Genomic DNA, 144,179 nt, shown 5'->3' with positions numbered 1-144,179 from the left:
CTTTAAATTCTACTTAATTAATCTAATAGCAGTGTGTTTAGGAATTCTGGAATCCATTACTAGTTCGATATATTTATGGTCGAAGTTTCAATAAAAAAAAAATCATTTTTCGAGATTCGAATTTATACCGATCCGATGCGACTATAAGGCCTCAAGACAATATAAGATTGAATTAACATCAACTGCTGATACACCCCGGACAACGCCTTGAAGGATACAATATTAGATGTACAAAATAATAATTTTCAAAAACTGTGGTATATACGAAAACAGCGAGCCAGTATAAACATAAATATTAAGTGTGTTCGTCGGTGCGCTGAGCCGGTTTCCATAACAGGCGGTGACGCTGTCCACCAACAAACTTTGGTTTTTTGCTTCGCCAAATAAAGAGATTCTTTAGAGGACATCTCGTCCTGGGCGCTTATTGTTTTCAATTTTGTATTTGCCCAGAATTGCAAAAATAAAAAAACAACGTTTTTATTAGTTTCGCAAGTTATATGATGGTTAACAACTTGACCGTTCATAAACAGCAGCAATATCACTAACAACGTTTACAATAACGATCTCAATCACTTTTTTATCCATCGCGAAAATGGTCCGCTCAGATTTTTTTTTTTTTGATGTTCATAAATAATTTATTTTGATTAGTTTATTCTCGGGGTCGGATCGAAGAATCAGTTATTGAAAACAGACGTAGCATCTGCATTGCGCCTGTTTCCTAGAGATATCAGACTATTTTAAAAAATCCACTGCTATTCTGAGGTGCTAAGTTCGTAAGCATTAAGCAACAAGTCTCTGGCATTACTGTCATTAATTTAAGACTAATCCTCAGAGATCGAACAACAGAGCTCGGCGAGTTTGCCTTTATTGCATCTATGACTGATAGGGTGAATTAATAAGTGTTGCAAATTCATAGTATCAAACGTGTAGCATTCCTACAGGCATACTGAACCTGCTTGCCCCTTCGGAAATTGAGTTTTATACACATTAGCAATCAGGATATTTCTGTGCTTTTTTAAACGAATCGAAATTATTCGAATGTATCCCACGTAAATCAATTACCTTTCAACCTTCGCTATATTGTACGACGTGATCTAATTTATTGCCATAACTAGCTAAATACTAAACGATGTATGTATCATGTATGTATGTTTATGTATTACAATCACGCCTAGTTGTCAGTGCGATGTGGTTCTCGGAACCGAGTCGCGCTGTTCGTACAACTCTCAAAACATGCCTGTTACTTGTGGGAAACATTAGTTGAAGTTATAATCAGCAGTACATTTTGTGGGATTGGCAATATGTCGTCGGAGTTTTGAAGGTTACTAGACTTAATTTGAGACTAATATTCACTATTTATTTGATAAGGGTCCCTAGGACCTTTAATGAACACAAATTGTGCGGTCCGCAATACAGTAATGTTAATGACTTGATATGCTTTGATGCTAGTGTTTGAGGCAATGACGAGCGGCTCGGTTTAGAACTTTAAACTATGTAATCACTGCTTGAGCTAGGTTATTTTTTGCACAAATCTGGCCTTGTAAGTCTTCGCATCAGTTGATCACAGGTAAATGATAACCACTTTAAAATTCCTCAGCGCCCTTTAAAGACTAGGTATTGGGAAGGTCGGCAACCATGAGGTAAAATAACAACAATTATTCAGATATACTCATATGACATAAAATTAAAGGTAACCGGTAAAGGTAAACAAGATTAAGTGCTATTAATGATACATTAGGAGGAAAATACAAATACTTGTGAACACGAGACACGGCGCTCGAAAACAATATATCGGCTTATAAGGACGTATACAGTTCGACAGAGCAAGACAGATTACTGGGAAGATTTTTAAATAGAACTAATTAGTGGGCGCCTGGTACTGGGTGAACGCCAGGACTCCTAAATATTTATAGAGGAATAATAATGCGTTATTTGACTTTAAACATATGTTCATCTCTTAAAAAATCAGTCAACGATGATTTTTTAATATGAATTACTAAATGGATCGATTACAAGTCAAAAAATATTCCATATTCAAAAAACAATTCATGGCTTTGGACAAGCGCCCCTTGATAAATACCCGACTCAAATGACAAATAGTTGATAACGCTGCATGACCATCGCTGATCACTTCATAACTTGAGGAGGCTGGCGCGAGTTCACGCTGTGCTGTGACACTAATTAAATTACATCCTCACCGGCGTCATAGCAAGATAGGACTTTACTCGCAATTCTGTTCGCATTCAAGCCTTTTACAGGGATAAAAGGACCATAAAGCGATGTAGTTTTTGCTAGAAAAAAATTGGAAATGACTGGCTGTAACTGTCTGCAAGTAGTGTTATCAAAATATAGGGTAGTCGCAAATAGTATACGTTTTTTTACGAAATTCTAATTATTTCCGGAGAAAAAACTGCTTTTATTATAACATATAATTTTAGCTACATGTTATATAAATAAAAAACGATCCAATTTATTGAGATTATCTCGTACAGACATAAAAACATTTTATGTGTTATTTGGGTATTATTACTGCGAAAACTCATGTCGATGAAAAATACTGTTATTTGGACATTACAGTCGATTAATTTTATTTATGTGTATTGTTATCGCATTGAGCAACATAATATTGTCCTTTTTTAACGGATCTGACTTTTTTATATTTATGAATAAAAGTAAATGTTTATTTTCCAGATATTTTTAAACTTGATAAAAAAATTAATTATAAATGTTTAAAGCTCGATACAAAATATTTATTATGAAAACAATAGCATATGTAAAAGATCCCGCTTTTTTATATGGACCCTTAATATAACAATAAAATTTGATAAGAAGTTTGACACTGCTTTAAAATTATGTAGAGTAATTTTACTTTGTCTTTTGAAACAAGAGTGAATGCTGTACGTACTAGGTACTGTTGCACGTATATTTTAGTTTTATAAGTACTGACTCATAATTAACATAAAGTCACTGTTCAATCATCAACTCTGTATTTATTCAGAGAAATCTTAGTTAAGAATTTTAAGTGTTTACTTTTACAATTCAAGTAAGCTTCACTTGTTTTAAAAAATAAATATATTCCGCGCGTCTTATAGAAACAAACATAAATACATTTTTTTTTATAAATCCTACCGGCACTCACACTCTTAAACAACAAAATCCAATCCACAAAAAATCACATAAAAATCACACAAAATCCGACACACTACAATAAACAAAACTCACCACTACGTTCAAAGAAGTGGTGGTGGCGGGCAGGTGGCAGGTGGCAGGTGGCAGGTGGCAAGTGGCGGGTGGCGGAGTGCGAGACGGCTCGGCTGCGAGTCTGCGAGCTCAGTGCGCGGGGGTGGCTAGATGATACAATCGCTAGATGTGCGCCCACGCATCCCGACTATTAGCTTATATGACGACTGATTTATTTCCTCTATTTTTCAATGACGGAGTTTTTTAATGCAAAGATCATCACCGTCCGCAAACATACACAATACTGGAAGAATCTTGGATGCGTAATGATTAGCTAGTATGGTGATTAATTTTGATTGTTTTTACCTCATTGGAAATTTTGTCATACACATACTTAGTTCACGTCTATTTTTGAAAACTAATGCGGCATTAATTTTTGTATTTTACAAAAAAATTAACACATACATGAAAGTAAAAGTATTCGCACTAATCTATTTATTTTAGTTCATTTACAAAATTATTAACATGGGGAACCACTTAAAATACTGTGTAGTGCAAAGTAACCATAAACCGATAATTTTATAGATATTGTTTTATTTTTCTTGACCCAATCCATTTTTATATTAAAAATAACAACAAAATCACAATCAAAGAAGTTATCAGTACTTTAAAAACCGCTCCATGTAAACCCAGCAAGTTTTCCACCTGACCAATCGACGCGCAGTTAAGTCGGTAGTTCGCTATTGCCACCGGTGTCAGTGACGTCACGCACCGTTTTTGATTATAATCAAATCAGTCCGACTCGGTCTAGCTTCCAGGGTTCCCACGTGATCCATAAATTAGTGAGGCCCAAGGTCATCTGGGAGTGATGAAACTGTTTAGAAGTAGTTTGGATATTTATTTCATTTGAACATTGTTTTAATCATAGTAAACGATTCAAATATTAAAAAAATAAAGCGAATGTTTTTTCTAGAGAGCATACTATTCATATTTTACATCAAAACTGGCTTTACTACCTTGCCAAATACAGATTTTAATGAAGATGGGAGATACACATCGCCCATTCAGGATAATGACAACTAATAATATTGATGTCACATTGAAGACAGGAAAAAATATTTTTTAATAATCACCTGTTTGCAAAAACGGTATAAACTTATTATTTTCCGCCTATATGAGGTGTATTATGAATAACTTATGTCCTTTAAATTCCAGATGCATAGTTATTTGTTTATTGTGATGCTTAAATGTACCACTAATTTTCTTTTGAATAACGCAATTTTTATATACAATATATAGGTAGGTTGTACCTCTTTAACACATTAATGCATTTCTGACAACCCTACTCCTTCTAAACTAGATCATTAGAAAAAAATTATCATCCAAGCTATTCTCCTCAAGTAACATAACGTGAAATTAGCCCTCACTTGTTCCAAAATAACCGTGTCGAAATATGATATCAGAAGCAGTGCCTGTGATAACCCTGCACGTTATCACAGGATCAGCAGACGATACCGGAGGCTGGCGTGGGATGTTCGGATTAACCACTGCACTGATAACATCGATATCCACAATAAAACCTCATAAAACTGTGATTTTTCACACAGCCACTTACGATTGCGCTTGCGCATGTAAACACATGATCTTTATTAACGTTCCGGAAAAATTACTAACTTGTGTTCTTCAAAGAGATTTAAACTGTAATGCGTGAAAGGAAGGTATTCTTTGTTTACATTATATTTTAGCTTCTCTGAACATGGCTTTATCCATATCAAAAACACGGTAATAATTAAAAAGTGGGTAGATTATATTCACATTCCCCGAACATGGCATGGTTATATAGAAGCCCGTTGAATGTTGGTAAACAAGAGTCGGCTAGATGTAGTTTTAATTGAACACGCTGTTCGCCGCTTCCTTCTCATTAACCCACTAAATACATCAACTAACAGCTCTTTACATATACAGGAAACAAATAACTGATCTATCCATCCTTGCTAATATTATGAATGCAAAAGATTTGAAGACATTAAGTTGAGATGTTTTGCATAAATTCCTAAAAAGATTTGGAGGCAATTATGTCCACAGAGAGACCATCCTGGATTGACATATAAGCAAATTTTTATGTCTAAAAGTACCCAGTGGGTTTTTTATTCCGATTTATTTTGGGCTAAGCTTCGAGCAACCGTTATAAACAATAAACACTTGCATACGTATGATCTTCTTTATTTGGTATAATTAACAACTCCTAATAAGCTTTATTTGCAAAATAGGTACTGTTTGTATTAAATTTTTTCCTCCTTTGAGAGACATAAACATGTATTTGATAGAATGTCACGGATACGAAGCACGAAAAAGGTGACTGAAGGTTGCGACGTATTTTGCTCAGTAGTCGATACCTAATGACCATCATTTATACGTACTACATACACGAAATGGCAGAAGTTTGGGTATACCCACGACTCACGCAGAGTAATAATTAAGGGGCAAAGCTATCTCCGTAATTAAATTCCAAGACGGAACAGCTATTGGAGCATTGGAAACCTTTAAGATTAATAATGTTTATTGTTATGTGTTAATATGTTCATGCTGTGACAGCCTGTAATTAAAACAGCACTGCAGCAATTACTTACTGAATTGTTAAAAAAACTATGTATGGTGTATGTTTTGTTAGCTGTTCAAATAAATAAATAAATAAATATAAATTTGCGAACGTCTACGTCTACAAGAAATTTTTATCGTGTAAACAATTAAGCTGACTTCTGCAAAAATTGGAGCTTGCAGGACTTGTAATAAGATTCGATGCGTATAGATATTTTGCAAATAGTATAAAGGCACCTCGAAAATTTTGCGTAGTATATTGTTAGTCTAATAATGACCGCTGGCAACATACGCTGGATCAAAAAACATTAGCACTCGCTGGGCTAGGAATTTGCGTCCAACACCACGATAAGCCTATCACGTCATAGAACTAAATAAACATAGCAAGCCGGTGACCTCAGAGTAGAATGAAAGACTGCCTACCCCCCTCCCCGCTCCTAGTTAGCATAGAAACAATCTAGACACAAGTGTGTAGCAAACAATTTCGAGGACTAATGACAATTGTCAACAAGCCGCCGCCTGCGAGGGTAACGCTCTTGTTCAAAGTGTCAATTGGACAATTTTATACTAGGTCTAGATTTTATACAATTATTGAGTACTCAACGTTTTGAATTTACGGTATATTTGTAGTTGTCTCTACCATACTTATAGTATCTACCAATAAACAGTTTAATCGTTAACGTAATCACGGTTTTATCTCCGACCAAAATATTTGACGTAAGATCTGCTGCCGACTGATGTGTCACAATGACCTAATACAAGACGATTTCTGTGAGATAAAATATGGCACGTCATCATAGTGAATGCATTCTCATAGATGTTTACCTTCGCTGACGAATTATTAACAGAAAGTCGCCGTGAAATAAATATGAAGGTAGATCTAACAAATTAATAAAATGGCGATTAGTTAAAACACTTACTACTTACTACTACCGCGTATATTAAGAAACCATCTCGACTGCTACTACAATATCGGAGACATGTCACGTATTTGAGGAGTAAACATTAAACAGTAAACAGGGCGTGCCCGAGCAAACAATGGCTGCCGATACATTGATACCACGCGTGCCCACGACACACGATCCACTGCAATTAATAAAATATGCTGGTGAGAACGTAGATATGTCCAAGTTGTGACGTGTAAGCCATTCCTTTTGCATTTCGGGAGACATCCAGGCAATATCGGCCGATACATTCAATTTTGACTTGTGTATTCAGTTGAGTTATAATTTAATTCATGATTAACTTTTAACTGAGAATTGGAAAACCCTTAAAAATGCAAAACATTGTTGCAGAGTTCGACTCGATCCATACTTAACCATCTATATTACTAACATTTCTCCACAACAATAAATCAATAGACACATGATCCGAGATGTATTTATTCTCGTGTGGTCGGCAGTTATAGCCTTTCCTATATCCCGCGCCAATTATTCTGCGTTTAATTGCCCGTCGCCCCGCATGCCTTATTCATGCGCATTTGCATTTCTCTTGACTCAGCGCTGCCCTTCACGATGTATTTCTTCCTACGTAATATTTTGTTTTTATACGTGGTCCTAGTTGCTAGGTGTATAGCTGCGTAGATTTCTTACGATTTACTGATCAATTGTTTGGATTATTTGCTACTTTCGCCTTATGTTGTATGTTTTGAAGAATGACTATTGTTACTCCTATTACTCACCTTACTATTCTCATATCCATCTCATACGGTTTCACTGTTGAACACGGTACTTCACTGCTAAATAGAGAGATTTAACCTAATGACCCGCTTCCAGTTTGGAAATATTATCTTCAAAATCTTACGCTACCTGACAGTGTTTTCTTTAATTATCAACTACGTAACTTCATTCAAATTTGCTGTAACATGCCTATCTGCAGTCCACATCAATTCAGTTACTATAGCACTTGAATATTTGTCAAGTTCCATCCCAAATAGATCGTCCCAAACCTAGCCATCAACCCTAAAATCGTAAGAACAAAGCCAGTGGTCTTCACATGCGCGTGGGAAACAAACGCAATATATAGAATGATATAACAAAAACTGCCCCGGCGAGTCTGCCCGACCAGTCTTACGAGTTTCGCATAATGCAAGCCTGTGCGCTGTGCCCGCTTTTCTCTCTGTTCGTGCCGTGACGGACACGGTCGTGATGATATTTTTAACTTCACTACAATGGGGAGGCCTTAATGTTTCTTGTACTTGTGATTTGACTTAGATTAATTGTGTTTAAAGAAGGTTTTAGAATGATGGTAGTATTATGTCAGCAATTTGAAAGTTTTCTACAGTTTATTGTCTAAAGTGTTTTACTTTTTACTAATATTATAACAGTTTGGGAAGATATTTCGAGGTTAAAATTTTTGTTAGAGGTAGACGCAGCAATCGCTTCACGGATTTGGATGGCTTTAAGTAGATACAGCGACCACGTCCTGGACTAATTTACAGGTTACTTTTAATCTAAGAAATGTAAGATGAAACGCAAATAATACATTCAATAACCCCATTCACACCCCGCTACAAACAAACATTGTAAATCTGTCTTTGGCTTACAACGATTTATAATACGTTCTTCATTACGTCAGTTAAATTTCCAGGTCAAAGAGAACAAACTCCAGATTGGTGTAATTACTGAATAATGCCTAATAATAGGCCTATAATCCAGTTTGCATACCAAGATACGAGTGCTGTAACATGTGTACTAACTAACCGAGCATATCACAGATACCAAATTGCTAATTTCCACAATCATATCCCGGTGCCAAGATGGAACCAGCAGCCTCTCAAGAGCTTTCACTAAATATATTAATGATTTTATTCATGTCAACAAAATATGTGAGTATTATTGATTGTGAAAAGCAGGTCGCGCATTTCTGGGAATTATGCATCCAAATTATCCTGCATTGTGGTAAAACATTATAAATAATCGTATCAAAAATATAAACTGGTTTTTTGTTCGCAGGAACAACTTTCTTCCTCTTTTTATGTTTTAAACAGCCGAAATCGATCAATCCAGAATTTATTCAAATACTTAAGTAATTCATTTTCCGTGTTCTGATATCGTAGTTAGCATTGTGAAGGTAGAGACAAAAATAAATGCAGAGAAAATATTCAAAAAAAAAGTCAATACATATTAAGATACTGAAAAGCAAAAATACGTTTATCTAACTTATTTTATCCAATAAAAATAATATTCTGTTTGACGCAGGCACTTTTCTAAAAGGGACAAAGTACTCATAATACAGGCCTTTTTTTAGATGTGTATTTATTTCTGCTCCCAAAATGGTATCGCTTTTCGAACCGTGTGATAGACAATCTTTAACTTGTCCAAAAAGTCACACTAAATTCTAGCAGCGCACTATCAATTATTTATTGTTTCATAACCACGTCAATTATAATTCCATTCTTACAAATGAGTGGGTACATTTTTATAGATTTAACTCAATATAGATAAGTTATGCTTATCTGTTCTCCATAAATCACATCCAAATTAAAAAAATGATCAAATTCTTTGTTCATTAAGATTGATTACTAACATCATGAATCATATCGATGAATTCTTGGACTCGCTCAACTGGTTCGGAGGAAAACTGTACCCGATGCATCATTGACCGGTCGCGGGATCTATTCTCGCAACTGGATGTTACCCAAGTTTGCTTATTGGGTCATGATAATCGTCTTGGTTTCAAGTTAACACGAAGTAAAAATAATGTTTGGTTGTCAAACTGTTGATACAGGTTGCAATTTGCAGATCCAGCAGTAAAAGAAATATGATCAGTATTGACAAGTATCACCGGCTAAAACAAAATTATCTATTTTTTGGATTTTATCGCAGTTTTTATATTATAATTTTGTCCCCAGAGGAGATAACCGGGATATAGAAACCTCGAAAAAAATCCGAAGAACAGGTTTATTTTAATGTCTAACATTCGCGTAAACAAACATAAGAAATCATTATCACCGGCCAAGTTAAATTCTCGAGATTTTAATTATTAAGTTCTAAAGGTTCCCAACTTGTATAATTTAGAAACTAGGCTAATTAGAACGCGTACTCGTATAATTCTTAATAGTACTTAAATTAAACATATCATGAATTCTTAATTTTTTTGGTGTAGTGACGATGCTATACTAGTATAAAGTTGTTAAAGTTAAAGTTGCATTTATAAAATTCGACTCATTTGGGCTTCTGAATGTTATCTCCAATAAGAATGTAAGTTATTGTTAAGTATTTTTTTTTAAATTAATAAAAAAAGATACCTTAAAGTAAATGGATATAGTATCTTCCTACTTAAATTGTCGATTTTCACAATTTGTAATTAAAAAGAAGTAGGTTATTCTCATAAAGTATATTATGAAACTGAGTCGGTAACTTAAAATGAAAAAAGGGTAGTTGTATCTAGAAATTACATAGGTATCCAACTTAGAAAAAACATGCGTAAAGAAATGGAGGTAGTTTTAAAATATATAAAAATTATAATGAATACTAAATATCCTCTTTATAATATTAATTTAATAGGCATAAACAATCACAAAATCTTCCTCTGTCATTAGATTCAAGACGAAACCGCATCTTGCAGCGTAGTTAATAATTACCAGTATTACGTAGGTACTTCACATAAAATATTTACTTTAAGAGATATGTCCGTTAGACAAGACAATAAAATACATACCAAGTAACGATTTACATATATATGTTACCTATTCATAGAGATTATCACTCGGTTAAGGCCAAGTGCTTCAGATCGGGACGAAACAATTTACCCGCCATATGTGCAAACAAAGCGCTCCACACGAAACCCGATAGATGTAATGTCTTATAGATTACAATGCAGAGCTAAATAAATATGAACACTCCCCGCGAACGGGCAAACACTCACCACCTAAGCATTCCGAGGATACGTTACTCGACTTCATGCTTCCACGAATCTACTCCTTAAACGTTTGCAATAGAGATCATTGTAGGCTGTTTATGCTTAATTTATGCGTTGACACGTTTAAAAACAACTGTCAAAAAGCCGAGTCAGACAATCGACGCTCAGCTGAGCTTCACTTGATTCACACAACATTTGACTCACCTGTGCAGAAGGGTCAGCCGCGGGCCGCTACTGCTGGCCGCCGGTTACCATTTAAACTTTTCTATCCTTAAAGTGCACAGTTTTTTACCACCTCAACGTTAATATTTACAGTTTTAAGCCCACGCGTGTTATTGCGAAGCGTCGGGTTAGTGGTGTTAAGTATCGTCTCTTCGCGAAGTCGTTTCGTTCGTGTCGACCGCTCGGCTATGCACTTTTTGGGGTCACTCGGGGTCGATACGGTTTTTTTTCGCGTTAAGTTGCGAGCGGTTGTCGACAGCGGCGTGCGGCGCGTGCGGCGTCCGAGCGATCACTGAATGCGCGAGCGCAAGCGCCTCGCAGACCGGCTAGCAGGCTTGCGCCTTGTTCCTCCGGCGCAGGATGCGCGCGCGCCTCCCTCATCCCTCAGCGCGGGCCGCGGAGCGCGCAGCCTCTCGAGGCCACAGATAAAAATTACATCCCGAGAAAGCCATGCTCGGCCGCGCCGGTGACACAACGCGTTCGACTTCAATTAGTCAGTATATTTAAAATTTAAAGCTTTTTCCAAATCTTTCACGGCGCATTATCGTATCGGTGCACTCCGAGGTTATTCAAGAACAAAAGGTAAGGAAAGTTGCGATCAGATGGCGATGAATGGCCGTCAATAAAGATGAATGGTTGATGTCGTAACCGAACGATTTAAAACAATAAGTACCGAGTAATCTGCACAGACAATAGGGACGATGGCGTCGCGATAGTGTGCAGTGCAAGCCTCTAGAGAGTGTATTGTGGTCAAAGTCGCAACGGAACCGGCCGGCTCACCGAGCACGTGAAATTTATTGGCAACTGATATAACTTAAATGTTATTAATGGCCTCGATGACAGATAAATCTCTGAAACAAAGGGTTCGAGAGATCTGCTCGTTATCAGCGCTGGAGAAATCGCTGCGCCAAATCTTTAATTCTCAAAAATGCAACATGTTATAAAGCTGTAGGCGCACATTGTCAGATGGTTTGAAGAAATATTTATTATTACATCATGTGATATTCGCCAAAACGAATTACTGTTGATATGTTTCACAAAGAAGAATATTCGGCGAAAACGGTAAATTGGTTCTTTATATTTTATGAGAAATACCAACATCCTTAAACGCGTCTACCTTGTCAATTTTACTACCCGGAAAAGAAAGAGGAACGTAGAGAATAGCCCTTTTCAAGACCTATAAATAGGTCTTTGAAATTTTTAACAATCGAATACCAATATCTCTCTCATTTAAAGTTCCTAAATTCCCAAAATCATGTTAATGATAAGTAAGGACAGGTCAGCCATAATAGATAACCTTATTAGCATTATAAGAGAGCTCAATCGGAAATTAAATTTTCTCTCACTGACCCTGCTCAATTTAAAATTAATGAAGAGCTTTGATTCACACCAAATAGCAACTAACCAACCAGCATAAAAAGCAAAGAAGAACTACTTATCTTTGTTGGTCAGTGGACAAGCGAGATGGATTTACAATCCAAACCTCTTACGATATGGAAAAGTCCTTTATCCAACTCAAAAAGCTACTAAAATAAACCACAGTATTACATCCAAACCCATTTGGAATTACAAAATTATCATAACTGTTACTGGTCCATACAAATATATCTTTAATTAGTTGGTATACGTAAAAGGCCAGATTCCAGATACCGATGAACATTTTAAGTGCTAACAGAATAAATTGAAGAAAGACGAATTAACATTACGGTGCGGAAAGAGATAAGATCAGGGTCAAATGCTTTTGGTTTTTTATTGCCTGACAATATGAGTGCTTGGAACTCAATTGTTTTGAGGGGTTACAAAAATTACGTTAAGTAAATATATATGCTTTGTCGCAATTTTCCTGTTTTTCAAATTAGTAGATAATAATGCAGAAACTTATACTCCAAATTCCAAACATTCAAATAATTCCTGCTTCCTTAAATGAATACTATCAAGTTTGTATTATTACTGCCCACTTTTGAGCATCAGCTTTCTCTACCAACGAGAGGGTTTAGTCCTTAGTCCACAACGCTGACTTAGTGCGAGTTGGCGGACTTCACATACCTTCGAAATTCTAATGGAAAATTCTTAGTTATCTAGGATTTCACACGATGTTTTCTTTCCCCATTTAAGTAAATGCAGACTGTCTCAGCAGACCGTTCATTTCCCAACTAGGCCATCGTGCTTTTTTGCGGCTGCATCCTTAATCAATTACAAGTTGTCACCTAAATATGCCTTGTATGCCATTTTTGCTCTTGTGTATGTTTGCATAAATCCTTACTGAAAATAAAAAAAAAGTTAAACCTGGTAGCAGTTTTTGTAATATTTTTATTTTTTAATTATTTTTTTTGTATTGACACACCAGACTTACTGTCAGGCCCCATGTAAACACTAGCGTACTGGAACATAAAAAGTTGCAAACTATTCGAGTTGAGACTATAGTTTGGACCATCCATCAATAGCTATCTTTATATTGGCAGATGAAAAATTAATCTTACTACTTACTACATGATGTTTTTGTTAATAAATTCTAAGAAACAGGTTTCTAATGCTTTTATTGATTTTTATATCTGAATTAGTTATGCTGGATGATTTGTGATGGCTTTTAAACTTATGTAATCAACGAGATGTATTTTTTGTTTGTGAAAAATGACATCGATTTATTTTATAATCCGAGCCTCTTTCTGTAGCTTGCGAAATGTGTACTCGGGGTAGATTTTCTAATCGTCACAATAATTCTATCGAGTGAATAAAGACTTGGAGTGAAATCAAGCAGACAGCTTCAAGACCATGCGGAAAGGAGAGGCACTGTAGATGTAGATGCTCTCTGCCGTATCTAAGGGACATAGGACCTGAATGCCGAATGATGATGAATAACTTTGTAATTTTTATCACATTTCTATTTTTCTCCACTATTCCTTCTTTATCTTCGACCGGTTACCTACGTCTTTTCTTAACTGCATCAGTAAGCCCATGCTGGTTCTAAGTTAAATTATTTTAAACAAGTAAGTAATATGTGAGGTATGTTTTAGTTTTCTTTTTTTTCACATAGTACTGTCAAATAATGAAAACATAAGTATTACAGCTTTCACTCGATATTTTTACCTAATAAGAAAATCTTGCCCTGTTTCGACCGCATTGATGCCTAATATTTATTATTTTCCCAAGGTTTTATATGAAATAGAACGATAATAACACAGATGACATCACTGTGGAGGAAGCGGCGGTGGAACTAATGCATATTACATCAATACTAGTGGAAACCACTGATCATTGCTGACCTTATCTTATTCAAATGTAAATGTATGGAGTTACTGTTTCTAATACCGTCATGTTTGTATCCTTGAAGTAGTTTAGCCAACTGTACTGAAAGAGGGTTAAGTTCATAGTTTTCTAATAGAAACAACTTTAAATGTTATTGCATACGAATGGAATGGTAAACTGTTTTGTTACGTTTTACAGCAAATACTTATTTTAAGAACGATAGGTGCATCGTATAAAGCACATAATTAAATTGCGTAGTTGTACAGTTTCTTTTGTCAAAACTGTGTTGCTAGATGACGTCAAGAAACAAGATACACTCGACACTGATATAGTCCTTGCAAGCCATGATTTCAAGCAGTATTTTTTTAATTGCGTTCTTCATTTGTATCATAGTTGGGTTTTAATTTGTAACTTATATTTTCATTTAGTGAAACTGATAGACAATTAATATTATTCATTCATATCACACACGCTTCATTGGATGTAAATACTATATTGTATTTTAATGTAACTAATAATAGAATTTATGATTCAACCACGATAAGTAAGGAGCTTGAGGAAAAACAGGTTTTAAAGTACTGCGTCTCAGTTCTTAGGCAACTGCTCTAGAAATCTTAGCTTTTTTACTACTTGTAAGGCTAGTTTTGCAACGTTAAATACTGAATTACCCTCATTTTAGGACTAGTTATTGGTTATGGCGTGTCTATTTCGTATATTTATAGGATAATTTTGTGGGACAAAAATATTAAGGAGATCTAAAAGTTCAGAATAAATGTTTTCAAATATTCGTCAAAATTAGTTTAAGGATTATAAGTGATAATATCCCTAATATCCGAAAAGGGATTTGAAGATTTATTCGCCAAAATAGGTAGAATCTGATGATTTATAGGCAATATTAACATACAGACGCCAATATATAATATCTATCATAAAATAATATCCCAAAATGGAAAATATGGAGGCGAAATGTGGCATCCACACTTCTCAAGTTTATTTCCTTCAGTATGATAATCAGAAAGCTATCTTCCTGTGTAGGTACAGTCAGCCCTAAAGGTAGCTAAACAAATTCGAAACTTTAAAACACTTTTGCAAATTTACTTCAATCGTTTTTTTTTATTTATCTGAAAAAATTTACAGACTATTTTATTTTATGGAAGGAAATGCGATTGCTAAAATGTTGAATTTGTTCATATAATTTTGTGGCTTATCGTCAGTTGCGCAGACTGAGTTAACAGCCAATATGATTTGGAACGAAGCACTGCGGCGGACCATGTAACAGTCTCTATCCCATTGAAATATATCCGGCACGCTCCCACGTTTTGCTCACTTTCACGGCAGAGTACAGTCCACACTGGCCGCCCACTTGGCCCACAGTCTATGACGTCACGGATTTGCATCGCCATCGGGCAGCCACCGGCCATTGTGTCCGGCCTTAAATGTCCAGCCAGCGACCTGAGTTAATGAGTCAAGCTATGATAATAGTGGCTTTAAATTCCTCTGTCTCCAAACGTGATAAAATTCCACGCATACACAGACCGCATAAAGGTGTTCAAGCTATGCGCAGGGGAATCAATATTTTGTTTAGGTTGTAAAAGTGAGTTGCATAAGAGACGGATTTGTCGCAGATTTCGGCAAGGTTCTTTAGAAAATGGGACGAAATATCTTTGCGAATGATAAGAATATTAGTAATGCTTCTGCCTACTCCTGCTAAAGACATGGCCTTGTGTCATATTTATTGAAAGCATATTTACTTAGACTGACATCCAGAATCGCAGGTAATAACAATAACTAACAACTGCAAATGACAAATGACCTACATTTAGACTAAGCCTTTGTGCTAGATGTCAGGCCACACTATACCTTACTGGTGACTACTCAGTACTCGTCACCAATGACGCCACCGCATTTGATAAGGCGGTTTGTTATGAGGTTGGTCGTGTCATTGTTTTGGCTCCGGGCCAGCGGTAGGAACCGAACCCGCACCGTCCGGCCGGAATGTAAACAATCGCGATCATACGACCGATTACTCAAATATTCATGCGTTTAGCAAAGTTGAGGGAGAAACGAATAATAAACGTATGCAAAGAAGTATTTATAACAGCAAGACTTGACTTGTGCTAAACATCTCCAAGACATCATTTTTTTTTTCCTAAGGCAGATGAGTAAATTATTCACCTGATGGTAAGTGGTCACTGTCGCTCACGGACGTCGTAAATAAATCAAAATGCCCTTTTTTGTCTGTCTGTATGTTACCGATTTTCTCAAAATTTACTGAACGGATTTTTATGAAATTTGGTATGGAGATAGTTTAAAACCCTGGGAAGGTAATAGACTACTCTCTATCGCTGGAAAATATATAGCGGGACTTTTATCTCGGAAAAATCTTTCACGTGGGCGAAGCCGCGAGCAATAGCTAGTTATATTTGAAAATCAAATAAATATTTCGCATGCGGGAATGTGGGCAGTTATGAAAGGGTAATTATAGCTTGAAAGTAGAGGAACACAAACCATAAAGAGGTTCTGTCAGCATGACTGATCGTCAATATCACTGGATGTCTCATATCAAACTTTATCAGAGAAATGGCTTAGCTAGTATTTATTAGGTGACAGTCTGATGCTTAGAAAATGTGTTCTGATGATACAAATTAAACTCGAATCTTTACTCCTCAAATATGTCACCAAGCTCTTTACGCGTTATAAAGACTACCGATTACATATTATGACAAATCCAGTTTGATCTAATTTATACCGGTAACACTTCAATAACTTCCTACGACGACCAATCCATATATTTTTTAATATTTTTGGTAGCAAGAACAATAAAATCAATCAAAATTATCATAAATCAGTTTTCGCATGTTCCGCAATAATTCGATAATTATTCAAATTGGAAGATTTGAGTACGTAGGCGCGTTGGCTGACGGGCCGAACGTCCTTCGTTTTATTGCGCGATTTAAACAAAAATGGCGGGAACTCTGTAGGCAATTAGCGGGATTGTTTATTTTTGAGGTTAGAATTATAAAATTATTCATTCATTTGGAAAAAAGTGTGAACTGAAGATTATGAATATTAGACAGATATGTAGGATAAAGTAGAGAGGGACCAACTGGAAGTGTGAAATGCATGAGAGTACTTATGCATTCATGCTTGAGAAGGTCCAAAAAGGCTTTTTAAGATATTTGTATAATGTCGTATTAGGACGCACAATCTGTTTGCTGTCCCGCGGTGCCGTACTGTAGCACGTTCTAGATCACCGATTCCGCGAACTCTCAACGCTCTTAATGCTCTCCTTAATAACGCACCAGATTTTGAAGATTTTTCAGCTGATTGGAACGTAATCCAGTATAAATGTTTGCATTATCGTGAAATTAATTCATGATACCGTATATTTCATGTAGTTATTAGGTGCATTATTGATCTATTTCATATTTTAATATAGTTATATGTTGTTATTAATAACTTAATTAGTGTAATTGGTTTATACGTTCTAATTGAAATAAATAAATGTTTCATAAAAAATAAAAAATATGTGACTTTACCATTTTTTTAGGATATTATAATATGTATAAGCATTTAAACATAATATTCAAAGAGACCAGGATAAATGTAACTCCTGTCGACAGGCGAAGACAATATCAACCCTCATCTGCCGACACTTTCTCTGGACTCTACTCCACTTACCTTCATGTGCAGTTAAAATAACCTCAAAGGACTATTACTATGTATACTAGTATTAACAGCCATAAAATAAATAATTATAGTAAGAAACACATTGTAATTTTTTCCTTCTTAAAATGTCCAATATTACAGGGTGAAGACAGTATATTTTAAAAAAATACTATTGCATGTCTCTAACTATGGTTGAAGGAATAGCTACAAACCGTAAAATTTTGTGACATATCTATACTATTATATAAAGCTGAAGAGTTTGTTTGTTTGTTTGTTTGTTTGTTTGAACGCGCTAATCTCAGGAACTACCGGTCCAAACTGAAAAATTCTTTTTGCGTTGGATAGCCCTTTGTACGTGGAGTGCTATAGGCTATATATCATCACGCTATACCCAATAGGAGCGGGGCAGTAATGGCTAATCTCAGGAACTACCGGTCCAAACTGAAAAATTCTTTTTGCGTTGGATAGCCCTTTATTCGTGGAGTGCTATAGGCTATATATCATCACGCTATACCCAATAGGAGCGGGGCAGTAATGGCTAATCTCAGGAACTACCGGTTTGAACTGAAAAAATCTTTTTGTGTTGTATAGCCCTTTGTTCCTGGAGTGCTATAGGCTATATATCATCACGCTATATTCAATAGGAGCGGAGCAGTAATGGCTAATCTCAGGAACTACCGATTCGAACTGAAAAAATACTTTTGTGTTGAATAGTTCTTTGTTTGTGTAGTGCTCAAAGTTATATATCATCACGCTATGACCAATAGGAGCGGAGCAGTAATGGCTAATCTCAGGAACTACCGGTTTGAACTGAAATAATCTTTTTTGTGTTGTATAGCCCTTTGTTCCTGGAGTGCTATAGGCTATATATCATCACGCTATATTCAATAGGAGCGGAGCAGTAATGGCTAATCTCAGGAACTACCGATTCGAACTGAAAAAATATTTTTGTGTTGAATAGTTCTTTGTTTGTGGAGTGCTCAAAGTTATATATCATCACGCTATGACCAATAGGACCGGAGCAGTAATGGCTAATCTCAGGAACTACCGGTTTGAACTGAAAAAATACTTTTGTGTTGAATAGTTCTTTATTTGTGTAGTGCTCAAAGTTATATATCATCACGCTATGACCAATAGGAGCGGAGCAGTAATGGCTAATCTCAGGAACTACCGGTTTGAACTGAAAAAATCTTTTTGTGTTGTATAGCCCTTTGTTCCTGGAGTGCTATAGGCTATATATCATCACGCTATATTCAATAGGAGCGGAGCAGTAATGGCTAATCTCAGGAACTACCGATTCGAACTGAAAAAATATTTTTGTATTGAATAGTTCTTTGTTTGTGGAGTGCTCAAAGTTATATATCATCACGCTATGACCAATAGGACCGGAGCAGTAATGGCTAATCTCAGGAACTACCGGTTTGAACTGAAAAAATCTTTTTGTGTTGTATAGCCCTTTGTTCCTGGAGTGCTATAGGCTATATATCATCATGCTATAACCAATAGGAGCGGAGCAGTAATGAAACATGTTGCAAAAACGGGGAAAATTATGAGTTTTGAGAGCTTCCGTTGCCTGCGCTGCGTAAACGGTTAAATTTATGCAACAATGATGTATGACGGGATTGTTTCACTTAAAAAGTTCTAAATAATATAACAAAAGCCCCCCGCTGCATCTGTCTGCCTTAACGTGTTAAACTCAAAAACTACCTAACGTATTAAGATGAAATTTGGTATGGAGACAGTTTGAGACCCTGGGAAGAACATAGGCTCCCGGGAAACTACTATTTTTATAACGGAAAACTTTAGCCTGAAAAACTTTATAACGCGGGCGGAGCCGCGAGCAAAAGCTAGTATTTAAATAAAATGCTTAGAACATCACAAAAACTCGTGCGAAACAAGTTAAGTTAAACAAGTCACTAAGCATGTAATACGTGTAGGGTAACCAGAATAGCTACTGATCGCGGAGATAGTTGTAATAACCGTTGAAAGAGAGTAATTTCCTAGACATGTAATATTCAGAAAAGTGTTTATATTTATAGGTTTTTAGTAATTTTTTTATAGTAGGATAAACAAGCAAGTAGGTAGTCAGATGGGAAATAATCATTGCCGCCATAAACGTTCACAATAATTAGAAACATCAATGCATTACCAGCGTATAAAGCAGAAATAGATTTCCTCCGATAAGCGACCCCTTCCAAACTAACATATATCTTGTGGAACTTAAACGTTTGGTAAATTCACAAGCCGAGAGCCCACACATCACCGAATATGCAAACTATATGCCGACGCTAAACAATGACAAACAACACTTTTAGATTTTTTGCCCAAATTCTGATGTCCATACACGATGACATAATGTTATTCACCTTGGCACTGGTCTTGAATCTAAATGAATATATTATGCACTTAATAAATTCATGCCTCTATGCGTGGAATAGTTAGCAGAGATGTAATTAGTAATTACACCTACAGAACATTAAACTGAAGAAGCTTGTCACTTCTTAAGACATTATATTGATTACAAAGTTTTTTAAATTCATAAACAACATTGTTCTTTTGCGGGATTAGATGAAGCAGTTACCTACACACTCTTACAAAATCTGAGATCACCTATTTATAGCTTCGTTACTAATGACTAATTTAGCAGAAGTACCAAGGTAATGCGGTATTTAAACATATTTAATGCTGATATGAATCAATACTAGGTAGAAATGACAGCGGCCGTCTGCAAGGCCCGCCGTATATGGACGGGACGAGAGCTGACGTCAGCGGCGCCTACGCCGCCTCGCCACTCAATGAAATCATTGCCTATACTTTTTCTCTTTAAAAGGCAACTCGAAAGATCTTGTGGGGCAGCAGATAATTTTAAAAAGCCTTGATGTAACTAGTTGTATGAATGAACGAGTTTTAAAGAAAGTTATGAAGTAATGATTTAGGTGTTGCGCAGACGCTTAACTTTAAAAACTTGCTGACGAGACTACACTTATAAATACTTCCAAATTGATAGTTTCAGCAACTTAAGCAAATTTTAGTTACATGGTAGCATTATATTTTTCGTCAACATATTGATAGCGTCTGTGTGATGCCTAACTGTTCGAACGGTCAGTGATAGAAGTTGCTTCCGAAGGCAATGAGTTAACGGTACAACTAATGGTAAGTTGTCACCCATGGACGTCAACAATACTACAGACACAGCCAAGACGAAACCTACTATTAAGAACTTTTTTCAAGCTTCGTTTGAAGAACATAACGCTGTGGAAACACCATAGCAGTACATTTCAGAGTGCATGTCCATGGTAAAAATGGTCTCTGGAAACGCACAGTATTGCCGATAGGCACTTGAAATAAATTTACTACATTATAGTTCAAGTAATAAGATGTTGGGGTAGGTACCATATTTCCTGTTCAAGCATGCAGACTATTCACAGTGGTCTCATTGGCATTGAAGCTAGGGCCTTATAGTAAAGTTACGAGTAAGTATATTTATAAAGTTGACACGAGCCGTGATGAAACAATCGAGACATGCTCACGACTTGCGCGATGACACGGCAGTGTTGTACCGTCCGGGAACAACATGTACGTGATATAACGTCCATTGTTAAGTTGACCTAATTTAGACCAGTCATTGTATATCTACTGATATCAAAAATATTTCCTCGTGGCTCCCGGAAAAGTCCGACTGTGTTCTTTTTCGGGATAAAAAGTAGCCTTTATTTTAATCTCGGACTTGGTCTAAAATCGCCTTACTTTCCCGATTAACATTCCTTCTTCAACCACTTAAAATTAGTTTTTAGTTTTTATTAGTATTTGTGTTTGAATTTTTTCCCTTTTCAAAATTTTGCAGCATCCATGATCACGGGGTGGACTACGGTGTTAATAGTTTGAAAAGTCAAAGTTACAATTATGAAATTAGTTTAATTTAGTGCATATATATTTTTGTAATATTGTAAAGTGTAGGTAGATCTATTTTTATTTCGATGTCTAACATTCGTGTAAACATTAGCAATCAATATCCCTTCTTCAATTCGATTCATTTATACTATTTATTTGTACAGTGGTTTATAGTGATATCAAATAAATGCAAAATATTGTGACGATGTTTAGACATTATTGTTTGTTAGAAGTTAGAACTCACCAATAGATACTTACTCATAAGTCAATATAATGAATTACAGATCGACGAATGAAATTAGATGAAAACCATAGAAATAAACTAAATCTTAGATTAACATCATAGAGTATTTATTCCACAATATTGCACAGTGGGACTTTTGTTACAAACGCAAGTATAATCTTAAATACTTGAATTGATATTGTGCTAAGTAGTTAGCATTGTAGTTACAATACAGTTAAATTGGGCATAAGTAATAGCAAATGTGGGCGAACAATAAGCGGTTATAGATGGAACACGTGGGCGTGACCTTCCGAAGGTCACGAACAGACAGACAAACCGACGCAAGCAATGCACTACCAGTTCGACCTTGTAACTTAGAGCTTTGAGTGCTTAATTGCGTTTTTAAGAATGCAGTTGATTAGTTTCCTGTCGCCTTACAGAAGTTACTTTATTTAGCAATAGTTTTCTTTTGTAATTATAGCTTGACCAGTAAAATAAAAACCGGCTTTTGGATTACTACTTTTGCTTTTTCGTTTTAAAGTTGACGTTGTCGGTACAAAAAAGATCTCTATTTTATCACTAGTCGAGGTTTTTATTTTCCTGGTTAGCCTTTACAGTGGTTAATCAGAAAACAATAAAGGCGTTGCTCTTTGGCTTTTGTTTACAAATCAACTACAATAAGTAGCGTTTGTAGGTACTAAAAAGCATTGCAGGTATATGTTGTAGATAAGTCTATGCTAGATAGCATTGTACTAATTCCTGTAGCCCGTAGGTTCGCGCAGGGTAAGTTACACATGACGCAAGCCGGCCGCAGCGGTGACGAAACGCGGGCCGCAGCCTGCGCGCCCGCGCTGTAACACTACACCGCACCGCACTCCGCAAATCATTGCCGCACACGAATTATCCACCAAATTATATTAATCATTTCCTTATTTTTAGTTGCTCTCCTGTCTCCCGCTTTGCTGTAGAGGGAAGTGGACAATACCTCCAACTTCTCCCTGACTTTTTATATTTTGATTTACTTAATTGCAAGAAAACAATGATATGTATAGATTCGGCACCTGTACTTTCAGCTTTCAAAAACAGCGCATTATCGAACAGATAGATAGCTTATTATTATAATAATCTACAATATGACACGTGAAAGTAAAAAAGTATGTCATAATTTTCATTAGGATCACATAGGATATGTTATGGAACATACGTTCGATAATAACTTCAATCGATGCTAACACGATTCTAAGGCCTATTGTGCTAATTCGCAATAGACTGCCTCTAGAAGGCTGTTTATGACATATCTACAAATTTTATAAAAAATATCAATGCGGGATAAAAACAGATTAAGTGTTCTGAGACTCGCCGAGCTTCATCGCTCGGTGTCATAAAAAGTATGCCAAGTTGCCGATCCTACAGGAGTTGCAGTTGCGGTTGTGGGGGTGGTATAATCCCTAATTTATTATTAAATAGGTACATTTAACGTATTAAGGACTTTTAGTTTTATAATAAATCAGCTTTTGTCTTCGGCTCAGTCCGCGATATGCGTTACTAAAATAAAAGACAAATAAATAGCTTATATCGGTCAGGGAAAACGGAGCTTGCTTTAATTTGATGATTTTATATAATTTAATCAATAATATAATGTACTAATTATTATACATACCTACATAGGTGATTTGAAGATTTCAATTTGTGTAGCGATTTTTGTAGCCGCCGAGTAACTGGTACAAAGAGTCCAGACCTCGAATAATCGAGATTTATTCCTACCATAAGTATATGCAAAATAGAAAACTACTTCAATACCCCCGTTGAAATGCATACAATTCAAATGGATATCTTAGATAAGAGCCACTAATGGGCTACGATAAATCACTTTCTATTACAAGTGTCTGATTTAAGTGACAGTGCGGAAAAAATGGCGGCCGCCCAGTGACAGATAGCAATAGTGACAAATAGCTTATGGCGCGGCTGCACTGTCATCTAACAGCCGTTTTTAATAAACGATTACAATCTCTTTTTCCATCCATAGCGAAAATAGACCAATAGAAGAAGTTTTTTGTCATGACTGATCTTTTATCAAAAACGGTCTATAATCAATGTCAGCGATTGAGTCGGGATGAGGGAAATTGTATCTTGGCTGTAAATGATCTATTCTTAATAATACAAACATTTTATGAGTCGAATCGTATTTTGTTCCTTTCATTTGAAAATCATATAGTTTCGGTAGCAGTGGGTTACCCAATTAAATAAAAACCCAACAGGTAAATTTCATTATAGAAAACGAAGCTAAATCTAACTTAACGACTTTATCCGACTTCCAATGAGTTTCTATAAGCCAGTAATGCTTTTGAACAAATAATAGATTATTATCACGCAATGTTTCTAAACTTGATAATTGAGAGCTACTGAGGTTGATATTTATTATAAGTTTTGTTTCTGGCTGTCAGCATATAATTTTTGATTCACTGGTTAGCGATTAACCACTGAGGATAGATAACCGTGTTACTTACGCAGCCTCTGCATCTCTTTTATGTGTTTTAGAAGATTTTTGAATTTTAATGTAGATACTGTTAAAAACCGATCTACCAAGATTCTTACTTTTAAGCGTCTAATACCAAAATAATAACAAAGCCATTTAAATATAGAAATTCCTGTTCCTAATTCTGCGAATTTAAGTTATGCACAGAGATGCAACCTACACACCATTATTGCAATATCAACCTTATGAGCAATAAAGTTTCCTCCAAGAAACGGCTCTAAATAAACCAAGCTATCAGTATCGAGAATTAACCATAACACTTATAAATAACTAACAAAACAATTAGCACGAATAAGTAACTGTTGTCACATGAAAATATAATGTGTCATGGCCGCTGACATCACGCAGGCTGTCTGTGGTACAACTGCACGATTTTGCAGAAATATGTTCACATTTTCCTGTTTTTATCAGTGGCGTGGGTGGGGATAAGGATTAAGGACTTATATTTTTGTTGCCTTCGCGGTTATAATATTTTTGACAGTGTATCTCCTTATATAGTGATGTTTATTTCATAATCTCCATTCATTATTTTATCAGATTTGAGTTTTGTTTCCAAGGCCGATTGCCGTGACGCAAAATACCTGTTGGACGAAATTGTACTTTATTAACTTCTAGGTAAAAGCTTCAGGTACAGGATAAAGATTGTATATTGAGACATACTGTGTTAGATTAGTTTTCGTCTTCAACTGTTAAGCAAAGCGATGTTCTCGCTGCTCTACAATCAATATTGCTTCTAAACTATATAAAAAAATCATAATATCTACTAATTCATTAAAATACGAGTTGTTTTTTACCAATACACATTAATTTCTATTACAATTTAAATTTATCCTTTTCTTATTGGACAACCCTTTTCTTAACATCATGTCCAATGGAGTATCGTGGTCATAGAGATGGCTTTATTTAATTCGAATTATTAATGTAAATTTTTCGTCTTTTGCAACACGTATGTTTACTTTTTGATATTCTGAGCCAAGGAACTGACAAGCGCCATGTATAGCCTGTCCCCATATGGTCATATGCTAAACTGGCGCTAATTCCACCGTTAGCGTGCAGTAAACATGCTCGTTACAATGCATTACAATTACTTGCTTTATAAAATATATACTTAGATCGCAACGCGTAGGTATATATTTAAAGAAGACTATATCTAGTTAATGGGGAAATAATTTTCTTAAAATAATATAGGTGCATATCTAATAGCTAATAATTTTTTTTTCTGACGGGTGCAAAGAAGCACGTACTTATCGTTAAATTATCCATTGTTCCATTATACCTTGTATTCTTTTTTCATTAAAACCACCAAACAAGCAAATGACACTAAGGATTAGAGTTGGGAATTGAGTGTTCTCCCATTCGTTTTCTTTCAAATTGGTATTACCCTGATCAAGCCATAACATTCTTGATTCTATAGATAAATATGTCTACAACCTATCTCATGCGCTATTAACTTCTTTAACCATACTACAATATCGACAAGTGTATCTGAAGTACGATTATGTTGAATGTATGAATCGGCGGCGGTGCGCGGGCGCAGAAGACGTCGCGCCGTATTGGGCGACACGCCGCCCTTGTCCTACTCGAGCCGGCAGAGGGGTGAGGAAAGGACTGCCACCAACGTCTCGACAATAACAGTTATATTACGCTACGTCAGTATCAGATTAATTTTATTAAGGAACAAGGCATAAAATTATGATGTTAAACGACGGTATGTTAAATTTTATGTTACTAGGTAGTGAGGTAAAGTATAAGCGAGTGCGCCTGTATTTTTGCCCAAGAAGCATTGTTGTCCGGTACAAAGAGTGTTAAAATTTATAACGTCTATAATCCTGTGTAATACAGTGTTTCCTTAATTAAAAGTGATAGGTAGTAACATGGTGTCGACTGGCGAAGGGCACACATAAAAAATTCCGCTACTTTTTATTAGTTCTTGCCATTAGGCGACTTGTTTTTATTTACTGGAAATTATATAACAAGAGTTCCATTATATCGCATATAATTTCAACTCTCAATCAATTAAAAGCTCTCAATATTACCGCCACCCCTACGGTGGCTGAATCATATTATATCATATAGACAGTAACGTCCACAGCATTTTGTATCGTAAATATTGTGTTTATTGCCTTGCGACATGTTTGACCTTCCCTTTGATGAACGATCTGCAAGTGAACTTTTACCGCGAAAATTTCATAATTTTAATATGCGCAATGAGACTTTGATTTTACTGGCGAAGATTTGTAATCAGCATAGGACTATATCTTGTGTTTAACCTCTACTGATGTCATTTGTCTGTACATCTTCCTAAAATAATTTTTTAAAAAAGTGCCGCATTTAATTACGCAATGGCCGCTTGAGACACTCCAGTCGATCTTCGTTTTCGGTCTTTTTTAGGCAGCGCACTTATGATTCTGATGCTATTGTTAGTGTTTAGGGGCTATGACAATTACTTAACATCAGGTGTTTTACTTAAATAAACGATAGCCTAGTTGGGTGTGGAACGGGCTGCCAAGATGATTGTCCACAGATTCCAATACAAAGAACACCAACTCTGACTTTTCTAAAAAAAAATATATGCGTATTCTTTATGAGTTGTTGCTCGCTTGAACGGTGAAGGGAAACATCGTGAGAAAACCTGCATATCTGAGAAGTTCTCTATAGGAATTTTGAGGCTATGTGAAATCTACTACTATCTGGACTACGCCAGCGTGGTAGACTAAGGCTTAATCCCTCTCAGCAGTAGAGGAGGCCCGTGCCCAGCAGTGAGATAGTATATAATACAGTGCTAATATTATTATATTATATATTATTAGGTGTTCTACTTGATCGTTTTTTGGGGTTTAACAATAATGATATCTACGACAAAAAACGTAATAGAAAGTGGAGCTACCGTAACAGAATTTCACAGAATCTAGCTTGCAAATACAATTATTCAAGGCCATAGTACGATAGATAATAGACAACACATGATGAATGACGCTCTATTCTCTATGCCTTACCAAGGTCACGATGCGCTACACTAAGATAAAACCTATTTTGTAGGTTTGCGAGTTTGTTTGCAGGAATAATAAACTACTGAATCAATTCTGAAAATTCGTTTAGTAATAGAGCCCTGCACCGTCCCTTAGCGACCATATCCTGGAATAACATATAGGGTCCTATTATCCCAGTAATTTGCTCCAATGGGTAAAACCTATTTGAATATATATATTTTTTTAAGTGGATGGCAATGGCGTTGTTTGATTTAGTGAGTTGTGTAATTGTAAAATCATTCAATATTAAAATTCTTGAACTAATTAACGTACAGCCTAAAAATATGGGTTTAGAATGCTGAAATTTTACACAAGATTTTCTTACGTAATTTAAGTGAATCCGAAAGAATTTTAAAATACTCAATCTAAGGTTGTCGTAACATAAATTTAATCAATCAAAAACAAAATAAAATTCAATTCAAAAACAAATAAAAAAAAATCTTGATGCTATAATATGAATCTTTTTTTAAGCGTTTTGATGTTACCATAAACTCACTTATTGTAAATACATAACACTAAACGTTTAGCTAGCTTACACAATTTAATTGTGCCAATAGGTAATGATTGGTTTCTTATAATATTTGAGTCATACCGACTTGCCGATGCACACGTAGCAGTGAATATTCATAAACACGTTTCTTATTACAGAGGTCAAGCGGTGGCCCATAAAACGAGGGCTGAATTGAACAATGCTTTTAAAATTCCAGCCTTCAAATATATATTAAAGCAGCGCAAGTCGCGTCCTTAACCTAGGTCCTAGAACTAAAGCTCTCAGAGGAGCAGCATGTTTAGGCTAGGGACTATTCCGCCCTCACCCATGGATTCCATTCGTAGATAAGGAAATACTTTTGATGGGGAGTAGATTTATTTATTTATTTAATTTTAGGAAGGCTTACAGACTAATTTACAATTATACAACAATATATTCTAACAAATTGCTGACAATAAGCCTCCACCTATAGATAACTTAAATAAGCGCCTTACATGTAAAATCGAAATTAGGAAGGACTTTTACACGGCATTACATTAAAATTTAAGCCATTGTGTCCTTAAGTATTTTATAAAGTATTCAATTAATTATTAGTAAAGAATTGCTGTGATAACAATCGTTTTACAGTTGTCGTGCTGGTGCAAAATAGATCGATGTTTAGGTTCAGAGGCAGACTATTAAAGTTGTTCATACTACGAAGCAAAAATGAATTTCTCCTATAATTTGTTTTAGCAAACAACACACTTAACATCCCTCTTTGTCTGAGGCCTAAGAGATTTGTACGAAGAGATATTCTTGCAAGTAAATCAGGGCAATCAATAGTGCCATTAGCTATCTTCATGAGTAAGCAAATATCATTAATTTGGCGTCTAATTTCTAGTGGTAGATGTTAATGGTCTCATCCTAATTTCCATCCCCTGAGCATACACCTCAGAATTTTTGAACTTATATCATCCCACAATACAAGACTTGTTAGTTAGATTAGTAGTTATCGATACCCAATCCGCAAGACTAATAACTCCGCGAGGAATCTGGATTGGTGTGATATTAAATCCTAATTTTTTCTCGTTCTTTTTCGTGATGATTTTGATGCACACGGCACACCAGGTGACATAGCTAAGAAACTATGTATAAACAAATGGACCGTTGTGGAGACTCATATCATTCCGTGAACACAGAGCTCTAGGAAAACGAGCTATAGGTTAAGGCTGGGGTAATTAGGTCAGATGGTTAGGGAAAAGAATTCACAGAGTGCGGGCTTATTGGAATTTATTAAGGTAAAATACTTATTAATTGGTGATTTTTGCTCGAAGCTGCGAATGTCTTATCACGAAATATTTAAATAAGGAATAGTCTGGTAAATGAATGTGATACACTACCTACGAAACAAAAAGATGTTAATGCTCTGTATCTACCTATGTGGTATTACGGCGAATTCTTAATAAACTGGCTCGGTGGCGTAGTTATGTCGCGGGCGCGGTATGACCGTATGACCCGCTTTGAGGTGTAACGTTTTGAATCCCTAGTCGGGCAGTGATATTGGGTTTTTCTTATTATTATCAGTCCGGAGTTGAACTTGTGTCCGATACGGCGACAGGTTTGCCCCCGTTACATCATGGAACGAAATACATCAACAAAAAGGACAAATTCAATGATCTGTCTGTGTGATTGTTCTTAACTCATTCGCCTGGCGTCTTTATTATTGTACATAATTTATTATATCATTCGAAATGCTATTTTAAGATATTCGTGAGGAATATATTAATGTATAATTTATTTGAAATGACATCTAATGCATAGATGTAAGTTTGTTATATATTTAATGAATACAGATAAATAGACACGCAGCACAATTGTGCGATTGTCTGTTTGTTTACACGGCGCTCATTGTATCAGGGATACTTGTTTACTCGTCTAATGTTTATTTATTTTACTTTATATATATAAATTATAAACGTCCCGTTACAGTGATGCTGGCGGTTTGAAACATGAAATATACCTAAAATCTTTTAAAGTACTAGATCATACTACGAGGTAGTCGCTCCCTGGAGCCCTAAGATTTCTATTTCTTCCTCTAAGGAAGAAGCTGCCACTAATCCTAAAGAAATTAGCATGATACAAACGGAGTAACTCGGCCCCAATACATGTGGAGTCATCGGCGGCTGTCACACTGGTTGACGCGGAGCTGGTCCGACCGGCCGGCGACCTTAGTGCACCACGCCCATTGATCTCGCACCGAGACCCATCTGGGGCGGACGTCGCATGCATTGAATACTACATCTCCAATACAAGTCCCAGTTATATATCTCTGGTGAAAACTGCTTTCCAAACTGATAGTGAAGTAAAAATTTACTGAATTGGAATAAATTATTTCACTTCACAGCTGGAAAGATTTGTTTTTATTTGACGTGGTAATCTCTGAAGCTGCTTCTTTCATTCTTTCACTGATAATAATGTAAATGAAAATAGGTAGTTTCTATATTATATACTAACTTATTTCTACACCATGTTATTCGCTTGATTAGCGTTGCGCTTACCTTAATCTTGCATTAAAATCTAAAGCCGTTTCTAATTTCTAGCTTTAGACCGACTTCCGAAAAGAAACCATTAGTTTCGCAACACACAACATCATGTCAATCTGACCCAAGTCCTGATGCAACGACCATATGGCGCTCCGAGTATGGGCACTGGCAGCTGGGCCGCTGTCACGACGACGCCTTATTCAGATAAATAGCTGCTTAACGCCCTAATTTCGTATCATACAAGCTAACGCTCGTTTGATTTCTCTTTAATTTGTCTTTATGTAACTACTTTGACAACTTGTAGAATTTCTGACGAGATTTATAAGGTCTACTGCGATTTATCGAGTTTTAAACTGTTTTATAACTGTTGTGTACCTATGATTGCTTCATTACTACAAATATATTATGATACGTATATTTTTTAACAATTTTGATAAATGTTTTGCTTATATTTAAGCAATCGACGATTCTACGTGTCTAAAGTCAGGGTCTATGTTTAATAAATAAAACCTGATGGATATAACACGCAACCAATAATGAACCGCACCTTACGTTAAAAGCTTTTAATATTTTGTTTTTAGCCTTATTCTTCCTCACATAGTAACTTTATGTTGATGTTTCGAGGTGTAACCACAGTGCTTAATATATTTTGTAGTAATCATAGTTCAATGGGTTTATCTGTGTTATAAGTCTAAATTTCGATTTATTGAATTAATTGCTTTTACAATTCTGTTTTAGTGAAAAGATTCTAAAGTGAGGTTGTACAAACGGCGACTTCATTATAATTGTTCAGCCTTTGCTCGAGCTATACTGTAGCGATATGTTAAATTTCCTCGCAAAAACCTCAAGAATTGAAAAATGGTTAACTTTACTGAAGTCTTTGACTAAGCATTAAAGAATAAACAAAGTGTCAATACTGTTTATGGCGGTACTGAGTCATAATAAAGCTGATTGGATATACGAAAGTGTCTGTTGCATCAGCATCTTGGATCATACAACCGCGAACAGATGGCCATTAACCTCAGTTACTTCATAACTGTTAACCGACATATTCATTAAAATACTCAATAATAAACCATTTTTATACAGGGTCAATTTATAAAATAAATATCAACCAAAAGTTGTTTAATACCCTAAGAAAATTCGTCGTAGCGGCAAAATCGAACTTTCAGTCATAAATACACACACGTACAGTGTACACCCCATATTTGTACTAAGCTACAAAATTATCAAAAAATGAAATATTCTAACCGGGATTTGTATTGCAAATATTCGTTAAACATGGTTTTCGGCAGAATGTTAACAAGTTTAAAGACGACTGTGTGGTTTCTTCATTAACGTATGTCAAAGTGATCTCGTAACGAGACGAATTATACGACCCATTATGATAGTAATATTGGGTTTTTCTCCTTAGTTTTAGCTAGAAGTCTGGAATTGTGCCCTGTAAATTGCAATATGTTCGCACCCTATTCCTTGGGATCTAACATATAGTTGCCGAAGTATTGGTGTGACACCTTCGCGTTCGGCTCCACTCTGGATCGCAACATAAATGAATGCCTCCTAGATGAATTTAGGGCACGGCGGCAAATCTCAACAGAGATTAGTCAAGAGATATTATGGTGCAATATACAGATGCATTCTCATTCGCAAGCGGCGATAGCCTAGTTGGGTGTGGAACGGACTGTCGAGACGAATGTCCGCAGGTTCAAATCCCAAGGGCACACAGTGACACACCTCTGACTTTTCTAAAAAATCATGTGTATATTCTTTGTGAATTTATCGTTCGCTTTAACGGTGAAGGAAAACATCGTGAGGAAACCTGCACATCTGAGAAGTTCTCTGTAGGAATTTCGAAGGTGTGTGAAGTCTACCAATCCGCACTAGGCCAGCGTGGTGGACTAAGGTCTAAACCCTCTCAGTAGTAGAGGAGGCCCGTGCTCAGCAGTGGGCAAGTATATAATACAGGGCTGATATTATTATATTATTATTATTCTCTGCTCCTTCGCTCTCACAGTCCGGTAAGACAAAAAATTCAATCCAGTCACAATAATTTATGGCCCGACCCGGTATTCGAACCCAGGGCATCAGCGCGGTTGTTGTACTTGTACTCGTAATTTGTCGCAAATCCAGAAAACCATGTCATCTGATGTTAAATCTGAATACAAAAACCCAATGTGAGTTAAATATTAGTGCGTCGTTCTATTTTTTTATTATATAACTCGAGCTATTGTTTATCTATACTTATAATAAATCTGTAGAGAGGTCAATTCTGTACATGAAATATATTTCCAAAATAACTATCAGGGGGTGATTAGGGATCGATACTGATGCCAAAAAAGCAATTAGTAAAATTTTTGTCTGTCTGTCTGTCTGTCTGTCTGTATAACCGTTATAGAAACAAAAACTACTCGACGGATTTTAACGAAACTTGGTACAATTATTTGTCATACTCCTGTGCTGGTTATAGTATACTTTTCATCACGCTACAATTAATAGGAGCAGAGCAGTGAAGGGAAATGTTGGGAAAACGGGAGAAGTTACTCCATTTTTAAGCTTCCGTCGCGTGTGCAACCTTAATGGTTAAAGCTACATAGAAATCATGTATGACGGAAATGTTCTCCTTAAAATTATGTAAAAAAATATCCCACGACAGCATATGTCTATCTTTTATGGTTGACTCACAATGACACGTGTAACTCCCGATAGCTTAGCAGTTCGAAGCTTTCTCCTTATATTTGTTTACTAATCTTAGGAACTATCGGTCCAAACTGAAAAATTCTGTTTGCGTTGGATAGCCCTTTATTTGTGGAGTGCTATAGGCTATATATCATCACGCTATACCCAATAGGAGCGCAGCAGCAATGGCTAATCTCTGGAACTACCGGTCCAAACTGAAAAATTCTTTTTGCGTTGGATAGCCCTTTGTTCGTGGAGTGCTCTAAGTTATATATCATCACGCTATGACCAATAGGAGCGGAGCAGTAATGGCTAATCTTAGGAACTACCAGTTTGAACTGAAAAATTCGTTTTGTGTTGGATAGCCCTTTATTTGTGGGGTGCTATAGGCTGTATATCATCACGCTATGACCAATAGGAGCGAAGCAGTAATGAAACATGTTACAAATACGGGGACAATTTATTAGTTTTGAGAGCTTCCGTTGCGTGCGCTGCGTAAACGGTTAAAGTTATGCAGCAATGATGTATGTCGGGATTATTCCTCTTAAAAAGTTCTAAAAAAAGTTTGAAACCCTGGGAAGAACATAGGCTCCCGGGAAACTACTACTTTTATAATGGAAAACTTTAACCTGAAAAACTTTATAACGCGGGCGGAGCCGCGAGCAAAAGCTAGTTTAATAATAAAATATTCCAAAAGCTGTTTAACATCAAGTAATAGTCTTGAGATTAGCTTTATTAAAAAAACATTATTGATAAAGCCATAATATAAAACTTTATTGTATGAATTCATTACTTCAAATACTTGCGCCTGCGCAATATTGTACAGCAATTACTGTAAGAAGCCAAAAATGTTATGTGTCCGTGTGAATTAATAGCTCTCTATAAACTCCTCGCTATCCTCCAATTGAATATCTCTGTAAACGGAGCACTTCTTGGTATGAGCTATCACAGGTTCGGATCTATCTTCGCATGTGTTTTTTGAAGATGTCAGCATCATCGAAGGTCGTTTTAGGGTCCATCAACACGAAAGGAAGAATGGCGATAGCTTCCACCATGCCAACATCCTATTTCTATGATCTATCACACCAATCTAAAAAATCTTGATCATTATATCCTCATTCTGTCCTTCCTGCCTTCGTCCAAGCACTCACAAAATATTTGAAGTATTGACGAACAACGTCCTCTTTGTGTCTCGGAAGCTTCTAAAAGTTTTCGTGTATAAGATTATGAGATTCATTCTGAGTATTCCATAATACTTATCACAAGACGTCAGTCGTTTTTAGATTTGCTTTTTAAATATTTGTAGATACGGCTAATTACAAAACATTGGAATTGGAATAAGACTGTCTCAATGGCGTAGTTGTAATGCGTGCGCTGTAAGACCACCACGTTGAGGTACCGGGTTTAAATCCCGGAACGGGCAGTGATATTGTTTTTTTCTCAATATCAACCCGGAGTTTGGAATTTGTACCCGATACAGCGTTCATCCCATTACATCATGAGACAGAACATACGGATGTCTAATTATTGGAATATGTAAGACATAAATCTACAGGTAAACTAGGAATAAATTTCTTAACCTACCCAAAATACAAATATTCTAGACATGTTATTAAATGTATCACTATCACACAAATGTCACTTACCTTACGATCGCTCTTGAGTGCGTATCACATGAGAAGCTGTTATATTAATGTCAACATCAGAAACGGTTAAGTCGCTGCACATGACGGCTTCTGACTCCGGAGTGTTTAACAACACATACTCAGCTCAAAACAAGCTTTTAAATTACAACTTAAGTTTTGTTTAACAAATAGTTCAATACTTTAAATATCTACTTGAGATCCCACTCAAAGGCGAAATTGATTTAGTAATACGCATTACCAAATCCTTCAAACGGAACGTAACGTATAATGCTAACTTAACCTCACCTAGCGACTAGTTACTACTTTCCAAAGAATATAGTACTCTCTAACGAAAGCTACTTACTATCCAGTTCTCAAATAGAATTTACGATTTGACGATATTGGCTTCATAAAACACAGTATACTTACCTGGAAAATTGTAAATAACAGGGACCTTTATTGTGTAAGGCAACTCACACCGGGCAATGCATAATGGCCTACTGTCTATGTTGCGTTTACCTTTACAATATTAATTTGTACTGACCTCAAATATAAATAAATGTAGGCAAATGGTTTTGTACACTGTTATTAAGTTGGTTATAAGGCTGTTAAGGTTAATTTCGTCGTATTAAATTTTAAAGGCCGAAATATCCATGCATATTAATTATTTTTACGTTTTTCTTTCAACTGCGAGAACTAATCACTAACTAGACGTGAATTTAAATTCTTTACTTGTCCATACTTGTTTAGTTACCCAGATTAAAGGTGAAACAAAATGTATGAAAAATGGACCTTAAGCTATAACCTTAATTAATAATATTAATTCCCTATTTATTTCTTTTGTCTCAAACATTGCTCTGTACCAGTCCATGGTTAAATTCTTTCACTTCAATTTCACCCTGTTTTAACTATGATGTGCGTTACAAATATTGTAACATTATAAACGAGATATGAAAAAAGGTGTAATTGAAAATTTATGGCAATAAAGTAAGACCAGAGTTTCTTTCTTCAGGTAGTCATCACTTGGTACGTAGTGAAAGGCATACATACATCCACTCAAACTTTAGATTTAAATGCAGAAAAATATACACTCAAATCTGACGTCGAATTGCATACAAATACTTGAACAACAAAGACGCGCGGCTTTAAGCAAAATTTTGATAGGAAAGAAACATCCGTGTCTTAGCGCAGGAATCGAAAATGGAATCTCAGACATTTTTGCAATAAAAAAAAACAAACTAGTAAGTATATAATAATACTTTATTGTCTTAACAATTTATTAAAATACATTTCTCTAGTACTCTACTCTTTAGTAAAATCATCGATAGATTTATTTCTAAATACAACACTAAAAAGTTTCTTCCCTACACAGTTACAAAAATATATTTTTTTAAACATCATAAAACAAAAAATAACCAATCGTTATCGATTATTCAATAAATCCGTCGAGATTTTTACAAAGTATAAATAATAGTCGAAGCACACACAGCCGCATCGGCCCGCAGAGAGACGGCGCAATAACTTGCAACACATTATATCAAAACACCCCAGGACGAACGTATAAAACACATTCTTATAAAACATGAAAAAAAAAAATAATTTTAAATAAATTGAAGTAATCCTGTAATAGAGATACTTAAATGTTAATTTAGGTGAATATTTGAGGAAATAAATTCAAATGTATATTTTTTCCTCTTGTTCTTGTCATAAGGGCTATTTATCTGTATGAACAATTATTATTTTAAATTCGAGTACATATGTGTAGTTTTTGAACCTATCAACTCAAACTCCGACATCACGGACCCTTCACGGTTGTGTGTGAACAGACCTTAAAGCTTATTGGAAGATTCGTTGACATGGGAAGACTTATATTGCTGCTTATTTACAAAATACATATCAAATACACTTTTTATACTTCCTCTTATAAGTTTAAATACCTAAAATCATGTGTTAAACAATAAAAGGGATATTTCCTGACATTTAAATTACTTTAATCAATATTTGCACTAACAGATGGCAAACATCATACAAACTGAAGTGACATTCTATTCATCGTGCCTTCTAACAACGTACTTACAACCATGTTTTTATAAGTTATAGAGACATTCGTATAGTATTTAATACAATTATGGTTTTTTATAAAAATTATCTATATCCCTCATGACGCGCAACATGTTGATCAGCTTATTATGTTGCGTAGCGCTTTAGAATTTTACAGCGACATACTACGTCCGCCGGTCATTGAACAACACATGTTGCGCGTCATGTTGCCTAACACATGTCCTTCCACTTTCGATGTAAATATTCAATATATTAAAAATAACGTAACACTAATGTAAATACAATTATACCCATATTTCCGCGTACTATAAGGCACTTACTGGCAAGAATACATAGGCCTACGCATCGGCCACGAAACTAACTCACCAACAACTGAAATTTCGAGCTGGCAGGCCATCAATCGGTGTTATCGTTTTTTGACAGTACTCGGGCAGTGATGATTATTGATGAACCATAAAGCTTTCTCCTTTGCCTCTCTTCTGCCAAAAAAATTCCAAGCCCTGCACATACTTGCAGGCGGATGGCGTCATGAATTAAAATATTCCTAATAACAAATTTATTTTACCTTTGGGGTAAAGATTATTAAACGAGCAAAACTGATTTTCACAGCAAAAAAATATATAAAAATCAGTCTCTTATTCATTAATAGAGTATAATTTTGAATGTACGGTCAATTGGGTTAAATTCTAATAAGGGGGTGTAAAATAGAAAACTTGCAAATGAATCAGATAGATTAATTGAGCTGTTATTTAAAGTTTAATTATTGCCGAGAAATACAATGATGGCTTGAATAAAATGCTTTTATTTTAGCTACTTCAACTTAATGATTGTTTTCAGTATTTGCACTTGTTTCCCTTATTCACCCGATTGGCTCGTAATATACTTAATATTAACTATACTTTTCTACAAAATTCAAAATAAAGCTGCACTTTACATAAATGGAAGACATTTGACAATTGTTTTTTGCATTTCATAATAATTATTTTTGCGAACTTGTACCTATATAATAAATATAAAACAGTTACAAAGTAAATACGTTTTCATATAGATCATAATGTATTCGAGAATGTTATTCTATACACCACTAGCTTTAAATTACCAAAAAAATTGCATTATTTTCTACTGTTACGGAACACATACTCGACAAATGACAAAAAAAATCCTAAAAAACGTATTTTGTGGCCAAAAGCTATATTCATTCACAATTCTAGATTTTTTCGCGATTTTAATCAATTCATACAACTTGATAGTTGTTACTGTCTTATAGTATTTCATAATCGTTTCTAACAGACATTTAGTATACATTTATGAACTTCAATCTGACCTGTGATCTACATAGCATTTGTTACTTACTATATGTTATGTCCATAAGTCTGTGATGGATCTGAGAAAATTTTAACTTGTCATAGTTTGGCCATTTACACATACATAAACAAAAATAAATTGCCATTTCCGGACTGCGAGAGTAAAGAAACAAAGAGTGAAGCCATGCATTATAATATCTCGTGCGTGCCTGCCTGATGTTTGAGATTGGCCGAAGGGGAAAATTCGGCTAGGAGGGATTCATTCATTGATAAAAAAATCTAACTGCACATTTATAGCTTATCTTTTTTACATATTTTTTTTTGTAATTAAAAACTCTTCGTGTATAAAAAAATCATTAAATGAGAAACTGATAAAAAAAAAACTTCCTTCTTTCGAACACCTTGATTAAATTCAAATAGAAAACTGGTTATATAAAAATATCAATGACTTAATTTATTTATGCAATGGATGATTTTTTATAATAGTCTTATTTTTATATTCTAGTAATTTCGATTTTAATATTTAAATATTGCCCATTTAATAACAGGTTCTAAAGCTGCGTCACATTTACAACTCATAAATAAATGCAGATCCTGCGAGTCCTACATTACACTAGAAATTATATTTTTAAATATTGTCATATTATTTCCTTTGTACATCTTATGATAAATTTTTGATAAAAAATCTTACATTAAAAAAAATGCGTAAATTTGTCTTTTAGTTGTAACAATATAATATTTATTTATGAGGCTATATAAAGTACACCTTTTTGGAAAATAATTTAATTTTTTCTATAATTTTCTCACACATTTTCAATAATGTATAAAATAATATGGCATCTTATGAATGTCAATATAAAAATATGTATACATTTTTTTTTGCATTATAGTTTTAGTTGCCCAGGGATTCGTATTACATTACAAATATTCATAATTCATATACAGGGGCTGCAAATAATAAAATATTTTTCAAAAATGTATAAAAATGCACGAATTTTCTATTAATTTTGAATAAAATGAGTTTTATACTATGGTTTGTTTTTTTCTTTCTCGTAGTCACGTTTATAATTTACGTCCAGTGTATTACGATGTAATGATGTAAAAAAAATACCTATGATGTGAATTTTTCAACGAGTAAACGTATAAGCTGACCCGAAAAATAAAACTTCTGTTTTTTGGGGATGTCACTTTTGCAGTTTTGTTTAGTGAAGGTTGCCGCGTCGTGTCGGCACGTCGGGTCAGTGGTGCGCGTGCGCCTGCAGCTGGTGCAGCGCGTGCAGCGTGCGCGCGAGCAGGCGGCGCGGGTGCGCGGGCGGCGCGTAGTGCGCGGGGTGCGCGGGCGGCGCGGGCGGCGGCGCGCGCCAGCTCACCACGTGCTCGCGCCCCGTCGTCTGCGACGCGCTCACCGTGAACAGCACGCGCCGCTCCCACGCCACGCGCAGCGCCTCCAGCACCTGCACAGTTATGTACATTGTACACCTCACCTTGTGAACCGCAGGCGCTACTGCAGTAGTTCCACCACAAAATAAACAGATTTATGCTGTACACTAGTAAACGAGCTTATTAACATTTGCCAGATGCTGACTGAACTTCTCTAACAATTTACATGAACAGCTGCAGTCTCAGAAAAATCATTAATGCACTAGAGATCAGAGAGATCAATTTTAATATTACCTGTCGTCCCAGTGCAGTGTCCGGTAAAAGCGTGTATCGCGGGAATCCCACCGCGTAGTATGGAGCTCCCGGCATCGGGTGCATAGGACCTTGCCGGCCTGACTGGAAACTGCAACATTCATTATCATTATATACCAATAATGTATTATGGTGTGCTTAATGCTGTTTTCGGCAAGACCTTACCATATATCATGTTTTTTAACGATTTTGGCAAAGGCGCATGCACTTAAAGCCTCGTCATTTAAGTAATTTTGATTTTCTACCTTTGAATCATTTTTTTATGCTAAAATACCACTAAATGCTTTTTCTTTATTCTGACATAATTTTAATAAAATGACCATAAAAAATTTCTAGTGATAGCCCAGTATGCACGTACTTGTAGGTGACGAGTATGGAGGCGGTGTGCGGCGCGTGCTGCGGCAGTGCGGCGGGCTGCACGCTCCACGCCATGCTGCCGGCCGGCTGCGGACCCGCCCACTGCACCTCCGCGCCCGCGCCCCCCGCACCGCCCGCACACCGCGCGCACACTGCGCACGAGCCGGCCCATGTACCCTCGCCGTCTGATACTGACAGACAAATCACACATCACCATTATACACTGTTCTTACACTCAACATAGATGTACCAATGCTAATCAACACATTGTTTCTGATTTTATACTTACCTACGATGCATCCGTCTGTGGAGAGTATGTCATGGCTGATGGGCGGGAGGGGCGACGGCGGCGACGGCGGCGAGGGCGGGGAAGACGTGTCGAACACGTCATCGCTGCCCGTGCTGCAGTTCAGCAGCTCACCCACTGCTGCTTGCTACCAATATGAGTACACTCAGTAAGCACTATTGAGTATAGGAAAATATGTGAACTCTATCTATCACCTTTTATCTTACTTCTTACTAATATTATAAATGGCAAATTTTAAAAATGTCGACACATTTCTAAGAAGTCAATGCAGCACGGATTTGGGTGAAATTTGACACACAGCTAGACCATGTCCTGGATTAACACATAGGATATTATTTGTCCCGGTAATTTGTAGGCATGGGAAATAATTTAACCTCACTTTCAAAATAGAATACGCTGTTGTCATACTGATACACAAGCAACGCCTAGTCAATCATATTTATTGCATTCGTTTACACATGTGTCACTTAGTGCACATAATGCAAATTATAATGCTATAGATGTGTAAATACAAAATTTAAACAAGCTTGGTTTTCACCTGCAGACTCTCTTTGCTCTCGTGGCTGAGGTACGTGGAGACGGTGTCGACGGAGTGGCGGCGGCCGGAGCGCGTGCTGGTGCACTCGTCGCTGCCGCCGGCCTCGCCCGCGTCCACCGCCTCGCCTGTATCACCATTGTCACCGCAGCCGCTCGCGCCAGCACCCAACACTGGTTCCGCCTTATGTTTGCTCTCCAAGCGCTCCTGATGGTGCGACGTCTGCCTGTTGTTGTTACCTGGATATACATATTCATTCAATATAATACATTATTATACTTTTGAAATAACTTGATGGCAAGCATACACAACATTTGTGTTGACTGATGCACTATAGTGGCTCTTTCGAGGAGTGTCCCGGTCAGTCAGTATACATAGCTAAATTGCAAAGAAAAGTATGAAATATAATGAGTGGACTGACTGAATATATTGAGGTTGTGCAGTATCTGCCTCGCGAGGCCGGGTTTGCGCTCCCGCGGCGAGGCACTGCGGGCGCCGCGGCGAGCCGTCTGCAGCGCGCCTGCCGCAGGCAGTGACTGCGCCGACTGCGCTGACTGCACCGACTGCACCGACGAGCCTGTGTGCTGCTGCGGTATCCGCGGCCTGCGACCTGACACAATGGTCAAAAGGTCAAATTCCTCTGTTCATTCTTTAATCCCAATTCGTTAAGTAAAATTAGTAGGTACCTTCTAGCGGCAGTCGGTCTGGCGCCCTGGGTGGTGGTGGTGGCGGCGGCGGCTCAGTGCGTGCCGGCCGCGTCAGCGGGTACGGCGGGTGTGGCGCGCGCCGCAGCAGCCGCACCGCCGCGCCACGCAGCGCCCGCGCCGTCATGCGCGTCGGCGACACCGCCCACTGGCCCCACACCACGGCCTTACACACCATACACATTGTAATATAATATCAATTGCAAATATTCACCAGTGCACTACTACAACTTCTCATAAATCAGCTTTAAAAAAATACATATTTGTACCTCCCCACCGGCGCGCCACGCCTCCTCGAGCAAGCACTGCGCCTCCATCGGCAGCGGCTCGTAGGCGAGTTCCCCGCCGAGCGGCGGCGCCACGAACCGCGCCCACTCCCAGCGCACACCGCGCCCCGCCGGCGACTGCACGCTGTAGCACGCGCGCCGCACGCGACACTCCACCGATCCGCCCTCCAGACAACCCGCTGACCAGAACATTATTAGGAATTATCATGTAGCAATTTCATCTTGTGCTTAGAGCAGAATATTCGTCACGATAGTCTTTATTCCCTACCTTAAGTGCGACAAACGTTTATTATTTGAGATAAACACACAACACCAAACTGTATTTCTTTAACATAAATGGATCAGCACTACACAGATACACCTACATGACACTAAAATGGAATACCACCCTGCAATACTGAATACAATGTAGGTATTTACCCGAGGTGTCGACACCCTGCGTCAAAGTGCGCAAGTTGACGTAGTGTCCCTTGAGCGCGGGGTCGGCGTCGGCTAGCACGACGCGCGTCAGCTTTTTGGCGTGCGCGCGCTCGAGCGTGCGCGTGACGCCCGGCGTGTGCGGCAGCCATTGCCCGTTCATCTGCCACTCCCACACCACTACGCAGTGCACTGACGACATCTTCAACTCATTTTTCAACTCCTGCAACCAAGTGAGACAAGTTACACATACTCATGAAAACTTTTTTATGCATCTTTGGGAAGTAGGTTCACTGCACCGGATGGTAAATAGAATAGAGTCCAAATAAATGTGTAATTTTCAGGTGAGCCAGATGCTTGTTTGCAAGACTATGCAATATAAAAGGGTTTATAAGTAGCACTCATGCTACTGTTTGGCAACTATCTGCCAATTTGTTTGGGATTGGTGGTATTATCTCACAGAAAACTGATGTAGTTTTTTGTTTACACTAATTGATCAAAATAAATTTGTACACTTTGTTACATTTTTTACAATGTATGATCAATCAAAACCTGAAGAACTCATTTGCACATGCCATTATGTTTAACCATAATGTTAATTTTAGTAAGTAAATCCTAGATAAATACTATGTGTTCTTTCAAATCCCATCATCTATATTAACTGTCTAATATGGATAAATTGAAAGTAACATTTATTTAAACATTATGAGTACAGCCCTTAATTTTTAACAGTATAGTTCTCATAGGCTTCAAAAGGGTACAATAAGATTCTTACTGACATTTTTTTGCAAACTTATCAAATATCTATAATGAACTCAGAATATTATTCAGCATTTATCTTCCTTTGCATCCTTCACTACTGGTGTAAAATGAAATAAAATTAATTTATTGATAATGTAGGTAATTAAATGTCTTGTATTACTCAGTGCAAGAAATTTAAAACATGTTCTCCTAACAAGATTATTAATTCCCCAGAATGTGATTCATCAAAAGCCACTATAGCCTGGTACCTATGTATGGTCTCATGTATGATTGAATACAAAATATGGACTAAACGCCCTTATAACATGCCAACAAAGAAATTAAACTCGGACCTTATTCTCTAAGACAGAGTAAACTAGTAACAAGGCTGTGGTTATGTTATCTTTGTAAAATTAGTATGGAATGGTCTTCTATATGCCAATTTCTATTGTCTTATATCACATAATGTCACAGTACATTACATGCTTGTTATGTACTGTCAAAATAAATTGTGGCATGGGGTGCAAGGGCCCTGCTATATACATGGTTACCACCTACGAACATTCTAATCAAAATAATATACAACATGTTGCTGGATGCAACAGAACGAGGTTTACATAAGGTGTTTAAACCTCTGGAAATGATCACATATGTGAGATAGAAATACTGCCTTGGGTGCCTTGTACTATTCAGCGTGTAGACAATTGTCTCTATGCCTCACAAATCTCGAAAACAGCAAAACTTACATGAAAAACAAAAGGAGCTACTGTCTGGATATAGTTTCCAGCACACATTCTACTGCAATGGGAATTAATATACCATTTGACTTTCTTTTGGGCAGTAAAGGTGGTACTACACTTGCCCTGTACACTGCGCGATGGTAAAAGCGTGTCGTTTGACTGCTTGATATCCTACAGCTATTATTATTTATTTTCAACTGCACGTCGCCTAGATACAGAATGATCAACGAGGAAGTGACCCCTTTGAAACATCTCATTTCCCACGCATTTAGCAAACTTTACAAACAGTACTTACCGGTCATAAGGTATTCCATAGCTATGATTTAGCACGAGTATTGTCTAATTTACTATCACTATATCACATCTTTATCAAAAAGCGTTCTATTCCAGCTACTGGAAGCCAAACTCATAACGCTTGTTTTTTAAAACAAATCCACTCAAAACTTCATTTCAGACTCGAAAAACGGTTTGTGATAATATATATCGTGGGAGTTACTTAACTTATTTTAAAACACTGGTTCTAGCAATGAATTAATTAGCAAACAATTATTCAAAACTAATAACGTGAAATGTAAATTGAGATAAATTGCTATGTGACAAGTGAAGTAACGCAATGTTAGGCAGTGTTGCCAAGTGTCTTACGTAGTATTTGTATGAGTGTCTGCTTGTAATATCTCAAACTGAACCTCCTCTCAGAGAAGCTGCTGCATAGTGTGATCAGATTTTAATTGAACTAGCTGCTCGGCTAAGATTCACTAGGTCTGCAAATTTTTATTGTAAACGCATAATTCGTTAAATGACCTCATATTTTTTATAAATAAATAAAATATTTTATCATTATAAAAACGAAAAAGTAGTAATTATAAATATTTATAATGAACTATGAATTTCCAAGTCTTAGATGGCGACTTGAAAAGTGATGTATCTCTATATTTTTAGCATGTAATTCCGGATGTATAATATCTGCCTTATACCTACCCGCCATTGTAAAAATAAATCAATATCATTGACATTACTCGTACAATGGCTGGCTATCTAGTGATTTCCCAAAAGCTATATTTTGTAATTGGTCAAATTGGTTCCCTATAATCAGAAAATTATTTCTGGACACATATTTTGTGAGTTTTACTTATAAATAATGTCCTACAATAAATGTAAGTAGTATTCCTAAAATTTGAAAATATTTTATATCAAGGTGTACATGTATTGTTTACACAACGTGGTTTTAAACAGCATTTAAAATAAATAAAATAATATTTTATACGAAATAAAATCGTGTTGATTACATTTCTCCAATTGCGTATGAATATGTTATTCGCAATTATTGATTTTTGTGACTGGTTTCTAATGCCGGCAAAACAGTTGCTCGATGTGAACTATTCGCCTGTATACATTTGTTTATAGAAAGCATTAAGTAAAAGAAATAAACTTTATTATAAATCATAATTGATACTTAATACTAATACTGCGCGCCTGTGTTGGTTGCAGACAACACACGTCAGTCCGGTCGGTTCAACACGCCTTGTCACTTCATACCAGCACAAGAGGTAAGTTATTATTCTCATTTCAATACTTTTTCTCGTAGGTAATTAAAGCTGTTGTTTTCAATTTCCTAAACTGCACACATAGACATAACAATTGACAATATTTTATTCTATTTAGGTTCTTTATATTTAGTAGTAACATATAGGCATAAAAAATAATATGTAAAAAAAAATTAACTTCCTTTTCATAAAATGTATTATTCTAATTATCAGAGGAATATTTGTTGGATAGTTACATATTTATTTACATTTGTGTTCCCTTACAATACAATATACATATGTAGATGTGGCCTTTAGAAGTCATGACTTGTTATTTTGACTCATGGTTGTTTTTTTTTGTGATATTTTTGTGTAATTTTGTTAAGACTCAAGTCATGTTCCATGTGTGCAGTCACATAACAAGTTATATTAAAATGTAATCTGTATGGTTGTTACTACAGTAAAATGCGGAGGCCCACTTGCCCTGGTACTGGCATGTAGAGTCAACAGGTACCCTCTAACAGCGCCTGGGTTTTGCTACAAATAATGAGATAATTTCATTTGAAAAGTTTGCTATAAAATGTTGGCCTATTTATAGTGTCCAACATGGCTGAGATCAAAGGCTGAAATCAACAGATTAATATTTGTAAAAAATTTATTTTCAATCCAACCTTTTTTAAACTTATTTATTATGAGTTTATTACATTAACAAAATGTTTTTTCAGTTTAACATTAAACCGGAAGGACTCATCATTGTTTTTATATATTTTAAGGGTGTTTTTGCAATCTTATGATGGGTATCACTATGATATACTAACATGCATTTGAAGTTATTCCTTTATCTCACTGTTACTTTTTCCTCATATCTCCCAAATTATGTATTGCAAATATATTTAATGTACAGATTATGAAAATATATGATTTTAATATATTATGTAAAGATAAAAATATTCCATATTTCTATCGATTGAGTACAGTATTACTTTGCAACAATTATCTCATTATATCTAGTGTGGAACATCTGCAAATCAACATTGAAGGGACAAGCACAAATTGCGTTCATTTTGTTGTATGTTGGTCATTTTGTGTTATGGTCTCTGCAATAGTCGTGACTCACTAGTGGCATTATATCATATATAATGGTATGTACATCACTGTCTCTCAAGCCCAAGTTCCAACCTTATTGACAACACATGTAGCAGTTGTGGGACATATCAATATGCAAAAAGATAGTAAAAAATTTACCAGATTCAATTACTTAACATAAAACACAATTTAACAATCCCTTAAGTAATTCAACAGCTATTGATTGATTAAATGTAGAATATAGCAATATTAAAATCGTCATGCAAGTTGTCTTTGTAGTTGGCAATCAAAATTGTTGAGAATCATTGATGTACATTGTGGCACTCGTGAGAGGATGTTAACGCAAGCCTCTTGGAGGGTACCTATGTGGGTGAGAATGCATTATGGTCACGAAACAAGTGATTTCGTGCACATACAGACTTCTCTAGACTTAAGTAGATTAAGCTACTCCATCTTCCCGGCATGTGTGAACCCTTTCAAATTGTAACATGGAAATTATAAAATCAATACAAATGCACCGTAAAGTGTAGAATATATCAGTTGCAATTTCACTGGGAACCAGACATGCTAGGAATGGTGGTGTTGATGGATGATGTGGGAACACCATCGCCATGAGAGGGAGTATGCGAAGACCTTGAACTATCCCTGAATAATGCCTCATGGACAAGTAATACTGTAGATTATTTTCTTTAGTGAAACTAAAATTCACCTTGAACTTACAATTTTTTTAATGTAGTATGGTAAATATAAATATTGAAATATTAGTGTATTCCCGTATGTATGTGTTGTGTGTATGAGAGTGCGAGGTGTTTCACATTGGCCACTCGGCTTAACGATGCCAGTTCGCGGGCGGGTCGCCGCAGAGGAGATGGGGCTACGCGACGCGTTCTAGTGCTCCGACTCATGACTACTTCGACGTGAGTAACCAAGTACTGTAGCTGAAGTATTTTCAATACGACTTTTGGAAAGTGTCATTACGTTAAATGTGCCATTATATTGGAAAATCAGGTTAGTGAGTAAGGTAGCCAATATCCTTCGATCTGATATTTACACAAGTCTGATTAGCCACTGATGGTAATAAAAGCTAAGGTATAGATTTTAAGAAATACATAATATGTACCATTCTAAATAAAAATAATTAAAATGTATAACATTTAAATGATGTGTAAAACATGTTACATTTCTTTAAAGTTGTATTGAAAAGTAGTATAGTGTAGAAAAGTCATAGAAACAACAAAAACGTTGTCATTACGGGTCTGTACACCACATTACTATACGAGCCGACCGCGCGCGTTTTCACGCATTTTTCCAGATCAAAGGTAAGGGCTGCATTTTTTATTTACATTCTCCAGTACAATTAGTTTTTAATGGACCCCCCCCCCCCCTCTCTTCAGCAGGTTTCATTCACATTTCTGCGCCTCTTACTTCCCTCCGTCAAAATATGTTAAGGTAATTGTGTAATAGGAGTCATCATTGTCCACTGCCATGCGCGACGGTGACCACTCACCATCAAATACCAATAAAATGCAGTCTATTGGTAATGATCATAGCAATATAATGTATAAATATCATAAAGATGTGGTAGATTGGTAAATTGTTGTTGACATGGATCGCATGCAGCAAACGCAGCAACAGCAAGGCTACACGCCGATGCGGAAGCCGTACTCCGTGCAGAACCAACATCAACAGCAACAGCACCAGCCGAAACAGTTCCAGCCACCACAGCCAGCACAAAACATACAGACCATACAGGTACCATTCACTAACTTAGACGAATTAGATTTTTCCAAGCATCATCATCATGGTAATAGATTAATTATTCTTCATCTTTTATGTTATGGCTTCCGATGTTATCTATCTGTGGTTTCGCCAATGTCGAGTGATAATAATAACGGATACGAAACAAAGTGACTATATAATATAAATTATTTTACAATATGCCTTTGATCACCCAGATTTATTATTATTTATTACAGTACAGTTACACGTTGCACAGTGATTATTGTATTTGGTTGTCTCTTATAATTGACAAAGAGTAGTCATGCTATTGTTTTTATGATGTCCCATAAAAATATCAGTTTTAAAAATGATATATCAAAGAAACTAATAGAGGTTTATTTAATATCTGGTTATTGTGTTGAATTATACTTTATAAAAGATTATGTATTAAAAATAATATTCGTGTAATGAAAACAGATCCGCACCCTGCACTCCTCAAACATAACAGTAAAATTTTAGATGATTTATTTACAACCTGTTTTGAGTAATTGTGTAGAGCAGGAATTAAGAAATTATGGACCGTTTCTACATATCATTCTAAATGAACAGTTACTGTGAGGTTCCAGTTATCACTGAAAGTATGGACCAATGATACCGCACTCATTAGAGTGCCCTATTGAGTACGGCCCAAGCGGCCACTTCAGCGGAATGCAAGGGTTTCTTATAATGAATCCTTTGAGTATGTAGAACTTAATCATGTTCTAGGACCTTAGAAAAACGCGAGTTCCGCTTTTGTGAAACGTTCCATAGAGACAACATTTCCAAGAACTGAGCTGGCGTACCCGCTCCCCTCTCATGCGCATAGTTTTATGCAAAACAAAAGTGAAATTATTTATGAGAGACCTTGTATTTGACAGAACGAGGTAGAGATGAAGTCAGAACCAAATGCCCTCAATACAGACGAGGAAGCGGCTCGTCCATCCTGGATGAAGTCTAAACTACCTGGAGGTGAGTCTTGCGTTATATAGTGAAAATACATGAACCTGATTTTACGTAAATCTTCTGCAGGCTGGCTTTTCTGCGTTTGTATCAAGTTAATCTATGCCACAGTATTTCTGTTCGGTTTTATACTATCGGTAGTTTTCTTATAAGACAGTCTTGTTGGTGTAGGTGTATTCCAAGCACAGTACGACTACCGTCCCTGAGGGCTCAGGTTCGAATCCTCGGGTCGGACAGTGTTATGGGGCTTTTGTACTCAGTCCGGAATCTAGATTTTGAGCTCGACATGGTGATATGCTCGCCCCCTATCACATCATGATACGGAATACACGGCGCGAAATTAGAAACACTAATTGCACCTCTGATCACCCCTTCGAGAATAAAAGGTGTGAATATATGTTTCCTTGTAACAAACCATTGACCATGTGAAACTTTTGTATATTGTTAGAGAGTAGGGTAGTGCTGATATTGTTCCGTGGATGTTGCAGTGAAGAAGATCTCGAACAAGGAGCGTCGGCGGCGACAGAACGCGCACCTGCGGCGGCTGCTGACGCCCAAGAACGCGCTCATGGCGCTCAACGAGCTGCTGCTCAACGAACAGATACCCAACGTGAGGACCACACTGCATTGTCGCCAAATATAAAATACCCCCAAAATCTAGTGATGTCAGAAATAATTGATTGAGGGAACTAAAAAAAAGATTGCAAGCTGTTGAATGAATTGCTGCATTGTTGAAATGCCTGTTAAATTTCTTTCCCTCAACAATGTCCCCCCATACTTATTATAAGTCCGCTGACTAGCGTCTGTGCAGCACCACCACCATGCTGCCTGTAGCATCTAGAGTAATTATTCATAATTGTTATGTAATGCTACAGTGATAAACTTATTGTAAATCTGATTATTATTTTTATAGGAATTCAAAGTGGAGCCAACAGCAACAAAGCAGTTCTACAATCAGCCCACGAGCAACTTCTGTGCAGATCTCACTGTGGAGGGGAACGTTTACAAGGGATATGGTGAGATTCTCACACAACTGCTGTATTATATTATAATTTAAATGCAGATTAAATGATAGATAGTTTGATTGAGACTATATGTCTATAATAAATGACAATCAATCTTTATATATGAGACTAAATATTGTGTTCCAGTTAAAAGAGTATTGGAACCTTTTAAATTAATGGTTACTGATTTCAAAACTAATGCTTGGTGGTGGACTAACTTGGCCTAATGGTAAACGTAGCATTTTCTTTCTGAGTCTTATGCAGTATTCCTATTTTTGAGCAGTCTTGCAGTTCGCAATATAATTTCTGGTCAGCCACTTGACTTGCCTTACTTGTATAATATTTGCAAGATGATCTGACGTTGGTATTTTAACATTTGTTGTGACATTTGCAGGCGAGACTAAATTGACGGCGCGTAACGCGGCCGCCGAGCAAGCCATCCGCGACATCATGATCAAGAAGATGAGCAAGATACTCAACTCCGACGGTGTGTATACTAGTCCATCCGACTTAGCTTTCCCAAGGGGCAAGAACCATTTGGTTGATGACGTTGTGTTTTCGAAACAAATAAATTGGCGCATACATTTTTGATATGTCATTATTTTTTTTAGTGTTGTGTGAGTAATAATTATAAACTCGTATAGAACATTAACTAGACAGTGTATTATCAGCTCTATATGCTTGGGTCATGCGATTAATGGTCATAGTTTATAATGTAATAAACGCGTTCAACTAATGTACGCAGGATCACTGAACGGCGAAGCGGCGACCGACGAGGAGGCGGTGCCGATGATCCAGCTCGCGTCGTTTGCGCTGCACAAGCTGTTCACGGAGTGGGAGTGCGAGGGACACAAGGTGCCGCAGCTCAAGCCCGCGCCCGCGCCGCCGGAGGGCGACGAGCTCGAGGCGGCCGGCGCGGGCGCAGGCGCGGGCGCGGGCGCGGCCGCCGAGGCACGTCAGAAGAAGAAGGCAAAGCCGCGTGTGCTGCCGCTCAACGCTGCCAACATGCACCCCTGCATGCTGCTCACGTACATGCGTCCGCAGCAGGAGTACCGCGAGCTCGGCGTCGCCGGCGACCGACCGCAGAACATGATTTTCACTGTCGGAGTGCACGTCGATGGTGAGGTTTACACTGGCAAAGGTAAGATAGTCTTTCAGCTTTACTAAAATATTTTATTTATAACATTTTGTTTAAAAAAAAATATAGACCAATCAATTGATTTATGATTTACTGGTGTTTAAACTCAAACAATGTATACGATGAGTAATAATAATAATACTTTAAAAAGTGTGATAAAATTAAATATTATTGTATGGAATGTGTGCTATGTGTTCCAGCGCCGAACAAGAAGGAGGCGCGCAAGGCGGCGGCGCGCGCGGCGTGCGCGGCGCTGTTCGGCGTGACGTTCAGCGAGCACGCCGCCGACACCACGCCCCAGCTGCCGCCGCAAGCCGCCGCCTAGGCACTTCACCAGAACAAGGCTGATGATGCTCAACTTCCTCTTCGTTAGCCTTTAGCCCAAGGCTCTGGCCGACGAGGCTGCCTCGAGACGCATCTCGGATTAAGGCATTTTATTATCTGCCTTGGAGCGACGCGTTATCTATTTCGATTTAGTTCAAAGATACGCAGCTCACAAACTTGTTTCGCACATACGAACCCTTGGTTCCAATAACTACATTAACCTTCCAGCGACAGCGCATTTCTTCACGGTTCTATCTTCCTTCTTTACTGTCGTGAAATCTAAACTTTATTGACCCAATTCTTTTTATCTAAATATCTCGTGACGAGGTCATTAAAACTTTATTTATATCTCAATAGAAGAGATCTAAATAGTATTTTAAACAAGTTATTAATTTTATTGAAAAATATGAAATATTCTGTGCAAAAGACGATTATAAAAGAAAAAAATCTAAAATAATGTAACAGTAGTATATTATATAACATTAGTCACGTACTGTAAGCTGACTTAGGTATGTAAGATTTTATGTTAGTAATAAGTCTACTATGTACGTTAATAAATATTTTAATCGTGATTAAATGTGTTTCTATTATAGTTTTCTGGGTTCTAATCCTCATTATTAACTTGAGTGATTATTTGTGTCGCTTGGATAATGCCATTCAACTGAATATAAAGATAAATGGGACCCTACCAACATTCATTGGCGTTATTGGAAACTTAACATGTTCATCAAGATTTTTTTTTCACTAAAATGTAGTGATCTTTTATTAGGGGAAAAGACTAGAGATTTAAAGTTAGGTATCCTAAATATCAGAATAATATATTATGAATAGAAGTTACTGTGCAGACTATAGGCGGCCACAAAGGTTCGGAAAAAATGCAAAACTTCACATCTATATATACATATTAAGTTCAAAGGAAACATTTTTCTGACTTAAAAAAAGTAAACTCGTTATAGTTAATTTGAGTGCGTTCTCATTTTAGTTGCTAAGAGTAAATAATTATAGGTGTCGTTTAAACTTTTGCATTTGTTCAGAAACTGTAGGTCTGACTGATATTGTATAGGATTCGGTCCATTCGCTGTGGATTTTGGGTTGAATAAAACACACAGCGGCCGTAACTACGTTTAATAACATGTGAACATACTCGATCGGGAATTTAATTATAAATTACATTGTTATCAAACTGGCAAGGAATGTAGAGAGCCGCCGCCATCTTTGTATACAGTGTGAAGTGAGTCACAAGCGGTTTCGCAATTCAAATGTTTTATTATCGATTTGTGTATAACATTAGGGCTTAGGTTTTATAGCAATTGTGATACGTTATGCGAATGTCAAGTTAAATAAACTTGTGGTAAGTGTACAGTGACAAGCACTGAGGGCGATTGTCTCATTTGTATAACCTGGGTACTGCCTAACTTCAGACCGCATATAAAGATTGGCGCCAGAACAACACCGTCGACCCCACACGACAACTTCTGACGAAATAGTATAGATGACATACACTAGCCAGGTATTTAATTTTCTAGTACAACTATCGAGTCTACTTATTTTTATAAAAAAATACACACCGATTCAAAACCTCTTTTTTGAAGTCTTAAAATCATATTCAATTAAAAATAAATATTACATTAGTAAAGATTTTAGTACGAATGTAACTTGCGCCATATTAAATGTTTGTCATGTAGGGACGACAGAATTATACAAAACGAATTACACACAAAGGGACTGACATCTACTCTACTCAGTCTTAGCAATGCTATAAAATTGTACGAACACGCGCCAACTAACATAACAGGTGCGGATTAAGGAACATTAGGTCCAGGTGCCTTCCCATCAAGGCGAGCAGTATTGATATTGGTAACAAGGGAGCGTCCAAGTATTATGTAACACTAAGTAATTCACGTATCAAGTTGGCGCGTATGTGTACGTCGCACATCAAATGCCTTAAAAACACGGAGCAGCTACAAAACACATAAGTACCAGTTTTATATACAAAATAAATGCATCATGGTAGCCTTGTGCTCGTTAGACGTGGCATCGATGTACTAGTATTGTTAGGCTTTTATTTTTAAATATTGTACTATCGTCAAATATTCCAGATAGGCCAAATTCCCGCCAAAATGATTAACCTCGATATCAATTATAATTTATATAAGTACTTTATGTCTAGAATTATTGATGGTAATAACGAAAGGCTTGTGTTGCTCTGAGCCGCTTCATAATATATTTTAATTGTCAAAATCAGTCGTATGCAAAAAAAAATGATTATAATTTGCCGTTGAATTTAGTCCTATATGTACCACCAATTCATTAACGCGGCGCAAAATTATTTAATAATAATAATAAATTATTTTTCAGTGGTTTAACGAGCACAAGGCATCTAGTTATAAACTAAAACAAAACGTCTAAGGTGGGTAATGTAACATATCACTTTATTAGATGACATCGGCACCAGAAACACATGCAAAAGTACACGACATAGGTACTTATCCTTAGATTTAAAGGAAAACATAATAGCCGCCTTTGAAAAAAATCATTTATAACAATGACAAAATAAATCAAAGTATCTTAAAAAGTACATTAATATTCCTATCCTGGACTTGGTCGCAATAGCTCTTTAATAAATAAAAAAGTATTAGAAAAGAAAAGCAACAAATATATCAGTAGTGAGATATCTGTGCCAATATCACGTTTAGTTAAGTAATTACATACGAAAACTTATATCTATGTGGAAACAATTCGAACATAAACCCTGTAAACAACAATAAAAACGGAATCGCAACAAATAACGCATAACATGTATCAAAAATAAATAAAAACATAATGTATAAATGCTACATGGCTAAAATACTTGAATGTTGGCACTAATGTACCTCGCCTCTTATAAACTACATTGCTATTTACGAATCAATTTGGACGTTACAATTTGAATACCCAGGGCTACCAACTACTGTAACCATCGATGAACACTAGAACCGACAACAGTGACTCTTGCAGACACTAAGCACCATTATTATTCCCGCCACTCACGTTAATGATGAATAAACATGAATCATAATTAATTTTGTTATTAAAAAAATTAAAACGTCTGCTGTGGTACCCCTGAGTGCCGCCATTTTGTTTAACGGCTTCAAAATTCAAATGAATTTATTCGAAAGATCAAGGATTTTAAATTGAATTCATGCCGAATACATAATTGTTTTTTTTTTACTTTAATATATTTAGCGTAATTTCATATTACTTGCTTTTTAGTATAATAAGTTTTAAGAATGAATACAACACCGAATTATTAAAGTATGCATTTGTGTATTACCCTACTTAATATTTATTAAATAAAACATAATGAAATAATTTTTGAAAAATCTTATAGAAGAAATAAAATTTTATTGCACGTTTTTACTGATTCAATCATTATTAAAAATCCAAAATCTTTTTCCAAATGCAGCTCTGTATTTTTTTAAGATTTACAATTTTATTCATTCTTAAAACATTGTCATGATATTCAATAATACATTTGAGATATTTTTTTAAAATCATTTATGATAATCTTTTCTTTCTAATAAGAAAAACTTCGCCTACGCACTGGCGTAACTACAAACAAAATTCAGGGGAGAATTGACCAATATTTATAATTATTTGGCCAGTGTTTTGACTTGGTTTGCTTGACCCCATCTCCCCACCGGAGAGTTACGCCCCGCTCCTAGAGCCGAAAGCTACCACTACTCTACTCTCGACTCAACTAGCCTCTAATGGACGTCGAAGATGCTACGCTAAGTGCCTCGCCTTCTAACGTCATTCCATGTCTGTCTTTAGATTTCATTTGTATTTCTGGGACTAATCAATGCACAGAGTTTGTAGCAGGTTTATTTGTTATGGAATCTAGTAAATATGAAATCGAGTAAAGGCAAGTCAATGTCAGTACTAACTAGCCACACCAGTTTTTATTCCGAGATTATACCTTAGAAGTTAGAAGCCTTTAAGAATATACAGTTGACATGAAACGACTTAGCCGAGGTCCTAGCTAATTACAACAAACGATAGGTCCACATAGAAATAGGACTTTGGAATAGTGCTAAATGCGGGGGTTCCTTGCCCCCCACAAGCAGCAGGTGTAGTTGGACCTCCCCATTCCGCGGTGCGCTGCGTGCCCGCCTGGGGCCCAGGTCCTGCAGCTCGATGTCCCCGGGCCCCACGCCCGAGTCCGGAGTGAGCGCGGCACCCAGCTTCCTTATGTCGGGTCCGAGGTAATGCGGGTTGCTGAAGCCCAGCGTGCCGGACAGCCTGTTGACTTTCTCCGCGCTCGCGTAGTCCGACGTGGACAGCTCGTTTTCATCGTCGGTGATCACTGTGTTCGTAAACTTAACCGACGCCGACTTCGGTATCACTACCGTTGTAGTCTCACTCATCTTGATGGTGACGTCACGCTTCTTGCGCTCTGACTCGCGCTTCACCTCTTCTTCATCCTCAGAGTCCAGGTAAACCAGTTTGGTGGCTTCGACGGGTGACAGCACAGGCGTCGGCAGGATCATATCAGCGAAATCTGGCACCGAAATCGGCTCGCGGGATATCTCCGAGCGGAACTCCGGCACGTCGCCTTCCCGCGGACTCTCATCACCGTCGGCGGGCTGGCGTTTATCGATAACGTACGCGGAATGAGACTTTGACAGTGCCGCTTCATGTCTGACGAGACTTTCAGTGGAGTCTTTTTCTCCCGCGAGTGCGGAGTACGAGCAGCGCGCAGCGCGGCGGATGTGGAACGAGGACAGCTTCGAGATCTCCTTTAGCAGGCTGGCGGGCGGGTCGGGCCGCGTCGTGAACGAGTGGCGCGAGGACAGGGCGCGCGCGGGGGCGGAGCGCATGCGCGGGGGCGGCGCCGCCAGCAGCAGCAGGCAGCTGTCCACGCGCGGCGACGGCCACTTCAGCGACGGACACACGCGCTCCCACGTCTCCGTCGCTGAGGGCGAATCATAAATAAATAAAATGGAAAGTCACACGCAAGTCATAAAATTCAACTCATCGAATATTAACAAATTATATTTAGTGGATCATTGAAATTTTTTGTCTCGGTGCAAGAAATGAATTTGCATCTCTTTATACATCGTCGACTTCTCGCCTGTTCCCGAGGATATTAATGTTTAAAGACTACAGACTCTTGGCTTTAGATATTGGTGTCAATAATGTAGTGCAGTTGTTAAGTGCTGCAGTACTGACCGAAGTGGAAGCGCCAGAGCTCGTTGGTGGGGTGCCCGTGCGCCTCACCGCCGTAGATGTAGAAGTGCCCGCCGGCGCGCAGCCCCGCGTGTCCCGAGCGCGCGCCCGGCCCCGCGCGCCCCGCGCCGCGCACCGCGCTCCACACGCGCGACACTACACACCACCACACAACAACCAATGACGTTTTACAAATAGACGCGTCATACACTAACAAAATGGCACATAAAAACGGCGCACTATTTGCTATATTCACGTACCTGTACAATGTACTACATTTAACGTACTGTACATAAAAAAGACAACGTATCTATATAATAAAAACATCTTAGACAACGACCACATTACATGTGTGCTGATTGTCGATGATATTACTATTATTAAATTCAGATCTACTATATATTTATTTTAGTATAGCTTTTACGTAAATAACATACAAATTCAAGTAATTTCAATCTTTTTCGTACCAGCAAATAATCTTAATCTTTTTGGTTTAATTTTAGAAATACACAGGGCATTTTAGTAATTGAGATGTATCAGATCGTAAGGATCGTAAGGCGGACATGGTAAATCAACCAAAAAGCAATAGTAACAGCTGTTGGAAACGGTATTACAGAAAGCCAGTAAAACTAGCATACGAGAGGCCACCTACATACCATACAGTAAAAAATGCCGCAAACAAAAACAATTGAAAATAGAAACAATACTACGAGGCATTTCCTAAAGTAATGAAAACCTCTGTATACTGAATGTGCAAGAACATTCCCATATTATATAGTATCTACCGCACTGGAGATTACATTCATCATAAAAAGGAGGTTTTTTCTATTCAATATGATCTCGGTTTTTTTTAAAACTGTTTACATTCTGTCATACATGGACGCATTCATCCTGATTATTATATGACTAGCTTTTGCCCGCGGCTCCGCCCGCGTTATAAAGTTTTTCGGGCTAAAGTTTTCCGTTATAAAAGTCACGCTATATATTTTCCCGGGAGCCTATGTTCTTCCCAGGGTCTCACTGTCTCCATACCAAATTTTATCCTAATACGTTGGGTAGTTTTTGAGTTTAACACGTTCGGGCAGACCGATGCAGCGGGGGACTTTGTTTTATGATATATTTTTGTAGAACTTTTTAAGAGGAACAATCCCGTCATACATTATTGTTGCATAACTTTAACCGTTTACGCAGCGCGCGCAACAGAAGCTCTCAAAACTAATAAATTGTCCCCGTTTTTGCATCATGTTTCATTACTGCTCCGCTCCTATTAGTCATAGCGTGACGATATGTAACCTATAGCACTCCAGGAACAAAGGGCTATCCAACACAAAAATATTTTTTCAGTTCAAACCGGTAGTTCCTGAGATTAGCGATTACTGCTCCGCTCCTATTGGGCATCGCGTGATGATATATATAGCCTATAGCATTCCAGGAACAAAGGGCTATCTAACACAAAAAGAATTATTTAGTTCAAACTCCTAGTTTCTGAGATTAGCCATTACTGCTCTGCTCCTATTGGTCATAGCGTGATGATATATAGCCTATAGCACTTCACGAATAAAGGGCTATCCAATACAAAATGAATTTCTTAGTTCGAACCGGTAGTTCCTGAGATTAGCCATTACTGCTCTGCTCCTATTGGGTATAGCGTGATGATATATAGCCTATAGCACTCCACGAACAAAAGGCTATCCAACGCAAAAATATTTTTTCAGTTTGGACCGGTAGTTCCTGAGATTAGCCATTACTGCTCCGCTCCTATTGGGTATAGCGTGATGATATATAGCCTATAGCACTCCACGAACAAAGGGCTATCCAACGCAAAAATAATTTTTCAGTTCGGACCGGTAGTTCCTGAGATTAGGCATTACTGCTCCGCTCCTATTGGGTATAGCGTGATGATATATAGCCTATAGCACTCCACGAACATAGGGCTATCCAACGCAAAAAGAATTTTTCAGTTTGGACCGGTAGTTCCTGAGATTAGCGCGTTCAAACAAACAAACAAACAAACAAACAAACAAACAAACTCTTCAGCTTTATATAATAGTACTAGCTTTTGCCCGCGGCTCCGCCCGCGTTATAAAGTTTTTCAGGCTAAAGTTTTCCGTTATAAAAGTAGTAGTTTCCCGGGAGCCTATGTTCTTCCCAGGGTCTCAAACTGTCTCCATACCAAATTTCATCTTAATACGTTGGGTAGTTTTTGAGTTTAATACGTTCAGGCAGACAGATGCAGCGGGGGACTTTTGTTTTATAATATATTTTTTAGAACTTTTTAAGTGAAACATTCCCGTCATACATCATTGTTGCATAACTTTAATCGTTTACGCAGCGCAGGCAACGGAAGCTCTCAAAACTCATAATTTTCCCCGGTTTTGCAACATGTTTCATTACTGCTCCGCTCCTATTGGTCATAGCGTGATGATATATAACTTTGAGCACTCCACAAACAAAGTACTATTCAACACAAAAATATTTTTTCAGTTTGAATCGGTAGTTCCTGAGATTAGACATTACTGCTCCGCTCCTATTGAATATAGCGTGATGATATATAGCCTATAGCACTCCACGAACAAAGGGCTATCCAACGTAAAAAGAATTTTTCAGTTTGGACCGGTAGTTCCTGAGATTAGCCATTACTGCCTCGCTCCTATTGGGTATAGCGTAATGATATATAGCCTATAGCACTCCACGAACAAAGGGCTATCCAACGCAAAAGAATTTTTCAGTTTGGACCGGTAGTTCCTGAGATTAGCCATTACTGCCCCGCTCCTATTGGGTATAGCGTGATGATATATAGCCTATAGCACTCCACGAACAAAGGGCTATCCAACGCAAAAAGAATTTTTCAGTTTGGACCAGTAGTTCCTGAGATTAGCCATTACTGCCCCGCTCCTATTGGGTATAGCGTGATGATATATAGCCTATAGCACTCCACGAACAAAGGGCTATCCAACGCAAAAAGAATTTTTCAGTTTGGACCGGTAGTTCCTGAGATTAGCGCGTTCAAACAAACAAACAAACAAACAAACAAACAAACAAACAAACAAACAAACTCTTCAGCTTTATATAATAGTATAGAAGTATAGATATAGAAGTATAGATATAGATTTAAAATGTAGACTTTAAATTACGTTTATTTAGTTGAGTTGAAAAACGTAAAAATAATTAATAATCATGGATATTTCGGCCTTTAAAATTTAATATGACGAAATTTTAAAGGCAGAAATATCCATGATTATTTATTTTTACGTTTTTCTTTCAACTGCGAGAACTAATCACTAACTAGACGTGAATTTAAATTCTTTACTTGCCAATACTTGTTTAGTTACCCAGATTAAAGGTGAAACAAAATGTATGAAAATGGACCTTGAGGTATCGCCTTAATGATGAACGACCATCGTTAGGAATCCCCATATGTCTGACGGGCTGAAGCTATCCTCGAGCAGTGTAACAAACAGTGATTTAAGAATCTGGTGGTGGTGGTAGGTCTCCCATATGCGTGAGTCCGCCTGTGTAGGTAACACCGCAATGTCTATTTCTGCCACCAAGCAGCAGTGTATAATCACTGTTGTATTCCTGTTTGAAGGACATTGTGGCCAATGCATCTACTAGACATAATAGACTTATTCATCTTATGTCTCAGGATTGCGAGCGCAGTTGAATACCAAACAATACTTTGTAATTAAAGGTATTGGATGGTGGTTCTACTGTTTATGAGCGGTCGTATCGCTTACCATCAGGCGAACGGCAACCTCGTCTCGTTTTACAAAACAATAAAAAAAAAATCTAAAGAGTAGACCTATGGTAGACTGTTTGTTTGACCCTTGAGGCCGGGGTAGGTAACGCAATAACAGTCCAAATGTATGTCGAAGTCATCAGTTGCGGCTATTTGTGCGCTTTTATATCAACTTATAAACTCGACTCTCAATAGGTATTATACAGTGTAAAGAGTACATGTTTTAAGTTAAGCATGTTTACTGTATTTCGTACATGACTGAGTTTAGTGCGCGTCGTCAGCCCTTTTAAAATTATGGGTTTCAACGAACATTTAATACGAAATAAAAGTTTCTTTTGTTGACATACTCTTTGAATTGAATTAAAAACCACTGGAGCATTACCAAGTGGTAATCCACTTGCAAGTTAGCATTGGTCGTACACTGGTTTGCTTGACTGCAATTATACTTTTAAAGCACCGTGTGATTGCTTAAATTGTAAGACATTTGTAAACTTTGCGCTTTTACGTTGATATCAAAATATATTACAGATCAGAAACAGTCGTAATGTATGTGGTAGAGAAAGAAAGATTTTATTATTGGGAATACATCAGTATAACACGTACAATAAAGAAGATAAAAAAAAAATATAACAACTATACCCATTGCGCCATTATGAGAACCGTCGTTCAGCTCCTTACTAATCCTTGAGGTTAAACTCCTTAGATCATGATTTTGTCACCCGCATTGCTATGGAGGGAAGTGGACAATTAATATTTCCAACTCGTCCCTATCTTTCTATTTGATTAATTTCGTTGCGGGATAATGACGTATTATTTTCCCTGAGACTCGCCGAGCTTCACCGCTCGATGTCATAAAATGCGTGCCACTGCTGATCCTGGCTTACAGGAGTTGTAGTGGTAGGTGTGAGGGTGGGAAAGTGTCATCAGCTCCTTGCTGCAGTACGAGCATGAGTGATTACTATGTGGTACTCACTGGTGTCGTAGTACCAGAGGTCGGCGCACTCGCGCAGGTCGCAGCGGCCGGCGTGCACGTACAGGCGCGTGTCGTGCAGCGCCGCCGCGTGCCGGTGCCGCGCCGGGCCCGCCGCCGCCGTGCGCACCGCCTGCCACGACTCCGTCTCTGCAACAGCAACTACGTGTGTAGCACGCAACATGACGTGCAACGCGCGTCACCCTGCGCAACATACTACTATATGTGCAACACCAACTGTCTCCCTAATGCAACAGTGTATGCAACACGCAACTATATGCGCAACACGCAACATGACGTGTAACCCGCATTATACTACTTTATGTACAACGCCAAATGTGTCCCTCATGCAATAGTGTATGCAATAAGCAACACTGCACCGCCACCCAGTGTGTAACACGTAACAACGGATCGTTGTAACACGCGGTGTCTCGTTATTTGAAAATATAGTATATTTTGTACTGTAAGTATAAATATTTATTTATTCTATTAAGATCAAAACTAGCCAGGAAAATGTGACAAAGGTAGTGTTTATGGGTAGTAAATATATATATCCATGACACCTATATTTCAATCTTCGAAATCCATTTCTTTTTTTTCTTTCCTTCTGAAAGATCAAAGTTTACCGTAATGAAAAGCCCAAAGTTCATGCGTAGAGCCCCTCAGATCCTTATAACCGCCATAGATAAGCAGGCAGTCTTTGAGAGCATGGGCCGAGTGACCCCGCCGGCCACGCGGTCCGATGCCACTGTTCCGGGGGTCTTTGGACCCTCGCCGCCGCAGCGTGGACGTGTACGACTGGCCTGGCAGCTTGCGCCAGATTTGAACCTGTACATGGCAAATATAATTAATTAGTAATACCACTGTTAGTCTACTGAGACTATCTAGAGTGCTATCATTACATTATACAAAATAAACATTCAGCTTTATGTAATGTGCTTTATTAGGTTCCCATTCTTTCCCTAAAAAGATCCACTACTGATACACAAGGTTTATTTCCTCAAAAGTAGGGAATGTAGTTTTAAGTTCTTTGGTACACATTGTAGATATTCATTGGATACCTCATCATCAGTTTTGCTAATAATATAAAATATTCTGATGTTTTTTTAAAAACCTTCAAGCATGGCATAGTCTATATTAGAAATACTAGTAAGTGCTGACCTCAGTGTCGTAGATCCAAAGCGGTGTCTCGTTGGAGAGCGCGCCCGCCTCGCCGCCAAACACGTACAGTTTGTTCTCGTGCGCCGTGGTGGTGTGCTCCTGCAGGGATGGTGGCGGGTCTCCTCGGCACTCCAGCTTCTCCCATCTGCCCGTCGCTGCAAACAAACGCACTAATTAACTGACCGTAGGAAAGAGATTAATTAAAGCTCTATCATTTAGATAAATGTTATGATGGAGCGACTAGCGCCTGGGGTACACAAGTTAAAACTCGGTGTGGCTTACCAAGTCCCTTTTTCAGATCAGCGGGTGTACATCCATTGGGATCAGCCAGCAATCGGAATCGGAAATGACGACTTTTAATGGACATAACATCTCTAATCTATACAATATATGGATATCGTTCTAAATACCTACCATCAGATGCAGCGTAGTAATATGTCGGGATAAAACGTCATACACCGCATGGCACTCAACCTAATTACTATCGTCGTGGTACAGGCGAGCGATCCTCAAAGGAACGCTCGAGCTCTCCCGACGCGCGACACTGAGAACACTCATGAACGGCGAAATGTCTTTCTGCTTATGACTGCCTTTTGAGTGACTGACAAGTGCTATTTTGACGGTGGAAAACTTAGTCTGTCGCTTTCTAAATTATTTTTCATATTACATGCCATTATTCCCGAAGTGTACACAAAGACGAAACTAAGTAATCTCTAATCATTTCTTTCTCTAACATTATCTCCTCTCTCAAGCAGGTATAAAATCTCTACTGAATTATAATTCGTACTCACCCAAGCTGTACCTCCAGAAGTCTCGCAGCGGCACTGCGCCGCCGGCGCCGCGGCCGCCCAGCACGTACACGTAGCCGCCCAGCAGCGCGGCGGAGTGCTTGCCACGTGCGCACGGCAGCGGCCGCGCTGCCCCGCCGCCCCCGCCGCTGTCCACCGGGCTCCACATCTCATCTGGAGCAAGGTATATTGTGTAAACCCAAGACATGGTATATTTTTGTGTCCAATTTTATTAATCAACATCTATTTCGGTTTTTTTTCGCAGTTATCATATTAGTATAGAATATATGTAGAAGAAGTAGTTTTCTTTCTGCTACTAAACATTGTGCATATATTCTTGAATCTTAGTTTCAATGACCTTGCAGCATAATATTATCCGACATTTAACGTCTCGTCATGAGTAGCTACTAGGTATACTAAATAATAATACAGTGATTTATAGTACAAGATTGTATGTGATATTAATATTTTTAAGCAAGTCATTAACGTAAAACAACTTGCACTTCTTATTCAACTGTCTTATATTCATTAAAGCATGTAGAAGTAATTAAACTGGCCTCATGGTCAGTCTAATTCTTTATTTCTGTAGTTTCAAAATAAAACAACAATTTCTACTGCATAAATAATTATCTTCTATTCTGACATATCTATACAAAAGTATTTAATATTAATTATTATGTTATTTGTCCGATAAAAGTTAATAATTTCCCCATTAGGTACATTTCATTATGATTTTCTTTTCTTTTCTGCCAATGAGACTATAAAGAAACCCCGAAATAATGTATTCTCAAATAAAATGACTCGTTCAAACACTCATGCAGTTTCTTAACATGTTGCACAATAATCACAAGTGTTCCGTCTTGAGCTCCCTCGCCCCTCGGACGCGAGCCACGGGAGGGAACGCGGAAGGGCGGCCGTCCCTACGGACGCTTTGGCACCCCACTCTCGTGTACAGAGTGAGGATTTTACAAGTGATATGAGAAAGTCACGCACATAAGAGAACAGTAAATATTTGCGTGCAGAATTGTATGCAGTTTTAATATCGTTTATTTTGTTTAATGAAATATTATGGATAATGTAACTCGACTTCATTCCACACAAAAAGTGTTTATAGGTATATTATATAATTAATTTCAAATTAAAGAGAGATTTTCAAATTTAATTTAGTTCAATTTTGTTTCTGTAGCAAAACTATATTAAGATATCTATCTTGATTGCTAAATTATAATTACGAAGAGAAGCAATAAATTTTCGTTTAAACAGTGGCAATGTTTCATCCGCCACGCTGTGAAAATCCCCAGATATTTTAATGCATACAAAACCAGGGATCATACTGTAGGTCAACAGCCGGACACACATCCAACCAGTGCTATATTGAAAGTAAACAACGATTCGTTATGTAATGCGTTCAAAGAAAATACATAGAACAATACATCAAAAAGTTATAATTCTTTAGAAATAGACAAAGAGACTTGACTGCCAATATACGGGTTTCTTTTTTGTGGATCTGTAGTGAAGACAATTCTGGTGTACCATACGACCATTTTATTTCTTCCTTACGTAAAACAATTTGAGAATGAGAGATAGACATTTTAATTAAGTAATATTTATTTTATTATATCAGGAAAGCTTACAGACTAATAACTTAATAAATAACATAGTGTATGTAACAATTATTTATCTAATTACAAGCTTTCGCAAATATTTACTAGATATACAGCAAGAACTTAATCGCTAAATATATTAATAGTAATATAACGTTATATATAAAAGTTTTAAAAGTTTTTCGTTAAATATTAAAATATATTTAAAAGATTTCATTCTCGCACAAAACAAATCAAGTACATGTCACGCGATACAGCTTCCGCATTACAACATCGCATTGTTTTGATGCGTGTTGAGTCTATAGTTCACCGCTCACCCTGCGTGCCCACGAGTGTAAATATTGGATGATGGGAAGATTCGTATTTATCGCGTGTTGGCTAATGATGCTGTAGAGTTGTTAGTGAAACTAACATCCGAGGGGACAATATCGAAGACAGATGTAATTACGTTCGACATTTAGGGTGTCAATGAGAGCGGGATGGAACGGAAACCTTGATTTCGTTAAGTTTTTTTTTCACAAGTAGCTGAATAAATTTAAAACTTCAAATCTACGCGTTAAGTTTAATTGTTTTTTTTTTGTGTGAAGTAAACTAAATCCATCTTATTAATGGCAAAACAAAAAAAATCGTAAGAACACACCGTATAGGTCATTTGAAATTATGAATTTGTACAGTTATGTTGCCTAAGCTACTTCTATGGTCAAGTCAAGATTTGAACTCTCCATAGTGGTGAAACAACGCACTTAAATCTGAACCCAGAAACCAATGTAGTTTGCCGACAAAAATCAATTTAGCACAACCTACTATATATAAATAAGTAATATAAAAGGACATTGTTGGTAATTTATCGTGGTAGTTGGTACAGGCTCGTAAATCTCGAGTCGCGAGTCGAGCCAAAAAACCTTACTCCTACTAACTCGTTATTGTATTACTAGATACTATTGTTTTTAGGGTTGCCATCTGTCCGATTCTCGCCGGATTGGTTGTGGCAAATAGTCTGGTATTGACGAATATTAGGTGATATCCACAAATGCGCATCGTCTTGCTTTAAAAGGAGCGTAGATAAAGTTTTTCATATTAAGTTTAATAAGTTTTCTTTAATATTTATTATTTTCTTTTTACTCATATTATAAATACGAATGCTTGTGAAAATATATAGATGTTTCTTAGAAGTAAATGCAGCAAGTAGTAACAACATACGGATAGACCATGTCCCTGCATAACATTTAGGGCAATTTTCAATCCGGTAATTTGCTTCCCTTGGAACTAGTTGCATGTTTCATCAGATTTTTAAGTAGATGGCGCTGACGGCGCCCCGTACAGATTACGCTATACATCGGTACAGTGATTTATAGATTTTTGTAGCGAGAAACTTTTCACGTGAGCGAAGACGTAAGGAACACCAATTATTACATAAATGGAGCTAAAGAAAGATAATCGTCAAGTCAAAGACGAAATGTCAATGACGTAAGTGAAAGAGACCATACTTTACAAAGCCCAAAACTAAATCATTATCTTTTCAAAGCCAAATACGTACTACGTAGGAGTTGCCAAGTCAATATGTTCACAGTCCGTGCTATGGTGGCGGTAATCTTAATTAATAGATATAACGTGTCGCGAGTACGGAACCGCCAGCGCGCAAGTCCGATAAACTTGGCCGGTCTTTACTCATTGCGAAAAAAATTCTATGTTTTATCCGGCGTTGAGAATTATTATATTGAACCTATTTGTCTTACAGAGCATTGGTCCCGTGCCAGCACTCCGGTAACTGCTGGATAGCAAAGTATCTTGTGACCGTATTTGATTGGAACAGATAAAATGTGGACTCTTGTTGTACTTTGTAACCTAAATACAAATGTCTACATGGACAGATCCTGAGAAACTGAAGGGTAATAATATGTGAAGCCAAAGTTGCATAACCGTGGATTAATAAAGGATATAATATACTAATAAATAATAATATCAGCCCTATATTATATACTTGCCCACTGCTGAGCACGGGCCTCCTCTACTGCTGAGAGGGATTAGGCCTTAGTTCACCACGCTGGCCTAGTGCGGATTGGTAGACTTCACACACCTTCGAAATTCCTATAGAGAACTTCTCAGATGTGCAGGTTTCCTCACGATATTTTCCTTCACCGTTGAAGCGAACGATAAATTCACAAAAAATACACACATGAATTTTTAGAAAAGTCAGAGGTGTGTGCCCTTGGGATTTGAACCTGCGGAAATTCGTCTCGGCAGTCCGTTCCACTCCCAACTAGGCTATGGCCGCTTATATAATATACTATCTTTTACAAATTTGAAGCCACTGTTTATCCGAGGACTTGGATTGCAGAGAAATATCTGGATGTAAAGAAAATAGTGGTTTTCATTCAATTTTTAAGATAGAAAAGTGGTTGTTTTGTGACAAAAATGTTGATTGTAAACAACGGATGACCCGGCTTGCTTGTCCATTCAAAACAACGAGTTGGGCGCCATTACGCGAACACAGACATTTTAAATGCATTTAACAATGTCGCTTTCGCTCACATGCATTAAATCTCGGAGACTTTAAGCTAGATAACCGTTTAAATCTCTGTAATAATGCTTCCATACCTTTACAAAGCCTTTATCGCACACATTAACGAGCAAAAACTGCCGCACAATAGACTATTCTTAAATACTTTCGGTTGGTTCTAGAACATTCAAATGCGTACTAAATGTGGTAGAGTTGTGTTTTAGCCTGTGAATGGGTTAATATCATTGTCTTATAAAGAGCAGACACGATGTAGATAGTTTGATTATAATTGATGAGATGACCACGTCAACGATTGTTAAGACTTCGTACAAACACTGGTAGCAAGAACCAGAATTTCGATCCAGTTTTTGGTTTTAACTACTTTGAAGCATGAAGGTAACAAAGTTTGAAGGAAATTGGTCCTTCAAACAGGACTCAACGGAGATTGATAGTCGGATAAAAAATAAAGTAACTGCTTTATACAATTTCTGTATAAAAGGTCTATCAGCTCGTCACTTTCTTCAGGACCGTTTAAGAACGTAGTAATCCAGCGACAACCCTAACAAAAAGCTAAGCTCTGTAAAGACGTAATAGATAGCCTATAACTGTAATGATAACAACGCCTGGGGACGACGCGACGTATTTATCATCCGCCAGGGTTGCCACATCTAACTTGACGTGGGCATCGTAAATAAATCAATGACATCTAGACAAGGAGATGAAATTACTGACCGTTAAAATACTATTATAAATGTGAAGATGTGATATTTGTTAGACATCATTAAATCAGATCAAGTTCTTTATTTGTAAGCATAGGTAGTTTTGAGGTGTTATTGAAATACATAATATATTGTTCACTATGCTTTATTACGTTACTGAGCGTATTCATATTATTAATAATATTAAGCGGATGGCAACACCTTTAATCATAATATCCACGTAGGCAATTTTTTTTATTATACATTTAACAAAGGATCAAGCCTCCTCCCTTCTATGGAGTATGTCAAGAGGTTTCGTCAAATATGATTAGTATCATGTTATTACACACATTCGTTCCTACGAACCCATTGCTATTTACGTATTATGGGGCACCATTTCAGAATCCGGTATAAAATCCTGTATAAGTTCACGGGACCCTGAGATGAAACCTCAAACTCAACACCGCAGTCGGCCCGCGTTCGCAACCATAGTGCCAGATTAAAATCAGACATTTATCAACCCTAATATTTGACGGGGAGTGCTTCGAAGGGTTGCGGTAGGGGATGCCGTCTACATCACACCGCTGGCGGCTGAATTGGCTAAAATATTGGTGCTTATGGTTTTTCTATAGCTCGAGGCGCTGTAGGCGATATTTTTTCATGGAAATAAATGGGCCTTAAAGATAACTGATTGACAAGCTTCAACAGATACATTGTTTTAATTTTTAGAATTTAAATTCTTACTTAAGTAGTGTAGTAGTAGTTCTTACTTAAGTGTACTTAAGTACTGGAGATGATTTTTTCTTTTCTAATACGAGTTTCTTAGGACTAGAGCCAGGAGGAGTTTTATTTAATATAAGTCATAAAATGGCGAATTATTTCTACAATAGTAGATACTATAATGAAGTGGATTGTCTCTATACCATAGTGAAATGGAATAGTTTACCCAGATAGAAGAAGAAGAAGGTTAAAAATAAGCATTAAGAAGTATTACACCTCTACCGGCTAGTTGGAGATATGCTTGAACTTATAAATGTCAGAGCCGTAAATAATACGATGCATGTAACTGTATGTAGAGCAATTTGTAAGCGTTTTGAAAGAACCATTGTTTGTATTATTCCGCTTTACATTGTATAACTCCACAGTATTGTACGAACACCCATTACTAGGGTTTATGCCAGTTATCGAAGTAACAATTTCTAACTAGATTTTGTTACTTTGATATTCAGATAGTGATAATTCTTTGTTAAATCATTGTCATCACCAATAATCATCGATAGTATCACAATAATAAATAATGTCTTTTTCTTTTCATTTAAACTGTTCATACAACTACAAGGTATAGGTAAGTTCCGCGTAAGAGAGTGTCTGTCTGAAAAAACCATTCGCTAATAGAAAGCTACATACATTTCCACTAAGGTCTCTAGACTACTTACTATTTCGGGAGCGGACTCTTAAACCTACGACTCGCTAAAAAGTACGAAAATCAGTACTCCTGGCAGCTTATAGAAATTCTAGATTTCTAACACTACAAAATATCCCTAGCACAGTCAATAAATAAATCAATTCCAAATCGGTAACAAATTAAATGACACGCAATCGAACGGAAATACAACCCTGAGGCATCATGTGCGGGTACACGCTGGCACCGCATCATCCGACGCTCAGACAAACACCCGCCGCCACCCATCGCCTGTCGAACAAATAGGATGACGAACACATAACAACTTCAATTGTGTTGTTTTTTCCTGAAGTAAATTTACTAAGCGCAGAGGTAATACGTGCAGTTATCGCGTTTCTTCTTCTTCGCTTAAGTGCCGAAATTAGGGCAGTACCAGCGGTGCCAAGACACAGAGCGCAGATCCTGGAGGTGCTCAAAAATAACCTAACCAGGACTACTTTTGGGTGATGCATGAGCGTAGTTATAGTAGTTATATTTTTAATTCTATTATTATTATTTTTACGTACGCCCTAAACAGCCCTTTCAACTATTTTTATCATCCATCCAATGGTTGTCTGGTAGAGATCGCCTCGAGCGATAAGACCGCCATTTGTACCACCGATGTTTTACCTATTTCCATAATATGTATACATATTTATTTGTTTTAACAATTATGGTGTACAATAAAGATTTAAATAAATAAATATAGTAGCACGTTTCGGGCGTGTTAAAGCTAATTGCAATGCTTTGCCTTAAGTTCTATTTAACTCCGACGGGACGTGAAATTGGTGTAATAGAGAATACTAAGTTTCTATTACGTCTTCAACATTTAATGCTCCAGGGTTGGAAGCTTGGAACAATGTTTTGAAGTACATACTTTGTAATTTAAAGTTAAAGGCAGTTACTAGATATGGGGCGGGGCTTTCGTCTCGTGACTTACACCTTCGTTAGGTTTAGGAAAAAACTAGTTAGTTCTTAATTAGAAGCCATACATACACATAACATCACGCATTTATCCCCGAAGGGGTATGCAGAGGCGCAACTAGGGCGCCCACTTTTCGCCAAGTATGTTCCGTCCCATGATGTGATAGGGGGCGAGCCTATCGCCATATCGGGCACAAATTCCAGACTCCGGGCTGATACTGAGCAGAAAAACCCAAATATCACTTTGCCCGACCCGGGATTCGAACCCAGGACCTCAGAGCGCTATTGTACCGGACATGCAATACAACTACGCCACCGAGGCAGTCCAAATTAGAAACCAACTGGTTGCAAAATCAATAAGTCTGCAACGATGTACGTATCAATTGAGATAACTGATATCACAATATAGTCGCCTTCATGATTCACGCTCGTATATTTGCTAATCATTGTATTATCTACAAATATATTTCTCCAACGACATATTTTTATTAACAGTATTAAAAAGTTTAAAATATTGATATTAAGAATAGACAAAACATATAAAGCCACTTGGTCAAAAAAGAGCCAGGAAATTGCTTCTTTACAAAAACAGGCAAACCAGACGAACTCGAATAGCGTACCTATTTACACGGTGTTTTTTGAGACATAATATTTTTTTTTAAATAAAGAAGGGAATCGAAATAGATGAAACAGTGCGAAACCTACATATGTAGTTACTTTCGCCTACGTGGCGAGGACGTCCGTTCATACGAGATGCCTATTTAGTACTTGTCAGTTTTAATATACAATCCACACCAAAGAAAAATGTACTATTGAAAAGCTACCTTTTTAATTAAAAGATGAACAACCAAGAGAAAAAAGTCACCGAGCGTGCTCTTTAGCAGTAATCATGCTGACCTCGTCCCCGCTGGAAAAAGTACGTTACAAATGTTTCAATCCATTCAGCGTGCCTTCCTCCCAGGTCAGCGTGGGGGAATGTTGCCAGACAATTTTGAGATTAATTCATATAGATCAAAATATTCGTACGATATTTTTGGGCAGTTGTGTCTGTTAGAGTCTAGAAGGATTAAAGTAAACTTTAAAAATTATTATTAGCCAATTGTTTATTGTTATGTATTTAATATGGTCATGCTGTGAAAGCCTGTAATTAAAACAGCACTGCAGCAATTACTTATGGAATTGTTAAAAAACAAACTATGTAAGGTGTATGTTTTGTTGGCTGTTCAAATAAATAAATAAATAAATAAAAATTATGAGTTTTTAAACAGCTTTTAAATCAAATGTATTTTGTGGTGCAAGTAAATCAACTTTCCATTGTAATTTCATATTATACAGTTGACTGTTCGGATGCTACATCAATGAAACTTCATTTCGGAAACTTCGGAAGAAAATTATAATATAAAAACCGCAATAATATCCGCAATGTAGTTTGATTTTAAAAATCAGTTCATTTATTTTGAGTATCGATGTCACAGACGGACAAATAAGTTATAATATAATCTGTATCTGAATTGGCTATAATATTATGACAATATAAATATAAATGCATTGGGTGTAACTCCTGTAAGATTATATTTAATAAATAAATAAATAACGTTAAACTCATATAACCCTTCTGTTGGCACGGAGTGTTAAAACTTTAAAAAAAATATATATAAGCAATTAAAAGAAACAAATATGAACCTAATATTTCACGTGTTTTCAACTATTTTTTTTGTTTTCTAGCAACCCTTAGTGGGCGGCATGGGAGGGGCGTATCTCCTGCCTCCAGCCTGTCCCCAGTTAGGTCCGTAACGAGTGCCCTAGACGCGGATTATCGAATCATCCCTTCAACTACATTAAACGCGTTAACACGCCAGTACGAGGGATTTGCCGAGTTATTTTTGACAAAATCTGGTGGTTAAACACCTACATATTATCACGTATTTCATCCCAAGGGTAGGCAGTGGCTCATCTAGTGCAATCATACATTATGGAACTTATATCCAGTTAATTACGCGATTGCAAAATCGGGCGGCAAATGTATTTTAAATCGTGAAAATTCACACTTATTATCTTTGTCTTATGTAGAGACCTACGAAATCACTATTCATAACCTAAGTGTAGTTGGTGCTAAGATTGCAACGTCCTAGACTGAATTTCTTAGATTTTTTGACTCTAAACGCTATTGGCCAAGTCAGCTGCCAAATCGAATGTACTTGTCGACGTTTATGTGATCCTCATTTATGAGATGTTTACGTCACACCTCTCTAACAATATTGATAACTGTTTGAGCATAACGGCAAAGACGCCTTTACACATCGGATAAAAAATAAATGTCACCTCAGTCGAGCTGATTATAAGGTCAAGGTGACATAACATTATAACACTTACAGTCATACTTATAAACTTGTTTTAGCGTTAAGAGGTGGTTAAGATTTGCTCAAATAGCTGTCAAAATCATCACGGATTCCTAGTTTCAACCTTATTAAGAGACAAGACGGCGGCTTTTGACTTACAGCTGATCGAGTAAATTTGTGTTTTAACTAAGCATAGCTTTGCAAAATTTTAATAAGTAACAATTTTTATAGGTGCCGTCATTTTTGACCGTTAAAAACAATACGCCAATTTTAAAACTAACCCACAACATACTTAAATTAGACTCCTTTATGGGTGAGTATATCGCCAAATATTCCGGGGTCGGCACCACAAGGGTCATTTTAATCAAAAAGGAATAAGCACACGGTGCCCGGAGCAATTTTAAAACGCCAGATGAGACGCTGTCTGCATACAACCTCTAGGGTTGGCACGTACTGTTTATTTTTAAAAAGAATTTTTGTTTTATTGGTCTAGAAGAAGTAAATATGATTGTGTTAGAAAAATTTACCATTTTATACGAGAAAAAATTAATTTCCGAATCGGAATTTTACTGGTCTTCCGTATTGTTAAATTGGAGTAACCGGCATTTCGACCCAGTTATTACCCGCGTGACATGACAGCTAGTTCCAGTCGCTAAACAATTTAGGACGTCTCGTCGCATCATTAAGTAGGCAGCTATAAACACGGTGGTAGTTTACTTCTGCATATTTGGAACAATAGAGGCGTGCTGGATGCATCTTTACTAGAACTAACCCTATATAAAAATATTGAAAAATCCTTTTCTACGAAATCTGCAACTACGGTATAGACTTTAGATTTATCAAACTTATACGTTTTAAACTTATAGCAGGTGTATGCTTGCGTGTGTAGTGAACACACGTGCGCTGGTACCGCTAGCGGCAACTTCAGGGCGAGCTACAAGTTTGGACTATTTCACTTTGTAACTCTTTGATGCAATTAAATTGTCAGCCCTACGGGTTCGTTATGCACATCTCGGGCGATCAGTATTCCCGACAGTCGACACAGACGCGTCTCATTGTTGCTCCACTCCGACATCGCACTTTGTGAACTGAACAGACTTCTCCCGTCCATTCAGATGCAACATGTTTTTGTATGAGCAATGTTTCTGTTTCATGTGTATCGTCGATCTCTATGGTCTGTGGAATAGTAATGCCGGTTTTCGTTTTTTTTTTTCGTCGCTATAAACGACTTCAAATATCGTTAATTATACCGGTAAATTCATAAAAAATGTCATAACTCTGAAATAATTCAATAAAATTACAATTAATGTCAATAAATATAAAGAAACTTCCATTAACGTTAGCCCAGAAGCAATTAATATATCTACTTCATCAAAAAATAACTTTAATCAATTGATGCTATATCTAATTGCCTAGTTTAACTTTTAACTATTCCACTACCATCGCTTACCACTTCAGTGTTATATGTCACAAGTCAAGTACAGCAGGTCAGTGGTTTCCGCGCCACCTCTACCCTGTTTTTTAAACTATAGTCTAATATAGCGGTCAAGGGATGACTGTATTGTCAAATCCTGTCATGGGGTGGAACTAAAGGGTGAGCATTCCCTCATCAGTGATTTAGGGACTAATTATTGTGAACTTGTTTAGTTTTGTATTGATCGGGGTATCGCTTTATGATTCCACTGATATAATGAGGGACATAGAAGCAGCTCGCCTGAGAGTAGAAGGACCCATAAATAGCAAGTATACTATTAAGTTCTAGAACTTTCAATTACAAAGCCACTGCACAGCGCACGCTCTCATGATTATTACATGTATGTATCTAATACTGATGCATCTCCTTCATCAAATACAGCATTACATGGGCTCAAATGCATATTTATCAAACGTTATTAGTTTGTTATACGTCATGCATGATATCATTTTAAAAAAAATACTATGAGATGAAAAAAACGATAATCTATTCGTTCTCATTTTGCATTTTTCACGTTCCGCTGTCGGTAGAGAGAAGTTAATATTTGATGCAAGTCGGCTCACTGGGGTTATGAAGTTTTTTGTCGCTTGTTAGCTACAGAACTGGGGTGATGCCATCGGATTAATGAAGATATTTTAGGTTTACTTCACGTTTAATATATCAGGTTGCGTCAATCGTTCTTTCATAGGTTAGCCCATCTTTAACTATATTCCTGGTCTCGTAAGGAGTCTGCCTGGATACTCTACTGATCTCACTATTTATATTTTGTGCATTATGTTCCAGTTTAAGTGGCAATGTTGCCAGTATATCATTAATTGAGTACATAATATTATTAGATGGCAGTATAATCTGTTAGACTTAATGACGATCACGATTCAATTTCATTCCATATTTTCCATACTTTTTTCGCTACACCTACCCAAAAGGTTGGCGATTAGAGCAATGATGGTAAAAATTCACCGGATCTAGTTTACTAAGTTTCGATAAAAAAAAATTATGATAAAAAAATGATTAGATTATTGAAAAAGTGCAATCTTAAAAATTGGCACCGGTCAGGTAACTGAAAAATGCTTACAATATTTGGAGAAACTCCAACTACGGGAAAGTTCATAACAGAGCTTCAACATACCCGCAAAGAACCTTATACGCCATTAATGGCTATTAATATTTTGTGGTATGTAGGAGAGAAAAACATCGTGGTGGGGTTACTTCGTGAGGCATATTTTGTATCCAAATAGAAACAAGTATACAATATTCTGTAATAAGTGCCACACATTAGGTTTAGAAGAAAATAATCGGCTTGCTTCGGATTTATGGAGCGTCGTATCGTCTTTCAAGTTTCGTTCACGACCAAACTACAGTATTATCTACGATGTATGTACAAGCACACTAAATTGTTCACTAGCAGGGGATTTTGGTGTCAATCTTACCTAGGCATCGATAATTCAAGCATAATGAAGTGGTGGACGGGAGTAGCATGTGCGAGCTGAATGATGGATGAGGCGTTTGACTAGCAAGTTTACAGGTTCTGCTCCACCCTATTGGCGAGGTATAATTAAATTTAAAGTGATATAAGTTTTCAATATTCTCATGCATTTTTTAGGCATTTATGAATATCAAAAATCAGGTGCAATTTTATTTATTTGCCGGCGCTATAAAAAAAGGAATTGCTACTCGAGTTCATTATTTCGTTCATCAAGATAACGTAGAGGTTATTTGTTTTATTGCGATTGCAATTACTGAAAACAAAGGATAGATTGTCTATTAGTGTTACTAAAGTAAATAATAAAAAGTTTGACGCTGACTTATTGCTCACACCAACAAGCCTTGAAATAGAGTATAAAAAATATAAAATCGAAGAAAACTTGTTTGATAATTATTAATAAATTACTGCTTCATGAAACGCCTTAAAAAGTACGAAGTTAAATTAAAAATTACGTTTATTTACTTCACTTGGAATTAATGAGCTTTGTGATTGGCATTATTACAATGTCGTAAGGTGCCGAACGCTTATTTCTTTGTAGTTAACCCTTCCTATCCCCTATTGCGTGTACCATCTGTGGAGCCATCATTACCTCGTTTCCGTGTACAAAAAACGTCAAACTAACGTGCAGTAATCGATTCGCTAACGAGCTCTCTCTGAGTGGATCCACTGGATGAAAGCCAGATCTAAAAGAGTGACGTCACGCTACGTCCAGTAGTACGCTACTACTCTACTCTGCAGGGTATTTGGGAATAAACACAAAAGGAAAATGGTTAATACGCGCCTTTAACTATAACAATATAAAAACTCACAAGAAAACTTATTTTATTTATTAGAAATAATGATATAAAAAGCAAAAAAACCTCCTCTTTCATCCTTCTTCAGGTCAACTAGGCACACCCATTTACTTTGCAGTGACTATGATCATAGGCGGTGGATCTATCATTATGTAAGACTTCTTGGTACAATTTTGCCATTATTTATAAAAACGAGCAATAGATTTTTTTCTAATTACAATGCACTGTCTAAAACATAATTATGAAACTGCTGAAGCTAAGTATTTGGCAAGAATCGTGTTTTTATTACATTAAAATATAAAGCATGGTGAAAATCAAGATAAAAATACAAACGGACTCGTAAAAATTGTTAAAGTTATTATGTAATTTCTTTTAAAATTCCTTTCAAAACCTTCAAGGTACTACATTGAAGTATCCACTTTATAATGACCTGTAAGTTTCCATGACAATTGAAATATTCGGATTCTCGGAGGGCATAAAAGCGAAAATATTTTTTTTGGTAACATGAACCACTACATAGGCGATACATTATAGTTCAAGCCGAAACAATAGTGCTTGCACACTGGCCAGAGCGAAAATAGACAAGATATAGTACCAACATGTAGGCTGAGACCTAAAAAGGTTTATTTACAGTATTCTACACCCCTACTAGGATCTTTCCTTTCCTTTTTACATCCGCAGGGATCGCTGTTAACTGCTTACGCTTCAAAAACCTGAAGGCTTGCTTGCACTAAACCTACAAACCAACTTAGTTCTATAGTTGGGATTATTTTGCTATTATTGTTCTAAAATTATCAGCCCGTACGTCATAATATTGACAAACAACCTGCCTTGAGTCTCATGTTTCGCAATGGAGGGTTGCAGGGTCGTTCACCCCAGGGGCGCCACGTTACCGCCCCGGGTCCGGCTGCGAAGGGGAAACGTTCATTTAAAACTGTAGACACTTTGCATTGTTTCATCAACGTTGTCAAATTGATGGGATTCGACGTCACTATAAACGGCTAAATGGTTGTATCTGATTGACTAACGTAGTCTGTTTGAGGACTTGAATGATCAGGTTCAAAGGCTATCGAAATGAAAATAACACCTTTGTCGTTCCGTTTCTTGTGTTCAATAAAATTAACAAGTGTAAAATAATTACTAATTCCTATCTTTCTTTATGTTGTAAGCGCACTTGCGATTCCTCTTATGGTAGAAGTTACATTAGGTACTTAACAAAATTGCCGATGATCATTTAGTCACGTGCCATTAACTGGAAACCGGCACGCCATTTCTGGATTCCTAATAAAAAAATCAAATGTTTGTGACTGGCATGCCAAATTAATCCAGAGCCCAGGCATTTGTAGTAGAGATAGTACAAGTTGCAGATAAAATTGTACGACCTACGATCTGGCTCTATAAATAGCATAATATCAGCTACTATAGATATACTTCATTAAACACTTCAGCGACTTAAATTTGCCACATCCTGGGTTTACCACCACCACTAGCCACAAATTTACAGTTTGAAAATGTTAAAACAATTAATATGTCTTGTATCTATTTGTTACTCCAAAAATTCCGATCCGGAAATAAGATATTCCTCGTCTCAATTGCTAAATTGAAATATCGGAGTGAAATCGTCCGAGACACGGATATTGCATTCCGGAATTCTTGTCGCTTACCCCGCTATCCAGATTTGATAGAAATCTCCCAATCGCGTCTTTAGATTGCTATGTTACGGATATTGAGGCGCATTCCGGAAAACATATTTTAGAAAAAGCAATAAGATATTGATATAAAAGTTTATTTTGTGTTTTACAGTAAATATCATTATATCTACTGCGAGATTTTGGATCCAACTTTGCAGTCAAGCAGAAATTTCAGCAGCAGGTCTTGTTTCGTGTCGGAACTTCTGGATATTTATAGGTATCAGTTATTGGTTTAACAAAAATACTTACGTATACGTACATATATGTACAGAAGGACGGATTCTAGGTGTAAGTATAATATAGCATATTTACATCAAATTGAGTAAAAACTACCCTCATTTTTTATCTATATCAAATTGTCTACGCCGCAAAGCTAAATGAAACCATTTTCATATAAGTTGCGAAAGAGATATAGCTAGACCAGCCCATAGTCCGCCAGGACAAAGGCAGATTGAACCTATTGTTAGACATCGGCTGCGGTCAACGACTTTTTCCAACATGGCCGCCGAACTACAAGTGAAAGAAAATATTGTGTACTAATCCTACTAATATAAAAGTGGAAACTTGGATGTTTGATAGAAGTTAACGCATTAACCGCTAAACGGTTTAATGCGGTTGCCTAACATGGAAATAGATTTAATTTAGATATTGTATAACCCAAATCCTGCATTAATTAATGGCCTAATTTTTATCTCGGGAAAATGTATAATAGGACATTTAAGCCAGAGAACGGCGATGGAAATCTAATTACAATAATCTAAAAGTTTTAATTAATTATTATTGATAAATGCTTTGGTATAAACGGCAATATGAAAAAATTGGGTAAAGGCTAAATTGTTTTTTATTTTTGATGTTGTATGTTGTAGGTTATATGTTTATACAATTTTACGTAACTGTTTACTTTCCTCAATAAAATAAAATAAAATGATTAATAGTGTTTCATTTGCTATTGAAATAGCGCCCAACGTGGTTGCCCAGTTATTTCTTGCTCTTAAAACCGTCTCAGACATCCGCATATTTAAAAAAAAGTTAAATCGCCTTAAGAATTAAAGTCTCAAGAGCCTGAACGCCATAATTATTTAAGAATTCTCGTTGTAACTACAGACCCTCGTAGAACACTTGAGCCCCAGTTAAGTGAAAACCCCCAGTTTCAAGGCCGGCGGACCTTTGAACATAGCGTCGAGAACACACCCTCACTCCCGAAACATCCCTCAGCGCCAGTCATGCGTAGCGTCCCCAGATAACTTCATATTTTGTTAAATATCTCCCTCGAGAGTACAAAATCTTTTTTATTTTCAGGTATATTTAGTAGACTCTGAAATAAGACGAAGTGATAAAGCAGCTTGATATACTTCGTAAGTTAATGAGCAGTAAAATGGTATCTTGTTATCTTAAGTAGGATACACTTACTATAATGACTTACAATAAAAAATCCAAAAACAGAAGAACTTTGTCTACAGGCAGATTGCTGACACCATATTTAATAGCATCAAAATACAAAACAAGTTTCGCCAAACATTGCAAACAATAGTTTTGCCATTGCTATAATTTTTAAGGGAAATTCTCATTTAAAGTTGAGTACTTTACTATTACACAATACACGTCGCAAGAATTTCACGCGAATGTTAATTAATTAACTGAACTACACCACGGTGGGCGCCAACTGTAGTGCAGGTAATATAACATATACTCGCAAATTATTCACTGATTGAAAGGTCTGATCATAATTTTATGGAAGCGTTAATTAATACCTTGGATATAGCGCAGTTGTCGGAATACACCTATACTTTATACTATGTTAAGGGAAGGAAATCTTGATGTAAACAAATATGAAATAGTGAATTATACGTGTAAATAAATGATGTCTTGTTATCTCCTGTCATTCACAACGCGTTCAATAGAGATAGATAAACGCAAGCTGATGTTTGTGTTTTTTTAAAAGGCAATTAGGCAAGAAGACTTGATCTGCCGACCATCAATGGATGCTTAATCAACTGAATTATTCTAAACAGCCATAAAAAGAAAACAATTGTATTTTTTTCCATTTTCTGTGTATCACGTACAGTAGTTTATACCTTAAACTGATTTTGAAAAGAGCAACACCAGCGTTTCTTGCCCGTCATTCTCTGGTGAGAACTGCTTTCCGAACTGGCGGTAGAGTTAATATTGACGGAATCTAAATAATGTGTAACATTTTACAGGTTCAAATAATTTTTTTCATTTAATTTCATATAATTTTGCTGCGCGATATATTTCTTGGGCATATCTTCACTTAAAACCAAGTGCAGTGAAGGGCAAACGAACAGTTGGGTCTTGTGATAGTACGTGGCGAATATTTACTCATAAACACAATATACGACATATTACAACAATTTCAGACGACCGTCCCTTAATAGACACAACTTGGAAATAACGCAAACAAAAGCTTGATCCACACGGTTGTAAGGGGAAGAAAATACATACAAATTGTGCAAAATAGGGAAGGGATCCCATAATCGATTTACGTGACTTTAAAATTCAAATGAATGCTATTTTAATTTGTATTCATCGTACTGAATAACGCATACTGCATACTAATAACTTATAACGATTATTTGCCACCCGAGACCTTGAACTCTACATTCAAATATATTCGCTTCACATCCAAACTTGCTTCTCAAAAACAAGTTCAGCAGTCTACCCGCTAGTTAATAACATGTCTGCATAGTTATGTTATAGAACGTTATTCTTGCATTTGGTTGATGTTTGCATTATATTATCGAATTTCTGAAACGCAAATACCTCCATACCTTCTTGAGTCCCTAATTCATTTCGTCATAATTCTGGTGTTATGAGTGTTTATATAATGTGTGATGGAGATAATTTAAAATCAGATTAAACAGTTGCTCCTTTGCTTTATGTACAATAACGTTTAGTCATTAATGACTCGCATATTCGTTTGGCGGAAAGTAATTCATGCAGTAAAACCGTAAAATGTGATGTGCTATAAATTATAATAGATTTAAGTAATGTTAGGTATTAAAAGTGATTAAGCATAATACTGAAGCATTTTTTAAGCTGGCCTGATACCAGCTAGCTTTGATTTGATTTTATGTGTTTAATATGTTTGGGTTTTACAGTAATGATTGGCATAGCAGTACTGGCATATGAGGTCAGGTAGTGGTAATGAGCTCCATTTCAAGTGTAAAGTAGGTATAAAAATAAAAACAATGCAATATATTCACTTAAAATTTCTGTTATCACAGAAAATAAATACAATTATGTTTTTCATAACATGGAAAAGCAACTATTTAGCCTTAGAAAGGCATTCCATAATGTATACGTTTAATTGGTGGTTAGCATATAACAAACACTTGCATTGTTTCGCCACCGACCACCGCCATAATAATATTTACCTTTACAGCCCCTTAAACAGTGTTCACCCTACAGGCTATTGTGAATTGTCGCCGCGTAGGGTGGAAAATGGCTCTGATTATGCCCGTATGTTTTTTTATCCTTACAGATCAGGGGAGGCAAAGGAAACGATGGAAACCACAAAAATATATTGCATGATCGATAAATATTGGGTGATTTTTTTTTAATTCTATGATTTTTTAAGAAACCTACTCAGATCGCATTATTACTTCGGCTGACGCTTAATTAGGTTTCATATACTCAGGCACACCTACGAGTATAGATACATCAATTTGTTTACAGAATTATAGCATTATCTCTTGAAAATCAGGATTTTTAATACATAACTTGAGTTTTATACCCAAGTAACAAAATTTGTGCACCCGTAAAGCAGGACGATATTGAATCTAAGACGCCTGCGGTCTGTAAAAAAATATACATAGGTGGCTGTCTGGTTTAGGTAGAATCTGGTAAACAAGTTTCTTACAACTAGGGACTGCGTACTGCCCGTGTGCCTAACGAATAATAACAAGGGGATCTGCAATACGCAAGTCATTCTGGCGAGACTCAGTATTATCCTGGAGGTTAATTAGGAGCTCTTTTAAAAACCATACATAATTTAGCTTTTATCTGGGATCAAGATGCAGGTATGACCTAAATCTGCATTTCACTAGCTTCAAAACACCGGCTACACAGAAATATGTTTCTACCTGCTTAGATGAAATTTTCCGACCAAACTACGTAAAACGAAAATATCACTGAATTATACTAATAATTTAGGTTAAATAATCGCGGCAAAATCCATCTTAATAACCAAGGCTCGAACACTCACTCACCGGCTCTCCAGCATTCTGTGCGATACTTCAGAGCATTCCTTCTCGTTTTTAATGAAGTAAACTGACCTTCCGATAAAAATCTCTTTTATGTTCGATGTGAACAACACACGAGAATCGAGTCTTTGTTTTCGCGAAGCAGAGTGCGTTGAACCGGGAAATATGTCACGTAACACACAAACACTCCCCACGATGTTACGCGACGCACTGTAGCTTTTTCTACATACGGGGTTGTCAGCATTATGAGTTGAAAAAGTTACACAGGAACGTATGTAATATAACCACAATAGAGCAAAAAGCACAAAATGAGTTGTAAAAAGCTCTATACAGTACCTACATGTCAAATAAACGTAAACATGAAATGGTGTAACTCTAACCCGGTACTAAATATAAAAAAATAATATGTATCCTTAATATAAATGCGACAGTGAGTGAAGGTAGACATTTGTTTTATGTATTATTATAGTTACAAACAGTGCCATAATTAGGGCATTGACAGTGGTGCCAGAGGTCAGCATAAGGCTGAATAAACAAAATATAAGCTATAAATTATCCTGGAATAGTACAAAGTGGGATTTTTATTACGAGAAAGATTTGTGCGGGCGGAACAGTGGGAATTTAGTCTACAATAAATAAGACAATCTGTCACTATGTCTATTCAGGATAACACGGTCTATAAAGGACGTAACACGAAAAATGAGATATCAGGTATATGTTAGTTGAGTTACGCACAGCGTATATTTTAGTTTATTGGCAACCCAGCATTAGCGCGTTCGAGCGAGGGTGCGTTCCGAATCCTTCGGGTGGCACGTCGGTTATGTAAGGTGTATTTTATGTGAGGCGCAATCACCAGACCACAACGGCAGTCGTTTTATTATATTATGGTAGTGCCTTATATTTGATTCGCTGTGATTGAATATTTAACAATTTATAGATTCAGATAGAATGCGTAAAAAGGTTTTGAATCTTGCTGGTATTCTTCACATATTTACCTTGGATTTGAATAAGTAAATATCAGGGAGCCTAAACCTGTTAGTTATTCTAAAATTTTATTTACCGAGACCATTTAATAAAATAGCGCAAGTTATAATATAATTCTACATTTAATTAGACAATCTTTAATATCCTATCTGTCTGTACGCGGTAGTTGCGCTTTTCCTAGTGTAGTGAACCTAGATAGAAAATTACAAATGATTGACAATACCTATTAGTTATCCGTTCAGATTTAAAAGCTAAATATTATGGCCATTAATCGAATTCAACTCTCCAAAAGTGGAGATCCCTTCAACATGTCCCTGTAGAGAACAACTCAAGGGTCAATAGTGAGGGATAATTAAGGACCTCGGTAAATATTTACAGAGAGACGTGTGCCATGGATTATAACTACTCAATACCATTAGTCACAATCAACAATGAAGTAATACTTATATAAATACTTATTCTGGCGGTTTTCACCCTCGTTACCTGATTAGTTAAATATCAGCGAATGTCAGGTTGTGTGATAATGGGCTATTTTGGGGTTGCGTCGTCGCACCCTTTTTTATGTTTATCATTAGGGAACCTCTTAAATTCAGTAAAGATATCTTTTATCTCTTCAGTAATTGTTTGAAAGTTAATATCTTAAGGTCCTGCGGAATCATTTTGTGGACTGTAGTACTTGACGATTCAAATTATACATTAATTTACAACTCGTTACTAGGTATATGTAGAGATATTGTTAATCGAATTAAGTAAGGGTTGGGGCGTTAATTTTGGGGCCTGATGATGCGGCATTGTTTGTGATTAGTTTTACAATGACAACATTAGACGTCGCATTTGTTGTTTTGTATTTTTGCCAGTCTGACACAAAACTGTATCAGTTCTGAAAAATCAATCAATATGACTATTTTGATCACCAATAAGGTGTTAACGCATCGGATTACCGAACGGCCTTTATTTGGAAGTCCTTAACTGAGTAAAAGTAACATTGTGGGCGATTCTGGAATAAAAAGTACCTAAACACCTTTTCTTATGTTCATTCAGATCACGGCCTATCTGTAGGAACAGTGTACATCAAGTTTTTATCCAAATTCGTTCGGCGATTTCTCGCTGTTCTTATTACATTGTATTTATTTCAGGCTGAAGCTGTAAATGTCTGAGAAAAATAGAATGGATTTCTCGAGACTTTAAACAAGAAATTGTTGATAAATTGCCAAAGCTAAAGGGTTCTAGATCCTAATTCATTACACGATGTACTGCCTGCGTAAATGTTTTGGTTACTTAAGACATTTGATTACAATCGTATATACACACATTCACGCCCTTTTTCTCCGAAGGGTAGGCAGAGGCACAACTATTGAACGTACTTTCCGCCGTGTGTATTCCGTCCCATGATGTGATAGGGGGCAATCTTATCGCCATATTCAGAAATTCCAGACTCCGGGCTGATACTGGGTAGAAGAACCCAATATCTCTTTGTCCGACCAGGAGATCGAACCTAAAGCCTTGGCACTTCAGGCGCTTATAAACGATAATGTTTTATTTAATTATAATTTATTTTCGTAGTTGTATTTTCTACTCCGCGACATAAACACGTCATAATGTCATAAAGTTTAATAGCGGCCCTATTTACACTTCACTTTATTTAATAAGGGGGAGTTATGTTTCTCTCAATTTATTTGTAGTCTTTTTCATTAAGGTTTCAGAACGTGCTAATCGATACGCTAGACTCGAAGGACCCAAAACAAAGCGCGGGAAGTCAAAAGAGCCGCCATATTGACGGGTGGTTGCCATGGTAACGAGACGAAACACGATAGTCACCAGCCTTCGGGGCACGAATTCGTGATGATTGCCATTGCATTTCACATCGAAACCGAATACAATAGGAATAATTATTTCAATAGGGGGTGTGGCCTGAGGGAATACGTCTCACAAAAACCATTTATGCCTTCAAAGATATAAAATGGTATATATTAAAATAGCGTAATGTCGAAATCTCTGTAAGAAGTCTACAATACCATAAAGAAATAATTAATGAAACTACAAAATTACACGTAAAAATGTTTATTCTATCTTTTACTGTTCAAATTTGTTCACTTGATTTGAAAACATACATAAATGGTGTATTATAACTAGTATACATATGCTAACATGGGTAAAGTAATCTCGCTCTTTGTGATAGTAGTAATAAGTCATATCTTTGATTTTGCGAAAAAAGAATCTTTCAACCAAGATAACATCCTAGTTAGCATGTGTATATTATAGAAGCGACATTAATAATAATAATAATATCAGCCCTGTATTATATACTTGCCCACTGCTGAGGACGGGCTTCCTCTACTGCTGAGAGGGATTAGGCCTTAGTCCACCACGCTGGCCTAGTGCTAATTGGTAGACTTCACTCACCTTCGGAATTCCTATAGAGAACTTCTCAGTTTTGCAGGTTTCCTCACGATGTTTTCCTTCACCGTTAAAGCGAACGATAAATTCACAAAGAATACACACACACAGATTTTAGAAAAGTCAGAGGTGTGTGCCCTTGGGATTTGAACCTGTGGTCATTCGTCTTGGCAGTTCATTTCACACCCAACTAGGCTATTGCCGCTCTCCAAAACAATTGAACACTTAGAGCTATCTTTCAAAACCTAAGTTTAGAATAGCAAATTCCCGCGGCAATATATTCAGAAAGAACATCAGGTGCATATCCACTTGTGACTGTATTTCAATAATTCTAGACAAATGCGACTCAAGTCCTAGAAGAATCTCAATGAACTCCATTTTACTTAGCTTCAAAATTTGCAGATTTCAGCTTGCTGTTATTCTTTACATGGTAAAAATTGATTGTGGAAAATAAATTCTGCAAGTTTTAATGCTAATATAAACCCTTTTAAAGTTAAATCTTTAATTTTAGTTGTCTCCTATCATGGAACACTAATCACAGCAGTGTTAGTCCAACTGATTTATACACAAGTCAGTAAAATAGACATTTCTCCAATAACGTTTAGTTATGTAAATAATCTAATCTATTTCTAAATCTTAGAAAAGCAGTTGTTACTTCTAATTTAAGTTATTTACAAAGGCTTTTAATTGCATAAGTTGACAGTGTTTGATTAATTTGGCATATTATATTATGGTTTTACTAAGGACAAAACAAGTCCATTCCAGCCAAAAATGGCAACACCGGTCACAGAACTAGTGACCTTACCAACTCACATGTATGAACACTTAAAATCCATTTTTAAAATATCCATATTTTATTAAACGGTTTTATTTTTAACATTTACACTTAACCCATCATTAACAATCAGAAATCCGATAGCTCCTTGTGAGGTTCATTAAAACTTACAGTTGAATACTCTTTGAGCTTCCCAAGCTTTGCGTAGAAAAGTGTTTCTGCAATTATTTTTTGTGCTATTGCTGATTGGCGGCTGTCCAGGCCCTTCAGCTGCACTCCTATAGACTTCCCAACTACAAGCCAATCATCCTCTTGCACATTATCCAGTGTATCTGCATCTCCTAATTCATCTGGAATTTCTCTTTTTACTTTTTTTCGTTTCTTTCTTGGTAGTATATCATTATCATACTCAAAGTCTTGGTAAAATAAGTTTTCTATTGAAGGGTTGAAGTTACTGCTGTCATCTGTGTAGGACTGTGACTCTGTTATATGACTTAGCTGTAAAGGATTATTTTATTAATATCAGTTGTATTTCAAAGTTAAATTATTTATTCATTTAAAATTAAACTATTTTACGAATTTTATCGTGGTTTTAATATTTTACTTATCTCCCGACGTTTCAAAGACTTTGCAGCCTTCATGGTCACGGGGGGACTGAGGTGTTGTTCATCCGCAAAGTCAGAGTTACAATATCTACCTACATTTTATAAATATACAACTTTTACAATTTATTAGCTGTTAGTGGTCCGATCCACGCAGAATGAGCTCACAGTGTCTTGAAGTCTGAGAAGTCTGAGAAAAGTAAAATATTAAAACCGCGATAAAATTCGTAAAATAGTTTAATTTAAATGTCTAACATTCACATAAACTTAAGAAATCATTATTTATTCATGTTGTTGATTATATTTCATTGTCCATTTTGCTTTCTCAAACATGAAATATCACCTACCAAACAAAATTTGTAGAATTTTATTTACTAAAGCCAGAATGTTATTATGTTTATTAGTTAAATGATATAAATTAAAATGATATTTCAAATATTTAATTACAACATGGGGCTGATGTTTCATGCCTTTACACAAAATGCTGTGAGAACAAAGGCTTCGTATGAATCAATAAGTTAAATACCTCCATGTCATCCTCATCAGAGCTGTCCCTGTTGTGCTGCAGAACTATGTGTTTATCCAGGAAGCTCAGAGAGTCAAAGTACCACAACTCTGGAACATATCGATCTTCCGGAGTTAAAGAGTTTCTTTTTGAAAGTAACACCTGAAAAGTAGGTTTTAAATGGTATTTCAAGGTGAACAGGTTATAAATGTAAGAAAGTTTCTGTAATAGTTTATAGAATGTAGGTACACCTTATGTTCATTTTGGCCCAGTCACTATGAATAAAATGTGCATAATATGCATAAAGAATTCATTATATTAAAATGAATACATTAGGGTTCTTCTTTATTGCAAAAGGAGCTCTAGGATCATGTCCATCTGTCTGAGAAATAGGATGGCATATTTCAAGAGTGTGCTCTCACTTACCTGAGAAAATCTAACTAATAATCATGTCACATATTTTGCGCTTATACAAAGAAATCAAAACCTACAGAGCACTTCCTGTTGACCTCAGAATCATGAAATTTGAATAAAAGCAATGTCTTACAGCTTGTATAAGGGAAAAATGTCGAAAAACCGTAAATATGTACTTTACTAACAAAAAAAAGCTAGTCTGTACGGAAACCTCAGTGCGCGAGTGCAACTTTTACTTGTCCGGCATTTTTTTGTATACATTACCAAAACATATCACTGTTTTGGCGCCATAAATACTCATTTAATAATCTACTTGCCTTCTTCAATTCCCGCCTGTAGGATGTCCTCATGTTATCTATTTTCTTCTTTAGAACTGCCATATTCGCATGTTTATCATGTTCTTTGTATTTTTGGAGAATGATATTATAGCCAATCTCTCGAGATTGTCTGCTCGTATATTTAGGGTCGCTTTTGTCCCACAGAAATGGCATATTTTTGTATAAGCTTATCACTTCAGTCCAAATATCCTTTTGTAGAGGAAACATTTTATTAATCTTAAAATATTAAAGTAACCACGAAATCACTATTTACAACACGAAAATCAAAGTAAAATTGACATTTCACGAAATGTCTTTTTGACATTGTTTTTTTTTTATTTTCCTTTGTATTGGATAGGCAAAGGGTTTAGTTGATATTGATGTTTGACAGTTGTTTTTTTAGAACGCTCTTTTAAAACTTTTTGTCATAAATACAAAAGCTATAAAAGTAATATAAATAAAACAATATGTATGTACCTCAGAAAATATCGATGTAAATAAAAAAAAAAATATGCCAACTACTTGACACGATGTACTACGTCGTAATATAATCACCATTTTTTTATTGATAACTAGCTTCCGCCCGCAGCTTCGCCCGCGTGGATTTCGGGTTTCAAAAATGGAGAAGGTGCTCAATTTGTCGGGATGTTTTTTTAATTTATGGTGGTATGCAGGTGGTCCGATTGTCCGGTCAGGGTCTGATGATGGGATCCTGGTGAAATCGAAGGAACTTTTAACCATTAAGGTTGCACACGAAATGACGGAAGCTTAAAAATGGAGTAACTTCTCCCGTTTTCCCAACATTTTCCATCACTGCTATGCTCCTATTAATTGTAGCGTGATGAAAAGTATACTATAACCAGCTCAGGAGTATGAAAAATAATTGTACCAAGTTAAGTTAAAATCCGTCGAGTAGTTTTTGTTTCTATAACGGTTATACAGACAGACAGACAGACAAAAATTTTACTAATTGCATTTTTAGCATCAGTATCGATCCCTAATCACCCCCAGTTATTTTGGAAATATATTTCATGTACAGAATTGACCTCTCTACAGATTTATTATAAGTATAGATATACAAAAGTAGCTCAAAAATTGTCCATAACGAAAACATGCATTTTAAAGTAAAACAAAAGAAATAATATCGTGAAGCCAACCAAATAACTAATGATATATTAAATTTTGTGACTGTTCAATTTAGTCGGGTCCGCGATATCACTTTTGTTGAGTTTCAGAACGCGACATTACATTATTATATTCTGTGCTCCAACGCACACTGCTTTGATGTTAGGAACACACCTACATTGCTTAGACAACAGTGAACTTTATACAATAGCAATAAAGCTCAAATTGACTCTACGTATTAGTTAGAAAACGTTTGTATGGGAAATAGAAAAATGCTGTTTTGAGGATTTTCCCGGCAATTATTCGAATTTTTCTCACCTTTTAAATCTTCCCTAGACCTCCACAAATAATTCAAGACCAAGATAAGATAAATCCGTTCAGCCGTTCTCGAGTTTTAGCGAGACTAACGAACAGCAATTGATTTTTATATATATAGATAACTTTTGGTCAGCGATTATCAATCTTAATCAACTACAATTCAAACAACAACAAAAAATAATACTGTTTGCATCGTTTACGATTTAAATTTCGTGAAAACAACGTAAAGCCAAAATATCTTTTCTTACCACAAAGGATTTTTACACTTACAGTATAAAATTGATTTGAGTTTAGATTTGTTTATAAGATCCTTTAAGGTGGTAGCTCAAGGTCCATTTAATCTGAAGTAAAGAAAGAAAACGTAAAATAATTAATAATCATGGATATTTCTGCCTTTAAAATTTCGTCATATTAAATTTTAAAGGCCGAAATATCCATGATTATTAATTATTTTTACGTTTTTCTTTCAACTGCGAGAACTAATCACTAACTAGACGTGAATTTAAAGTCTTTACTTGCCAATACTTGTTTAGTTACCCAGATTAAAGCCGAAACAAAATGTATGAAAATGGACCTTGAGCTACCACCTTAAAGAACTAAGAGATAAATTACTTATAATAATTATTATACCTACTTTATTTTTCGGTCTGCATCACGTAGTTATTATTTACTTTTTCTACATCCATGACTTACAAGTAAGTAATTACTTAGTGAGTAGATACATTAAGTAACTTACGCACTACGTAGCATAATATTCAATACCTATATCATAATATCTCACAAAGACTTAGTTCGGTTGTGTATTCACGCCGTGCTTCGTAAGACATGCAAGCTACGCATTCAAGCGCAGAAACGTTTATACAGGCGAAATTTACACGAACGTTTCAAGCTGAGCGCCTACTTCAAGCTATATTTTTTTTTAAATAACCTTCAGATATGCATTACGTAGATACGCATTCGATGAAAATAAAATAGATTAATATAGACTCCAAATATATTATTATCTTCGAAAAAATTGCGCACGTGTCGTGGAACACTATTTTGCATACGCATATATTCTTGTCCAAGTTACGGGGCTTGTATCGACGTTAGTAACTACAGGATACGTCATACAAAACATCTATCTACAGTAATATCGAATCCAAAACCTTATATATCATAGCTTAATTTTTACGCTGCCATAGGCCACTAGTGCAGGAATGGGTAAATACAGTATTTAGGCAAATATTATTTATAAAGAAACTAAAATGGGGTCGACTGACACAATAAGGGACCACGTCTTTATGACATGGATTTATCAAAACAATTGAAAATCAGTAATAAAAGTTGTTTAAAGAATAAATTTATTTATTATTTATAAGTTCGCAATTTGGTTAAGTGGAATATGTGCGTAATTTTTTGTTTGGGCTAATCTGAATGGCGCGGCGCTTCCGTAGCAGGTGTATTGACCGAAAGGGGACCCGAAATAGGTCAGGGGACTCATGGCGGCGGCGCGTCCGTGACTACGAATATATTACTCTACCCAAGATTACCCTTTTTGGAAGAAGTAATGTCTGCAAAAATAATAGTATTAGACCAGTATCAAAATGTAAAACTCGTCGGCATGGGTTCTGTAAACAACTGAGGGTCGTACCACAATAAAGTCTACTTATGTTGGTTAAGACTAATTTGTATATATTTTCGCTTTTCATTTCTTGTTGGTAGGATATATTTATTTATCGGTCCTCGCAGTTAACACCAGGGGAAACCTGCGAATGGGATACTGGCATACCCCAGCTTAGCGACTGCCAGGAACCTGGAGGTAACTTGGCAGGAGCTATCAGGGGAAAGAAGTGTCGGGGAAGGAGAAAGAATCCTCTTAGAGACTTAAGAGCTTCACTTCGGGAGTTCCTTCCAAATTACTGGCTCTAATAAATGAATACTGTACCTACAGAAAGATATATTACCAAGTCAAGATTGTAAAGGGATCTTATCAGTAGACCTTAGATCAGAACCAAGGATTATTGTATAAGAAAACTTAGGCAAATGAGCGAGTAACTATTTAGTGCAGCAATGCTACCCATACATGCTGGTGTTCTATGAGATAATATACCACTCTGGCCCAACCTCTTCATACACTTTGTTAAACGCCAAACAATGTAACAAACATTTATATCATGCTAGTATTACGTGCTGTGGATTTTAATAAATAAATATACGACTGCTCTACCCTATTACTTGCTTTTTGATCATACGTTAAAATCCTAAGTTTCCAATAGAAAAAAAATCATATTATACAGGTCAGTTTAGGTATTCAATCGCAAATGATTTGATTGATTCTTTGATGTGGTGTATTGTGTAATCAGCTATGAAACCGATTATAACAGTTGAAGTAGTTGAGACTATTGTGAAAACAGTGATCATTGGATCTCGGCAGAACACACGAGGCAAATCTAAAGAAACAGTGGGTAACTATAGTGTTCTAGTGATAATTTATTCATAGAGAAAAATACGACGAGAAGTTAATCATATATTTATAAAATAAAATAAGAACAAACCTACGATTTTTTCTTTTAAGGGTAGAAACCTACTAATAAGGGTTCTAGAAAATTTATAAATTACAGTATACATTATCAAAAAATCAAACGCGCTAAACAAGTACTGACATATTTCTAAATAAAAAATTATAGTTCCAGCTTTTTTCACTTCTTTTAGTAAAATACTTATAATAAATGTAACAGCATATTGTAATCAAACCTTTTCAGTTATTCATAGAAGGTGACGGCAAATTGTAAGATACAGCATTTCTCGACATCAATATAATATAAATTCGTAAGTACAACCATATAAAATATTTTTGGATTTTTCAGACGCTCTTATAAATTATTTATATTCAGTATTTCCCCGTAAGTGATATCACCTAATGCGTGTCCGTGCATACTTAATATGTACTCCTTAGAATTATAAGTTACTGCCGATGGGGTGTAGACTGTGGAGTGAAGGGACGAGACCCTTGAGCTTTTAATGTATGCATTTGTAACGGCTGTGATAACTATATTTTAATATATAAGGGAAATAGGAAATTTCCTTTAAATTATTTGGGATAAATAATCTACTATTGATTGCATCAATTTATATTTTCGTGTAATTAATCTATGCGTACAGTTTCAATATATATCGCTAAAGGGCTTTCACTTTGGTTTAAAAGGTGAATTTATAAAATTAATCCATATTCACTAAAGTATATTATTCGGAATCCACATCTATATTATTAAAATTAGAGAGTATCTGCTGGTAATTTTCAAAACAGTTTAAAACATTGAGGACGGACGATATACTGTGAAATTCACGGAAAGTGACATTGGCAATGGCAGGGATCCAATAAACTAGTAAGTATTACAGGCAAAGAAAAAATATTCAGGACGTGTATTTTGAGCCCTTTTCCTCTGCATGGAATCAGTACAAAGTCCATATAAAAATATGACTCAATAATTCTGAATCTGCAGATCCAATGCCCTTATCAAAAAATCTTTTTTGCAGACAGTGCATATATACAATCGATTCACTCGAACAAGGTAGAAAATATTAGTCGATGTTGTACCAGATTAATTATTGCGATTTATAAGCTGTGGATTAACCAAATCAAATGTCAAATTGGTTTAGTGATGTTATAGTATCGAAGTGGTGTCGAGATAAGGATTTAAGTTATACTCGTTTATTATTATTATAGTCCCAAGGAGTTTGAATACTATAACTATATTGAAAAAATTGCACCAAATTCTTTTTTTATAAAAAACATCTATGTACGCCGCGATATTGCAGGAAAAATATTTTAAATGAGTATACATCATAGACATTACTCTGTTTATTGAAATAAAAAAAATAATACTCACCCCATTCACCAACTCCGTCCACAACAGCAACTACATCACTATTGGACATCACGTCTCAGATATTTTAACAATTTCGGAACAAGTGTCTATTATTTTAATTTTTTTATTGTTTTATCGTGTTTACACTAAATACGCGTTATCGTGACGCACGCAGTAGCTGAAAAGATAAGTTAACAGCTGAGTAGGTTGACGGACGGCGCGCTGCCAACATTAAAGAAAACAAAAATTGTAATTGCAAAAATGGTTTTGACGATTCCGCTAATAATATTCTTATGATTGATGAACGTAGTACACAAGCTAGTTTGTTTGGTGGAGCGACGCGGAAGCTGGCACGATGACTCGCCCCGGTCCGCCCAACGAGAACCTGCCCACGGTGAGCATAATAATTTACATTTGAGTATTTTCCTTGTGTATAATCGTACTATGTTTTTTGAGTTAAAGAAAATACACCACATTTTATTATACAAATCGTATACCAAAAATTAAGGAAAATGTAAAAATAATATATTTATGTGCTTTTTTACTCGCAATATATGTAATTATAGTTGTTGGCAGCTTGTGGTCACTGATATTAAATTTAATGCTCTACTGATTCCGCCCGGAAAGTGTAAGACACAGCTCTGAGCACATAATTTATTTTCTCTTCAGAGAAATAGACCTTGATTGCAGATTATGTAGTTTCTAATTTCATTCATATGGCCGTAAGTAGGCACAGTGGTGTGTGAAGAATGCAACTGGTAAATAATCTGTAGCACATAATTTGAAACATCCACATTCATTATCGTTCACACTATCACACTCCACGCTGTTCCACCCAACACATGATACAGGAATAACTTTGCTGTTTATTTTCAACCAGTCACTTCAAGTCAGTCTAAGTAGTTCTCTCATGTTCTGTAATCAATTTACTACTTCATTTGAACTGTAAATGTAATAATAAATCTTATGATTTTTTTTTTCTTAATTCACAGTTTGAGTATTCATTTTTAAATTTGAAATATTCTGTATATTTAAAATAGTATTAGTAGTCATTCTCCATATGACATGAGATGGAATAAAATAATTGTACTCTGTGGATCATCTTATTTCACTTTTGTCTATCTCTTATCAATCCAAGGATGATCTTTGTAAAGTCGGTATCATGTGTGAAGCTAAGAATTATACAATGTACAAGAAGTATGCCAAGATTATTTTAAATTATTCTGCATTTGAGGTCAACAAATTGAGACCACAAATTGATGAATGTTGTTTTGCATCCACACTTAATATAAAATATTTCATGTCAGCCCTGTGGCTGTTCATAACCAACATAAAAGTTACTTTATTGTAATAAATATCACTATAAATTTCACATTCAGTTCAGTTGTCACAATACAGAGAAAAAGCTCTGTATTAAATGGCACAGTGCATTGCAAACATTACGATAAGCAGAGTCTATAATGACCTACATTTACTTATATCTGTGATTTAATGAAATGGTTAAATTGAGTGACATTTAAAAATAAAATAAAATGCTCTTATCAGTAAAGGGATGTGGAATTGTGATATGTTTTCAAATGTTCAAGCAATTATTAATTTATGGTAATGAATTAAAGTATTATCAATATCCCACGAGGATTTTATGTTATAAAAAATCTTAGCCAAGCAAAACCTAGCCTTATAACTTCAGTAGAATAGACTCCATTTTGTAAGTCTGTTGGAAGTTTAACTTATTTACAGAATAATTAAATTATGGCACAAGGACAATGGACGGATAATTAAAATGGTAAACACGGTAACTGTCTATCACTTGTATAAAAATAGGCAACAATACAATACAATAATTAATGATTCATTGTGTCCGTGCATTGGCCGGCGATAATTTGGACACTTACAAGGACAATAACAGAGGCTTATGTCTCATTGCTCAGTTGAGTTGTTATGTGCGCTAGATTACAATCACATAAAATATTTTTATTTGTATTTTAAAACAGTGTTGTCATTTTATTTTCAAAAATTACACAAAATAAATAAGTAGTTAAATTAAACATTATTTACTGCAGGTATTTTTTGGAAGTTGTAATTTTTTGTATTTTATAGAGACGGTTAATCCTTTCTTGGTATGGATTAATCCTTCTTTCTCAGATGTGGAAAATATTATGTGCATTGGCTTGATATTGAAATAATCAGTGTGCTGTATAATAAATTAAAGTTGACTTAATTTAAGTCCGACCCTTAGGATAGTTAACTGGTCTGTCTTGCTGTTTATAAATAGTAATTTTTAAAATAAATGCTTGCTTCGTTGTTTTTGAATATGTGATTTTGTGTTGCCTGTAGTAATAAAATGTAATTTTGCTTATTATAATTCACATAACATTAAAATTTTATAAATTTTCGTTTCAGATTTGACGCATAGCTATATTTGTGATAACTGCAATGTCGCTATTCAAAGACAGTGACAGTGTATGTGGCTTTGTATTTCATTGTTTTATGCTTAATTTCGATTTTTGTTGCATAGCCTTGGCCTATACTTATATTCTATTTACCCTACCTTTTAGGATGTAGTACCAACATAACAACAAATTGGGGTATGTAACACAGAATGATCCAGAAGTAATGGATTAAAAAGTATTACAGTAATGAATAAAGGCAAATGTAATCTAAAGTTTAATTCTACATACAAAAAGCATATTATATTATCTCTCTTTACTGCATTAGTTCCCTACACCTGATGTTTTAGTAATTGAAATTTAGACAACATAAAAAAAAGTCACTTGGTATACTCAAATTCTTTATTAATAATATTAATTACTTTTATGATCTTAACATTGCAGGTGAAGTTGGTGGTGGTGGGCGATGGCGGCGTCGGCAAGAGCGCTATTACCATCCAGTTCTTCCAGAAGTTATTCGTGACAGACTACGACCCCACCATCGAGGACTCATACATACAGCACACCGAAGTCGATGGACAATGGTGCATACTCGATGGTGAGACTGGAATTATTTAACATAGTATTCATGTTGGCAGCGGGTGTCGGAGTGGTGATATTATTTAGTCGATTACAATTGAAATTGTATCTTGTGTTGTTTTGCATACGGCCTCTTCCCTATTATCTTCATTTTAAGACCTCATCCGACCTATCTAGGTTGCTGGTTCACTTCCGACTCGAAGCACCAAAAATGAATGTAAGTGGGTTTGAAATTCCTTTACAATATTCAAATATATTGAAATGCACATATTATAACAGAAGGAATGGTGTATCCAATTTAACTAAGTACCTTAGTTTTATAGATGGTGTGTTATAGATTTTTTCCAAGTCGATTTAATTAATTAATTATGTTGTCCCCAGTATTGGACACGGCCGGTCAGGAGGAGTTCAGCGCGATGCGCGAGCAGTACATGCGCAAGGGCGACGGGTTCCTGCTCGTGTACTCGGTCACGGACAAGCAGAGCTACGAGAACATACGCCACTTTCATACGCAAATACTCAGGGTTAAAGACAGGTACCAAAATGTTGTTTGAGCCGTTTATCATTGTAGATGCAACAATGGTATTTTTTTTGCGCAGGCGCTGACCATCACTATGTATCCGTCTCATTCTGATGTATAATGATGTCACAGGGAGACGTACCCAATGCTGGTGGCCGCGAACAAAGTCGACCTCGTGCACGTACGCGCGGTGAGCGAGGAGGCGGGCCGCGACCTCGCGCGCGCTCTCGGCGCGCCCTACATCGAGACCAGCGCCAAGGAGCCGCCGCTCAACATCGACGCCGCCTTCCACGAGGTACCACACGCACACACTATACAGCGCGGACCTGGTGCGCATGCGCGCGGTGAGCGAGGAGGTCCAAATTACCGGCGTAAACACATACCACGACCGAGACGAGTTACGCACTTTACAATATAAACTTGCATTGCCGACGTCGATTGACGGTGATCCATTACTATCTGGTGAGTCGTTAGCTCCTTTGCCATTGCAGGCAAAGAAAGTACAGAAACTAAAAATTTATTTTGGTGACCAGACGAACCTGTGACACTATTCCGCTGATCTCAGAACTTGGGTTTTTTCCTCCCGTTGCTGTTAGTGACACTTTATTAAAAGAAATATACTTGTTCCACAGTTGGTGCGCATCATCCGTAACCATCCCCAGCAAGAGGAGAAGCAAAGACGCCGGAGGAGGATCGGGAAGTGCTGTCTTCTCTGAGTCCTCCCCGCCCCGCTCACCCCTCACTCGTGACGCAGCGCTGCGGTCGCGCGCGTTGGATCGCACGGATACAAAAGTTTGTGCAAATATTTGTTCCAAGTCTGGGTGCTGTGTGTAAAGTTCGTCGGGTACCCGCGACACGAAATCATCTGCGGAGTCCGGAGTATATTGTGTTTGATTGTTGAAAGTATTTGTTAACCTTGCTTACAAATAATTAAGCACAATACGCGCGATTTAATTCAGCGACAATGAGTCTGACAAACTGCGTTGATACCTCAAGAATTTAAAATACTACATTGGCATAGACAATACAAGTTCTGAAATTCTTTCATCGCCATTTCCGGTGACTGACAGAGGTACATAGCTTGTGAAGTAAATTCATCCCAAAAAATATTTTTGCGTTCAAGTCATAATAGCTAGTGTGTGCAGGTTATATTTTTTACTCAAACTGAATACCGGCATTATATGGTGTAAAACCCGCCAAAGTGACTCATCTTCACTAGTACTAAATGGTACATCCAGTAAGACAAGTCGGTACTACTCACGTGATCATCGATGTAGTCACTCACAAAAATGTTGAACAAATTCAACTCTTCAAATCGCCTGTACTGATAGCTGTACAGTGTAGTCCCAACGCAGTCACTTCGTCGCCCCAGGATAAAACATTAGAAACGAGAAAACATTCTCTAAGCGGATACGTCTATTGAAACCCCAGTAGGTTATGTCGTTGTTTAGTATTAATGTAAGCACATTGTCTGCAGTGTTATATGTAGCTTTAATTACAATGTACTAAAAGTATTATTACGCTAGAAGATGCCAAAGACATGCTAGAATTTTGATTTTGATATCAGTTTAAACTCTATCTGGACCGTACTGCACTTACCGTCAGGTGCAGTAAGAAATTAAACCAAGCTCATTAAAAAAATCTTACTAAACCTTGGTGCAGAAATATTAAATTTTGGGTGGTTTACTGTCCATCTGTAATGGTGGCGCTCATGCCGACCTAAATTAGAGTCATTAATAATAATAATTATTATTGAAATTTTCGTGACAAGATAACAAACAAAAATGTATAGATATATATGTATAGACTTTTGCAATAATTTGAATAATATTTGTCAGTATTTTACGCCTTTAATATTACGAAAGCAGGTGTTTTGCAAGCATGCGTATTGTGTATCGGTAATATAAAATCATCATCAAACATCATCATCATCAACATCAGTCGCAGGATGTCCACTGCTCAACAGGGTTTTCCCCAAAAATTTCAAAGATAAGAAAGATTATATAAAAATATGGCCGATGAATTAATAACCCCATTTTCTCGTCGGTTAAGTATTCAGCTGCAGTCAATGTGCACCGCGTCGTCTGAAGACATGTTATCACAAGTGTTATACCAAATATACCCATTTTGTTTAACGTAGTCATAAGGGACATATATAAAGCTTTATTTATACTAATACTCATTATATACATAAAGATTTTCCCCCTTATTCACAGACCTGCACTTGGTATATTTGTCTCAATATTTTTTATTGATGTAAAATGAGCTTGTGTATTTTATGTAATGACTTGCACAAATTTGCCCATTTTAAGTGATGATATTAGAAACACAAATCGTGATACTTTAGCAACGGCAATTGCCGATCTCGTTGCTCTTTTAGAAAGTCGATACATCGTCTGAATGTAGTATTTTTGCAAAAAAAAGTGCAACTAGTCGCAAATTCGCCGACCAACGGTGCTATAAGCTTGTGTTGTGTTTATTGGCTGATAACAAAGCGTCCTTTAATTTCTGTATACAAGACGCTGGCACAAATGCATATTTTTAAAACATTTACTGGTATGTAATATGTAGATTGCATCAAATTATTTATAAGCAGATTATTAATATATTATTTTGTAAAATACTTGAAATCGTTGTTATGTTAAGTGTTTTTGTTTATTTATAGTAATATCTGAAAATACCAACCATATAATATTGTTATAACTATTTTCTTAATATACAAATATGAAAACATATTGCTTCCAAACATTGTGTATCTTATCATAGAGTATTCCTGAACACTATCCAACAGTAAATAAAGAGAGAGACTTCGTAACTAATATAAAAAAAAAACCTTTTTATAGCTATAAGCAAAATGCTCCTATCAGCAAATATAATTGTTTTTACTGTTGAATTCAGTGGGGGGTTGTACCCACATACCTTTCGCTGGCAACATCTCTGTATTATATGTAAGTTATGTATAAAAGCAGTTTCAAAATATTATGAAAGTATTACCCGCACAATTTATTTTTGTCGAAGACATGTTTGTAAAGAGATTTATATTTATGTAACTAATTATTTAAATATTTTATTCATTATAAACGTTATACAGGTCGCATACATTCCAGTATAAATTGTGTGAATTTTAGGTTATTTGTTCCTTCCCATACCAAAAATGACCCTAAAGTTAAGAATTGCACTTTCGATTCCTCTGGCATCGGTGATGGTCAGACAGCATCAAGTGACCATTTGATCGAATACCGGATTATTACTGTAAAAAATCATAAGACTGTGGCCAAAAAAAAAACTCGAAAATATATATTAGCTTGACATTATCACAAATTAGATATAAATTTAGGATCTAAAAGGCGTATAAAATTAATATAAAAGAAGGAATTGAATATGTAACGTTATTAAGTGTTCCAGTAAGTAAATGTTAGTGAGATATTTAGGGGAGGTTCACACGGGGCGTTGAAATAAATGCAGCGGCAAAACGTCCCGTGTGGACATCGTCTGTTAGTGTACAGTTGTAAACATTCGCCAAATATTATTCCTTGTTATCCTATTTATTTTCAAACTCGAAAAGATTTCAAAGATAACTTAATGGTTACTATAATAAGAAATGTAATAAAAAACAATGCATTATTGTGGTTACCCCAGTGACCCCCTGTTGTAATGGCGGTAATAAAAAAAAGGTAGGTAGTCATAATATTATGTTTCCTATTGACTGGATATTGGTAAAGCGCCATCTATTGAGCGATAGCATGAAATTAAATGACATTTCCGAGATATTTTGTTCAACTAAAATAAAATAAATAAAATTTAAATTTGACGTACATAGATTTTTATTACATTTCTATTATAGTTCAAAATTACTCTAAAGTGATATTAGACGTAAAGTATATTCATACAAGATTGTGCAGGCTGCCATAACGACTGGCATGTCGCCGCGCCATTTTACATTACACTGAAAGCGGAGTTGGTTGTATAGAAAGAAGGCCGTCGTAGCAATAACGATCAGCGATCTGGGCTCAATTTGTTGAATCGTTATTCTGCAACAGGTTGTGAAGGATATCTGGCGCTGAGTACAGGATTTTAGAAGGAAGCTTGTCTTTGATCCCTGCTTAAGTACCGATAATGCACATTCAAAAAACCATAATGACCCTACAACCTATCTTCCCAATTCCTACTCTCCAAGCAATAACCCCAAAATCTGCTATTAGGTGGATAATATATTGTCACGTGTAATGTTTTCTGTAACGTCCAGAGAACGCCGCGTGTAAAGCCTAGCGTGCGCGGGCCGATGCAGACAGTTGTTATAATATAACTTATATGTTTTGTATGTTGTAATTAATGTAATAAATGTAGAACAAAAATGTGTTTCATTATTTATCCTGATTTGAAGCGATTTTGCATAAAGCGTATGCAACTAAATGTTATTTCCATGACATAGATTTCGTCTAAATTACAAAATAATAATAGAAATTTAAAATGGATGGCGTTATAAATGGATTGAACACATTTTTATATGTTCAGCTCCGTTTAATACTCGAGCCAATATGGTTAATGCTGACACCCATTGCATGAAACATGGAGAAAAGAGTTACGATAATTTTTAAATAACAAATGCCTTATTCTGGCTGCCTTAATCGAATTATAGCGTCTAATCGTGACTAGAAAGCGGCGATAGCCTAGTTGGGTGAGGAACGGACTGCTAAGACGAATGTCCGCAGGTTCAAATCCCAAGGGCACACACCTCTGACTTTTCTAAAATCATGTGTGTATTCTTTGTGAATTTATCATTCGCTTTAATGGTGAACAAAAACATCGTGAGGAAACCTGTACATCTGAGAAGTTCTCTATAGAAGTTTCGAAGGTGTGTGAAGTCTGCCAATCCGCACTAGGCCAGCGTGGTGGACTAAGGCCTAATCCCTCTCAGTAGTAGAGGAGGCCCGTGCTCAGCAATGGGCTCACCGGTAAGGATCTTGACGCGTTCCTGCCTTTATCCTTAATAAGATTAAGTATATTATAAATCTTTTTTATTTATTTTATCCTGCCAGCCCGAGCCTCTTTGTCTTTCATTTTCCTCATGTCCAAAATAAAATGTCTAGTTATATAAGCGGCTTTATTTGAGTAATAATTAAATATTCTCATGTACCTTGACTTATCATAAAGGCAACTATGTTCGCCTACGTGATGAATACAGCAGTTTATTTTGTATTTTAAAAAGGCGTGATGAGTATTAATTTTTGTAGTAGATGCAGCAAAGACCGGTTAAAATGAGGCCGTTATAGCTTAAGGTCCATTTTTCATACATTTTGTTTCACCTTTAATCTGGGTAACTAAACAAGTATTGACAAGTAAAGAATTTAAATTCACGTCTAGTTAGTGATTAGTTCTCGCAGTTGAAAGAAAAACGTAAAAATAATTAATATGCATGGATATTTCGGCCTTTAAAATTTCGTCGTATTAATACTTGTCAATACTTGTTTAGTTACCCAGATTAAAGGTGAAACAAAATGTATGAAAAATGGACCTTAAGCTATTACCTTAAAATAAAATGTTTCTTGTGATGCAATGACTAAACTTTTCTCATTTCAAAAAACGTGTTCCGGCCTTGTCAAACGTCGATTGTTTTCCTTACACCAGTAAATACATCACGCTTTGGAATTAGGTAAGGTGTCCACGTGCGATGCGTGCCTTTGTTGTATACCTTTTGTTCTTTGAATTACGTTGGGCAATGGGATTTGTTGAGTACGGTAACCATGCCGTGAGGACATATTGTAAAAAAAAAAAATATTTTATTTTTTCTTTTGACGTGCTGGAACATTAGTACCTAGCAGCAAAAATAAACAAGGAAACTTTAGATGCACCACGAAGTTTGTACGTGTTCGAATGTAATGTTAAAAAGTAATTTACGCACATGAATGCACGAATTTTATTTTCAAATCTTTATTAATATTAGGCATTCAAAAAATCTCTTTACTACAAATTGCCAGACGTTTATGAGGAACATTTGATATTCTGCTGATCTAGAGGGACGGCAGCGAGACGAAGTTTACAAACAAACTGAACTGTATTTAAGAAGTAAATAATCCCATTATCGTTTAATAATGGTATATAAAAAGTAAATAATACACGTATTATCGTTCAATAATCGTTCTTAATGTATTTTTTTAAGTAGAGTCGAGTATATTGGTATTTGCGCAGTGGTACGTAAAGACTAGGTGTCGTTACCGGTGCGGATCGACGCGAACTCGGTAATAGTATGGAAAATTCGCAGTAGATGGAGCCATGCGCTGCAAACTGTTCAGAATTTGAATAAGAATTGTGTATCAAATTAGTTCAATGAAAAACCCACGACAGGTTAATGATATCAAAGAATAAAAAGAACGCATAATATTATTAAGGCTGCTTAAAAACGGGCGACTTAGTTTTATAATTTTGTATAAAGACTGTATATATTTGATTATCATGTATTCATTTATTTAATATATTCGGAGCATATCATATATTTTTAGATTAGAAAAAAGTCGGGACCTTTTCACGTTTAACTTAAATATACCATACTTGTACATGTGTAGGTACATATATGTAAATTATAATGTTTTCAAACTCCGAACAGTTTTATAACCGAGAATGTTTGAAATTCTGGGCGTTCTCACATACCAGGCGAATTTGAAAGCTAATAAAATCCAAAAAAATCCCGACGCGTGGCGGACGGAGTAGAATGCGTTTGTTTTGTTTGGGAACAGCTGGACATGTCAGTCGTCAGTCATTACTGACGAATGGGGTCAAGCACGTCAGCTTTTGTGAAACTTTTCTTTACGACATGAACAAAACACTGCAAACATGCTTGAAGATCGGTTTATTGCGTAAGCGTAGAAAAATATGCCTGGTTAGTTTAGAGAAGGTCAAATGTCCGAAAATATATGTATTAAGTAATTTATATATATTTGTTGATAGAGCTGTAGTTTGCTTAAATTTGATAGTATATGTTTGATGACGTATAGTTATTCGACGCGGAAAATCATTGCGATTTTCGGCAAAGTCACTTTGTTGCTTACACAAGGACAAATGACTGCTAGTATCGAATGATTGCTTCAATAAAATAGACGCCATTGAGATGTTTTACTGCGCGTAAACATTCGCCGCTTTATTGATCGTATACAACACGGCAATTCTACCAGTTAATTGAATCTTTAACGGCAGAGACATTGTAGACACTAAGGAACCGACCTATAGAAGGCAATTTCTTAACGTCAATATTTTTGAAGGTAGTCACAAACAATCAGTTTTAACTTTTGTTTTGAGCACAAAGATTGTAAAGTGCCTAGACGTAGAAGACAGCTAGGTAACTCACTCCAAGCTAACCAGACATTGAAAATAGTAGGTACATTTGTGCAGTCTTAGATTTCAGTCCACTAGGCAGAAAAGGTTTCCTATTTTTCGATACAAATGATATTGCATTATACAATAATACTGTTGGAGATTGTAACCTTCGTCGTGACTTATTATTTTTTATATGTTCTATTTTTAGAACTAATTGTATTTTGTTTGCCATAGTTACTTCTCTTTAGTCCGAAATAAACACTCGTGTCAATAACATCTTTTACTAACTTTATTTAATTACTAAGAACATATACCATATTTACAACACGTTATCAGCACGAACGCTTAGTTCTTAGTTTTTTTCACGTTATTTAGTAAAATAAAGTTGAATATATTTTTTGTGTGACTAGGAAATAGTAATAGTCTGAAAATGTCACATGAATCTGGAGATGTTTCGAGTATGAAAAATTTTCATACTCGAAACATCTCCAGAAACTCAACAATATTATTAGATACCTTTTCCCTAATAAGGTTTCACTTTATTAGGGAAAAGGTATCTAATAATATTGTTAAGTTAGAATATATAAAAAGTAACGATATGCCTGCTGATGTACTAACGAAGGCCCTCGGACCTCTAGCACACAAACGATGTGTAGTTAACTTAGGTTTAGAAACTTAATTAATTTATTTGTTTTGTTTCTGTCACAACTGCGATTAAGGGCGGCTGTTGGAGATTGTAACCTTCGTCGTGACTTATTATTTTTTATATGTTCTATTTTTAGAACTAATTGTATTTTGTTTGCCATAGTTACTTCTCTTTAGTCCGAAATAAACACTCGTGTCAATAACATCTTTTTACTAACTTTATTTAATTACTAAGAACATATACCATATTTACAACAAATACAACTAAGATATTCGAGTAGTCCATATTATTACAACGCCGCATTGTCTGTTGTGTCGAAAGGTAATCTATTTAGTGCGAACTTTAAAAGGACTTTATCATATTATATTTTGGATAATGCTGTTAGTTAAAAGTACAATAACGAAATAATGTCAATGCTTGTTAAATGCTGAGACATCATATAAAAAATATTAAAAACTTGAACAAAACACAATCCTAAAGATTTTCCTCAAAGGACAAAGAAGTTGTAATTAAATACAGCGCCATCAAAGATTCCCCGAGCCATTGTTTCTAAAAAAGATTAATCAAAACGAAATCAGCGGCTAACGAAGCCAGTGCCGACGACGAATTTATGCAATCCGATTTAACCACGAAACGGCACCGGAGAGCTTTGGCGAGAGTCGAAACGACGCAAAGAAGTTGAAACACGTACAAACAATAACCATGGAGTAGCCCATGTGGAAGTATTATTTAATAAACATGAATATACAAGTAAAAGACACGCATGTAAAATTAGTAAAATTTTATCATTGGCACGTATTCAAACTTCATAAAATAAAATAAATTATTTAAATTATAAATATTTGGAATAACTTCATAGTACTCCAAATAAGTCACTACTACAATTTTGCTTATACCTATATTTTATATTTAGCTATATTAGTGTCCATTGCATTCGCTTTCGTTTCGCTGTTCAGCATAGCCATCCGAGCACGAGATAGCGAATTATTGACAAAGTGACGGCAGATCCGATTATGTAAAACTGTCCCATCGCGGTCGCACAAATATTCTTTGTTGGAACCAACTTGGATTTCTAAGGGTTAGTAAATTTCATAGAATAACAATTTGTACAAACTTGGGCGAATATTGTTGGAGAATTAGATTTTGGCAGTCGATAAGTTTTGGAAAGTTAGGACAATTTGTTTAGCGCCCGCCGCCCCGTGCTGAATTTTATAAACATTGGGCAGGTCACTTGCTCTATGTTCAACACTCCTCGCTATGAGTAGAATTACGAATTGCGTGCTACTAAAACATATTACACATTTACATTACTTTAAACATGAGTTAGATTTTATAATTCCAACAGGTACATGACAGGCCAGAAATGTTATTTACTGCATATAACGCTATAGCTGTAAATCCGACATACGCGCATATTCCTTTTGAAACTGTAAGACATCAGCTGTTAATCCAACATATTTTTTCTGAGCAAGTGTTAGTATCCTAGTTCTATAGACTAAACTAGGTACAGCGTAGCTTTACGAACTTGAACATAAGTCTTGTGGATGTAACACTATTTCTTTTTAGCTGACGTTAATGTGTGTGAGTTAGCTTCGTTCCGTAAGCTACTTTTCAGGATTTACGACACTAGGGCGAGTATTAAAAGCATAGATCTTTCTAGTACTTATCTGACTTGTAATGAAAGTTGGTAACATTTGTTATTCTATTTGTAGCTATTTGTCTAATGTGAGCGATTGTGAGTTAGTGGCACTGCTTTATTATTTTTTTTGTTAAGCAGTACTCAATGTATGCGAGCACTATTGTGTTGTGATATTAAGAATTATTCGCGTAATTTAACGGTAAACATTGACTTAAAATCTAAGTGTCAAGCCACAATCGCTGCCGGAGCGGCACTGTGAACGGTTTTGTGTCAGCAGTGACGAGCGAGCACACAGGTAAACGGAAGTTGAAGTAGGAGACCTCACAGAGCAGTGTGGACAGCGCCGCCGCGCCGCGCGACACTTGATATCTTTCCTCTCGGTAGCGAATAGTAGTTTTTATCCTCCAATCAAATTAGGTAATTTATTAAAAACCATTTCAGAAGAAATTAATTAAAAATATTTGCTACAGGCTCTTCAAAGATCACTTTGATATTATAGAAAAATCTTCGCCAACTTACAAGGTCGATTGTAATTACGTCCTTCCGGAATTTATTATTGCTTGTCTATTTGTCTCTCTTCTGATGTATAAAATATAAACTGTTTATTAGATTTTCCTGAGCAAATATTTTTTCAAATAGCGATGGAATAACTTAACAGTGGGGTCAAACTCGTGGACTAATGTTGTGTCATCAGAAAATATTAGTTTTGGGTTTGAATCTTGTAAAGTCTCCTTTAGGCTGATATCACGACACAATACTTGGACATTAGTTCCGACTCTCGATTATGAATATACTCTTATAGTAGCCATAACATTTACGCCTGAGACCGAATACTACATATCTCATTTACGAAAAAACAGAATGAATTGTTTCACACTGTTATTTTGCGAAAAACACAATTTTAATTAAATACGAAACAAATAACTAATTACGAACAGTAAACAATTATTAAAATTAACCTAATTATACTACATTGTTTTTCAACTTTGAATTAATTTAGACGAAATAATTTTAAGCTTTTATCAATTTAAAACTTTATTTTTATTAATTTCCGTCCATTAGGTATATACTTTGCTCAAATGTTATTTGCTTTCGTTTTATATTTTAGCTAGTCTTTGTGCATCGAACTCAAACAGCTTTGTAATAATTTATAAAGTCTCTTTAACTGCGCAAAGAAAAAGTCTGAGTCGGGAATCTAAAACTTTTATATTTAAAGCGGTCTCAAGGAAAAAGGATAAGCGTCGAGAGTAGCTTGAAGCTTCCATTAAACCTTATCAAAATGGAAATGCGTTTCATTATCTAGAGAAATGAGAATGTTAAGTCGTGGCTGCGTTTGTAGATCGCTGTGTGAAAATTATGTATGTCCAATGCAATGCTATTAGTACGTAGAATGTACCTAAAATGCGACCCCTCTCTCTTCAGTCGGTCCCTCATTATTGACTCTGTATCTTGACAGTGATATCTCTCCATCGGCTTCGATCTTCTGTCTGATGAAATGCTGTATTAATGGAGACACTCAACGCGCTGGAAACCTGGTCTATCCATCTTTTGGGGTGTCGTCCTCGTGGTATCTTTCCTTCCAACTATCCAACCATGAGCAGCTTTTCCAAATTGTCTGGTTCGAATATAACAATGTGACCAAGATTATTTTAATCCGTAGCCAAGTGAGTACACTGAACCCGACGGAAAATGTTACGGCGGCAGATGTTTCGGCCTTTGGTATGGTTGTTTGGCATTCTTGTAATACAAGTGAATAATGTTGAAAGATTTTGGATTAGAAACCCACATAATTTTTTTCCTGCTCAGAAGCGAAGTTTTATTACGTATGTGGCACGACACCGCTGTGAGGTCCCGGGTTCAAATCTTGGGTCGGGCAAAGTGGTGAGTTTTTTTGCTGAATGTCAGCCGGAAGTCTGGATTTTGTACCCGATATGGTAATAAGCTCGCCTCTTATCACATCGTGGGACGGAACACATAGGCTCAAAGTGGATGCCCTAGTCGTACCTCTAGTCTAGTCGTGCCTACCCCTAGAGTGTAATGGTGTGATGTGTATATAAAATTTTTGTTATGTAACTTTTTGTTGAGGCCAGAATAATTAGCATTTTAGTTAAATTACACGGTCCATTTATTTACGAAATTTATTTGATTACGGCAATATTGAGTTCCTAAGTCCGTAATTTAGCGGATAATTTCAATACAAACAAAAGAGCGGTGTCTCATTAAGCTCGAGTGACGCCATATCGTTATATCGGTGTAATGGAAGGATGGATATATATGTTGAGACGTGTTGATGGTTTTAGGTTCTTTATTTGACTGCACTCATTATACTAACTTATTACAATACGTTACATAGCTTATATACTAAGTACACACACTACACCTTCCCCCTTTGGGAAAAAATAAAATGTTTACACATTCTTATTTTTTTTATCTTATATAAAATTCTTATATTTTTTAATATAATATGAATGTAGAACAATAACACATGATACTTAAAAAAAACAATTATCCATTATATCCTGCAAATAAACTTTTTTTTTTGTTGTAACCACAAAACATACTTTATTCTAAACTTATGTTATACCTACAGAACGCTTGTCATATATTTCACATAGTTTTACAAAATATTTTTCTTTGTATTCTTCATCAACACAATATACTTTATTACTTCTTTCACTTTCTATCTTATAACGTACTATATCTTTATTATTCTCATCATTTATATTGTACATAATTTTACTTGACCATTTATCTATACTCTTCAAAAACTTTACTTTTTTCTTCATAGTATTCATAGTCTCAACATTTGTCAACATTTTAATATCTTTATTTTTATTCTTCACATCATCATTTCCCGTACTATATTTACTTGTTACTTCCTTTACTTTCATAATATTTATAAATTCATTATTTATTTTTATTCTTGGATATCCTATATTATATTTTCTTATCGCTCTTATAAACTTCTTAATATCTTTTCTATTATTTCTATGCTTAATAATTTTCAATTCCTTAATATTTTTATTTCTACAAAATACTTCTATATCTTTTATAAAATTCTTACCTATCTCTAAATACTTTAAGTCTAAATACAATTTCTTATTCGAAGGCACATAAAAACAAAACCCTTTATTTGATCTAACTATTCTTTTACTACTATCCTCTACATTATTCCCTAAAATCAATTCAATATCTTTAGATGTCTTTACTATCCCTTTTTCTGATTGATCAACATTTTCTGTTCGAGTTTGTTTTAAATTTAAAATATTATTATCCTTACAAATTTCGATTTTTTCTTGAGGCTTAATGAACTCTTTTTTAGGTTCTACTGACTCTATAATTGTAATTATATCGCATTGATTTTCATTACAAACATTTACGTCAGTACAAATATCAACTTGACTATCGTCACATACGGGGCTGGGATCAGATTTCATTACGCTGTTGTTTAAAATATTCAAACTGATGCACTCGGACGAGTCGCAATGCGATGATTGCTGATCTTGCCGAAAATGCACTCGCTATTGGACACCTTGTTTTGATGTGCTAATATGTTGTGCGAATGATCTATGTTTGATTTATTGTGAGATGTGACTTTATAGAAATTATTATAATTGTGAGACATGGGTTGAAATTTCGAACAATAATTATTATTCTGTCTATAAAGATGGGAAACACTATTATTTTTAAAATTATGTCCTCGTCTATTGCAGTTTGAATGGCTTGTGCCAACGAAATGAATTTTCTAGATGCTATTATTATACTTATTCGGTAGTTATTTAGACCATTTCTAAAGCAGTCAATTGCTAATTTCTCGTTTATAGGACGAAGTATATTTAATTTCGAATGATCCCCTTCGCATTGTGCATAAGTTAATTCTGTAAAAAGACCTTCTACTTCGGAGCCAAATACTTTTATGGGTCTATTTCCTTGTCTGCAATTAAGAAGTTGATTTTGTAAAGCAATGAATGATTTCTTTGGCAATAAATTTCTTTTCATATCTTCTAATAATGCTTCTAAATTAGAATAGTTTTGTTTTAAAGAATATTTAGCATGTTCTGTTAATCTAGTTTTAATACAAAATTATTTAATAATTGTTTTGAACTTTCATTAAGGATGCTACCGTAAAACTCAATATTATCAATTAATTGTCTAGTAATATTCTCATTTCCTGTCATGACTGGTAAAAACTCTATAGCTGTCTCTAAGTCAAAGTTTTCTGCCATTGTTACTTAAATCATGAATATTTAAGAACAAACAAAAGAATAATTTAAGCTTAGTTATTGAAATAGCAAAATAAAATATACCTCGTTTACCATGGTCTTTTAAAAATATGCTTTCAAAGTAAATAAATTTTAGAGCCTATTACTAAGTGTAAAAAACGAATTAAATATAAAAATGTAAAAAGGATATAAATTGTATCTTCTTCATGAAGACAGCTCGAAGCTTCGTGGCTCGACGATGCGGCTGGGCTGCTGCCTGGTACTGCGTGCTGGATGGGCCGGGCTATACCCTGGACTCCTTGGGCCGGGATTATCCTGGACACCGCTTGAACTTCTTGATTTATTTTCTTCTTCTTAATTATTATTTTATTTCATATATACTTCTTAGTCATATTTCTTCTTACATGTATTTGTCTACATTTCTTCCGTATTATTTTATATTTTTAAATCTTCACTCTTCATTCTTCCTTAATATTTACTTCCTTGAATAGTTTCATATTTCAATCTTCATTACAATTAATATTTATTTCTTGATAATATTTATTTTAATTCTTCATTAGCTTCTTATTATTATTTTTACCTTCTTCCATCTTCATTGAAATATAATTTTTTTTCTTCAATAACTCAAACAATTCATAGTACGTCGCGCGCTAGCACGGGGCTGCGCCGACGCGACTGGCTGGGTCGCCATGTAATGGAAGGATGGATATATATGTTGAGACGTGTTGATGGTTTTAGGTTCTTTATTTGACTGCACTCATTATACTAACTTATTACAATACGTTACATAGCTTATATACTAAGTACACACACTACATCGGGGCCGTTATTGTCTCCCAAGAATGCCGAGACCCGGTCGAAGCCGCCACGACTATAAAAGCCGCGGCTAACCGGCATCGACGTTACCATCACACTTATATTGAACCGCTTATAAAATTGAATAGCCATTCTTTTTCTATATCTATTTTTATTTTTAAAGTAATGTAATGAAAATAAAATGTCCTGCATCACGTATAGACTTAGAATTATAGCATTCAAGATTTTGTTAAATCCGTTAAGTAGTTCTAAAGTGTACCTGTTACCCCTAAACATTAACTTAGAAATTTACCTTTTATAATACGAGTGTAAATTTCTTACTCCGAAACTAAGAAACCCACGTTTGTAACAGAATTGCCGCGCGAACGACTCGCTCTTCATGCTCAAGACAAAGGTATATCTGTCATAATTTACTCGTCATATCATTTAGGAATGAGACGCGTGTTTTGGTTGTAATTAGTCCATTAATTACGCTTCTCGGGTTGGGAACAAAGTTCAGAGGGTCGCGACGCGTCGTGCCGCGAGCAAACAATTCCTCCCGGCCTAGTCATTCTTAACCCTTGAGAACGGACTCAGTCGTATAGGCAGATCAACAGCCCGCATAGTTTTTACGAGAAAGTACGATTCAATTGTTTTAGAACATAAAGGTTACATAGTTATAATACTTCGATTTTTCTTATTGTCAATACACGCAAGAGCCAACGTAATGACACAAGTGCGAAAGAAGAAGCGCTTCGTAACATCTCTGTTTACTTTCCACGAGCCCTAAGTCACCGCGCTACACCCTTTGGAAAACCCTAAAGTAGCCTCGGTCCATCTTTCGGGTTCAAGATGACTCCGTACCAAACTTTATCAAAAAGAGTGTTATTGTTTAGCCTTTAAAGCTTAGCAACCAGAGTTACTTTTGCATTTATAATAGTATGGATATCTAAATTTAATATATAATTCTCCCGAACGAAATTCCCGAATTCGTCCCTCAGCCACCCCATATCGAGGTTCACCTGAGTGTTGTGTTCATTACTGGTGTCTGCCTCTAATATCGCCATGTTTAACTGGAGATAAACTTGTGGGAACGCTCCTCGGTTTGTTTATTACGAGCTCTGTCTGAGGGATTCACACTTCATTCAAGCTATTGACGGTAGTTATTACAATATTGAATACATAGTTGTGTGGAAATTATCTATAGATTTCTTTTGTTGTATTTTCATAGTGTTAATGGCTATGATGAGAAGTTTTAGCGTCAAATTACTTGTTGAATAACTTTTTTTTATGCTGGTAACAAAGAGGTTACGCTGCGTTTGTCTATACAATATAGTTCAGCCAAGGGGACTTGTCGCATACAGTAAAATGCGCGCGGGAATTATTTCTGCGAACTGTTCTGCGGCACAGGATAACTTTTAATGAGGCATTGTGGCGAGTTCCACCATGTGTGCTCGATGTGCAGTCTGGTGCCTAACATATTTGTATCAGGCAAGCTGTTTCCTAGTAAATATTAATCTTACTTCTTATTATCCTTACATTATAAAACAAATAACCCCGCCGCGTCTGTCTGTACCGAACGGATTTCGATAAAATTTGGTAAGCATATAGCTTGAGACCCTGGGAGGGACATACGACTATTTTTAACCCGGAAAAACTTGTTCACGCGGGCGAAGTTACGAGCAAAAGCAAGTTATAAATGTAAATGTAAAAATGTTTGGATGTTTGTTGTAAGTAAGCCCAAGTAATACTTATCGAATTTGGATGAAATTTGACACAAGTGTATACTTAAGTCCTGGAATAATATATAGTCTACTTTTATACGGGTAAATGCACTCGTGAGAAATATCTGATTTTTTTATCTGATTGTTTTAGTTGATAGCGCTATGGATCGCTACTGTTAGTGATTTAGGATTTTTTTGTACTGGGAAAAGCCTAGTCTATTATATAATGCTCAACTAGATGATAGAGCTCCTACTGTAAATATTCAATAGATTGTTCATGCAGGAAACTAGTTGTTAAAAGTTAATGCAATCTACAACATGGTTGGACCAAACATTGGCCAACACAACTTTAAATATATTAAGATTCAGCTGCACTCGTGCCGGTCGAGATTGCGAATAGTATTTGAATATTTATCGCTCAAATACGGCACAATGGCGGATGTACACATTTGATTTCGATTTACTGAATCTATTTTCACACTGTGCCGGTTCCGAATTGTGTAAAATGGCTCTTATAATAGGATTTGAGTTTAGGCTATTGGGTTCCGTGCCGATGTATTCAAATTTTCCACCAGACATGACACAAAATGCTGTTGATATGTATTTGTTTTCATGTAATTAAGGTCAGGTGGTCTTATTCCATCTACGGGGTAAATCCGTCTTTTGCAATCACGGGCGTTCTAATCGAAAGGCAGTTTTGATGACCGTTTAGGTAAATAGGATTTTTGACTCTTACCTATACGGCTATAGGAGCTGTCCGTCGAAAAGAACGTAATTGCAAAAAGACGGATTCACCCCTATAGACGGAATAGAACACCCTGACCAGAGGCGGCTCGTGAAATTTTTTGATGGGGGTTCACAAAAAAATAATTGAAAAACTAGAGCTTACTATTTATTTTATTTGTATTTAGCCGCATTTCTTTTCACACTGTTTAATAAAAGATATACTGTATTGTTTCATTTTAAGCACAAAAATATCGCGCACAAACTATTTTTTAATACTCGGCGCGCGCACGGCACGGCTGGCTGAACAACTGAGTGACGCGTGAGCGGCGCTCCAGACCACGCTAATTTCTCATACGATATCTTTTGTTTCACGCGTCAGCCCGAGTCGATCTCTCTCTTTCGCACTCATTGAATACAGTACTACGAGTCATACTAAACTTCGTTTCATAGGAGCACAATCGCTGGCGCTCCACTCGTTACAAATTGACGCTACATGTACCTATATAGGTAATATAATAGACTTTTTATAGGCATAGTAAAATATGAAGAATGTAATGTGTGTAATTATTAAATTAGCTAAGTATGTAATTTTCGTGGGAGTGCACTGTACCAGCGCTCTTTCGGATGAGCCGCCACTGACCCTGACCTTACTATAAAATAACTGGCTCAGAGGGGTATTGACTGGAGCTGAATGAAAGATTGTCGGAATAATGGAATCGGGGTCCGAAATTTTGTCTGATAAATATACGCCCCCTATCACACAATGGGATGGAACACATATGGCGAAAAGTGGTTGCCCTGGTTTGTGTTTTTATTTTTTGCTATGAAATTGACTATTGTTTTAAATACATTGCTAAGATAAGCGATATTGAATTACTCGAACTAATCGGTAAACTAATCAATAGCAACGCCTTAGTAACTTTAATTATCAAATTGTAGTTCAGAACTGCCCCAATTTATGCTACATTTTAATATATTTCCAGCCTAAATTTAACTTTAAAATCAGCATTTAATTTGTACATAATAAACAAGTATGTAATAACATGTCAACATTTAAATTCCGTTTCTAGGATAAAGAAAATAGGAGATTTTTTCCATCATACGGGCACTGCACAGTGCCTTTACTACACCTGATGGTAAACGGAGCAGGGATCAGTGTTGAATAAAGAAAGCTGATCACCTCTCTCCAATAGACACAATTATTTCGGCCTGTTTGAACCGGATATACACAGGCTGATACCGGAACGCGACACACTTACGTGAGCCACTGTGACGGGTTTTAACACCTTGTGTACGGTAATCGCTATACGGGCGGATAAAATATATCCTACCGCCAGTAAAAATATTGTAATTGTCTTATTTAAAGAGTCGTCAGTACCTATGAAACCAATAGTGATCGTTTCTGAGATGTTTGTGTTGAAACACATAAACAAACATATTATTCAGATTCGTATCATGCCTTGGTTCACTACCCTTCTTATTTCTGTTTAAAGATGTGTTGTCGCTGTTAGAAGCATCAGAAGAAACGTTTTCATTTAAAGAAATAAATCTAATAAATAGTTCCTTCCGAATTGATATTCTTCCAATATGCGTGCAAAGACCGGACAACAATCTATTTTGTCCATAAATGGCCATGTCCGGTTATATTCGGCACCTGGCAGCCTTCCTCGACAGGGAGAGTATCGGTATCGAACAAACGAAAATCCAATCTCGCGGAATATTGAATTTGTTACAGCCAATGCAAATATCACTCTGCATGGATTTAGTGGGGATTTTGAGAGCGCGACATTATTTTGCCAGGGAAGTATTGTTATTCTAATATTTGCATTTATGAGATAGTGGATAAAGAAACGATATGTATATAATTGTGTTGACTAATTAGGCAATATAATGGTTTAGGAAGTTCATTCTTGAACAACAGTCGATTACAGCGAAATAATGACAACTCGGAGCCAACACTTTGTGTCCAGAGTCTAATACAACAATCGCCATCGTGCCTTAGATATCTCTAAACCCATACAAACATCTAAATTAAAAATATAAAGGTAAACGAATGTTTCTTGCGCTTTCAAAGAAAGCTTTTCATTATAAAGTACAGGTAAAAATATCTACCGGCCCGAACGGCGCATTATCTTGAATTGTTCTCTCAAATTCTCATTTGAAAAGCCATTGTTCATGCGACACGCTTTCAATCTTTGATGTCGGATACCATTTATTATAAAAGTCTGCGAATGACGTCGCGAGTGTTCCAGATGGAGCGTGCTGCGGAGAAGATGGTTACACAGGTCCGTTGTAATGTGACTATATTAATTTGCATAATTTCGTTAAGAATGATTTAAAAATTAAAATTTATATTTTATAGTGTCGGTAGATGTCTTGTGTTGTGTACAGTGTTTTGTCTAAATAAATAGGTCATAATCTAAGCAAGCACTCTTATTTTTCAGTTCGGTTATTGCAAAATATCCCCTAGATTTCGAACATATACATAGTAAAAATCCGGTATAGTAGCTCGTTCCGACAAATAGCCTTCCAGAGTCATGCGGCGTACATTCAGAAAGATATACTGCTTTGCTTCTGTTTATCAAGGAAGGCTGCGACGTCTCTTATCAGGCTTCATAATCTGTATTGTATGTAGACAATTATATCAATTATTTGGTGAAATATTACAATTTTGCAAAACATTAACTTTTCATGGAGTGAACTGTGGCTGTTGAATGTGGCATAACAAACATGACACGAAGTTCCGTGTCGTTTAATTATGAAGATTGTGATTGGTTGAGAGAACAACGCGTGACTCACACTCTAGTCTGTCGACGAATGACGGTGAAACGGCACGAATTCTCGTGTCGAGTTTTATACTACATTCTAACGGGTGTAAATTATATGTCTTTAGACAATATGTAAGATACCTGATTTTGTCATCAACAGCGACTACATAATGAACAGGGCGTCGTTACGTACGTATGTAAAGCGTTTTGCCAAATCGAGTGTTCACCCGTGTAATCTCTCTTATTTTACCCAAAATGTAATTCCCAGTATATTTACGTGACAGGGGCGTTTTTATTCAAATACTGTGATTGCTTTTATATGGTTTTGTGAATTCAACGAAATAATACAGTGAAACAGGCTTAATAATATCAGCCCTGTATTATATTTCCTCGCTTCATTCTTCAGATATGATCTGAATACCATGTAGTACCCCCTATTTACCAGGTAACACCGCACAATTTTTAGAGTAGGTAACATAAAAAACTAAATAATAATGTTTCCTGTTTACCCTTCCCTACCTCGTCCGGTATTCTGAAGCCTCGAGCTCATTCCTCTGTTGTGCTCGGTAGCACTCGCACACGCGCTTCGCATTAAAATTATTATTACAATGCCAAAGAGGAGCGCGCAGTCTCGTATTGAACATTATACAAGAAAAATCCGAAAATTAGAAGAACGAGAAAATCGAAAGAAAACTATATTTTCTGGCGATCTCAACATTGAAGGTACGATTTTATATTGGTGAAAAGTGAATGTATGTGGCTCTAAAATATGCGTTTCAAAATGCTTTGGGATTAACCGCGAGTTAATAACTCTGACATTGTTGAAACGAAACAAACTACATATAATAATTAATGTTTGTTGCATCGGGGTTGACCGCGAGTCTTCAACGATGATTATATAGCAGTAAATACGAACAAACTGAAATCAGTTGTATCGTGCCACTGCAAAATGCGGCCGTATACGGCTATAGCCCAGATTAATTTTTTCTTCAACTACCCTACGACTCAAATGTAAATTCCTCATTGCATTTTTAGACAATGAAGATCCGGAGTTGGTGGCTAACGACCACGATAATTCGATGGAGGAACCAACGGCACCAGATATTCCACAAGACCCTGAGATGCTACTTGCAACCCAAACGAACCAGCCGGAACCCACACTCGATGAAAACGATGAACTGGACCCTGAGCTCTTAACGGCTCTAGGAGAATCAACATCTGACATTCCGGAGTTTGGCGATAATATACATAGCAATTTATCAAATCTGTGGCTACCTCTATTGAGAAGGGGTATGCTGAAAGAAAACAAAGAAAAAAATATTGAAAGATTATTTGATACCGGGGAATTGTAAACTTCTTCAAGCGCCAAAACTAAACGCAGAGATCTCTGCCGCCGTGCCAGATATGGTGCGTAACCGTGACAAGACCGTGGCCGCAACTCAAAATCAACTTGGTGTGGGTATTTCAGCCATCAGTAAGGGTATGAATATCCTTCTCAATAGTAATGATAAATTGGAAGCATTAAAACACCTCAGCAACGGCTGCCGTTTGCTATGTGACTCCCATAACGAAGCTACGGCAAATAGAATAAAACTTATTACTCCTAGTCTAGATAAATCCATACTACACATGATAGTAGACACCGAAAGGGACGAAACCTTGTTCGGTGCGTCGCTGTCGGAAAAAATAAAGGCCGCAAAGGCCATTGAAAAACAGGGTCAGTTAATTAAAAAACCTGCTGTTAAGCCCCAAAAATCCACAGTTGTCCCGTCTAGCGCTCGACCTACATCTCTTCAGGGAAACTGGTCTGCGCCTCCTCGTTACCCGTCAGCGAACAGGGGGGGGGCGAGGAGGCTACAGGAGGCCGCTGACAACGGGAACTCGGCGCTCTTATGCGACGACACCAACGCAATCGCATCGAGCAGCACCGCAGGACAGACCACGTGCATCGGCTCTCAATCGCCGCTAGCGCAGGTACATGCGGGTAGACTTACCCATTTTTATGATTGTTGGACAAAAGTTACAAGTAATAGTGTCATCCTTGATTGGATAAGATATGGATATGCAATTCCTTTTAAAACACCTGTTAGACAGTGTTTTAGGCCACAAAATAACTTTTCTCGTGCAGAAAAACTAGACTTATTGATAGCAATAAACAAATTAAAAAAGCTAGGAGTTATCTCGAAGTGCAAAGATACAAAAGACCAATTTATATCTAATATATTTCTCACCCCAAAGCCAAACGGTGAAAAACGTTTTATATTAAATTTGAAACCGCTGAATAGGTTTGTCCAAAACGACCATTTCAAAATGGAGGATTACAGAACGGCATGCAAACTTATACCCCGCAGGGGATATTTAGCTACCATCGACTTAAAAGACGCTTACTTTCTGATACCAATCCGACTTGCGGATCGTAAATATTTAAGATTCCAGTTTCAACCACATAATTCAACTAAAATCGTAACGTATGAGTTCTCAGGCATGCCATTCGGATTATCCGTTGCCCCGCGAGTTTTTACTAAAATCATGAGAGAGGCCATAGGATACCTAAGACACCGCGGTCATAAATCGGTTTTTTATTTAGACGATATTCTGTGCATCGGAGATACCTACCAACAGTGCTATATAAATGTTAAGGAAACATTAAACTTACTTAAATGCCTAGGGTTTGTCATAAATTATGACAAGAGCAATTTAACTCCTAGGCACACTTGCAAGTTTTTAGGATTCAACTACGATGCAATAAGTCTAAATTTGTGTCTACCCCCCGATAAGCGAAGTAAAATTATGGGGCTAATAATAAAGTTCTCAAAACTTCCTTTATGTTCTATTCGTGAATTTTCACAACTTATTGGCGTCTTGATCTCTGCTTGCCCTGCGGTTAAATATGGATGGATGTATACTAAGATTTTAGAACAACAAAAATACTTAAGTTTATTAAAATATGGTAATTATGATACAAAAATCACACCATCTAAAGTTATTTTAAAAGATCTGCACTGGTGGTCTAGGAATATTCAAACTACAGTTAACTTCATAAGACAGCCAAATTACGACATCGAAATTTATACTGACGCTTCACGCTCAGGTTGGGGGGCCGTCTCCAATGACGCCAAAAGAAGCGGTAGGTGGAAAGACACAGAAAAAATACATCACATTAATTATTTAGAACTAATGGCAGCGTTCTTGGGATTAAAATCTTTCGCTAATGAACTTAGAAACTGTGCCATATTACTTCGTATCGATAATACAACCGCTATAAGTTATATAAATCGTATGGGTGGGGTACAACATGCACACCTAAACAACTTAGCTAGAAGTCTTTGGCAATGGTGTGAACAAAGAAATATCTGGATATTTGCTTCATATGTAAATACTAAAGAAAATAAGGCTGATGCCGCTTCTAGAGCAGTAAACCCCGACACGGAATGGTCTCTCTCCGATAACGCATTTAAAGACATTATACGTCATTTTGGACTACCAAAAATTGATCTCTTTGCATCACGAGAAAATGCCAAGTGTCCGAAATTCGTTTCATGGAAACAGGACCCTGATGCTGTAGCCGTAGATGCTTTCACACTAAATTGGAACTTAGACTACTTTTATGCTTTTCCACCTTTTTCTCTTATTCTAAGATGTCTAAGAAAAATCATCGACGATGAAGCCAACGGTATATTGGTCTACCCTTATTGGCCATCACAACCTTGGTTCCCTCTCTTGCAGAACCTGATAGTCTCAGATGTGCTTTATTTGAACCCTAACAAATATCTCTTACAATCACATTTCAGAGATCACCATCCCTTACACAAGAACCTTACCCTGGGTGTCGCGAGGCTCTCCGGCGGGCGTTCATTCGGCACGGCGCTTGCACAGAATCGTCAACACTGATGCTAGCATCGTTCTCGGACAGCACAATTAAACAGTATAATTCGTGTTTAAAGGTTTGGTGGCAATTTTGTATGGCTAATAAGATAGAAGTAATGGATCCATCAATACCATCTGTTCTCACCTTTTTAACAAAACAGTTTAATAATGGTTGCGCTTATGGAAGTCTAAACACATATCGGTCGGCATTATCAGCCGTGTTACATAATAACATAGGCTCAGACAGTCGTGTAAAACGTCTCCTGAAAGGCGCATATAAATTAAGACCCACTAAGCCTAAATACCATAATACGTGGGATCCTCAACTAGTCCTAAACTTAGTATCAACTTGGTTTCCCAATAGCGAGATATCACTGGAAAAAATTACTAAAAAACTTGTTATCTTGCTAGCAATATGTACTGCCCACAGAATGCAAACTTTTTCGCTCATTAAACTCGAAAACGTATCGTATTCACGAGATGGTGCGAAGATTAAAATTACAGATATAATTAAAACTTCCGCACCAGGTAGGCAGCAACCTACTCTATTCTTACCTTACTTTAGAGAGAATACAAGTATTTGTCCTGCGACCGCACTCTCAGATTATATTTCTTTCACAAGTAATATTCGACCTGAGAACACGAATAATCTTTTGCTAACCTACAGACGGCCACACAAAGCTGCCACCACTCAGTCCCTCAGTAGATGGGTGAAACAAGTACTGTACGAGAGCGGCGTTAACATTGACGTGTTCGGTGCTCACAGCACCCGACACGCGTCCACGTCAGCTGCTAATCTCGCTGGTTTAAATATCGATATCATTCGGAAAACCGCCGGATGGTCTAGCTCATCTAACTCCTTTGCCCGATTCTATAATAGAATTATTACGGATGAAGGCGAATTTGCTAGAACCGTTTGCCTTTCAGCAAATCTGTAATTATAATTATCAAATACATAAAAGACTGATCCATAATATACATTTGTAATTAATACTTAAGTGGAATTGTATAATTAATTATATAAATACTTTGTCAACCTAACTATAAGTCTAAACTCAATCAAAATAAAGCGTAGTACAATAGTTTTCGTTCTTCTTTCTCCAAAACTTTCATCTCTTAACATCTACATGGTATTCAGATCATATCTGAAGAATGAAGCGAGGAAATATAATATATGATCAAACGAACTTCCCCGATGTGAAGTTCGATCATTATTATATGAGGCGCTTCATTCGAAGATATGATCACCCTCCCTCCCTATATGCATCCCAAGGTAAGAAAGTTTTGTAAGCTCGTCATCTACCTAAACTCTGAAAAATGAGCTCGAGGCTTCAGAATACCGGACGAGGTAGGGAAGGGTAAACCGGAAACATTATTATTTAGTTTTTTATGTTACCTACTCTAAAAATTGTGCGGTGTTACCTGGTAAATAGGGGGTACTACATGGTATTCAGATCATATCTTCGAATGAAGCGCCTCATATAATAATGATCGAACTTCACATCGGGGAAGTTCGTTTGATCATATATTATATACTTACCCACTGCTGAGCACGGGCCTCCTCTACTACTGAGAGGGATTAGGCCTTAGTCCATCACGCTGACCTAGTGCGGATTGGTAGACTTCACACACCTTCGAAATTCCTATAGAGAACTTCTCAGATGTGCAGGTTTCCTCACGATGTTTTCCTTCACCATTAAAGCGAACGATAAATTCACAAAGAATACACACATGATTTTAGAAAAGTCAGAGGTGTGTGCCCTTGAGATTTGAACCTGCGAACATTCGTCTTGGCAGTCCGTTCCACACCCAACTAGGCTATCGAAAAACAGAAACAGGCTTAGCAAACTGGAATATAATAATGCAGACATATATGGCGGTCTTGCCTTTTTTTATACGAGAATGACAACTGCACCTGAAGATAAGTGGAGAGGGGTCCAATGGAATGTCAACTGACGCGAGATGATTACCCCCCGGCAGTCGACATATTTATGTCGGCCTGTTAGAACTAGATGTACACAGGCTGATCCCGGAGAGCGAAACATTTATATGGGCCACCGTGGCGGGTTTTTACACCTTTTGTATGGTGGTCGATCCTGGCGGCTATAAAATATATTCTACCACCAGCGTGCCTTATCCTATAAACTATAAATTAAGTGTATTATTTGTCCATTTGACAGAATAAGGGTACGAATGTCTGTTGTGTTATGCTACTTCCCATGTATAAACGCATAAGTTTGTATTGTTTGGTGGTTTTGTGTATCGATGTGTATGACACGTAGCTCAAGTGCAGGATTATGACTATTTTTATGCCAGAAACGCACGGTCAGTATTTTAATCTAGAGAAGGCTTTTCACACCTAGGTATACCGCATTTTTTTTTATAAAACTGAAAATGTCTTGCAAATATAAATCGTAGTGCGCGTCGCCTCTTTCTATAAGGGAAGTTTCCTTCAAAACTTTTCACTCGGAGATGAAAAGTGCTCCGTTAGCCGTCGCACAACGTCCCCGCCATTAGCGCGGTCCTGGGAACTCTTATACAGCTGCATTTTGATGAGTTGCTTCTAGAAAACGACTCGAACAAGAATTCTAAAGTTTTATTATGCACTAGGTTATACCCGCGGTCCCGTTTATTCGTGTATGAATAGTTAGTGCGGAATGCACCGCATTTTCTGTAATAGAAAAAAAAAACCGAAATGATTAATAAAATAGTCGCAATATGTACTACAGTTACAATGCACTTTGCATAGTCGCGACACGTCGCCAAAGTGGTGACACGTCAGGGTCGGTGACCCTGACGTGTGACTTTTACACCGCCAAAGTGGTGACTTTGGCGGTGTAAAAGTAGACATACAGCCGCTGTAGAGGAACAGATGGTTACGTTCCTCTATGGAAGGGGAAGATTTTCAGTCAGGCAGATGTTGCTTGTGACCGGCCGCGGCCCGTCCGACGGTTCCTTTTCCTATGTGGTATATATGCAGCGCGTCGCTCAAATTGTGCAAGCATAATTCAGGATCGTCTGTCGCCATCTTGCGTGATTGCTATGCGATAAATCACTATAGTTGTGTCAATACCTCATAGGTCTTCTCGAAGTTCCGCTGATGTTGACAAGATCGCGGTAAGTTACTAATTGTACCGCTATACTTGCGTTAATGAACAAGCGAGTTCACTCACAAAGCAAAAGATTACTTGCAAATTATTTTCAGTAAAAGCATATAATATGATGTACATATTTTCTTTACTTTAAATTTAATTAAACGTCAACGCAATCGCTTGAAACTACTTTAATATTGTTTTGTGACCTTACTACCCGCGATGGTGTGGACTGTGGTACAGGTGCGGATCGAGAATTTCGAATAGGGGAAAATTACAATATAACGAAGACGAAGGAAAATAATTTAAATTTATTTCCTATTATTTCAAGGATTTTATTTGATCGTGACACGCTTAATGATAATCTTAGATCTGATAGTACGTCCGTTTGATTTGTAAATTTCGACTTCGTAGAGCGTCATAGCTTCCCTTCCAACCTGAATAGATACCCTTCCGAGCCAATTCTTGTGCGTTTGGTCTCCACACCGAATACATGCCTATGCACAGGGGGCACATTTGTCGCCGTTCTAGGCATACAGTTAAGTGTGTATACCCCATGGTTGCCAATTAACGTCGAGGCCTATAAGGGTTCGCGAACATTCCCTGGCCTTCTCCCCTCCTTCCTTAAGAGGTCTCCTCATCCTTCCCCCACACTTCCTTCCCAACTATCCCTCCCAACTTTCCAGAGCCCTGCAGCCGCTAAGCCGGGGGATTCCAGTATCCCATTCGCAGGTTCCCCCGGTGTTGACTGCGGGGTCCGATACCTAAAAAAAACTGAATTTGATGAAACATTAATGAAAAAGCCTACTTGCCGTGTACTGCTTTTTTAAATCATTTGGTATTTCCTCGTAGCTTTGCACCCGTCCCTGTGCTATATTGACCATCGCCTCGCCATGGCTTCGGATTATGGTCACAGTACCATCGATACGTTCAGGTACATACAGGGTACAAAAGATCACCGAGTTTTGTGTTCGCTTTAGTGTAATCTTTGATTTGTAAAACGTTGTATTCAGCGTTGAGAAATAAGTTTTAACATTACGATAAGGTAAGTTGTTCATGGTCCACTACTAAGGCATTTAAAAGCGCTTATTGAAACAACCACTATAGGTATCAGAACATAATGTTTGCGCAACCGATACTAAAAAAAAAGTGATTAAAGTGGGGTTGTTATTCCTATAGAAAATCGCCCTTACCAACCTGTATAGATTTTTCCGTCCCTTAGTTATATTCCTGTGCCCGATAGATCTATGATTATGTGTTTGATTATACTATTAAAAACATATATTTTTGTTAACATTAGGGACTGCAATAAATAAAATTAAATGCAACAGCACGCTATCACTGAAAGTATACAATGTAATTGAAAATTATAAACTGACCAGGAAAACAAATAATCTGCATTGGTAGTGGCACTTATTCTCATTTTGTAAGTTAACATTTTCAGTATGAGAAATTCGTTCTACTTTGCCACAACGTAGTGAGGATTCCTATTTTTCTGCTCAGGTTATAATTTTACAATAATATATTATTCTTCCCGTGACCATGACGGCTGCTTCGAAACGTCGGGAGAAAGTTATAATATAAAAAACTGCGTTAAAATGCGCAAAATAGTTTTATTTCAATATTATTCTCATTTAACTATCACATTAAGCAACATTTTAAGTCATTTACGAGCGATTAGTATGCAAATAACAACGTATTAGCAGAGCAGTTACTTCAAATGTATTTTATGTATTTTTTATTGTAGTATGCGTTTTATTACTATGAAGGGGCAGGTTTACTTAATTGAAGCATACAAAGTAGTTGGCGTTTGTATAAAAAAAAGTCAGGCAGAAATATTGCACGTAGTGCACCTCATTGAACCAGGCACATGCTCGGTGCACGTGGAGGGATGTCTTCCTGCGGGATCTCTATGGAGAAATTATAGGGTTTGCTCAGGGTGTATATTATATATAACATATAATTATATACATGACACATGTTTTTTTAATTCAATGACGAAATGTTTTTAACTCAAACTAAGTATTGAACTCACAAGTTCCTCCCTTTGCGTCAATATTCTACCCTGTATTGTAAGCAACTAAGCAATTATAATGAATTCAGTAATTGTTCCTTCCATTGAAAACAACACGTATTCTGTTAAAAATTGGAGCGTTGATGAACCGACTTTAAAGAAGAGAGGCGGCACGTACTCGTACAGGCACATGTAAACGTATCATTATGTCCTCGTGTAAACTAGTCCGTATATTGTGGGTATCGTGCAATACATATCGTGTAGGTTAAGAGCTAGAAATACGACATATTTTTTTGAATTAACCTGTGGACTGCCTTTCTATGGGAAAAGTGATTCGCAAATTCAATTGAAAATATAAAAATATGTTCAAATATTACCACTGTAATAAAATATATATATGTAATTCCCTAAAATTGCTTGTATGTATACTTCCCTAATGGGAGGTTTTAGTTCACCACGCTTTTCTTATATAGGTAGCAGATCAAATAATAAACATTCCTATGGAAAATTCTCAACTTTGTTAGTTTCTGTACGATATTTCCCTGTCATTAAAACGAGTTCATAATATCAGAGAATATTGTATACAAGTACCCGATTATAACCTGTTTTGTGTGTAATGAATAAATAAAAAAAATAAAAATAAATAAATGTATCTTTACTTCGACTTGATCAGTTAAACAATGAAAAGCGCTAATTGTTGTTTTTTATAATATTTTAGCAGAACACAAAGAGAGTGTGTAGCTCCCCTCGCGACGTAGCGTTTATTTGAACACCAATAATCGTTATACATAACAGCTGTAGGCCTGTTATCTGCACTCGCTCGTCGGCTCGGTACCAGGTGATTACGTCTATGGAGTTTTTTTCGTAAGGTAGGCTCCAGTGTTCTCGGGACGCTAAAGGTAATTAATATTAATATTTTTTAAATTGTAAATAACCGTATTTGCTTACAATTCAATGGTTACAAATTACAAGTTTATTATGACAAAAAAATAACATACTTTCCAGGAATACCCAAACTAGGCTAGTTTAAAAAAAAATGCTTTATTCATCACGTAGGCGAACATAGTTGCATTTATGATAAGTCAAGGTACATGGGAATATTTAATTATTACTTAAATGAATTAGCTTATATAAGCAAAGACAATTTATATTGAAAATAAAATAAATGAAAAATATACTTAGTAAACAAAGAAGCCAGCTCGGGCTGGCAGGGAAGAAGAAATAAAATTATGTATATATGTATTTTTGAATAAGCAATAAGGGAGAAACGCGTCGCGATCCTCACCGGTGAGGACAATAAAAGCCCTAACCTAGCTAACCTACCAATTTAACCTTTTTAATATTTATGATACCGGATATATCTTGAACCGGAGTGTATAATAAGTTTAGATGTTAAAAAATCGCTTTACTAGTACGTCTCGTCCCGTTCGTCCTCGATTTTGCCTACTATGTGAATTTGGTGAGTATGCTGATGTAAGTTACTTGGCAGCGATCCACCCCAGTAGACGTCCCATGTGCGAGCACCTGAACTTTGGTTCATGAAAAGTGACATATCAGCGTGTTAGAAGCAATTGCCCTTTCCTGCAAAAGTAAAAATAATATAAAAAACATAACCCTCTTTCTGCAGTCGCGCAATAAGATACCGGTATCAAAGGAGTTTGATAAACTTATAAAAGCGGCCAAATTGATCGAATTTTTCCGCCATATCTCGGTAAGAATGCGTAATTTCTGTCCGGGATTTTCTAAATTTCGCCGCTCTTTGTGTTAATTGTTCAAAATGCGTTCCATCCGAAACATTCCTGTTATGTACCCGGTGGAATTTTTGCGCTGTTTATTGTGAAACAGTCGTAGCACAGCGGGGAGCGGGACGAAGTCCAAAGTCGCGGGCTCTATTCCGAGGCTTTACTTTGTAGCAGTTATAAGTATTTTGTATGAGGAACATTAATAAGGCTGATTTTAAAAAACGACGTTATATCTCTCGATGGTAGAAGAACGTATAGGTTTGCCTAGTAAAGCAAGCCAATATGAGATCTGGTAAGATGTACGACTGTTCCCAACAGGACTCGAAATGAGCAACCGAAGGATTTTTTTGGAAGTAGGTCGCTATATCGTGGTACAACGTGTATCCAACATTATCCCAGTGATTATAACAAGAATGTATAAATGTCTATGTGCAGCGTTTTAACTGTCAATTATCACGGTATAAATAGAATCTAAAAGTGAAAAATCCGCTTAACTGTACATTGAAGAACAAACGTGAAGTATTCCATTATTTTATGAACAAAATGGATGTTCTATAGTGTCGATAGTCGGATTATTTATGTTTCTATTCACCCCATTAAGTATTAGGTGCTTTAATTTGTGTATAAATCGTGTACATATTAAAGTCTTTAGTATTCTATAGATACAAAAGACGTGCTATTCACAGTGAGGCACGATTGCGAGTGTTGTATTAGAACATTTGACACGGTATACAATTGCTCTAGTTAAACTATTGTGCAACAACGAAGGTTATGATTACTAATTATGTTTTAGTTTAATTAGTGCCACGAAAACTTTGTCGGTTGTATACTATATACGTCAGGACAAAATTAAATTAGTAACAGTGTGCATACTAATTTAATTTTGTGTCCTGAAACAAATACATACAAATGGTATCGCCACACGAGTAAGAATATTCACGGAATTTATTTGTTGTATAACTTTTATAAACGTGTTCTGAAATATTTTATTTATTATACGTATGTAAGTCACTGTCAAAACATATTTTAAATTCGTGATATACTTATGATTTTAAATAATTTATAAAGTTAATAAAACAAATGTCATACCAATTTGCTTCCGTAGAAAAGTTATATATTCTTCAAACTGTGTTATTGGAAATCATCGGAAATTCAAAAACTGCGCCCTTGGAGCAATTTGTACGATGTCATCCGAATATATTATTGACAATCGACGATAAGTTACTCGATCGACAGACTTACGCAGCTTACTTATTTATTTTATGTAATCTATACATAACATAATTATGAAACAAAGTTCCCTTTTCTGTCTGTCTGTATGCTATCGATTTTCTCAAAATCTACTAGACGGATTTTTATGAAATTTGGTATAGAGTTAGTTTGAGACCCTGGGAAGGTTATAGGGTATTTTCTATCTCGGGAAAATATATAGCGGTACTTTTATCCCGGGAAACTCCTTCACGCGGACGAAGTTGCGAGCAAAAGCTATTTAGAACTAACTTTAACTACAGGAGGGAGGAAGGAACGGCGGCAACTAAACGCGTCATTGTAGAAAATTATGAAATGTTTTTGATTGTTGCAGCATGATTTTTCTGATTGCGTTCCTCGCGAGTGCTGCGTCGGTGAGCGGTTTGTTCCTGGGCGTGTCGCGCGCAAACCTGTACACATACCCGCCTGGAATACTGCTTGAAGGTCAGCTTTTACTAAACAATTCAAATTCTCTTTAAATATATGTAAGTCTGGTGTGTTCAGTTTTGACGGCCTTTGCTTTTATCCTAGGCATTGTTGTATATTTGGTGCGCCGGGCGTGCAGTGCTTTATTATTAAAGTAGATATTTTCCTTAGATTAGACGTCGGTTTAGGGCGCACATACAGTGCGGGTGGAGGAACGCAAAACGACAAACGCCTACCATTTGTTGACCGTCCCAACACATTATATGGTCTGACAATGAAAAGGAACCTTTATAGCGGCAATACCAACATAGTCAGTGGTTAAAAAAAAACAAGCTCCGTATTATCCGTTTACGGCCGGCATTACTTAGAGTCCTTCACCGTATTTTAATGTTATTTACCCTTTCCAGACGAGTCGGAGTATGACTTCATAGTGGTGGGCGCGGGGGCGGCGGGGAGCGCGGCGGCGGCGCGGCTCGCGCTCGCCGGACATGATGTTCTGCTGCTCGAGGCGGGCGGAGACCCTGACCCTATCTCTAAGGTGACTTCCTTTTAATTGACTGATCAGTGACTATTACTGTAAGCGAGGATCAGCAGTGGCACGAATTTCGTGACACCGAGCCGTGATGCTCGGGGAATCTCATGGAACATTAATCTGTCTTTATCAAATAGCTGACAGACCAATGAAACTCGGCAGTTTGTATTCTTCTGTCTTATATTAAAGTTGGGGAGAAACTTTCTGATGCCACTGTGCTATAAGATAACTGTGCGAAGTCTCAATGGTGAGGTTGGGTTTCATCCATTTGTTTTATTCATTCATTCAAACATGTTGACAGCCCAGCAATTGCAAATAAGGGCGAATTTCTTCTTTTTTAAAAAAAAATTACCTGAACTCTGAAGGTAACACCATTGAAGTTGTTGAGTAATATTCAACCAAATTATCGATAAAGAAATAAAATGTTCATTTCGTATATAGTTTTTTAACAACTGTAGTCATAGGTCTAACTAATAAAACCATTTCACTAATCAGATTCCCTCCGCATCAATGGGTCTACTGGGCTCTCCAATAGATTGGCAGTACAAGACGCTGCCTAATAATAAATCTTGCCTGTCGATGCGCGGCCGCCAGTGCCATTTCAATCGCGGCAAGTGCCTCGGCGGCTCCACCACCATCAACTACATGCAGTACACGCGTGGCAGCCGCTGCGACTACGACAACATCGGCGTCCCCGGCTGGACCTGGAAGGACCTCAAACCCTACTTTCTTCGCTACGAGGGTCTTCAGGTTTTGGATAAGTTCCCTCGCTCCTCCATCCCTTACCATAACACCAGCGGCCTCATGAAGATCGAGTACTTTGATGATCCTCAAATTCCGTGGCGTGGGAGATTCATCGAAGGCATGATGGCGCTTAATTATCCTTACAATAGAGATGTGAATGGAAGAACTCAAATAGGAGTTTCGAAGATCGTGGGGTATGTGTACGAGGCTGAGCGGATGAGCACTGCACGAGGATACCTCGCGCGCGATGACGTTAAGACCAAGCTCAAAGTCGCCAAGCATGCGTACTGCACTGGTGTCATTATCGGAAAAGGTAACGTGGCACAAGGCGTCACTGTCGTGCAGAACAATGTTACATACAGAATTTACGCGAGGAGAGAGGTGATATTGAGCGCAGGCGCCGTCGGCACCCCCCAGATACTCCAGTTGTCGGGCATCGGCCCCGCCGACCACCTCCGCCAGATGGGTATACCTGTGCGTGTAGACCTGACCGTGGGGAACGACATGAGCGACCACGTGCTGCCACTGATGTTGATACTGGTAGACAAGAATGCGAGTATAATTGGGGATCTGCAGGAAGTGGCCGGCGCCGCGATCTCGTTCGGACAGTATATCATCTCTCGTACAGGTCGGCTCGCCTCAAATGGTATTACTGATGTTCTTGCATTCTCTAATATGGATTGCTATGATGAAGAGACACGACGACTGCAGACCAACGGATCGTGCTGCGAGCTGCCCTCCTTGCAACTTATTTGTGCTTACATCGATCGTAAGCTCTTGCAACTTGGCAAACCGTTTTTCCAGAATGCAATTAACTTTAACGATGACGTCATCGACCAGATAAGTGAAGTTAACGGCGATTACGCGATAATCGTGATGTCTCCTATCATTCTGCAACCGCATTCCCGCGGGAATATACGTTTGGCGAGTTCGGACCCACAGCAACCACCCGCCATCTTTCCCAATTACTTAGGCGACTCGCGCGATGTGGACGCCATGCTGAAGGCCATCACGGTGGTGGAGCACTTGGTAGAGACGCCGCCGTTCAAGCAAAACAACGCGTCGATTTTCCACATCAGGTTGCCGTGTCCATCGATCGAGACGGATAAGGCGGGGTACTGGCGGTGCTACGTGCGGCACATGACGTACGCGGTGTTCCACGCGGCGGGCACGTGCGCGCTGGGGCGGGTGCTGGACGGCGAGCTGCGCGTGCGCGGCGTGCGGCGGCTGCGCGTGGCCGACCTCAGCGCGCTGCCGTACGTGCCGCGCGGCAATACTGAGGCCGTCACCATCGCCATCGGGGAGAGAGTCGTCGACTTCGTGCTCCAGGATATTTCAAACTCCTAAACCTTAATATGTTTTTGTTTAATAAATTATAATTTATGTCGCCTACCTGGATAGACCGTTGAGCCCAAAGTGAAAGTCGAGCGTACGCCCTTAGAAAAAGCCTCAGTTATCCTTACAACACCTCCGCGCCTCTAGAGTCTCGAGTCTCAGACAGAGGGATGAATGAATTGTTATTACACAGAGATAGCACGATCTATCTTTTATAACCCTCTGTGTCGCGATTTAGATATTCTGTCTCGAGAATGCGGAAAATAAGTATGTTGAAAGGCATAACAAATTTCTTAGTTTTTGTTAGAAATTTGTCATGGCAAAAGAATATAAATCCATCACATACTTAATATTATTATTTATTGCTTTTCTCTTTCTGCAAATATATAATAAATTTATTAAATCCCACAAGTTCAGGGCCGAAAACAGACGTCAAGATACTACTCTGTTCTTTTAGGTAGATATTTTAAACTTTAATCTGTAGACGAGCTTCGGCTTAAAAATATCATATCAGATGTAATTTTGTTGCGCCGCTATGCAGCGACGTGTGTAGAAATCATAAGACATTTAATTTAATACGTGACTTACATAAGAGCAACGTCTACCCCTGAACAAACAACTCGATATAACCACTAAAGTTGTTTCATTATACACGATTTCTGTGCACGACAGTAATATCAGACCAATTAGTTGTGTGTAGAGTTGGCTACAACAGGCCTGATGTTCGTACAATGCAGTTGGGAATAAATATTGGATGCGCTGTGACTGTGAGGTATTCAGCGCGTCTTCGCTGGCAGACGGAATGGCATCCAATATTAAAGCCGCACATACAGCATCACTGAGCGGGTCATGAATAAATGCTTGGAGACGCCTTCTGAGAACTAACTACATGCCTTGGATATTTTTCAAAATATAATACAACAGTACTGAATTTTGCTAAATGAAGGTTCTATCGTTCAAGGCTTATATCAAACTGCAGTTGGTGGTATCGCAGTGAGACGGCTTGCATAATTTTGTGAACATAGGCATGTCACGAGTTTGCGGGAAAAATTCGAACGATGTAGGTATATTGAAAATCTGTATTACTGTCTACTGCTGTATTTTATATGGCACGACAGTCACTACACCCGATGGTAAGTAAATTCTTCGATATGTACTGCGGTTACTAACCAGCGAGTAGTGTGCACGAAATGTACGGCGAGCAAGCGACAGCTTTGTTTGTCACCTGGTAAAATACATCAAAATAACGTGCTGCGTTATAATGCGGTTTCGTCTTTCGAGTATCCTCTGCAGTGAGATTATTGGCTCGTATATTCGCCCGTTACACTACTAAAATTACTTACATTATATTTACATTACTAAAAAGGATAACCAAGTTATTGAAAAATATATTTGGTTACTTAATTATACAGTAAAGGAAAGAGGATTGTAGACACCGGATACATGCGTATGTTCCTTTACCTAGCGTCAAGTAGTTCCACATTCCGCAGCCACCCAACAGGTTCCACTAGATATTTTTTATAAACTGAATTCCATGCGGGCAAAGCCGCAAGCTGTAGCTACTAACGTTAGTTAAACAGTGTCTGCATTGCCCTCAGAATGTGTTTATTGTGCAAAAATAATAACAATATATTTAACGAATAGAGTCGTTATATGAACAGGCCAAATAGCATTACGATAACAACTAATGTCTATGTCAGACGATCTTTAAAGGAGAATAGGGCATCTGAGACGGGTCTAGAATCTAGATTCTCAAGTGAACCCCACTGACCCTACGTAATTGTATTTGCTAAGGTAACCTAAGTGCTTCGTTAAGTGGGAGATAAATATTTTTGAGGTATATTTTGTGTGTGCTGCTAGAAGACGATTCCACAGGCCATGCCTTATTAAAAAGAGAACTAATTTTATATGTTTGTAAAGAAGCTATTTGGAAAATAATGTGAGTCGTTGTATGTCAGTAGTTTCTGCTACAGGAGGGACTTGTATTGAGGTCGTTTTGCCGTCAGTAGACTGTTCTAAATTTTTAAGACATAATTGACTATTTAGACTATGTGGGAAACGTTTCGAGTCTTATAGTGTTAGAATTAATGATTTCTTATGTTTACGCGAATGTTAGACATTGAAATAAAACTAAAAACTATTTAACGGATTTTATCGCGGTTTTTTATATATTATTATTTTCTCCCGACGTTTCGAAGACTTTGCAGCCTTCATGGTCACGGGGGGGACTGAGGTGTTGTTCATCCGTAAAGTCAAAGTTACAATATCTACCTACATTTTTCAAATATACAACTTTTTTTAAATTTTAGCTGTTGACGATCCGATCTACGCAGAATGAGCTCACACATGAGCTCAGTCTTCGAAACGTCGGGAGAAAATAATAATATATAAAAAACCGCGATAAAATCCGTTAAATAGTTTTTAGTTTTATTTCAGTGTTAGAATTATCAAATGGTGAAGTGTTAGTGTTAGTGTTTTAATTTATGATCACCCCCGAATCGGAAGTAATAGATGGTGAGTAGGCACAATGATATAGTTTCACATTGTCATTTATCATATTTCTTTATTATGATAACGTCCTTTTTCTTGGAATCCTATAAGGTAACTAAGGAACTTATCTATAACCGCCTGTGGGGCATTCCAGCTATATTTTTTTACCAATTTTCTTTTAAAACAGTGGAAAGTCTTTGTTCCGCACTTGGTCTGTCTCACCAAACATTGCTGAGTTTTAAAGTCAGATCGGGAGAGGCCGTGTGGGTTTTCTAACGCAATTATCCAGGTGACACACATTGAGTTGTTGCAACACAGAATTACATAATAACACTAGTGACAGTAATTTGGTATTAGTCCCTATAAATACTGCGACGAATGTCGGCCGGTTCAAATCCCAAGGGCACACACCTCTGATTTTTCTAAAATCATGTGTGTATTCTTTGTGAATTTATCGTTCGCTTTAACGGTGAAGGAAAACATCGTGAGGAAACCTGCACATCTGAGAAGTTCTCTGTAGGAATTTCGAAGGTGTGTGAAGTCTACCAATCCGCACTAGGCCAGCGTGGTGGACTAAGGCCTAATCCCTTACAGTAGTAGAGGAGGCCCGTGCTCAGCAGTGGGCACGTATCAGCCCTGTATATAATACAGGGCTGATATTATTATTATTATTATCACAATAATAACTACTTACCATGTAGACGTGAAAAAGGAGGTTGATAAGTTGGCAGAATGCTTCTTTATTGAGGGCTTATTCTATATAGTTTGTGAGACTTGAAAATCTACTTTAAATATATTATTATAGTCATGTTTGAATACCCAGGCCGTTTCACGTTTACGTGCCAGGAAAAGTATATATGACGACTTCAAACACCCCTTACCACACGTATGTTAAATTTCATAATAATCCGTGCACAATTAAATTCTCTTTGGCTTATGAAAGAATTTCATAAATTTATATGAATACAAAATTTGCGAGCACTTAATAAGGGCGCCCTTTGAACTGGGGGGCTTCCGAGTTATTACACGCCCCTCTCCGCTCCCGAAGGCCCTAACCGTACGTAATTAGGTATTTCGCGCAAATTGTACGCACGAGGAGCGAGGGACCCTCGAATTTCCACTCGTAGGCACTTTAAAAGCATCGATAATTTGCCGCTAATACTGGCTTATACAGTAAAGTGTCTGTCGGTATTAGTAGGTCAATTTAGAAGGAAGCGTGATCTAATACTCGTAAGAGGTACATGTTGTAATTAGCTGTACACCCAGATTATTTAAATGCCACTATCGCCCATAAACAGTACCACTCAGACCTTTAAATGACTAAGCACTACGAGTGACGATCACACTGCAGAGTGCTCAGTAGGTACTCCAAGACATCTTGTAATTTCTAATAATTATCTACTGTGGCTTCAATCGTCCAGAACAAAACAAGGAAGCGATATTATCCACACGATTACTTGAATACGAGACTAACCACTTATGGATACATCTTGCTAATTCCAGATATAACTCGCATTAGAATGTAAATTCTCCTAAAATATCTGGAAGATAAGTTTAAGACGGCACGATCATTATTCACTGTTATATTTAGCGCGGTTTCCACAGCTTACTCCTTGCTGTTTTCTTGTTAATATTTCCCTCGATCCATCACCGTTCCCGCGGGAGTGAGCGAAGTTGCGTGGGATAGCTAGTTAAACTTATTATCCTTGTAAAGAGATTACTCGCGAAAAAACTGGATGTGATTGAATCGTGTAATAAATAAGTAATATTTTTGGGGTTTATTCTTTATTTTTTGTGTTTTGTTAAGGGATCGAGTTGTGGCGGTATAAATGCTAATTCTAAACGGCGAACCAGAATGTTCTCTAGAGAGTGGAAATAAAAGATCAGAATAGAGTACTTCTATATAACATGCACATGGTTATACCCAAATGGGCACTTTACAGATGCTAAGCTAACACTCTATGTATGAACCTTGGAATATATTTGAGATATAAGGAATCGTGTTCTTATTTTGCTCAAATTGTTTTGTTTGAAATCTGCAACTGAATTCTGCCGCTGAGCATTAATATCTGAGGTCTATGTTCAAGTTGTGTTTCAGCTTAAAAAATCTTGTTAGAGGTATAATTATTAGTCATTATAAGGTTTCATAACTAATTGTTTTTTTTTGTACTATGCACTGTATTTTCTGCCTTTAATTTTATAAAGCGCAACTCTAGTTTCTTGTCCGTTTTTCTGTTGAGAAAACTATTTTCCGACCTAATGGTAGATTAAAAGTTGTCGCATCTAAATAATTTTATTTTTTGTAGCCGTGTACCCAATACACTTCTATAAAGGTGATATTTGCTGAATTTGAACCTGTTGTCGGTTCATAGTAATGCAATTTCAGCGTGGCGCCTTCGTCAATTGTAAAGAAAGTTACCTTCTCGAAGCATTAAAAATGTGCCATTATGGTCATTTTTGCCTAAATTTATTTTTCGTGTAATGTTAGATGGAGCCGATAAAGGAAAAATAAAATGCAATATTGTGACCACGTTCGGTGTAAAGAAGTTGTACTGAAAGGAAACCGTTTTTTTTTCGCGGGAAATGATACGTATTTTGGACGTTCATATGTAACATATAAAAGGTTTTAGAGGTTTCCAACGAGGGATCTTTTGAACGAATGAATGAAATGCTTTATTGTATACACCGAATAAAGAAAAATGAATACAATTATTACATCATAAAAAAGTGCACCAATAGGCGGTCTTATCGTTAAAAAGTGATCTCTTCCTGAAAACCTGAAATATAAAAAGACATATTTATAACGACCTAAAGAAGAGTGTAGACTAAACAATTCAATATACACAAATTTGGTTAGGTAGGTCGGGTAAATAATTAAAAAAACAGATACTTTCAATTATTTAAAAAGGTTAGCAGTGGTTTCTTAGGCCTGCCCAGTCGGCTTTAAAATATATGTTGGTAAAACCAGTCGCTAGGTTTTATATATAAATTTGATATGACCATAGTATACTTACGTATATTACTATGCATTATTGTGTATTATTTGATTATGGAGTTATATTTTGTATCAAAGTTGATTCCTTTACAAAAAATCCTTGTGGAATCTAATTTGCGATGTAGAATACAGGGCGGGTATAATATGATCATGTCCACAAGCGCGGGTTATTTACATGCGGATTTAACGCACGTGAACATGGAATTTTGAACAGTTACCGTCCATACATCACTGTCCCGGGGTAACGGATGCAAGCTACTCTGCAGTATGAAGTTCTGTTATCTGAGGTTTGACAAAATTGTGTAAACTCCTAGCTGTAAATAATTAATAAAAGTTTGAGTTGGTGCAATCGTTTAATTGAGATTTTGGTGTCATGAGATTCTAAGCTTGATGGAGTTCGATTCAGACTTTGGATTAGTTGTGAAATTCTGTTTTCTATAAAACACATAGAGTTTGATTAAATGTTAGTTGCGTCTATCTGTACGCAAAACATACAAATATTGTTATTTATCGGTTTCTACGTTTAATTATGACAAACATTCAAACATTTTCTTAAACTTTCTCATTCATAATATATCATTAAATAATACGAGGCGTTGCTCGCGGCTTCACCCGCGCGTAAATCTTTTCTCGCTAGAAAATTGACGTGTTTTAATCTCTTGTACTGTATTACAATCTGGAAAGAATTCAAGAGTTTGTGTCGTAAAATATTGTGATTCTAGGTGACAAATTGACAGATCATTTAAAGCCTCTCCGCCCGGGGTGAGGCGCGGCGGGCGGCGGGAGGAGGTCGCGCTCCCTTACAGCCTGTTGCGTCGACTTGAAGAAAACATTTCCTCCTTTTATAAATCCTGTGATACCGCTTAGGGCTCGTATTGTGTCAATTGAGACACCGCACGCAATTTTTGTAATAAATAGTAACATGAGGAAACGAAGGGAAATTATGATATAATACGGAAACAACATAGAAAATAAAAATCAAGTTAGTCGCAAGACTCTATCTGTGTATCTGGGGTGTGGACCCGGAGTTTCTGGATTCGAGTCCCATGTCAGGTTTTTTATAATACGAATTGCCTAGGACAGGATCTTTCAGCACAGATTGAGTTAGGCACGCGATCGTCATAAGACTCAGCTACGTGCTTAGTATGATTTGCGTGAGTATGTGTTGGTTTAATTTCAAGACCGATGAAATAGTTACTATTGAGGTAGTTTATTGCTTTTGGCGTAAGAAAATGTATCATTCTCTCACTTATATCAGCAAAATTACAAATAGGAAAGCGTATCTTTAGAGCTATTTGGTAATACCCACAGTCCTTTTGTGATCATCCCCGAATGTCCGTCTGCGTGATTGATGAAGGCTGTGTAAAGTGCCTCGCGTCCTCCTCGCGTGTCGTGAACAGAGCTGACGGCTGCTTCCGGTTAGATACAGTTGTAAGGGGCTTGTGAGGAGCTTTGTATTACGTCTTAATGTCGAAGGTTTGTGTTTATGTATTTGAATTTACGGAGAATAGGTTCTACGAGGTTTATACGTTATTTTATTGTATGAATCGCTCGCCTGATGGTAAACGTTACATTGAGAAAATGTAGCAACAGTCCCGTATCAGATGTAAAGTTTTATTCTAGTAACATTGATGACAGTGTCCTTCAAATCTCAAGTATCAACAAAAACCAATAATATAAAGTTATACCAGTGAAATAAATAGGTAATGCTATATTCCTGAGACATCATTATTTTGTGTATGTATTTTGTATCTGTTACATGATATATCTTTTTACTTTTACTGAGCTCATGAATCCATAATAAATTGGGTTAGTTTTTATATGTCCCAATGTTATGTTAATCAGACCCTATATATGTGTGTACATGTTTTCAGCTATGTTTAGGTCCTAGATCGGACGGGGGCTAACTTATTACCAATTTCTGTTACAATTCTAGACTACTATTATTTTTGCAACCCAGGGAAAGCATCCCATATTTGATCTTGGTGTATATCGCGTACGCATTATAAATCTATCGAGGGAGTCTTTGCCTAAAATTCTTTTAATACGTAGGCTCAAAACAATTTACGGTTCACATTAAATGTGTCAGTGTAGATGAATGTGGCTTCTTGTTCACAGCTGGATGATGCGCTGCGGGCTGTATTACACCGTGTAATTGCCCCACTCGTGTAATAACCTACATATCTGATGTTAATTAATATTTATGGTAAGGCGCCGTGGTTTCTGCTTTATCTGTAAATCATCATGTATTTTTAATAAATGTTTGTTATTCTGATACAACATAGTCACTGGATCTGATTGTGAATTTAGTCCTAGTGTGTATTATAAAGTCGATCAGTGATCCAAAAGGCGTTGTGCCCATAGACTGTAGCAAGAAATATAACGGCTCACATATTTCGAGGTGTACGCGATCCGTTCTAACGCTAAGACTTAACTCGAGCAAGCTCATTACCACTCCATGGAGAGTAATTCGTCCAAGAGCGCTAGGATGGTAATGACACGTCATCTGTCTCAGTAATCCGCGGCTATATTTCGTGGGTTGTTAGTTCAAGTCTCCGTGAGTTCCTAATGGTTCCAGCTACGGTCCGTTATCTCGGTGTCTAATAACGTCTATTTGCTGCTGAAATAAGTGGCTCCGAGAAATTATGTTTTGCTAAGACTAAGACTTAGTTGGTACCGGATGGTACGCGCTGAGATTGTGATTATGACGGTAATTGCTCATAACTATATCTACCCATAACGGGTTAATGGAAACTACATCGTAGCTCTATCTTTACTTTATTAACTATTGCAAACTCGTAGGATTTGATTAAGATTTTTATAGCCTAAATTATTAGTGGAGTTTTGTCTAGCATTAACAAACGTGCATCAAGTCCTTTAGTCGATTTATGGTATGCGTGAACATGATAGAAGGCATGATCAAATCAACAGCTTCATTAACCATATAGATAATGTCAATAACTATAATTACTGTAGCAGACTAAAGTAACCTAAAGCCTAATTGATACAATTTGTCTACAGACATATTGTTTGCACAAACAAGTATAAAAATAAATCGTAACGCTTACGTGATGTTATTTTCTAAGTGACAAGTAAATTTGTAGTCCCGGCCCGACCAAATGTCTATGAAATGTTTTCCGAACAGCTTATATTCCAAGTTGTAGATACGAGGCCTCAGTAAACAACATTACCTGTCGAGATTATACGTGTCTAGACGGAGTTGTGTAGCGAAATTGGAGGTAAATATTATATCCGGTAAGGCTTTTTTTTTTTTTTTTTTTTATTTTTTTTTTTTTTTTTTTACGTAGGTAAATCGTCAGTTGACTATCTCCCGCCTTGGGATGGGCGGGAGGGCGTGTCAGACTTTTACCGACTAAGAACCTACGGTGTTCCCATCCTTTGCCTATGTGCCTAGGTCCAAGATCCGGTGGCATTGAGACCTAGGCAGGCACCGGCCCTAAGGGGCCCCGCAAATTACTCTGACACTGCTCTTCGAGGCGCGCGTGGAACACTACGCGCCGAACACACGGGCCGTTGGGGTGTTTCGGGCGACGGGCTACCCAATGCTCGTCACCCGACGGTCCGCGCCTACGGAGGCCGACGATCCTCAGCAGACGTTCGACGCCCGCGTCTTGTGCCGTATCCGCTCCGCCACCTCCTTTGCGAGCATCACGTCCTCGCAGAAGGAGGCGACTGCGTCCCACTCTCTCTCGCCCCGGAGCATGGCTTCTACCAGGCCCCGACGCGAGAGGTCTCCGCCACCGATGGCCGTTGTGAGAACACGGCGGGGCTCAGCCCAAGCTGGGCACACCTCCACCGTATGCTCCACCGTGTCCTCCGGCCGATCCGCACAGTAAAAACACGCGGGCGTATCCTCCACCCGGATCCGATACAGGTACCTGCCGAAGCAGCCGTGACCGGTCAGTACCTGCGTCGTCCGGAATGAGAGGACGCCGTGACGTCTCGTCAGCCACACCTCGAAGAGGGGACTTACCGCCGCTATAGTGGCGTGCCCTATCCGGTAAGGCTTAATTCATATTTGCGCGCCGCTGAAAATGCGTCAAGTAACTTTGTTGAATTCTGTCCCCTAGGTAAACGTTCGTAGAAAATTGCATTGAAACATCATATTGTATTGTTATTCATTTCTTTCACTCGGAAACTATATCTGTTACTTGTCACCAAGTACAGCAGTTTACAAGACAATAGGGCTCAAACGTAGCCATCTTTAATCGGTTTGGTACCGCGGCATCTAGACATCTAACTTGACAGAAATCGGTTCCACGGCTACTAGTCTTAAAATATAACTTAAGTTTCGATGGAATTTTACTACGATCTTGTTTTCGAATAACGGGAAAATAAGAAAAGTCTGAATGTTTTGCTGCCCCTGTAACAAGTTGCGAACTAGTGATCGAGCAGGAGCGGGATGTGGTGCAACTTTTATCTCAAGGGAATCCGTTCTTTGAGATAAAATAAAAGAAACCTGTCAAAATAACTTCGTCATAAGTTCAAGATGGATATGTTTGTTAACTGTTTTAGTACCGATTATTCACTGCGTTTTATTTCTGAGGCTGAAGATGGTAGTGCAAGCGGGCTTAATGTATAATCCTGTTGCTGATACTTATGGCTAAACGTTACCACTTAATATAATTTTAGCGACCTGGTTTTTATATAATAGGAGTGTGCCGTGTATATATTTCGTGCCCTAATGTTTAGCTTACACGGTAAAATCTTCCCATGGTGGTTTGTTACAACGATGTCCTTCGGCCGCTCTTGGTACATCTCGTAAGAGTGTTGCCATAACTATAGTGGCTGTATGGGACGCAACCTTTTCATTTGATTATATTTGAACCACTCTACTACTCATATCACAGCCCGAGTACGCACTTTACCAGGCTAAAGCCAGTATTAGTTGTTACTAAGCTCCTGACTGTATATTAACATTGCACACTCGTTCTATATTTAGCCGGACCCTTGCGGTGGCGGCACGTAGGTCCGTGTATGTTACATCTTCAAAGGGTCTCCCATCCACAAACGCGCGAGCTTAAAAACAAAGCTCGCAAAAATTGCGGCCGTCCTTCATTAGAACAAAGTACCTTTTGGGACGGAATTTGTTTTTCTGGCGGGGGTAAGGGGCGACCGGATGATAATGCATTGAAAATATTGTTTATTATGTGAGCAGCTCGCGTTGTTCACGTAAAACGTAAGGACACGTCCATCACAGAATTTTTGCTGCTATCAGAATCTAAAAAATCAAATTGGTTTGAATTTTTATATGTTTTTGTTTTAATTCCAAAATGTTTTTTTTAATTTGGTTATTGAATACCATTAACAATTGTCATTTAAACATCACAAATGTAAGTATAAATTGACCCACGCGTATGCTCCTGAGTGCGGCCCGGCGGTAGTGGGTAAACAAAGAGCCCCCGTAATGAATTAACCTCTGAATTCGTTTTATAATTAAACCATCTCGCTTCCGTGCCTTTTACCTGTTTCCTTTGCTCAGAGTTCACAATTTGTTTATTGTTCAAGCTTGCGTGTGTCTATATAAACACAGTGATCTACGGGGACAGAGCGCTGTTAGGTATAAAATATCATTATATACAATAAATAGTTCAGCAATATTTTTGGCTTTACTGGTAAGTGTTAACAATGATGAGCAAATATTAGCCTGCTGTTCGTTCAAGAGCTGTTTCTCGCACGCTTTCTATCTACCACTATAATCACTAATTCTTCAGCATTTTTTATCCTGACCCATTGCAACTCCTAATGTGGTGTTAGATACTTATAACAATGATCAGCTTGATTGCACTAGTCCGCTTTTCGTTCAAGAGCTGTTTCTCGCACGCTTTTCTGTAATATCTACCTCTATAATCATTAATTCTTCAGCCTTTTTTATCTTGACCCATTGCAACTTAATGTTAAAGTAATTTCAGTACGCGTGGAACTGTAATTGTCGTCAGTCTTCACCTCGCAGGCCCTGCACGGCCGTGTCGGACTGAGCTGACAAACGAAACTCGTTAGTGCGCTCTGTATTAATTTGAACAGTTGGGGACAAGTTTCAACGAATATTAAATTTAAATCGTGCCCTGCCCGACATTAGAATAATAACTTGTTGTTTTGAAGTTTCATCGCGTAGTGTTATTTTCAGGTGGATTTATTCTCTGTCATGTTTGTGATATGACTTATTTATGATCAGCCAAATGTTTTTTTGTATGGGACTCCGCAGTCGACACCAGGGGAAACCTGCGAATGGTATATTAGAATCCCCCGGTTTAGTGACACAGCGTCCTGAAGTAAAGTTGGGAAGGGATATCTGAGGTAGACAGTGTGGGGGAGG

General features: G+C 37.0%; 7 protein-coding genes and 1 pseudogene across 16 annotated transcripts in view; 4 read left to right on the top strand and 4 right to left on the bottom strand.

The window, feature by feature from the left end:
* Window positions 1–3,299, bottom strand: part of LOC119188487 — a 21,325-nt gene extending 18,026 nt beyond the window's left edge. Inside the window, exon 1 of the mRNA XM_037438559.1 lies at window positions 3,223–3,299. The gene's annotated coding sequence lies outside the window, so the exon portion shown is untranslated. The remainder of the gene's footprint in view (window positions 1–3,222) is intronic.
* Window positions 3,300–36,012: 32,713 nt separating this feature from the next.
* On the bottom strand, window positions 36,013–44,556 carry LOC115447548 (protein deltex). Its single transcript, XM_030174676.2, has 10 exons — window positions 44,211–44,556; window positions 42,438–42,657; window positions 42,000–42,196; window positions 41,713–41,896; window positions 41,448–41,636; window positions 41,030–41,265; window positions 40,474–40,618; window positions 40,186–40,375; window positions 39,810–39,918; window positions 36,013–39,589 (listed from the first exon to the last, which is right to left on the bottom strand). The coding sequence occupies exons 2-10, from the start codon at window positions 42,634–42,636 to the stop codon at window positions 39,374–39,376; spliced, it is 1,665 nt and encodes a 554-aa protein (XP_030030536.1). The 5' UTR covers window positions 42,637–42,657; window positions 44,211–44,556; the 3' UTR covers window positions 36,013–39,373.
* Window positions 44,557–44,883: 327 nt separating this feature from the next.
* Window positions 44,884–52,280, top strand: LOC115447541. 8 transcript variants are annotated; one of them, XM_037438501.1, is made up of 11 exons: window positions 44,898–45,033; window positions 45,404–45,462; window positions 45,900–45,925; window positions 47,367–47,441; window positions 48,145–48,276; window positions 49,161–49,251; window positions 49,731–49,852; window positions 50,156–50,258; window positions 50,641–50,733; window positions 50,992–51,387; window positions 51,585–52,280. In XM_037438501.1, the coding sequence occupies exons 5-11, from the start codon at window positions 48,175–48,177 to the stop codon at window positions 51,707–51,709; spliced, it is 1,032 nt and encodes a 343-aa protein (XP_037294398.1). In that variant the 5' UTR covers window positions 44,898–45,033; window positions 45,404–45,462; window positions 45,900–45,925; window positions 47,367–47,441; window positions 48,145–48,174; the 3' UTR covers window positions 51,710–52,280. The 8 variants fall into 8 exon arrangements, with proteins under 8 accessions (XP_037294394.1, XP_037294395.1, XP_037294398.1 ...); XM_037438503.1 differs by lacking the exon at window positions 45,900–45,925 and having other exon boundaries at window positions 44,898–45,069; window positions 50,992–51,109; window positions 51,177–51,387; XM_037438500.1 differs by having other exon boundaries at window positions 44,898–45,069.
* A 538-nt stretch (window positions 52,281–52,818) lies between these two features.
* LOC115447530 lies at window positions 52,819–94,214 on the bottom strand. Of its 2 annotated transcripts, none has more exons than XM_030174639.2 (7): window positions 94,058–94,214; window positions 63,578–63,748; window positions 62,787–62,941; window positions 62,252–62,453; window positions 61,629–61,775; window positions 56,920–57,072; window positions 52,819–56,662 (listed from the first exon to the last, which is right to left on the bottom strand). In XM_030174639.2, the coding sequence occupies exons 1-7, from the start codon at window positions 94,104–94,106 to the stop codon at window positions 55,734–55,736; spliced, it is 1,806 nt and encodes a 601-aa protein (XP_030030499.1). In that variant the 5' UTR covers window positions 94,107–94,214; the 3' UTR covers window positions 52,819–55,733. The 2 variants fall into 2 exon arrangements, with proteins under 2 accessions (XP_030030499.1, XP_037294318.1); XM_037438421.1 differs by lacking the exon at window positions 94,058–94,214 and adding an exon at window positions 82,755–82,971.
* LOC115447531 lies at window positions 86,965–89,063 on the bottom strand. Its single transcript, XM_030174640.2, has 3 exons — window positions 88,743–89,063; window positions 88,033–88,173; window positions 86,965–87,402 (listed from the first exon to the last, which is right to left on the bottom strand). The coding sequence occupies exons 1-3, from the start codon at window positions 88,968–88,970 to the stop codon at window positions 87,034–87,036; spliced, it is 738 nt and encodes a 245-aa protein (XP_030030500.1). The 5' UTR covers window positions 88,971–89,063; the 3' UTR covers window positions 86,965–87,033.
* LOC115447532 (ras-related protein M-Ras) lies at window positions 94,104–101,880 on the top strand. Of its 2 annotated transcripts, XM_030174642.2 has the most exons (6): window positions 94,208–94,430; window positions 96,440–96,499; window positions 96,871–97,024; window positions 97,387–97,540; window positions 97,658–97,820; window positions 98,158–101,880. In XM_030174642.2, exons 2-6 carry the CDS (start codon window positions 96,473–96,475, stop codon window positions 98,239–98,241), a joined length of 582 nt encoding a protein of 193 aa, XP_030030502.1. In that variant the 5' UTR covers window positions 94,208–94,430; window positions 96,440–96,472; the 3' UTR covers window positions 98,242–101,880. The 2 variants fall into 2 exon arrangements, with proteins under 2 accessions (XP_030030501.1, XP_030030502.1); XM_030174641.2 differs by lacking the exon at window positions 96,440–96,499 and having other exon boundaries at window positions 94,104–94,430.
* A 15,997-nt stretch (window positions 101,881–117,877) lies between these two features.
* On the top strand, window positions 117,878–122,513 carry LOC115447542 (annotated as a pseudogene).
* A 4,639-nt stretch (window positions 122,514–127,152) lies between these two features.
* LOC115447543 (glucose dehydrogenase [FAD, quinone]) lies at window positions 127,153–132,369 on the top strand. Its single transcript, XM_030174657.1, has 4 exons — window positions 127,153–127,229; window positions 129,655–129,764; window positions 130,154–130,284; window positions 130,774–132,369. The coding sequence occupies exons 2-4, from the start codon at window positions 129,656–129,658 to the stop codon at window positions 132,367–132,369; spliced, it is 1,836 nt and encodes a 611-aa protein (XP_030030517.1). The 5' UTR covers window positions 127,153–127,229; window position 129,655.
* Window positions 132,370–144,179: the final 11,810 nt, after the last annotated feature.

The sequence above is a fragment of the Manduca sexta genome, chromosome 14 (genome assembly GCF_014839805.1).
Source record: "Manduca sexta isolate Smith_Timp_Sample1 chromosome 14, JHU_Msex_v1.0, whole genome shotgun sequence".
Taxonomy (NCBI): domain Eukaryota; kingdom Metazoa; phylum Arthropoda; class Insecta; order Lepidoptera; family Sphingidae; genus Manduca; species Manduca sexta.
The sequence above is the reverse complement of the archived record's forward strand: the minus strand, read 5'-3'. Positions and strand labels throughout refer to the sequence as shown.

Coding starts and splice junctions, on each gene's coding strand:
- LOC115447531 (XM_030174640.2), bottom strand. CDS start 88,970: ATGTTTCCTCTACAAAAGGATATTTGGACTGAAGTGATAAGCTTATAC. Junction 88,174..88,742: donor ACAGGCGGGAATTGAAGAAG/GCAAGTAGATTA, acceptor CCTACTTTTCAG/GTGTTACTTTCAAAAAGAAA. Junction 87,403..88,032: donor CTGATGAGGATGACATGGAG/GTATTTAACTTA, acceptor AATCCTTTACAG/CTAAGTCATATAACAGAGTC.
- LOC115447532 (XM_030174641.2), top strand. CDS start 94,392: ATGACTCGCCCCGGTCCGCCCAACGAGAACCTGCCCACG. Junction 97,541..97,657: donor ATACTCAGGGTTAAAGACAG/GTACCAAAATGT, acceptor ATGATGTCACAG/GGAGACGTACCCAATGCTGG. Junction 97,821..98,157: donor TCGACGCCGCCTTCCACGAG/GTACCACACGCA, acceptor CTTGTTCCACAG/TTGGTGCGCATCATCCGTAA.
- LOC115447530 (XM_030174639.2), bottom strand. CDS start 94,106: ATGTCCAATAGTGATGTAGTTGCTGTTGTGGACGGAGTTGGTGAATGG. Junction 62,942..63,577: donor CTTCTGGAGGTACAGCTTGG/GTGAGTACGAAT, acceptor GTTTGTTTGCAG/CGACGGGCAGATGGGAGAAG. Junction 57,073..61,628: donor CCTCTGGTACTACGACACCA/GTGAGTACCACA, acceptor GGTGGTGTGTAG/TGTCGCGCGTGTGGAGCGCG.
- LOC115447548 (XM_030174676.2), bottom strand. CDS start 42,636: ATGTCGTCAGTGCACTGCGTAGTGGTGTGGGAGTGGCAGATGAACGGG. Junction 41,897..41,999: donor CGTGGCGCGCCGGTGGGGAG/GTACAAATATGT, acceptor ATGGTGTGTAAG/GCCGTGGTGTGGGGCCAGTG. Junction 41,637..41,712: donor AGACCGACTGCCGCTAGAAG/GTACCTACTAAT, acceptor CCATTGTGTCAG/GTCGCAGGCCGCGGATACCG.
- LOC115447541 (XM_037438496.1), top strand. Junction 49,853..50,155: donor TCAACGAACAGATACCCAAC/GTGAGGACCACA, acceptor TTATTTTTATAG/GAATTCAAAGTGGAGCCAAC. Junction 51,388..51,584: donor TGAGGTTTACACTGGCAAAG/GTAAGATAGTCT, acceptor TATGTGTTCCAG/CGCCGAACAAGAAGGAGGCG.
- LOC115447543 (XM_030174657.1), top strand. CDS start 129,656: ATGATTTTTCTGATTGCGTTCCTCGCGAGTGCTGCGTCGGTGAGCGGT. Junction 129,765..130,153: donor GCCTGGAATACTGCTTGAAG/GTCAGCTTTTAC, acceptor TACCCTTTCCAG/ACGAGTCGGAGTATGACTTC. Junction 130,285..130,773: donor ACCCTGACCCTATCTCTAAG/GTGACTTCCTTT, acceptor TTCACTAATCAG/ATTCCCTCCGCATCAATGGG.